General features: G+C 42.5%; 4 protein-coding genes and 22 long non-coding RNA genes across 32 annotated transcripts; 24 read left to right on the forward strand and 2 right to left on the reverse strand.

Annotated features, from left to right (window-relative positions):
- Positions 1 to 1,738: 1,738 nt before the first annotated feature.
- Positions 1,739 to 2,190, forward strand: LOC125379116. The gene is made up of 2 exons (XR_007220582.1): positions 1,739 to 1,831; positions 2,042 to 2,190. It is a non-coding gene; the product is annotated as an uncharacterized LOC125379116 (long non-coding RNA).
- Positions 2,191 to 4,798: 2,608 nt separating this feature from the next.
- On the forward strand, positions 4,799 to 5,241 carry LOC125379117. Its single transcript, XR_007220583.1, has 2 exons — positions 4,799 to 4,883; positions 5,096 to 5,241. It is a non-coding gene; the product is annotated as an uncharacterized LOC125379117 (long non-coding RNA).
- A 2,086-nt stretch (positions 5,242 to 7,327) lies between these two features.
- LOC125379118 lies at positions 7,328 to 8,278 on the forward strand. The gene is made up of 3 exons (XR_007220584.1): positions 7,328 to 7,422; positions 7,699 to 7,920; positions 8,129 to 8,278. It is a non-coding gene; the product is annotated as an uncharacterized LOC125379118 (long non-coding RNA).
- Positions 8,279 to 10,399: 2,121 nt separating this feature from the next.
- Positions 10,400 to 14,355, forward strand: LOC125379101. 3 transcript variants are annotated; one of them, XR_007220570.1, is made up of 4 exons: positions 10,400 to 10,463; positions 10,740 to 10,820; positions 13,863 to 14,002; positions 14,211 to 14,355. It is a non-coding gene; the product is annotated as an uncharacterized LOC125379101 (long non-coding RNA). The 3 variants fall into 3 exon arrangements; XR_007220568.1 differs by having other exon boundaries at positions 10,740 to 10,808; positions 13,851 to 14,002; XR_007220569.1 differs by lacking the exons at positions 10,400 to 10,463; positions 10,740 to 10,820 and adding an exon at positions 13,491 to 13,505 and having other exon boundaries at positions 13,782 to 14,002.
- Positions 10,827 to 11,331, forward strand: LOC125379102. Its single transcript, XR_007220571.1, has 2 exons — positions 10,827 to 10,973; positions 11,182 to 11,331. It is a non-coding gene; the product is annotated as an uncharacterized LOC125379102 (long non-coding RNA).
- Positions 14,356 to 15,104: 749 nt separating the features above from the next.
- Positions 15,105 to 15,816, reverse strand: LOC125379119. Its single transcript, XR_007220585.1, has 2 exons — positions 15,736 to 15,816; positions 15,105 to 15,455 (listed from the first exon to the last, which is right to left on the reverse strand). It is a non-coding gene; the product is annotated as an uncharacterized LOC125379119 (long non-coding RNA).
- A 607-nt stretch (positions 15,817 to 16,423) lies between these two features.
- LOC125379120 lies at positions 16,424 to 17,285 on the forward strand. Its single transcript, XR_007220586.1, has 3 exons — positions 16,424 to 16,519; positions 16,796 to 17,016; positions 17,225 to 17,285. It is a non-coding gene; the product is annotated as an uncharacterized LOC125379120 (long non-coding RNA).
- Positions 17,286 to 19,446: 2,161 nt separating this feature from the next.
- Positions 19,447 to 20,308, forward strand: LOC125379121. Its single transcript, XR_007220587.1, has 3 exons — positions 19,447 to 19,542; positions 19,819 to 20,039; positions 20,248 to 20,308. It is a non-coding gene; the product is annotated as an uncharacterized LOC125379121 (long non-coding RNA).
- Positions 20,309 to 22,467: 2,159 nt separating this feature from the next.
- LOC125379122 lies at positions 22,468 to 23,329 on the forward strand. Its single transcript, XR_007220588.1, has 3 exons — positions 22,468 to 22,563; positions 22,840 to 23,060; positions 23,269 to 23,329. It is a non-coding gene; the product is annotated as an uncharacterized LOC125379122 (long non-coding RNA).
- A 2,159-nt stretch (positions 23,330 to 25,488) lies between these two features.
- Positions 25,489 to 26,439, forward strand: LOC125379123. Its single transcript, XR_007220589.1, has 3 exons — positions 25,489 to 25,584; positions 25,861 to 26,081; positions 26,290 to 26,439. It is a non-coding gene; the product is annotated as an uncharacterized LOC125379123 (long non-coding RNA).
- Positions 26,440 to 28,515: 2,076 nt separating this feature from the next.
- Positions 28,516 to 29,466, forward strand: LOC125379106. Its single transcript, XR_007220575.1, has 3 exons — positions 28,516 to 28,611; positions 28,888 to 29,108; positions 29,317 to 29,466. It is a non-coding gene; the product is annotated as an uncharacterized LOC125379106 (long non-coding RNA).
- Positions 29,467 to 31,538: 2,072 nt separating this feature from the next.
- Positions 31,539 to 32,489, forward strand: LOC125379103. Its single transcript, XR_007220572.1, has 3 exons — positions 31,539 to 31,634; positions 31,911 to 32,131; positions 32,340 to 32,489. It is a non-coding gene; the product is annotated as an uncharacterized LOC125379103 (long non-coding RNA).
- A 2,080-nt stretch (positions 32,490 to 34,569) lies between these two features.
- LOC125379107 lies at positions 34,570 to 35,520 on the forward strand. The gene is made up of 3 exons (XR_007220576.1): positions 34,570 to 34,665; positions 34,942 to 35,162; positions 35,371 to 35,520. It is a non-coding gene; the product is annotated as an uncharacterized LOC125379107 (long non-coding RNA).
- A 2,092-nt stretch (positions 35,521 to 37,612) lies between these two features.
- LOC125379104 lies at positions 37,613 to 38,563 on the forward strand. The gene is made up of 3 exons (XR_007220573.1): positions 37,613 to 37,708; positions 37,985 to 38,205; positions 38,414 to 38,563. It is a non-coding gene; the product is annotated as an uncharacterized LOC125379104 (long non-coding RNA).
- Positions 38,564 to 40,649: 2,086 nt separating this feature from the next.
- Positions 40,650 to 41,600, forward strand: LOC125379105. Its single transcript, XR_007220574.1, has 3 exons — positions 40,650 to 40,745; positions 41,022 to 41,242; positions 41,451 to 41,600. It is a non-coding gene; the product is annotated as an uncharacterized LOC125379105 (long non-coding RNA).
- Positions 41,601 to 43,660: 2,060 nt separating this feature from the next.
- LOC125379109 lies at positions 43,661 to 44,606 on the forward strand. Its single transcript, XR_007220578.1, has 3 exons — positions 43,661 to 43,756; positions 44,033 to 44,253; positions 44,462 to 44,606. It is a non-coding gene; the product is annotated as an uncharacterized LOC125379109 (long non-coding RNA).
- Positions 44,607 to 46,692: 2,086 nt separating this feature from the next.
- On the forward strand, positions 46,693 to 47,627 carry LOC125379108. The gene is made up of 3 exons (XR_007220577.1): positions 46,693 to 46,788; positions 47,066 to 47,274; positions 47,483 to 47,627. It is a non-coding gene; the product is annotated as an uncharacterized LOC125379108 (long non-coding RNA).
- A 2,068-nt stretch (positions 47,628 to 49,695) lies between these two features.
- Positions 49,696 to 50,641, forward strand: LOC124149568. Its single transcript, XR_006863125.2, has 3 exons — positions 49,696 to 49,791; positions 50,068 to 50,288; positions 50,497 to 50,641. It is a non-coding gene; the product is annotated as an uncharacterized LOC124149568 (long non-coding RNA).
- A 2,087-nt stretch (positions 50,642 to 52,728) lies between these two features.
- Positions 52,729 to 53,662, forward strand: LOC125379110. Its single transcript, XR_007220579.1, has 3 exons — positions 52,729 to 52,812; positions 53,089 to 53,309; positions 53,518 to 53,662. It is a non-coding gene; the product is annotated as an uncharacterized LOC125379110 (long non-coding RNA).
- A 2,104-nt stretch (positions 53,663 to 55,766) lies between these two features.
- Positions 55,767 to 56,699, forward strand: LOC125379124. Its single transcript, XR_007220590.1, has 3 exons — positions 55,767 to 55,849; positions 56,126 to 56,346; positions 56,555 to 56,699. It is a non-coding gene; the product is annotated as an uncharacterized LOC125379124 (long non-coding RNA).
- Positions 56,700 to 58,789: 2,090 nt separating this feature from the next.
- LOC125379125 lies at positions 58,790 to 59,722 on the forward strand. Its single transcript, XR_007220591.1, has 3 exons — positions 58,790 to 58,872; positions 59,149 to 59,369; positions 59,578 to 59,722. It is a non-coding gene; the product is annotated as an uncharacterized LOC125379125 (long non-coding RNA).
- Positions 59,723 to 61,817: 2,095 nt separating this feature from the next.
- Positions 61,818 to 62,751, forward strand: LOC125379126. The gene is made up of 3 exons (XR_007220592.1): positions 61,818 to 61,901; positions 62,178 to 62,398; positions 62,607 to 62,751. It is a non-coding gene; the product is annotated as an uncharacterized LOC125379126 (long non-coding RNA).
- A 3,838-nt stretch (positions 62,752 to 66,589) lies between these two features.
- On the forward strand, positions 66,590 to 67,477 carry LOC125379115 (histone-lysine N-methyltransferase SETMAR-like). The gene has a single exon (XM_048395049.1). It carries the CDS (start codon positions 66,590 to 66,592, stop codon positions 67,475 to 67,477), a length of 888 nt encoding a protein of 295 aa, XP_048251006.1.
- A 4,802-nt stretch (positions 67,478 to 72,279) lies between these two features.
- Positions 72,280 to 78,621, reverse strand: LOC124149545 (A disintegrin and metalloproteinase with thrombospondin motifs gon-1-like). The gene is made up of 4 exons (XM_048395050.1): positions 78,312 to 78,621; positions 75,843 to 76,132; positions 73,329 to 73,499; positions 72,280 to 72,477 (listed from the first exon to the last, which is right to left on the reverse strand). The coding sequence occupies exons 1-4, from the start codon at positions 78,619 to 78,621 to the stop codon at positions 72,280 to 72,282; spliced, it is 969 nt and encodes a 322-aa protein (XP_048251007.1).
- A 2,771-nt stretch (positions 78,622 to 81,392) lies between these two features.
- On the forward strand, positions 81,393 to 92,556 carry LOC124149573 (lectin BRA-3-like). Of its 5 annotated transcripts, none has more exons than XM_048395034.1 (7): positions 81,394 to 81,489; positions 83,539 to 83,596; positions 84,592 to 84,876; positions 88,177 to 88,332; positions 89,728 to 89,769; positions 89,896 to 89,913; positions 92,371 to 92,556. In XM_048395034.1, exons 2-7 carry the CDS (start codon positions 83,548 to 83,550, stop codon positions 92,475 to 92,477), a joined length of 657 nt encoding a protein of 218 aa, XP_048250991.1. In that variant the 5' UTR covers positions 81,394 to 81,489; positions 83,539 to 83,547; the 3' UTR covers positions 92,478 to 92,556. The 5 variants fall into 5 exon arrangements, with proteins under 5 accessions (XP_048250989.1, XP_048250991.1, XP_048250992.1 ...); XM_048395035.1 differs by having other exon boundaries at positions 89,728 to 89,737; positions 89,864 to 89,913; XM_048395032.1 differs by having other exon boundaries at positions 81,393 to 81,489; positions 89,728 to 90,042.
- Positions 92,557 to 95,740: 3,184 nt separating this feature from the next.
- LOC124149558 (beta-1,4-galactosyltransferase galt-1-like) lies at positions 95,741 to 100,632 on the forward strand. The gene is made up of 3 exons (XM_048395037.1): positions 95,741 to 95,793; positions 97,970 to 98,522; positions 99,656 to 100,632. Exons 2-3 carry the CDS (start codon positions 98,023 to 98,025, stop codon positions 100,572 to 100,574), a joined length of 1,419 nt encoding a protein of 472 aa, XP_048250994.1. The 5' UTR covers positions 95,741 to 95,793; positions 97,970 to 98,022; the 3' UTR covers positions 100,575 to 100,632.
- The last annotated feature ends 1,082 nt before the right edge of the window (positions 100,633 to 101,714 follow it).

A 101,714-nucleotide genomic window follows, 5' to 3' on the forward strand; every position in this document is an offset into this window, starting at 1 on the left:
TCCAGATTCTCATGTGGACTGTGTACTTAGGATATCAATCCCCCAACGTTCTCGGCAGCTTCATCCGTGGTGACCGTGTCCTCCGTGGCCATGACCTCTCCGTGACCATGACCTCCGTGACCATGACCATGTCCTCCATGACCGTGACCACCATGTCATGTCCATGACCTCCATGTCCGTGACCACCATGTCCATGACCACCATGTCCGTGGCCACCATGACCGTGAGCACTAGCCAAACCCAAAACGGCTGCCAGAGCTGGAAAATAAACAAAGACACGCCCATGTATAAAGCATTACACTTTATATAGTAGATGTTGAGGAGGATGTTGCTTGAAACTTGAAGCAACATCACTTTCCTGTGAAATTAACACTTTTACGCCTGTTGGAATATAGGATTTGGAGTTACAATACTGTCATATCACACACAAACAACTCCATTTTAAAGATTGCATGGGACATGTTACTTTCCAGCGTTTTATTTCGGGACAGCTAATACCATTTAAACTGATATAGCATGACAACAGAATGATAATACTCACCAAGGCCAAGAAGTGCGGCGAAGTTAGAGAACTGCATATTGTATCGTAATGTCCTTCTTTGGTAAGCGAAAGGAAAAAACTGATGGCTGCCAGTTTTTTAACGAACTTATATATATACCACGCGATCGCGGGAAATGGTAGAAAAATTATATCATAATGATATTATTGCATAAACTGCTTTGTAACGCTTGTGGAGATGTCACAGTGGTTTTAGCTACACACCAAGCACACCGCAGAGCTCCAAGGAAGCCTATTAATATCCCGCAAGCGATGCATGTGGTGATTTGCTGTCGGCTAAATGTTTTCGTTTTACACATACATGTAGTTCAACCCCCTTTATCAATTACCATTAGACTGGCCTTCACCATACCCTCTTACCTTTTGTCGGGACAAGAACTATTTCAATTGTCTCTGTGGCATGTATTCGATAACAATAACAAACTTAATTTGATCAAAGGACACAAAGTAATTTCTCCTTAACAGACAACACCTAAATAGCTGGGCCATATCTATATTAGGACATGCGGAGATCGTGGCGGGAGATTAATGCAAAAGTTCAAACGCTTGAGAAAAAGTAAAATTGAAAAAAGTGCAGTTGATGTAGAAATTAAACATCTGGTTAATTAATCTGATTTGGAAAGGTTGCGCCGCATCCCCATGCATGCACAGAACATGCTGTTACACCTCTATAAAAGAGAACGTTCAGAATGTAACTTTACGTTTTCTGAGGTTTGCATTCATCAGAACCATCAAATATGCATTTTCTTAAAGTCGCAGTGCTCCTTGTAGCAGGTGAGCATACCTCGTTGTGCCTTAATGTAAATCTACACTAGTCACGCTGTATAATCGCCTGGCTGAAAGTTCAGATCAATTTGTGAGAAAAGTTACTTGACAGTCACTGTCAATCTATATAGGAAACCTAAATATGATATGCCATCTACTCCAACTGTCAACATTTTATTAACGCGATGTGACTGTGTTTACGTCTTAATAATTGCTTTTAACTAGCCTGAACAGTACACATTATCAGCGTCGCAAATAATGTATTGTGTTTTCTCTTTCTGACAGTTCTTGCTGCAGTGTTCGGAACCAGCATGGCCAAGGGTCATGGTGGTTGGTCATGGTCATGGTCATGGAGGTGGTCATGGAGGTGGAAAGGGTCATGGCGGCAAAGGTCATGGGTGGTGGCCATGGGGCAAGGGACACGGAGGCCATGGTGGCGGACACGGGGGCAAAGGACATGGAGGCGGCCATGGAGGAAAGGGGCACCATGGATAAACATAGCAGCTGGTAGGTAGACGGTTAGATCTCACAATGGTTGTGTTGCAAACGTTCTTAACTGTGTTTTCCAAAGAACAATTAACGCCTGACGGGATGAACTCTTTCCTCGGGAATACTCGTTTCTGTAAACATAAAGTATATATCTCGAAGGCAATGTCCTCTGCAAATTTCAGTAGAAATGACATGCCTGATTAACTTTGGGCCTATTCTTCATTTCAGAAAGATGTGTCACGAGAAAGCCCTTGTTTTTTATTCCACTGCTGCTGGACAACGGGAAACCACAACTCATGTAAAACATGATGATCTTGTATTTTGTTTGACCAGACCTCTGAATAAAAATACACTCCAAAGTGTTAAATCTGATTACACATTATCTTCTCTTTTATTGTGTACGGGATCACTGGGCTTAAGTGAGAATGCCTCTGGCCGCCAATACATTTACCTCTTACCAAATTGGTATGAGGAATGATTCATATGCACACTGGTTTATCATGGACTCTCTCTCTCTCTCTCCTCTCTCTCTCTCTCTCTCTCTCTCTCTCTCTCTCTCTCTCTCTCTCTCTCTCTCTCTCTCCTCTCTCTCTCTCTCTCACAAACACTAACAGACAAACAAGCCTACTGACACATTTGCTATCTTGATAGCGCCTCCCGCGTCCATATGATAAATTCAATGCATATCGACAATGGTGTGCATATTAGGTTAATACCATCAAATGACGACGAATCCTTGCTAAGTATGTGGGTTGATACAAGATATATATGACTCAGTGGCACATTTGAGAGACCCGACGCACGTACCAGTTGAAAGTAGTTGGGACATGCCATAGAGCAGGGCGTTGTGCAGAATTGGACTGATTACTACCTCTATCCTAAGTTGCTTTATAGCTGCAGTTAAAACACTACGGCATTTTGGATGACATGAGCCATGGTGTTTCGGGGAGTGGATTTTATAGCATGCACGAAACAAGGATGTGTCGTCTTATCATATCTCAGACCATACTCTCTTGCTGTCAGACTTAAAACCTACGTCTGTCACTTGGGCAGTTATGTACATGCACTAAGTATTATTTTATTTGCACATTTGCTTTAGTTCTGTAGTCATTCTAGCATCCATATAGAAGAGAATGAATAATACAAACAGTAGCATAATTGTCAGATCGATGTTTTAATTCTTTGAGGCAATGATGATACACAAATCACAATCAATACAATAGGTTATCGACTACACAGTGGATTCCCAGCATCCAGATTTCTCATGTGACTGTGTACTTAGGATATCAATCCCCAACGTCTCGGCAGCTTCATCCGTGGTGACCGTGTCCTCCGTGGCCATGACCTCCGTGACCATGACCTCCGTGACCATGACCATGTCCTCCATGACCGTGACCACCATGTCCATGTCCATGACCTCCATGTCCGTGACCACCATGTCCATGACCACCATGTCCGTGGCCACCATGACCGTGAGCACTAGCCAAACCCAAAACGGCTGCCAGAGCTGGAAAATAAACAAAGACACGCCCATGTATAAAGCATTACACTTTATATAGTAGATGTTGAGGAGGATGTTGCTTGAAACTTGAAGCAACACACTTTCCTGTGAAATTAACACTTTTACGCTGTTGGAATATAGGATTTGGAGTTACAATACTGTCATATCACACACAAACAACTCCATTTTAAAGATTGCATGGGGACATGTTACTTTCCAGCGTTTTATTTCGGACAGCTAATACCATTTAAACTGATATAGCATGACAACAGAATGATAATACTCACCAAGGCCAAGAAGTGCGGCGAAGTTAGAGAACTGCATATTGTATCGTAATGTCCTTCTTTGGTAAGCGAAAGGAAAAAACTGATGGCTGCCAGTTTTTTACGAACTTATATACCTCGCGATCGCGGAAATGGTAGAAAAATTATATCATAATGATATTATTGCATAAACTGCTTTGTAACGCTTGTGGTGAAGTCACAGTGGTTTTAGCTACACACCAAGCACACCGCAGAGCTCCAAGGAAGCCTATTAATATCCCGCAAGCGATGCATGTGGTGATTTGCTGTCGGCTAAATGTTTTCGTTTTACACATACATGTAGTTCAACCCCCTTTATCAATTACCATTAGACTGGCCTTCACCATACCCTCTTACCTTTTGTCCGGACAAGAACTATTTCAATTGTCTCTGTGGCATGTATTCGATAACAATAACAAACTTAATATTGAACAAAGGACACAAAGTAATTTCTCCTTAACAGACAACACCTAAAAGCTGGGCCATATCTATATTAGGACATGCGGAGATCGTGGCGGGAGATTAATGCAAAAGTTCAAACGCTTGAGAAAAAGTAAAATTGAAAAAAGTGCAGTTGATGTAGAAATTAAACATCTGGTTAATTAATCTGATTTGGAAAGGTGCGCCGCATCCCCATGCATGCACAGAACATGCTGTTACACCTCTATAAAAGAGAACGTGCAGAAGGTAACTTTACGTTTTCTGAGGTTTGCATTCATCAGAACCATCAAATATGCATTTTCTTAAAGTCGCAGTGCTCCTTGTAGCAGGTGAGCATACCTCGTTGGTGCCTTAATGTAAATCTACACTAGTCACGCTGTATAATCGCCTGGCTGAAAGTTCAGATCATTTGTGAGAAAAGTTACTTGACAGTCACTGTCAATCTATATAGGAAACCTAAATATGATATGCCATCTACTCCAACTGTCAACATTTTATTAACGCGATGTGACTGTGTTTACGTCTTAATAATTGCTTTTAACTAGCCTGAACAGTACACATTATCAGCGTCGCAAATAATGTATTGTGTTTTCTCTTTCTGACAGTTCTTGCTGCAGTGTTCGGAACCAGCATGGCCAAGGGTCATGGTGGTGGTCATGGTCATGGTCATGGAGGTGGTCATGGAGGGTGAAAGGGTCATGGCGGCAAAGGTCATGGTGGTGGCCATGGGGCAAGGGACACGGAGAGCCATGGTGGCGGACACGGGGGCAAAGGACATGGAGGCGGCCATGGAGGAAAGGGGCACCATGGATAAACATAGCAGCTGGTAGGTAGACGGTTTGATCTCACAATGGTTGTGTTGCAAACGTTCTTAACTGTGTTTTCCAAAGAACAATTAACGCCTGACGGGATGAACTCTTTCCTCGGGAATACCTCGTTTCTGTAAACATAAAGTATATATCTCGGAGGCAATGTCCTCTGCAAATTTCAGTAGAAATGACATGCCTGATAACTTTGGCCTATTCTTCATTTCAGAAGATGTGTCACGAGAAAGCCCTTGTTTTTTATTCCACTGCTGCTGGACAACGGGGAAACCACAACTCATGTAAAACATGATGATCTTGTATTTTGTTTGACCAGACCTCTGAATAAAAATACACTCCAAAGTGTTAAATCTGATTACACATTATCTTCTCTTTTATTGTGTACGGGGATCACTGGGCTAAAGTGAGAATGCTCTGGCCGCCAATACATTTACCTCTTACCAAATTGGTATGAGGAATGATTCATATGCACACTGGTTTATCATGGACTCTCTCTCTCTCTCTCTCTCTCTCTCTCTCATTCTCTCTCTCTCTCTCTCCTCTCTCTCTTCTCTCTCTCTCTCTCTCTCTCTCTCACAGACACTAACAGACAAACAAGCCTACTGACACATTTGCTATCTTGATAGCGCCTCCCGCGTCCATAAGATAAATTCAATGCATATCGACAATGGTGTGCATATTAGGTTAATACCATCAAATGACGACGAATCCTTGCTAAGTATGTGGGTTGATACAAGATATATATGACTCAGTGGCACATTTGAGAGACCCGACGCACGTACCAGTTGAACAGTAGTTGGGACATGCCATAGAGCAGGCGTTGTGCAGAATTGGACTGATACTACCTCTATCCTAAGTTGCTTTATAGCTGCAGTTAAACACTACGGCATTTTGGATGACATGAGCCATGGTGTTTCGGGGAGTGGGATTTTATAGCATGCACGAAACAAGGATGTGTCGTCTTATCATATCTCAGACCATACTCTCTTGCTGTCAGACTTAAACCTACGTCTGTCACTTGGGCTGTTATGTACATGCACTAAGTATTATTTTATTTGCACAATTGCTTTAGTTCTGTAGTCATTCTAGCATCCATATCGAAGAGAATGAATAATACAAACAGTAGCATAATTGTCAGATCGATGTTTTAATTCTTTGAGGCAATGATGATACACGAATCACAATCAATACAATAGGTTATCGACTACACAGTGGATTCCCAGCATCCAGATTCTCATGTGACTGTGTACTTAGGGATATCAATCCCCAACGTCTCGGCAGCTTCATCCGTGGTGACCGTGTCCTCCGTGGCATGACCTCCGTGACCATGACCTCCGTGACCATGACCATGTCCTCCATGACCGTGACCACCATGTCCATGTCCATGACCTCCATGTCCGTGACCACCATGTCCATGACCACCATGTCCGTGGCCACCATGACCGTGAGCACTAGCCAAACCCAAAACGGCTGCCAGAGCTGGGAAAATAAACAAAGACACGCCCATGTATAAAGCATTACACTTTATATAGTAGATGTTGAGGAGGGATGTTGCTTGAAACTTGAAGCAACACACTTTCCTGTGAAATTAACACTTTTTACGCTGTTGGAATATAGGATTTGGAGTTACAATACTGTCATATCACACACAAACAACTCCATTTTAAAGATTGCATGGGACATGTTACTTTCCAGCGTTTTATTTCGGACAGCTAATACCATTTAAACTGATATAGCATGACAACAGAATGATAATACTCACCAAGGCCAAGAAGTGCGGCGAAGTTAGAGAACTGCATATTGTATCCGTAATGTCCTTCTTGGTAAGCGAAAGGAAAAAACTGATGGCTGCCAGTTTTTACGAACTTATATACCTCGCGATCGCGGAAATGGTAGAAAAATTATATCATAATGATATTATTGCATAAACTGCTTTGTAACGCTTGTGGTGATGTCACAGTGGTTTTAGCTACACACCAAGCACACCGCAGAGCTCCAAGGAAGCCTATTAATATCCCGCAAGCGATGGCATGTGGTGATTTGCTGTCGGCTAAATGTTTTCGTTTTACACATACATGTAGTTCAACCCCCTTTATCAATTACCATTAGACTGGCCTTCACCATACCCTCTTACCTTTTGTCGGGACAAGAACTATTTCAATTGTCTCTGTGGCATGTATTCGATAACAATAACAAACTTAATTTGAACAAAGGACACAAGTAATTTCTCCTTAACAACACCTAAAAGCTGGGCCATATCTATATTAGTACATGCGGAGATCGTGGCGGGAGATTAATGCAAAAGTTCAAACGCTTGAGAAAAAGTAAAATTGAAAAAAGTGCAGTTGATGTAGAAATTAAACATCTGGTTAATTAATCTGATTTGGAAAGGTGCGCCGCATCCCCATGCATGCACAGAACATGCTGTTACACCTCTATAAAAGAGAACGTGCAGAAGGTAACTTTACGTTTTCTGAGGTTTGCATTCATCAGAACCATCAAATATGCATTTTCTTAAAGTCGCAGTGCTCCTTGTAGCAGGTGAGCATACCTCGTTGGTGCCTTAATGTAAATCTACACTAGTCACGCTGTATAATCGCCTGGCTGAAAGTTCAGATCATTTGTGAGAAAAGTTACTTGACAGTCACTGTCAATCTATATAGGAAACCTAAATATGATATGCCATCTACTCCAACTGTCAACATTTTATTAACGCGATGTGACTGTGTTTACGTCTTAATAATTGCTTTTAACTAGCCTGAACAGTACACATTATCAGCGTCGCAAATAATGTATTGTGTTTTCTCTTTCTGACAGTTCTTGCTGCAGTGTTCGGAACCAGCATGGCCAAGGGTCATGGGTGGTGGTCATGGTCATGGTCATGGAGGTGGTCATGGAGGTGGAAAGGGTCATGGCGGCAAAGGTCATGGTGGTGGCCATGGGGGCAAGGGACACGGAGGCCATGGTGGCGGACACGGGGGCAAAGGACATGGAGGCGGCCATGGAGGAAAGGGGCACCATGGATAAACATAGCAGCTGGTAGGTAGACGGTTAGATCTCACAATGGTTGTGTTGCAAACGTTCTTAACTGTGTTTTCCAAAGAACAATTAACGCCTGACGGGATGAACTCTTTCCTCGGGAATACTCGTTTCTGTAAACATAAAGTATATATCTCGGAGGCAATGTCCTCTGCAAATTTCAGTAGAAATGACATGCCTGATAACTTTGGCCTATTCTTCATTTCAGAAAGATGTGTCACGAGAAAGCCCTTGTTTTTTATTCCACTGCTGCTGGACAACGGGGAAACCACAACTCATGTAAAACATGATGATCTTGTATTTTGTTTGACCAGACCTCTGAATAAAAATACACTCCAAAGTGTTAAATCTGATTACACATTATCTTCTCTTTTATTGTGTACGGGGATCACTGGGCTAAAGTGAGAATGCTCTGGCCGCCAATACATTTACCTCTTACCAAATTGGTATGAGGAATGATTCATATGCACACTGGTTTATCATGGACTCTCTCTCTCTCTCTCTCTCTCTCTCTCTCTCTCTCTCTCTCTCTCTCTCTCTCTCTCTCTCTCTCTCTCTCTCTCTCTCACAAACACTAACAGACAAACAAGCCTACTGACACATTTGCTATCTTGATAGCGCCTCCCGCGTCCATATGATAAATTCAATGCATATCGACAATGGTGTGCATATTAGGTTAATACCATCAAATGACGACGAATCCTTGCTAAGTATGTGGGTTGATACAAGATATATATGACTCAGTGGCACATTTGAGAGACCCGACGCACGTACCAGTTGAAAGTAGTTGGGACATGCCATAGAGCAGGCGTTGTGCAGAATTGGACTGATTACTACCTCTATCCTAAGTTGCTTTATAGCTGCAGTTAAACACTACGGCATTTTGGATGACATGAGCCATGGTGTTTCGGGGAGTGGATTTTATAGCATGCACGAAACAAGGATGTGTCGTCTTATCATATCTCAGACCATACTCTCTTGCTGTCAGACTTAAACCTACGTCTGTCACTTGGGCTGTTATGTACATGCACTAAGTATTATTTTATTTGCACAATTGCTTTAGTTCTGTAGTCATTCTAGCATCCATATCGAAGAGAATGAATAATACAAACAGTAGCATAATTGTCAGATCGATGTTTTAATTCTTTGAGGCAATGATGATACACGAATCACAATCAATACAATAGGTTATCGACTACACAGTGGATTCCCAGCATCCAGATTCTCATGTGACTGTGTACTTAGGATATCAATCCCCAACGTCTCGGCAGCTTCATCCGTGGTGACCGTGTCCTCCGTGGCCATGACCTCCGTGACCATGACCTCCGTGACCATGACCATGTCCTCCATGACCGTGACCACCATGTCCATGTCCATGACCTCCATGTCCGTGACCACCATGTCCATGACCACCATGTCCGTGGCCACCATGACCGTGAGCACTAGCCAAACCCAAAACGGCTGCCAGAGCTGGAAAATAAACAAAGACACGCCCATGTATAAAGCATTACACTTTATATAGTAGATGTTGAGGAGGATGTTGCTTGAAACTTGAAGCAACACACTTTCCTGTGAAATTAACACTTTTACGCTGTTGGAATATAGGATTTGGAGTTACAATACTGTCATATCACACACAAACAACTCCATTTAAAGATTGCATGGACATGTTACTTTCAATGCATGGTATTCGTTTTATTTCGGACAGCTAATACCATTTAAACTGATATAGCATGACAACAGAATGATAATACTCACCAAGGCCAAGAAGTGCGGCGAAGTTAGAGAACTGCATATTGTATCGTAATGTCCTTCTTTGGTAAGCGAAAGGAAAAAACTGATGGCTGCCAGTTTTTTACGAACTTATATACCTCGCGATCGCGGAAATGGTAGAAAAATTATATCATAATGATATTATTGCATAAACTGCTTTGTAACGCTTGTGGTGATGTCACAGTGGTTTTAGCTACACACCAAGCACACCGCAGAGCTCCAAGGAAGCCTATTAATATCCCGCAAGCGATGCATGTGGTGATTTGCTGTCGGCTAAATGTTTTCGTTTTACACATACATGTAGTTCAACCCCCTTTATCAATTACCATTAGACTGGCCTTCACCATACCCTCTTACCTTTTGTCGGGACAAGAACTATTTCAATTGTCTCTGTGGCATGTATTCGATAACAATAACAAACTTAATTTGAACAAAGGACACAAAGTAATTTCTCCTTAACAGACAACACCTAAAAGCTGGGCCATATCTATATTAGGACATGCGGAGATCGTGGCGGGAGATTAATGCAAAAGTTCAAACGCTTGAGAAAAAGTAAAATTGAAAAAAAGTGCAGTTGATGTAGAAATTAAACATCTGGTTAATTAATCTGATTTGGAAAGGTGCGCCGCATCCCCATGCATGCACAGAACATGCTGTTACACCTCTATAAAAGAGAACGTGCAGAAGGTAACTTTACGTTTTCTGAGGTTTGCATTCATCAGAACTATCAAATATGCATTTTCTTAAAGTCGCAGTGCTCCTTGTAGCAGGTGAGCATACCTCGTTGGTGCCTTAATGTAAATCTACACTAGTCACGCTGTATAATCGCCTGGCTGAAAGTTCAGATCATTTGTGAGAAAAGTTACTTGACAGTCACTGTCAATCTATATAGGAAACCTAAATATGATATGCCATCTACTCCAACTGTCAACATTTTATTAACGCGATGTGACTGTGTTTACGTCTTAATAATTGCTTTTAACTAGCCTGAACAGTACACATTATCAGCGTCGCAAATAATGTATTGTGTTTTCTCTTTCTGACAGTTCTTGCTGCAGTGTTCGGAACCAGCATGGCCAAGGGTCATGGTGGTGGTCATGGTCATGGTCATGGAGGTGGTCATGGAGGTGGTCATGGAGGTGGAAAGGGTCATGGCGGCAAAGGTCATGGTGGTGGCCATGGGGGGCAAGGGACACGGAGGCCATGGTGGCGGACACGGGGGCAAAGGACATGGAGGCGGCCATGGAGGAAAGGGGCACCATGGATAAACATAGCAGCTGGTAGGTAGACGGTTAGATCTCACAATGGTTGTGTTGCAAACGTTCTTAACTGTGTTTTCCAAAGAACAATTAACGCCTGACGGGATGAACTCTTTCCTCGGGAATACTCGTTTCTGTAAACATAAAGTATATATCTCGGAGGCAATGTCCTCTGCAAATTTCAGTAGAAATGACATGCCTGATAACTTTGGCCTATTCTTCATTTCAGAAAGATGTGTCACGAGAAAGCCCTTGTTTTTTATTCCACTGCTGCTGGACAACGGGGAAACCACAACTCATGTAAAACATGATGATCTTGTATTTTGTTTGACCAGACCTCTGAATAAAAATACACTCCAAAGTGTTAAATCTGATTACACATTATCTTCTCTTTTATTGTGTACGGGGATCACTGGGCTAAAGTGAGAATGCTCTGGCCGCCAATACATTTACCTCTTACCAAATTGGTATGAGGAATGATTCATATGCACACTGGTTTATCATGGACTCTCTCTCTCTCTCTCTCTCTCTCTCTCTCTCTCTCTCTCTCTCTCTCTCTCTCTCTCTCTCTCTCTCTCTCTCTCTCACAAACACTAACAGACAAACAAGCCTACTGACACATTTGCTATCTTGATAGCGCCTCCCGCGTCCATATGATAAATTCAATGCATATCGACAATGGTGTGCATATTAGGTTAATACCATCAAATGACGACGAATCCTTGCTAAGTATGTGGGTTGATACAAGATATATATGACTCAGTGGCACATTTGAGAGACCCGACGCACGTACCAGTTGAAAGTAGTTGGGACATGCCATAGAGCAGGCGTTGTGCAGAATTGGACTGATTACTACCTCTATCCTAAGTTGCTTTATAGCTGCAGTTAAACACTACGGCATTTTGGATGACATGAGCCATGGTGTTTCGGGGAGTGGATTTTATAGCATGCACGAAACAAGGATGTGTCGTCTTATCATATCTCAGACCATACTCTCTTGCTGTCAGACTTAAACCTACGTCTGTCACTTGGGCTGTTATGTACATGCACTAAGTATTATTTTATTTGCACAATTGCTTTAGTTCTGTAGTCATTCTAGCATCCATATCGAAGAGAATGAATAATACAAACAGTAGCATAATTGTCAGATCGATGTTTTAATTCTTTGAGGCAATGATGATACACGAATCACAATCAATACAATAGGTTATCGACTACACAGTGGATTCCCAGCATCCAGATTCTCATGTGACTGTGTACTTAGGATATCAATCCCCAACGTCTCGGCAGCTTCATCCGTGGTGACCGTGTCCTCCGTGGCCATGACCTCCGTGACCATGACCTCCGTGACCATGACCATGTCCTCCATGACCGTGACCACCATGTCCATGTCCATGACCTCCATGTCCGTGACCACCATGTCCATGACCACCATGTCCGTGGCCACCATGACCGTGAGCACTAGCCAAACCCAAAACGGCTGCCAGAGCTGGAAAATAAACAAAGACACGCCCATGTATAAAGCATTACACTTTATATAGTAGATGTTGAGGAGGATGTTGCTTGAAACTTGAAGCAACACACTTTCCTGTGAAATTAACACTTTTACGCTGTTGGAATATAGGATTTGGAGTTACAATACTGTCATATCACACACAAACAACTCCATTTTAAAGATTGCATGGGACATGTTACTTTCCAGCGTTTTATTTCGGACAGCTAATACCATTTAAACTGATATAGCATGACAACAGAATGATAATACTCACCAAGGCCAAGAAGTGCGGCGAAGTTAGAGAACTGCATATTGTATCGTAATGTCCTTCTTTGGTAAGCGAAAGGAAAAAACTGATGGCTGCCAGTTTTTTACGAACTTATATACCTCGCGATCGCGGAAATGGTAGAAAAATTATATCATAATGATATTATTGCATAAACTGCTTTGTAACGCTTGTGGTGATGTCACAGTGGTTTTAGCTACACACCAAGCACACCGCAGAGCTCCAAGGAAGCCTATTAATATCCCGCAAGCGATGCATGTGGTGATTTGCTGTCGGCTAAATGTTTTCGTTTTACACATACATGTAGTTCAACCCCCTTTATCAATTACCATTAGACTGGCCTTCACCATACCCTCTTACCTTTTGTCGGGACAAGAACTATTTCAATTGTCTCTGTGGCATGTATTCGATAACAATAACAAACTTAATTTGAACAAAGGACACAAAGTAATTTCTCCTTAACAGACAACACCTAAAAGCTGGGCCATATCTATATTAGGACATGCGGAGATCGTGGCGGGAGATTAATGCAAAAGTTCAAACGCTTGAGAAAAAGTAAAATTGAAAAAAGTGCAGTTGATGTAGAAATTAAACATCTGGTTAATTAATCTGATTTGGAAAGGTGCGCCGCATCCCCATGCATGCACAGAACATGCTGTTACACCTCTATAAAAGAGAACGTGCAGAAGGTAACTTTACGTTTTCTGAGGTTTGCATTCATCAGAACTATCAAATATGCATTTTCTTAAAGTCGCAGTGCTCCTTGTAGCAGGTGAGCATACCTCGTTGGTGCCTTAATGTAAATCTACACTAGTCACGCTGTATAATCGCCTGGCTGAAAGTTCAGATCATTTGTGAGAAAAGTTACTTGACAGTCACTGTCAATCTATATAGGAAACCTAAATATGATATGCCATCTACTCCAACTGTCAACATTTTATTAACGCGATGTGACTGTGTTTACGTCTTAATAATTGCTTTTAACTAGCCTGAACAGTACACATTATCAGCGTCGCAAATAATGTATTGTGTTTTCTCTTTCTGACAGCTCTTGCTGCAGTGTTCGGAACCAGCATGGCCAAGGGTCATGGTGGTGGTCATGGTCATGGTCATGGAGGTGGTCATGGAGGTGGAAAGGGTCATGGCGGCAAAGGTCATGGTGGTGGCCATGGGGGCAAGGGACACGGAGGCCATGGTGGCGGACACGGGGGCAAAGGACATGGAGGCGGCCATGGAGGAAAGGGGCACCATGGATAAACATAGCAGCTGGTAGGTAGACGGTTAGATCTCACAATGGTTGTGTTGCAAACGTTCTTAACTGTGTTTTCCAAAGAACAATTAACGCCTGACGGGATGAACTCTTTCCTCGGGAATACTCGTTTCTGTAAACATAAAGTATATATCTCGGAGGCAATGTCCTCTGCAAATTTCAGTAGAAATGACATGCCTGATAACTTTGGCCTATTCTTCATTTCAGAAAGATGTGTCACGAGAAAGCCCTTGTTTTTTATTCCACTGCTGCTGGACAACGGGGAAACAACAACTCATGTAAAACATGATGATCTTGTATTTTGTTTGACCAGACCTCTGAATAAAAATACACTCCAAAGTGTTAAATCTGATTACACATTATCTTCTCTTTTATTGTGTACGGGGATCACTGGGCTAAAGTGAGAATGCTCTGGCCGCCAATACATTTACCTCTTACCAAATTGGTATGAGGAATGATTCATATGCACACTGGTTTATCACGGACTCTCTCTCTCTCTCTCTCTCTCTCTCTCTCTCTCTCTCTCTCTCTCTCTCTCTCTCTCTCTCTCTCTCTCACAAACACTAACAGACAAACAAGCCTACTGACACATTTGCTATCTTGATAGCGCCTCCCGCGTCCATATGATAAATTCAATGCATATCGACAATGGTGTGCATATTAGGTTAATACCATCAAATGACGACGAATCCTTGCTAAGTATGTGGGTTGATACAAGATATATATGACTCAGTGGCACATTTGAGAGACCCGACGCACGTACCAGTTGAAAGTAGTTGGGACATGCCATAGAGCAGGCGTTGTGCAGAATTGGACTACCTCTATCCTAAGTTGCTTTATAGCTGCAGTTAAACACTACGGCATTTTGGATGACATGAGCCATGGTGTTTCGGGGAGTGGATTTTATAGCATGCACGAAACAAGGATGTGTCGTCTTATCATATCTCAGACCATACTCTCTTGCTGTCAGACTTAAACCTACGTCTGTCACTTGGGCTGTTATGTACATGCACTAAGTATTATTTTATTTGCACAATTGCTTTAGTTCTGTAGTCATTCTAGCATCCATATCGAAGAGAATGAATAATACAAACAGTAGCATAATTGTCAGATCGATGTTTTAATTCTTTGAGGCAATGATGATACACGAATCACAATCAATACAATAGGTTATCGACTACACAGTGGATTCCCAACATCCAGATTCTCATGTGACTGTGTACTTAGGATATCAATCCCCAACGTCTCGGCAGCTTCATCCGTGGTGACCGTGTCCTCCGTGGCCATGACCTCCGTGACCATGACCTCCGTGACCATGACCATGTCCTCCATGACCGTGACCACCATGTCCATGTCCATGACCTCCATGTCCGTGACCACCATGTCCATGACCACCATGTCCGTGGCCACCATGACCGTGAGCACTAGCCAAACCCAAAACGGCTGCCAGAGCTGGAAAATAAACAAAGACACGCCCATGTATAAAGCATTACACTTTATATAGTAGATGTTGAGGAGGATGTTGCTTGAAACTTGAAGCAACACACTTTCCTGTGAAATTAACACTTTTACGCTGTTGGAATATAGGATTTGGAGTTACAATACTGTCATATCACACACAAACAACTCCATTTTAAAGATTGCATGGGACATGTTACTTTCCAGCGTTTTATTTCGGACAGCTAATACCATTTAAACTGATATAGCATGACAACAGAATGATAATACTCACCAAGGCCAAGAAGTGCGGCGAAGTTAGAGAACTGCATATTGTATCGTAATGTCCTTCTTTGGTAAGCGAAAGGAAAAAACTGATGGCTGCCAGTTTTTTACGAACTTATATACCTCGCGATCGCGGAAATGGTAGAAAAATTATATCATAATGATATTATTGCATAAACTGCTTTGTAACGCTTGTGGTGATGTCACAGTGGTTTTAGCTACACACCAAGCACACCGCAGAGCTCCAAGGAAGCCTATTAATATCCCGCAAGCGATGCATGTGGTGATTTGCTGTCGGCTAAATGTTTTCGTTTCACACATACATGTAGTTCAACCCCCTTTATCAATTACCATTAGACTGGCCTTCACCATACCCTCTTACCTTTTGTCGGGACAAGAACTATTTCAATTGTCTCTGTGGCATGTATTCGATAACAATAACAAACTTAATTTGAACAAAGGACACAAAGTAATTTCTCCTTAACAGACAACACCTAAAAGCTGGGCCATATCTATATTAGGACATGCGGAGATCGTGGCGGGAGATTAATGCAAAAGTTCAAACGCTTGAGAAAAAGTAAAATTGAAAAAAGTGCAGTTGATGTAGAAATTAAACATCTGGTTAATTAATCTGATTTGGAAAGGTGCGCCGCATCCCCATGCATGCACAGAACATGCTGTTACACCTCTATAAAAGAGAACGTGCAGAAGGTAACTTTACGTTTTCTGAGGTTTGCATTCATCAGAACCATCAAATATGCATTTTCTTAAAGTCGCAGTGCTCCTTGTAGCAGGTGAGCATACCTCGTTGGTGCCTTAATGTAAATCTACACTAGTCACGCTGTATAATCGCCTGGCTGAAAGTTCAGATCATTTGTGAGAAAAGTTACTTGACAGTCACTGTCAATCTATATAGCAAACCTAAATATGATATGCCATCTACTCCAACTGTCAACATTTTATTAACGCGATGTGACTGTGTTTACGTCTTAATAATTGCTTTTAACTAGCCTGAACAGTACACATTATCAGCGTCGCAAATAATGTATTGTGTTTTCTCTTTCTGACAGTTCTTGCTGCAGTGTTCGGAACCAGCATGGCCAAGGGTCATGGTGGTGGTCATGGTCATGGTCATGGAGGTGGTCATGGAGGTGGAAAGGGTCATGGCGGCAAAGGTCATGGTGGTGGCCATGGGGGCAAGGGACACGGAGGCCATGGTGGCGGACACGGGGGCAAAGGACATGGAGGCGGCCATGGAGGAAAGGGGCACCATGGATAAACATAGCAGCTGGTAGGTAGACGGTTAGATCTCACAATGGTTGTGTTGCAAACGTTCTTAACTGTGTTTTCCAAAGAACAATTAACGCCTGACGGGATGAACTCTTTCCTCGGGAATACTCGTTTCTGTAAACATAAAGTATATATCTCGGAGGCAATGTCCTCTGCAAATTTCAGTAGAAATGACATGCCTGATAACTTTGGCCTATTCTTCATTTCAGAAAGATGTGTCACGAGAAAGCCCTTGTTTTTTATTCCACTGCTGCTGGACAACGGGGAAACCACAACTCATGTAAAACATGATGATCTTGTATTTTGTTTGACCAGACCTCTGAATAAAAATACACTCCAAAGAGTTAAATCTGATTACACATTATCTTCTCTTTTATTGTGTACGGGGATCACTGGGCTAAAGTGAGAATGCTCTGGCCGCCAATACATTTACCTCTTACCAAATTGGTATGAGGAATGATTCATATGCACACTGGTTTATCATGGACTCTCTCTCTCTCTCTCTCTCTCTCTCTCTCTCTCTCTCTCTCTCTCTCTCTCTCTCTCTCTCTCTCTCTCTCACAAACACTAACAGACAAACAAGCCTACTGACACATTTGCTATCTTGATAGCGCCTCCCGCGTCCATATGATAAATTCAATGCATATCGACAATGGTGTGCATATTAGGTTAATACCATCAAATGACGACGAATCCTTGCTAAGTATGTGGGTTGATACAAGATATATATGACTCAGTGGCACATTTGAGAGACCCGACGCACGTACCAGTTGAAAGTAGTTGGGACATGCCATAGAGCAGGCGTTGTGCAGAATTGGACTGATTACTACCTCTATCCTAAGTTGCTTTATAGCTGCAGTTAAACACTACGGCATTTTGGATGACATGAGCCATGGTGTTTCGGGGAGTGGATTTTATAGCATGCACGAAACAAGGATGTGTCGTCTTATCATATCTCAGACCATACTCTCTTGCTGTCAGACTTAAACCTACGTCTGTCACTTGGGCTGTTATGTACATGCACTAAGTATTATTTTATTTGCACAATTGCTTTAGTTCTGTAGTCATTCTAGCATCCATATCGAAGAGAATGAATAATACAAACAGTAGCATAATTGTCAGATCGATGTTTTAATTCTTTGAGGCAATGATGATACACGAATCACAATCAATACAATAGGTTATCGACTACACAGTGGATTCCCAGCATCCAGATTCTCATGTGACTGTGTACTTAGGATATCAATCCCCAACGTCTCGGCAGCTTCATCCGTGGTGACCGTGTCCTCCGTGGCCATGACCTCCGTGACCATGACCTCCGTGACCATGACCATGTCCTCCATGACCGTGACCACCATGTCCATGTCCATGACCTCCATGTCCGTGACCACCATGTCCATGACCACCATGTCCGTGGCCACCATGACCGTGAGCACTAGCCAAACCCAAAACGGCTGCCAGAGCTGGAAAATAAACAAAGACACGCCCATGTATAAAGCATTACACTTTATATAATAGATGTTGAGGAGGATGTTGCTTGAAACTTGAAGCAACACACTTTCCTGTGAAATTAACACTTTTACGCTGTTGGAATATAGGATTTGGAGTTACAATACTGTCATATCACACACAAACAACTCCATTTTAAAGATTGCATGGGACATGTTACTTTCCAGCGTTTTATTTCGGACAGCTAATACCATTTAAACTGATATAGCATGACAACAGAATGATAATACTCACCAAGGCCAAGAAGTGCGGCGAAGTTAGAGAACTGCATATTGTATCGTAATGTCCTTCTTTGGTAAGCGAAAGGAAAAAACTGATGGCTGCCAGTTTTTTACGAACTTATATACCTCGCGATCGCGGTAATGGTAGAAAAATTATATCATAATGATATTATTGCATAAACTGCTTTGTAACGCTTGTGGTGATGTCACAGTGGTTTTAGCTACACACCAAGCACACCGCAGAGCTCCAAGGAAGCCTATTAATATCCCGCAAGCGATGCATGTGGTGATTTGCTGTCGGCTAAATGTTTTCGTTTTACACATACATGTAGTTCAACCCCCTTTATCAATTACCATTAGACTGGCCTTCACCATACCCTCTTACCTTTTGTCGGGACAAGAACTATTTCAATTGTCTCTGTGGCATGTATTCGATAACAATAACAAACTTAATTTGAACAAAGGACACAAAGTAATTTCTCCTTAACAGACAACACCTAAAAGCTGGGCCATATCTATATTAGGACATGCGGAGATCGTGGCGGGAGATTAATGCAAAAGTTCAAACGCTTGAGAAAAAGTAAAATTGAAAAAAGTGCAGTTGATGTAGAAATTAAACATCTGGTTAATTAATCTGATTTGGAAAGGTGCGCCGCATCCCCATGCATGCACAGAACATGCTGTTACACCTCTATAAAAGAGAACGTGCAGAAGGTAACTTTACGTTTTCTGAGGTTTGCATTCATCAGAACCATCAAATATGCATTTTCTTAAAGTCGCAGTGCTCCTTGTAGCAGGTGAGCATACCTCGTTGGTGCCTTAATGTAAATCTACACTAGTCACGCTGTATAATCGCCTGGCTGAAAGTTCAGATCATTTGTGAGAAAAGTTACTTGACAGTCACTGTCAATCTATATAGGAAACCTAAATATGATATGCCATCTACTCCAACTGTCAACATTTTATTAACGCGATGTGACTGTGTTTACGTCTTAATAATTGCTTTTAACTAGCCTGAACAGTACACATTATCAGCGTCGCAAATAATGTATTGTGTTTTCTCTTTCTGACAGTTCTTGCTGCAGTGTTCGGAACCAGCATGGCCAAGGGTCATGGTGGTGGTCATGGTCATGGTCATGGAGGTGGTCATGGAGGTGGAAAGGGTCATGGCGGCAAAGGTCATGGTGGTGGCCATGGGGGCAAGGGACACGGAGGCCATGGTGGCGGACACGGGGGCAAAGGACATGGAGGCGGCCATGGAGGAAAGGGGCACCATGGATAAACATAGCAGCTGGTAGGTAGACGGTTAGATCTCACAATGGTTGTGTTGCAAACGATCTTAACTGTGTTTTCCAAAGAACAATTAACGCCTGACGGGATGAACTCTTTCCTCGGGAATACTCGTTTCTGTAAACATAAAGTATATATCTCGGAGGCAATGTCCTCTGCAAATTTCAGTAGAAATGACATGCCTGATAACTTTGGCCTATTCTTCATTTCAGAAAGATGTGTCACGAGAAAGCCCTTGTTTTTTATTCCACTGCTGCTGGACAACGGGGAAACCACAACCCATGTAAAACATGATGATCTTGTATTTTGTTTGACCAGACCTCTGAATAAAAATACACTCCAAAGTGTTAAATCTGATTACACATTATCTTCTCTTTTATTGTGTACGGGGATCACTGGGCTAAAGTGAGAATGCTCTGGCCGCCAATACATTTACCTCTTACCAAATTGGTATGAGGAATGATTCATATGCACACTGGTTTATCATGGACTCTCTCTCTCTCTCTCTCTCTCTCTCTCTCTCTCTCTCTCTCTCTCTCTCTCTCTCTCTCTCTCTCTCTCACAAACACTAACAGACAAACAAGCCTACTGACACATTTGCTATCTTGATAGCGCCTCCCGCGTCCATATGATAAATTCAATGCATATCGACAATGGTGTGCATATTAGGTTAATACCATCAAATGACGACGAATCCTTGCTAAGTATGTGGGTTGATACAAGATATATATGACTCAGTGGCACATTTGAGAGACCCGACGCACGTACCAGTTGAAAGTAGTTGGGACATGCCATAGAGCAGGCGTTGTGCAGAATTGGACTGATTACTACCTCTATCCTAAGTTGCTTTATAGCTGCAGTTAAACACTACGGCATTTTGGATGACATGAGCCATGGTGTTTCGGGGAGTGGATTTTATAGCATGCACGAAACAAGGATGTGTCGTCTTATCATATCTCAGACCATACTCTCTTGCTGTCAGACTTAAACCTACGTCTGTCACTTGGGCTGTTATGTACATGCACTAAGTATTATTTTATTTGCACAATTGCTTTAGTTCTGTAGTCATTCTAGCATCCATATCGAAGAGAATGAATAATACAAACAGTAGCATAATTGTCAGATCGATGTTTTAATTCTTTGAGGCAATGATGATACACGAATCACAATCAATACAATAGGTTATCGACTACACAGTGGATTCCCAGCATCCAGATTCTCATGTGACTGTGTACTTAGGATATCAATCCCCAACGTCTCGGCAGCTTCATCCGTGGTGACCGTGTCCTCCGTGGCCATGACCTCCGTGACCATGACCTCCGTGACCATGACCATGTCCTCCATGACCGTGACCACCATGTCCATGTCCATGACCTCCATGTCCGTGACCACCATGTCCATGACCACCATGTCCGTGGCCACCATGACCGTGAGCACTAGCCAAACCCAAAACGGCTGCCAGAGCTGGAAAATAAACAAAGACACGCCCATGTATAAAGCATTACACTTTATATAATAGATGTTGAGGAGGATGTTGCTTGAAACTTGAAGCAACACACTTTCCTGTGAAATTAACACTTTTACGCTGTTGGAATATAGGATTTGGAGTTACAATACTGTCATATCACACACAAACAACTCCATTTTAAAGATTGCATGGGACATGTTACTTTCCAGCGTTTTATTTCGGACAGCTAATACCATTTAAACTGATATAGCATGACAACAGAATGATAATACTCACCAAGGCCAAGAAGTGCGGCGAAGTTAGAGAACTGCATATTGTATCGTAATGTCCTTCTTTGGTAAGCGAAAGGAAAAAACTGATGGCTGCCAGTTTTTTACGAACTTATATACCTCGCGATCGCGGTAATGGTAGAAAAATTATATCATAATGATATTATTGCATAAACTGCTTTGTAACGCTTGTGGTGATGTCACAGTGGTTTTAGCTACACACCAAGCACACCGCAGAGCTCCAAGGAAGCCTATTAATATCCCGCAAGCGATGCATGTGGTGATTTGCTGTCGGCTAAATGTTTTCGTTTTACACATACATGTAGTTCAACCCCCTTTATCAATTACCATTAGACTGGCCTTCACCATACCCTCTTACCTTTTGTCGGGACAAGAACTATTTCAATTGTCTCTGTGGCATGTATTCGATAACAATAACAAACTTAATTTGAACAAAGGACACAAAGTAATTTCTCCTTAACAGACAACACCTAAAAGCTGGGCCATATCTATATTAGGACATGCGGAGATCGTGGCGGGAGATTAATGCAAAAGTTCAAACGCTTGAGAAAAAGTAAAATTGAAAAAAGTGCAGTTGATGTAGAAATTAAACATCTGGTTAATTAATCTGATTTGGAAAGGTGCGCCGCATCCCCATGCATGCACAGAACATGCTGTTACACCTCTATAAAAGAGAACGTGCAGAAGGTAACTTTACGTTTTCTGAGGTTTGCATTCATCAGAACCATCAAATATGCATTTTCTTAAAGTCGCAGTGCTCCTTGTAGCAGGTGAGCATACCTCGTTGGTGCCTTAATGTAAATCTACACTAGTCACGCTGTATAATCGCCTGGCTGAAAGTTCAGATCATTTGTGAGAAAAGTTACTTGACAGTCACTGTCAATCTATATAGGAAACCTAAATATGATATGCCATCTACTCCAACTGTCAACATTTTATTAACGCGATGTGACTGTGTTTACGTCTTAATAATTGCTTTTAACTAGCCTGAACAGTACACATTATCAGCGTCGCAAATAATGTATTGTGTTTTCTCTTTCTGACAGTTCTTGCTGCAGTGTTCGGAACCAGCATGGCCAAGGGTCATGGTGGTGGTCATGGTCATGGTCATGGAGGTGGTCATGGAGGTGGAAAGGGTCATGGCGGCAAAGGTCATGGTGGTGGCCATGGGGGCAAGGGACACGGAGGCCATGGTGGCGGACACGGGGGCAAAGGACATGGAGGCGGCCATGGAGGAAAGGGGCACCATGGATAAACATAGCAGCTGGTAGGTAGACGGTTAGATCTCACAATGGTTGTGTTGCAAACGATCTTAACTGTGTTTTCCAAAGAACAATTAACGCCTGACGGGATGAACTCTTTCCTCGGGAATACTCGTTTCTGTAAACATAAAGTATATATCTCGGAGGCAATGTCCTCTGCAAATTTCAGTAGAAATGACATGCCTGATAACTTTGGCCTATTCTTCATTTCAGAAAGATGTGTCACGAGAAAGCCCTTGTTTTTTATTCCACTGCTGCTGGACAACGGGGAAACCACAACCCATGTAAAACATGATGATCTTGTATTTTGTTTGACCAGACCTCTGAATAAAAATACACTCCAAAGTGTTAAATCTGATTACACATTATCTTCTCTTTTATTGTGTACGGGGATCACTGGGCTAAAGTGAGAATGCTCTGGCCGCCAATACATTTACCTCTTACCAAATTGGTATGAGGAATGATTCATATGCACACTGGTTTATCATGGACTCTCTCTCTCTCTCTCTCTCTCTCTCTCTCTCTCTCTCTCTCTCTCTCTCTCTCTCTCTCTCTCTCTCTCACAAACACTAACAGACAAACAAGCCTACTGACACATTTGCTATCTTGATAGCGCCTCCCGCGTCCATATGATAAATTCAATGCATATCGACAATGGTGTGCATATTAGGTTAATACCATCAAATGACGACGAATCCTTGCTAAGTATGTGGGTTGATACAAGATATATATGACTCAGTGGCACATTTGAGAGACCCGACGCACGTACCAGTTGAAAGTAGTTGGGACATGCCATAGAGCAGGCGTTGTGCAGAATTGGACTGATTACTACCTCTATCCTAAGTTGCTTTATAGCTGCAGTTAAACACTACGGCATTTTGGTTGACATGAGCCATGGTGTTTCGGGGAGTGGATTTTATAGCATGCACGAAACAAGGATGTGTCGTCTTATCATATCTCAGACCATACTCTCTTGCTGTCAGACTTAAACCTACGTCTGTCACTTGGGCTGTTATGTACATGCACTAAGTATTATTTTATTTGCACAATTGCTTTAGTTCTGTAGTCATTCTAGCATCCATATCGAAGAGAATGAATAATACAAACAGTAGCATAATTGTCAGATCGATGTTTTAATTCTTTGAGGCAATGATGATACACGAATCACAATCAATACAATAGGTTATCGACTACACAGTGGATTCCCAGCATCCAGATTCTCATGTGACTGTGTACTTAGGATATCAATCCCCAACGTCTCGGCAGCTTCATCCGTGGTGACCGTGTCCTCCGTGGCCATGACCTCCGTGACCATGACCTCCGTGACCATGACCATGTCCTCCATGACCGTGACCACCATGTCCATGTCCATGACCTCCATGTCCGTGACCACCATGTCCATGACCACCATGTCCGTGGCCACCATGACCGTGAGCACTAGCCAAACCCAAAACGGCTGCCAGAGCTGGAAAATAAACAAAGACACGCCCATGTATAAAGCATTACACTTTATATAGTAGATGTTGAGGAGGATGTTGCTTGAAACTTGAAGCAACACACTTTCCTGTGAAATTAACACTTTTACGCTGTTGGAATATAGGATTTGGAGTTACAATACTGTCATATCACACACAAACAACTCCATTTTAAAGATTGCATGGGACATGTTACTTTCCAGCGTTTTATTTCGGACAGCTAATACCATTTAAACTGATATAGCATGACAACAGAATGATAATACTCACCAAGGCCAAGAAGTGCGGCGAAGTTAGAGAACTGCATATTGTATCGTAATGTCCTTCTTTGGTAAGCGAAAGGAAAAAACTGATGGCTGCCAGTTTTTTACGAACTTATATACCTCGCGATCGCGGTAATGGTAGAAAAATTATATCATAATGATATTATTGCATAAACTGCTTTGTAACGCTTGTGGTGATGTCACAGTGGTTTTAGCTACACACCAAGCACACCGCAGAGCTCCAAGGAAGCCTATTAATATCCCGCAAGCGATGCATGTGGTGATTTGCTGTCGGCTAAATGTTTTCGTTTTACACATACATGTAGTTCAACCCCCTTTATCAATTACCATTAGACTGGCCTTCACCATACCCTCTTACCTTTTGTCGGGACAAGAACTATTTCAATTGTCTCTGTGGCATGTATTCGATAACAATAACAAACTTAATTTGAACAAAGGACACAAAGTAATTTCTCCTTAACAGACAACACCTAAAAGCTGGGCCATATCCATATTAGGACATGCGGAGATCGTGGCGGGAGATTAATGCAAAAGTTCAAACGCTTGAGAAAAAGTAAAATTGAAAAAAGTGCAGTTGTGGTAGAAATTAAACATCTGGTTAATTAATCTGATTTGGAAAGGTGCGCCGCATCCCCATGCATGCACAGAACATGCTGTTACACCTCTATAAAAGAGAACGTGCAGAAGGTAACTTTACGTTTTCTGAGGTTTGCATTCATCAGAACCATCAAATATGCATTTTCTTAAAGTCGCAGTGCTCCTTGTAGCAGGTGAGCATACCTCGTTGGTGCCTTAATGTAAATCTACACTAGTCACGCTGTATAATCGCCTGGCTGAAAGTTCAGATCATTTGTGAGAAAAGTTACTTGACAGTCACTGTCAATCTATATAGGAAACCTAAATATGATATGCCATCTACTCCAACTGTCAACATTTTATTAACGCGATGTGACTGTGTTTACGTCTTAATAATTGCTTTTAACTAGCCTGAACAGTACACATTATCAGCGTCGCAAATAATGTATTGTGTTTTCTCTTTCTGACAGTTCTTGCTGCAGTGTTCGGAACCAGCATGGCCAAGGGTCATGGTGGTGGTCATGGTCATGGTCATGGAGGTGGTCATGGAGGTGGAAAGGGTCATGGCGGCAAAGGTCATGGTGGTGGCCATGGGGGCAAGGGACACGGAGGCCATGGTGGCGGACACGGGGGCAAAGGACATGGAGGCGGCCATGGAGGAAAGGGGCACCATGGATAAACATAGCAGCTGGTAGGTAGACGGTTAGATCTCACAATGGTTGTGTTGCAAACGTTCTTAACTGTGTTTTCCAAAGAACAATTAACGCCTGACGGGATGAACTCTTTCCTCGGGAATACTCGTTTCTGTAAACATAAAGTATATATCTCGGAGGCAATGTCCTCTGCAAATTTCAGTAGAAATGACATGCCTGATAACTTTGGCCTATTCTTCATTTCAGAAAGATGTGTCACGAGAAAGCCCTTGTTTTTTATTCCACTGCTGCTGGACAACGGGGAAACCACAACTCATGTAAAACATGATGATCTTGTATTTTGTTTGACCAGACCTCTGAATAAAAATACACTCCAAAGTGTTAAATCTGATTACACATTATCTTCTCTTTTATTGTGTACGGGGATCACTGGGCTAAAGTGAGAATGCTCTGGCCGCCAATACATTTACCTCTTACCAAATTGGTATGAGCAATGATTCATATGCACACTGGTTTATCATGGACTCTCTCTCTCTCTCTCTCTCTCTCTCTCTCTCTCTCTCTCTCTCTCTCTCTCTCTCTCTCTCTCTCTCTCTCTCTCACAAACACTAACAGACAAACAAGCCTACTGACACATTTGCTATCTTGATAGCGCCTCCCGCGTCCATATGATAAATTCAATGCATATCGACAATGGTGTGCATATTAGGTTAATACCATCAAATGACGACGAATCCTTGCTAAGTATGTGGGTTGATACAAGATATATATGACTCAGTGGCACATTTGAGAGACCCGACGCACGTACCAGTTGAAAGTAGTTGGGACATGCCATAGAGCAGGCGTTGTGCAGAATTGGACTGATTACTACCTCTATCCTAAGTTGCTTTATAGCTGCAGTTAAACACTACGGCATTTTGGATGACATGAGCCATGGTGTTTCGGGGAGTGGATTTTATAGCATGCACGAAACAAGGATGTGTCGTCTTATCATATCTCAGACCATACTCTCTTGCTGTCAGACTTAAACCTACGTCTGTCACTTGGGCTGTTATGTACATGCACTAAGTATTATTTTATTTGCACAATTGCTTTAGTTCTGTAGTCATTCTAGCATCCATATCGAAGAGAATGAATAATACAAACAGTAGCATAATTGTCAGATCGATGTTTTAATTCTTTGAGGCAATGATGATACACGAATCACAATCAATACAATAGGTTATCGACTACACAGTGGATTCCCAGCATCCAGATTCTCATGTGACTGTGTACTTAGGATATCAATCCCCAACGTCTCGGCAGCTTCATCCGTGGTGACCGTGTCCTCCGTGGCCATGACCTCCGTGACCATGACCTCCGTGACCATGACCATGTCCTCCATGACCTCGACCACCATGTCCATGTCCATGACCTCCATGTCCGTGACCACCATGTCCATGACCACCATGTCCGTGGCCACCATGACCGTGAGCACTAGCCAAACCCAAAACGGCTGCCAGAGCTGGAAAATAAACAAAGACACGCCCATGTATAAAGCATTACACTTTATATAGTAGATGTTGAGGAGGATGTTGCTTGAAACTTGAAGCAACACACTTTCCTGTGAAATTAACACTTTTACGCTGTTGGAATATAGGATTTGGAGTTACAATACTGTCATATCACACACAAACAACTCCATTTTAAAGATTGCATGGGACATGTTACTTTCCAGCGTTTTATTTCGGACAGCTAATACCATTTAAACTGATATAGCATGACAACAGAATGATAATACTCACCAAGGCCAAGAAGTGCGGCGAAGTTAGAGAACTGCATATTGTATCGTAATGTCCTTCTTTGGTAAGCGAAAGGAAAAAACTGATGGCTGCCAGTTTTTTACGAACTTATATACCTCGCGATCGCGGAAATGGTAGAAAAATTATATCGTAATGATATTATTGCATAAACTGCTTTGTAACGCTTGTGGTGATGTCACAGTGGTTTTAGCTACACACCAAGCACACCGCAGAGCTCCAAGGAAGCCTATTAATATCCCGCAAGCGATGCATGTGGTGATTTGCTGTCGGCTAAATGTTTTCGTTTTACACATACATGTAGTTCAACCCCCTTTATCAATTACCATTAGACTGGCCTTCACCATACCCTCTTACCTTTTGTCGGGACAAGAACTATTTCAATTGTCTCTGTGGCATGTATTCGATAACAATAACAAACTTAATTTGAACAAAGGACACAAAGTAATTTCTCCTTAACAGACAACACCTAAAAGCTGGGCCATATCTATATTAGGACATGCGGAGATCGTGGCGGGAGATTAATGCAAAAGTTCAAACGCTTGAGAAAAAGTAAAATTGAAAAAAGTGCAGTTGATGTAGAAATTAAACATCTGGTTAATTAATCTGATTTGGAAAGGTGCGCCGCATCCCCATGCATGCACAGAACATGCTGTTACACCTCTATAAAAGAGAACGTGCAGAAGGTAACTTTACGTTTTCTGAGGTTTGCATTCATCAGAACCATCAAATATGCATTTTCTTAAAGTCGCAGTGCTCCTTGTAGCAGGTGAGCATACCTCGTTGGTGCCTTAATGTAAATCTACACTAGTCACGCTGTATAATCGCCTGGCTGAAAGTTCAGATCATTTGTGAGAAAAGTTACTTGACAGTCACTGTCAATCTATATAGGAAACCTAAATATGATATGCCATCTACTCCAACTGTCAACATTTTATTAACGCGATGTGACTGTGTTTACGTCTTAATAATTGCTTTTAACTAGCCTGAACAGTACACATTATCAGCGTCGCAAATAATGTATTGTGTTTTCTCTTTCTGACAGTTCTTGCTGCAGTGTTCGGAACCAGCATGGCCAAGGGTCATGGTGGTGGTCATGGTCATGGTCATGGAGGTGGTCATGGAGGTGGAAAGGGTCATGGCGGCAAAGGTCATGGTGGTGGCCATGGGGGCAAGGGACACGGAGGCCATGGTGGCGGACACGGGGGCAAAGGACATGGAGGCGGCCATGGAGGAAAGGGGCACCATGGATAAACATAGCAGCTGGTAGGTAGACGGTTAGATCTCACAATGGTTGTGTTGCAAACGTTCTTAACTGTGTTTTCCAAAGAACAATTAACGCCTGACGGGATGAACTCTTTCCTCGGGAATACTCGTTTCTGTAAACATAAAGTATATATCTCGGAGGCAATGTCCTCTGCAAATTTCAGTAGAAATGACATGCCTGATAACTTTGGCCTATTCTTCATTTCAGAAAGATGTGTCACGAGAAAGCCCTTGTTTTTTATTCCACTGCTGCTGGACAACGGGGAAACCACAACTCATGTAAAACATGATGATCTTGTATTTTGTTTGACCAGACCTCTGAATAAAAATACACTCCAAAGTGTTAAATCTGATTACACATTATCTTCTCTTTTATTGTGTACGGGGATCACTGGGCTAAAGTGAGAATGCTCTGGCCGCCAATACATTTACCTCTTACCAAATTGGTATGAGGAATGATTCATATGCACACTGGTTTATCATGGACTCTCTCTCTCTCTCTCTCTCTCTCTCTCTCTCTCTCTCTCTCTCTCTCTCTCTCTCTCTCTCTCTCTCTCTCACAAACACTAACAGACAAACAAGCCTACTGACACATTTGCTATCTTGATAGCGCCTCCCGCGTCCATATGATAAATTCAATGCATATCGACAATGGTGTGCATATTAGGTTAATACCATCAAATGACGACGAATCCTTGCTAAGTATGTGGGTTGATACAAGATATATATGACTCAGTGGCACATTTGAGAGACCCGACGCACGTACCAGTTGAAAGTAGTTGGGACATGCCATAGAGCAGGCGTTGTGCAGAATTGGACTGATTACTACCTCTATCCTAAGTTGCTTTATAGCTGCAGTTAAACACTACGGCATTTTGGATGACATGAGCCATGGTGTTTCGGGGAGTGGATTTTATAGCATGCACGAAACAAGGATGTGTCGTCTTATCATATCTCAGACCATACTCTCTTGCTGTCAGACTTAAACCTACGTCTGTCACTTGGGCTGTTATGTACATGCACTAAGTATTATTTTATTTGCACAATTGCTTTAGTTCTGTAGTCATTCTAGCATCCATATCGAAGAGAATGAATAATACAAACAGTAGCATAATTGTCAGATCGATGTTTTAATTCTTTGAGGCAATGATGATACACAAATCACAATCAATACAATAGGTTATCGACTACACAGTGGATTCCCAGCATCCAGATTCTCATGTGACTGTGTACTTAGGATATCAATCCCCAACGTCTCGGCAGCTTCATCCGTGGTGACCGTGTCCTCCGTGGCCATGACCTCCGTGACCATGACCTCCGTGACCATGACCATGTCCTCCATGACCGTGACCACCATGTCCATGTCCATGACCTCCATGTCCGTGACCACCATGTCCATGACCACCATGTCCGTGGCCACCATGACCGTGAGCACTAGCCAAACCCAAAACGGCTGCCAGAGCTGGAAAATAAACAAAGACACGCCCATGTATAAAGCATTACACTTTATATAGTAGATGTTGAGGAGGATGTTGCTTGAAACTTGAAGCAACACACTTTCCTGTGAAATTAACACTTTTACGCTGTTGGAATATAGGATTTGGAGTTACAATACTGTCATATCACACACAAACAACTCCATTTTAAAGATTGCATGGGACATGTTACTTTCCAGCGTTTTATTTCGGACAGCTAATACCATTTAAACTGATATAGCATGACAACAGAATGATAATACTCAGCAAGGCCAAGAAGTGCGGCGAAGTTAGAGAACTGCATATTGTATCGTAATGTCCTTCTTTGGTAAGCGAAAGGAAAAAACTGATGGCTGCCAGTTTTTTACGAACTTATATACCTCGCGATCGCGGAAATGGTAGAAAAATTATATCATAATGATATTATTGCATAAACTGCTTTGTAACGCTTGTGGTGATGTCACAGTGGTTTTAGCTACACACCAAGCACACCGCAGAGCTCCAAGGAAGCCTATTAATATCCCGCAAGCGATGCATGTGGTGATTTGCTGTCGGCTAAATGTTTTCGTTTTACACATACATGTAGTTCAACCCCCTTTATCAATTACCATTAGACTGGCCTTCACCATACCCTCTTACCTTTTGTCGGGACAAGAACTATTTCAATTGTCTCTGTGGCATGTATTCGATAACAATAACAAACTTAATTTGAACAAAGGACACAAAGTAATTTCTCCTTAACAGACAACACCTAAAAGCTGGGCCATATCTATATTAGGACATGCGGAGATCGTGGCGGGAGATTAATGCAAAAGTTCAAACGCTTGAGAAAAAGTAAAATTGAAAAAAGTGCAGTTGATGTAGAAATTAAACATCTGGTTAATTAATCTGATTTGGAAAGGTGCGCCGCATCCCCATGCATGCACAGAACATGCTGTTACACCTCTATAAAAGAGAACGTGCAGAAGGTAACTTTACGTTTTCTGAGGTTTGCATTCATCAGAACCATCAAATATGCATTTTCTTAAAGTCGCAGTGCTCCTTGTAGCAGGTGAGCATACCTCGTTGGTGCCTTAATGTAAATCTACACTAGTCACGCTGTATAATCGCCTGGCTGAAAGTTCAGATCATTTGTGAGAAAAGTTACTTGACAGTCACTGTCAATCTATATAGGAAACCTAAATATGATATGCCATCTACTCCAACTGTCAACATTTTATTAACGCGATGTGACTGTGTTTACGTCTTAATAATTGCTTTTAACTAGCCTGAACAGTACACATTATCAGCGTCGCAAATAATGTATTGTGTTTTCTCTTTCTGACAGTTCTTGCTGCAGTGTTCGGAACCAGCATGGCCAAGGGTCATGGTGGTGGTCATGGTCATGGTCATGGAGGTGGTCATGGAGGTGGAAAGGGTCATGGCGGCAAAGGTCATGGTGGTGGCCATGGGGGCAAGGGACACGGAGGCCATGGTGGCGGACACGGGGGCAAAGGACATGGAGGCGGCCATGGAGGAAAGGGGCACCATGGATAAACATAGCAGCTGGTAGGTAGACGGTTAGATCTCACAATGGTTGTGTTGCAAACGTTCTTAACTGTGTTTTCCAAAGAACAATTAACGCCTGACGGGATGAACTCTTTCCTCGGGAATACTCGTTTCTGTAAACATAAAGTATATATCTCGGAGGCAATGTCCTCTGCAAATTTCAGTAGAAATGACATGCCTGATAACTTTGGCCTATTCTTCATTTCAGAAAGATGTGTCACGAGAAAGCCCTTGTTTTTTATTCCACTGCTGCTGGACAACGGGGAAACCACAACTCATGTAAAACATGATGATCTTGTATTTTGTTTGACCAGACCTCTGAATAAAAATACACTCCAAAGTGTTAAATCTGATTACACATTATCTTCTCTTTTATTGTGTACGGGGATCACTGGGCTAAAGTGAGAATGCTCTGGCCGCCAATACATTTACCTCTTACCAAATTGGTATGAGGAATGATTCATATGCACACTGGTTTATCATGGACTCTCTCTCTCTCTCTCTCTCTCTCTCTCTCTCTCTCTCTCTCTCTCTCTCTCTCTCTCTCTCTCTCTCTCTCTCTCTCTCACAAACACTAACAGACAAACAAGCCTACTGACACATTTGCTATCTTGATAGCGCCTCCCGCGTCCATATGATAAATTCAATGCATATCGACAATGGTGTGCATATTAGGTTAATACCATCAAATGACGACGAATCCTTGCTAAGTATGTGGGTTGATACAAGATATATATGACTCAGTGGCACATTTGAGAGACCCGACGCACGTACCAGTTGAAAGTAGTTGGGACATGCCATAGAGCAGGCGTTGTGCAGAATTGGACTGATTACTACCTCTATCCTAAGTTGCTTTATAGCTGCAGTTAAACACTACGGCATTTTGGATGACATGAGCCATGGTGTTTCGGGGAGTGGATTTTATAGCATGCACGAAACAAGGATGTGTCGTCTTATCATATCTCAGACCATACTCTCTTGCTGTCAGACTTAAACCTACGTCTGTCACTTGGGCTGTTATGTACATGCACTAAGTATTATTTTATTTGCACAATTGCTTTAGTTCTGTAGTCATTCTAGCATCCATATCGAAGAGAATGAATAATACAAACAGTAGCATAATTGTCAGATCGATGTTTTAATTCTTTGAGGCAATGATGATACACAAATCACAATCAATACAATAGGTTATCGACTACACAGTGGATTCCCAGCATCCAGATTCTCATGTGACTGTGTACTTAGGATATCAATCCCCAACGTCTCGGCAGCTTCATCCGTGGTGACCGTGTCCTCCGTGGCCATGACCTCCGTGACCATGACCTCCGTGACCATGACCATGTCCTCCATGACCGTGACCACCATGTCCATGTCCATGACCTCCATGTCCGTGACCACCATGTCCATGACCACCATGTCCGTGGCCACCATGACCGTGAGCACTAGCCAAACCCAAAACGGCTGCCAGAGCTGGAAAATAAACAAAGACACGCCCATGTATAAAGCATTACACTTTATATAGTAGATGTTGAGGAGGATGTTGCTTGAAACTTGAAGCAACACACTTTCCTGTGAAATTAACACTTTTACGCTGTTGGAATATAGGATTTGGAGTTACAATACTGTCATATCACACACAAACAACTCCATTTTAAAGATTGCATGGGACATGTTACTTTCCAGCGTTTTATTTCGGACAGCTAATACCATTTAAACTGATATAGCATGACAACAGAATGATAATACTCAGCAAGGCCAAGAAGTGCGGCGAAGTTAGAGAACTGCATATTGTATCGTAATGTCCTTCTTTGGTAAGCGAAAGGAAAAAACTGATGGCTGCCAGTTTTTTACGAACTTATATACCTCGCGATCGCGGAAATGGTAGAAAAATTATATCATAATGATATTATTGCATAAACTGCTTTGTAACGCTTGTGGTGATGTCACAGTGGTTTTAGCTACACACCAAGCACACCGCAGAGCTCCAAGGAAGCCTATTAATATCCCGCAAGCGATGCATGTGGTGATTTGCTGTCGGCTAAATGTTTTCGTTTTACACATACATGTAGTTCAACCCCCTTTATCAATTACCATTAGACTGGCCTTCACCATACCCTCTTACCTTTTGTCGGGACAAGAACTATTTCAATTGTCTCTGTGGCATGTATTCGATAACAATAACAAACTTAATTTGAACAAAGGACACAAAGTAATTTCTCCTTAACAGACAACACCTAAAAGCTGGGCCATATCTATATTAGGACATGCGGAGATCGTGGCGGGAGATTAATGCAAAAGTTCAAACGCTTGAGAAAAAGTAAAATTGAAAAAAGTGCAGTTGATGTAGAAATTAAACATCTGGTTAATTAATCTGATTTGGAAAGGTGCGCCGCATCCCCATGCATGCACAGAACATGCTGTTACACCTCTATAAAAGAGAACGTGCAGAAGGTAACTTTACGTTTTCTGAGGTTTGCATTCATCAGAACCATCAAATATGCATTTTCTTAAAGTCGCAGTGCTCCTTGTAGCAGGTGAGCATACCTCGTTGGTGCCTTAATGTAAATCTACACTAGTCACGCTGTATAATCGCCTGGCTGAAAGTTCAGATCATTTGTGAGAAAAGTTACTTGACAGTCACTGTCAATCTATATAGGAAACCTAAATATGATATGCCATCTACTCCAACTGTCAACATTTTATTAACGCGATGTGACTGTGTTTACGTCTTAATAATTGCTTTTAACTAGCCTGAACAGTACACATTATCAGCGTCGCAAATAATGTATTGTGTTTTCTCTTTCTGACAGTTCTTGCTGCAGTGTTCGGAACCAGCATGGCCAAGGGTCATGGTGGTGGTCATGGTCATGGTCATGGAGGTGGTCATGGAGGTGGAAAGGGTCATGGCGGCAAAGGTCATGGCGGTGGCCATGGGGGCAAGGGACACGGAGGCCATGGTGGCGGACACGGGGGCAAAGGACATGGAGGCGGCCATGGAGGAAAGGGGCACCATGGATAAACATAGCAGCTGGTAGGTAGACGGTTAGATCTCACAATGGTTGTGTTGCAAACGTTCTTAACTGTGTTTTCCAAAGAACAATTAACGCCTGACGGGATGAACTCTTTCCTCGGGAATACTCGTTTCTGTAAACATAAAGTATATATCTCGGAGGCAATGTCCTCTGCAAATTTCAGTAGAAATGACATGCCTGATAACTTTGGCCTATTCTTCATTTCAGAAAGATGTGTCACGAGAAAGCCCTTGTTTTTTATTCCACTGCTGCTGGACAACGGGGAAACCACAACTCATGTAAAACATGATGATCTTGTATTTTGTTTGACCAGACCTCTGAATAAAAATACACTCCAAAGTGTTAAATCTGATTACACATTATCTTCTCTTTTATTGTGTACGGGGATCACTGGGCTAAAGTGAGAATGCTCTGGCCGCCAATACATTTACCTCTTACCAAATTGGTATGAGGAATGATTCATATGCACACTGGTTTATCATGGACTCTCTCTCTCTCTCTCTCTCTCTCTCTCTCTCTCTCTCTCTCTCTCTCTCTCTCTCTCTCTCTCTCTCTCTCTCTCTCTCTCTCTCTCTCTCACAAACACTAACAGACAAACAAGCCTACTGACACATTTGCTATCTTGATAGCGCCTCCCGCGTCCATATGATAAATTCAATGCATATCGACAATGGTGTGCATATTAGGTTAATACCATCAAATGACGACGAATCCTTGCTAAGTATGTGGGTTGATACAAGATATATATGACTCAGTGGCACATTTGAGAGACCCGACGCACGTACCAGTTGAAAGTAGTTGGGACATGCCATAGAGCAGGCGTTGTGCAGAATTGGACTGATTACTACCTCTATCCTAAGTTGCTTTATAGCTGCAGTTAAACACTACGGCATTTTGGATGACATGAGCCATGGTGTTTCGGGGAGTGGATTTTATAGCATGCACGAGACAAGGATGTGTCGTCTTATCATATCTCAGACCATACTCTCTTGCTGTCAGACTTAAACCTACGTCTGTCACTTGGGCTGTTATGTACATGCACTAAGTATTATTTTATTTGCACAATTGCTTTAGTTCTGTAGTCATTCTAGCATCCATATCGAAGAGAATGAATAATACAAACAGTAGCATAATTGTCAGATCGATGTTTTAATTCTTTGAGGCAATGATGATACACAAATCACAATCAATACAATAGGTTATCGACTACACAGTGGATTCCCAGCATCCAGATTCTCATGTGACTGTGTACTTAGGATATCAATCCCCAACGTCTCGGCAGCTTCATCCGTGGTGACCGTGTCCTCCGTGGCCATGACCTCCGTGACCATGACCTCCGTGACCATGACCATGTCCTCCATGACCGTGACCACCATGTCCATGTCCATGACCTCCATGTCCGTGACCACCATGTCCATGACCACCATGTCCGTGGCCACCATGACCGTGAGCACTAGCCAAACCCAAAACGGCTGCCAGAGCTGGAAAATAAACAAAGACACGCCCATGTATAAAGCATTACACTTTATATAGTAGATGTTGAGGAGGATGTTGCTTGAAACTTGAAGCAACACACTTTCCTGTGAAATTAACACTTTTACGCTGTTGGAATATAGGATTTGGAGTTACAATACTGTCATATCACACACAAACAACTCCATTTTAAAGATTGCATGGGACATGTTACTTTCCAGCGTTTTATTTCGGACAGCTAATACCATTTAAACTGATATAGCATGACAACAGAATGATAATACTCACCAAGGCCAAGAAGTGCGGCGAAGTTAGAGAACTGCATATTGTATCGTAATGTCCTTCTTTGGTAAGCGAAAGGAAAAAACTGATGGCTGCCAGTTTTTTACGAACTTATATACCTCGCGATCGCGGAAATGGTAGAAAAATTATATCATAATGATATTATTGCATAAACTGCTTTGTAACGCTTGTGGTGATGTCACAGTGGTTTTAGCTACACACCAAGCACACCGCAGAGCTCCAAGGAAGCCTATTAATATCCCGCAAGCGATGCATGTGGTGATTTGCTGTCGGCTAAATGTTTTCGTTTTACACATACATGTAGTTCAACCCCCTTTATCAATTACCATTAGACTGGCCTTCACCATACCCTCTTACCTTTTGTCGGGACAAGAACTATTTCAATTGTCTCTGTGGCATGTATTCGATAACAATAACAAACTTAATTTGAACAAAGGACACAAAGTAATTTCTCCTTAACAGACAACACCTAAAAGCTGGGCCATATCTATATTAGGACATGCGGAGATCGTGGCGGGAGATTAATGCAAAAGTTCAAACGCTTGAGAAAAAGTAAAATTGAAAAAAGTGCAGTTGATGTAGAAATTAAACATCTGGTTAATTAATCTGATTTGGAAAGGTGCGCCGCATCCCCATGCATGCACAGAACATGCTGTTACACCTCTATAAAAGAGAACGTGCAGAAGGTAACTTTACGTTTTCTGAGGTTTGCATTCATCAGAACCATCAAATATGCATTTTCTTAAAGTCGCAGTGCTCCTTGTAGCAGGTGAGCATACCTCGTTGGTGCCTTAATGTAAATCTACACTAGTCACGCTGTATAATCGCCTGGCTGAAAGTTCAGATCATTTGTGAGAAAAGTTACTTGACAGTCACTGTCAATCTATATAGGAAACCTAAATATGATATGCCATCTACTCCAACTGTCAACATTTTATTAACGCGATGTGACTGTGTTTACGTCTTAATAATTGCTTTTAACTAGCCTGAACAGTACACATTATCAGCGTCGCAAATAATGTATTGTGTTTTCTCTTTCTGACAGTTCTTGCTGCAGTGTTCGGAACCAGCATGGCCAAGGGTCATGGTGGTGGTCATGGTCATGGTCATGGAGGTGGTCATGGAGGTGGAAAGGGTCATGGCGGCAAAGGTCATGGTGGTGGCCATGGGGGCAAGGGACACGGAGGCCATGGTGGCGGACACGGGGGCAAAGGACATGGAGGCGGCCATGGAGGAAAGGGGCACCATGGATAAACATAGCAGCTGGTAGGTAGACGGTTAGATCTCACAATGGTTGTGTTGCAAACGTTCTTAACTGTGTTTTCCAAAGAACAATTAACGCCTGACGGGATGAACTCTTTCCTCGGGAATACTCGTTTCTGTAAACATAAAGTATATATCTCGGAGGCAATGTCCTCTGCAAATTTCAGTAGAAATGACATGCCTGATAACTTTGGCCTATTCTTCATTTCAGAAAGATGTGTCACGAGAAAGCCCTTGTTTTTTATTCCACTGCTGCTGGACAACGGGGAAACCACAACTCATGTAAAACATGATGATCTTGTATTTTGTTTGACCAGACCTCTGAATAAAAATACACTCCAAAGTGTTAAATCTGATTACACATTATCTTCTCTTTTATTGTGTACGGGGATCACTGGGCTAAAGTGAGAATGCTCTGGCCGCCAATACATTTACCTCTTACCAAATTGGTATGAGGAATGATTCATATGCACACTGGTTTATCATGGACTCTCTCTCTCTCTCTCTCTCTCTCTCTCTCTCTCTCTCTCTCTCTCTCTCTCTCTCTCTCTCTCTCTCTCTCTCTCTCTCTCTCTCACAAACACTAACAGACAAACAAGCCTACTGACACATTTGCTATCTTGATAGCGCCTCCCGCGTCCATATGATAAATTCAATGCATATCGACAATGGTGTGCATATTAGGTTAATACCATCAAATGACGACGAATCCTTGCTAAGTATGTGGGTTGATACAAGATATATATGACTCAGTGGCACATTTGAGAGACCCGACGCACGTACCAGTTGAAAGTAGTTGGGACATGCCATAGAGCAGGCGTTGTGCAGAATTGGACTGATTACTACCTCTATCCTAAGTTGCTTTATAGCTGCAGTTAAACACTACGGCATTTTGGATGACATGAGCCATGGTGTTTCGGGGAGTGGATTTTATAGCATGCACGAGACAAGGATGTGTCGTCTTATCATATCTCAGACCATACTCTCTTGCTGTCAGACTTAAACCTACGTCTGTCACTTGGGCTGTTATGTACATGCACTAAGTATTATTTTATTTGCACAATTGCTTTAGTTCTGTAGTCATTCTAGCATCCATATCGAAGAGAATGAATAATACAAACAGTAGCATAATTGTCAGATCGATGTTTTAATTCTTTGAGGCAATGATGATACACAAATCACAATCAATACAATAGGTTATCGACTACACAGTGGATTCCCAGCATCCAGATTCTCATGTGACTGTGTACTTAGGATATCAATCCCCAACGTCTCGGCAGCTTCATCCGTGGTGACCGTGTCCTCCGTGGCCATGACCTCCGTGACCATGACCTCCGTGACCATGACCATGTCCTCCATGACCGTGACCACCATGTCCATGTCCATGACCTCCATGTCCGTGACCACCATGTCCATGACCACCATGTCCGTGGCCACCATGACCGTGAGCACTAGCCAAACCCAAAACGGCTGCCAGAGCTGGAAAATAAACAAAGACACGCCCATGTATAAAGCATTACACTTTATATAGTAGATGTTGAGGAGGATGTTGCTTGAAACTTGAAGCAACACACTTTCCTGTGAAATTAACACTTTTACGCTGTTGGAATATAGGATTTGGAGTTACAATACTGTCATATCACACACAAACAACTCCATTTTAAAGATTGCATGGGACATGTTACTTTCCAGCGTTTTATTTCGGACAGCTAATACCATTTAAACTGATATAGCATGACAACAGAATGATAATACTCACCAAGGCCAAGAAGTGCGGCGAAGTTAGAGAACTGCATATTGTATCGTAATGTCCTTCTTTGGTAAGCGAAAGGAAAAAACTGATGGCTGCCAGTTTTTTACGAACTTATATACCTCGCGATCGCGGAAATGGTAGAAAAATTATATCATAATGATATTATTGCATAAACTGCTTTGTAACGCTTGTGGTGATGTCACAGTGGTTTTAGCTACACACCAAGCACACCGCAGAGCTCCAAGGAAGCCTATTAATATCCCGCAAGCGATGCATGTGGTGATTTGCTGTCGGCTAAATGTTTTCGTTTTACACATACATGTAGTTCAACCCCCTTTATCAATTACCATTAGACTGGCCTTCACCATACCCTCTTACCTTTTGTCGGGACAAGAACTATTTCAATTGTCTCTGTGGCATGTATTCGATAACAATAACAAACTTAATTTGAACAAAGGACACAAAGTAATTTCTCCTTAACAGACAACACCTAAAAGCTGGGCCATATCTATATTAGGACATGCGGAGATCGTGGCGGGAGATTAATGCAAAAGTTCAAACGCTTGAGAAAAAGTAAAATTGAAAAAAGTGCAGTTGATGTAGAAATTAAACATCTGGTTAATTAATCTGATTTGGAAAGGTGCGCCGCATCCCCATGCATGCACAGAACATGCTGTTACACCTCTATAAAAGAGAACGTGCAGAAGGTAACTTTACGTTTTCTGAGGTTTGCATTCATCAGAACCATCAAATATGCATTTTCTTAAAGTCGCAGTGCTCCTTGTAGCAGGTGAGCATACCTCGTTGGTGCCTTAATGTAAATCTACACTAGTCACGCTGTATAATCGCCTGGCTGAAAGTTCAGATCATTTGTGAGAAAAGTTACTTGACAGTCACTGTCAATCTATATAGGAAACCTAAATATGATATGCCATCTACTCCAACTGTCAACATTTTATTAACGCGATGTGACTGTGTTTACGTCTTAATAATTGCTTTTAACTAGCCTGAACAGTACACATTATCAGCGTCGCAAATAATGTATTGTGTTTTCTCTTTCTGACAGTTCTTGCTGCAGTGTTCGGAACCAGCATGGCCAAGGGTCATGGTGGTGGTCATGGTCATGGTCATGGAGGTGGTCATGGAGGTGGAAAGGGTCATGGCGGCAAAGGTCATGGTGGTGGCCATGGGGGCAAGGGACACGGAGGCCATGGTGGCGGACACGGGGGCAAAGGACATGGAGGCGGCCATGGAGGAAAGGGGCACCATGGATAAACATAGCAGCTGGTAGGTAGACGGTTAGATCTCACAATGGTTGTGTTGCAAACGTTCTTAACTGTGTTTTCCAAAGAACAATTAACGCCTGACGGGATGAACTCTTTCCTCGGGAATACTCGTTTCTGTAAACATAAAGTATATATCTCGGAGGCAATGTCCTCTGCAAATTTCAGTAGAAATGACATGCCTGATAACTTTGGCCTATTCTTCATTTCAGAAAGATGTGTCACGAGAAAGCCCTTGTTTTTTATTCCACTGCTGCTGGACAACGGGGAAACCACAACTCATGTAAAACATGATGATCTTGTATTTTGTTTGACCAGACCTCTGAATAAAAATACACTCCAAAGTGTTAAATCTGATTACACATTATCTTCTCTTTTATTGTGTACGGGGATCACTGGGCTAAAGTGAGAATGCTCTGGCCGCCAATACATTTACCTCTTACCAAATTGGTATGAGGAATGATTCATATGCACACTGGTTTATCATGGACTCTCTCTCTCTCTCTCTCTCTCTCTCTCTCTCTCTCTCTCTCTCTCTCTCTCTCTCTCTCACAAACACTAACAGACAAACAAGCCTACTGACACATTTGCTATCTTGATAGCGCCTCCCGCGTCCATATGATAAATTCAATGCATATCGACAATGGTGTGCATATTAGGTTAATACCATCAAATGACGACGAATCCTTGCTAAGTATGTGGGTTGATACAAGATATATATGACTCAGTGGCACATTTGAGAGACCCGACGCACGTACCAGTTGAAAGTAGTTGGGACATGCCATAGAGCAGGCGTTGTGCAGAATTGGACTGATTACTACCTCTATCCTAAGTTGCTTTATAGCTGCAGTTAAACACTACGGCATTTTGGATGACATGAGCCATGGTGTTTCGGGGAGTGGATTTTATAGCATGCACGAAACAAGGATGTGTCGTCTTATCATATCTCAGACCATACTCTCTTGCTGTCAGACTTAAACCTACGTCTGTCACTTGGGCTGTTATGTACATGCACTAAGTATTATTTTATTTGCACAATTGCTTTAGTTCTGTAGTCATTCTAGCATCCATATCGAAGAGAATGAATAATACAAACAGTAGCATAATTGTCAGATCGATGTTTTAATTCTTTGAGGCAATGATGATACACGAATCACAATCAATACAATAGGTTATCGACTACACAGTGGATTCCCAGCATCCAGATTCTCATGTGACTGTGTACTTAGGATATCAATCCCCAACGTCTCGGCAGCTTCATCCGTGGTGACCGTGTCCTCCGTGGCCATGACCTCCGTGACCATGACCTCCGTGACCATGACCATGTCCTCCATGACCGTGACCACCATGTCCATGTCCATGACCTCCATGTCCGTGACCACCATGTCCATGACCACCATGTCCGTGGCCACCATGACCGTGAGCACTAGCCAAACCCAAAACGGCTGCCAGAGCTGGAAAATAAACAAAGACACGCCCATGTATAAAGCATTACACTTTATATAGTAGATGTTGAGGAGGATGTTGCTTGAAACTTGAAGCAACACACTTTCCTGTGAAATTAACACTTTTACGCTGTTGGAATATAGGATTTGGAGTTACAATACTGTCATATCACACACAAACAACTCCATTTTAAAGATTGCATGGGACATGTTACTTTCCAGCGTTTTATTTCGGACAGCTAATACCATTTAAACTGATATAGCATGACAACAGAATGATAATACTCACCAAGGCCAAGAAGTGCGGCGAAGTTAGAGAACTGCATATTGTATCGTAATGTCCTTCTTTGGTAAGCGAAAGGAAAAAACTGATGGCTGCCAGTTTTTTACGAACTTATATACCTCGCGATCGCGGAAATGGTAGAAAAATTATATCATAATGATATTATTGCATAAACTGCTTTGTAACGCTTGTGGTGATGTCACAGTGGTTTTAGCTACACACCAAGCACACCGCAGAGCTCCAAGGAAGCCTATTAATATCCCGCAAGCGATGCATGTGGTGATTTGCTGTCGGCTAAATGTTTTCGTTTTACACATACATGTAGTTCAACCCCCTTTATCAATTACCATTAGACTGGCCTTCACCATACCCTCTTACCTTTTGTCGGGACAAGAACTATTTCAATTGTCTCTGTGGCATGTATTCGATAACAATAACAAACTTAATTTGAACAAAGGACACAAAGTAATTTCTCCTTAACAGACAACACCTAAAAGCTGGGCCATATCTATATTAGGACATGCGGAGATCGTGGCGGGAGATTAATGCAAAAGTTCAAACGCTTGAGAAAAAGTAAAATTGAAAAAAGTGCAGTTGATGTAGAAATTAAACATCTGGTTAATTAATCTGATTTGGAAAGGTGCGCCGCATCCCCATGCATGCACAGAACATGCTGTTACACCTCTATAAAAGAGAACGTGCAGAAGGTAACTTTACGTTTTCTGAGGTTTGCATTCATCAGAACCATCAAATATGCATTTTCTTAAAGTCGCAGTGCTCCTTGTAGCAGGTGAGCATACCTCGTTGGTGCCTTAATGTAAATCTACACTAGTCACGCTGTATAATCGCCTGGCTGAAAGTTCAGATCATTTGTGAGAAAAGTTACTTGACAGTCACTGTCAATCTATATAGGAAACCTAAATATGATATGCCATCTACTCCAACTGTCAACATTTTATTAACGCGATGTGACTGTGTTTACGTCTTAATAATTGCTTTTAACTAGCCTGAACAGTACACATTATCAGCGTCGCAAATAATGTATTGTGTTTTCTCTTTCTGACAGTTCTTGCTGCAGTGTTCGGAACCAGCATGGCCAAGGGTCATGGTGGTGGTCATGGTCATGGTCATGGAGATGGTCATGGAGGTGGAAAGGGTCATGGCGGCAAAGGTCATGGTGGTGGCCATGGGGGCAAGGGACACGGAGGCCATGGTGGCGGACACGGGGGCAAAGGACATGGAGGCGGCCATGGAGGAAAGGGGCACCATGGATAAACATAGCAGCTGGTAGGTAGACGGTTAGATCTCACAATGGTTGTGTTGCAAACGTTCTTAACTGTGTTTTCCAAAGAACAATTAACGCCTGACGGGATGAACTCTTTCCTCGGGAATACTCGTTTCTGTAAACATAAAGTATATATCTCGGAGGCAATGTCCTCTGCAAATTTCAGTAGAAATGACATGCCTGATAACTTTGGCCTATTCTTCATTTCAGAAAGATGTGTCACGAGAAAGCCCTTGTTTTTTATTCCACTGCTGCTGGACAACGGGGAAACAACAACTCATGTAAAACATGATGATCTTGTATTTTGTTTGACCAGACCTCTGAATAAAAATACACTCCAAAGTGTTAAATCTGATTACACATTATCTTCTCTTTTATTGTGTACGGGGATCACTGGGCTAAAGTGAGAATGCTCTGGCCGCCAATACATTTACCTCTTACCAAATTGGTATGAGGAATGATTCATATGCACACTGGTTTATCATGGACTCTCTCTCTCTCTCTCTCTCTCTCTCTCTCTCTCTCTCTCTCTCTCTCTCTCTCTCTGTCTCTCTCTCTCTCTCTCTCTCTCACAAACACTAACAGACAAACAAGCCTACTGACACATTTGCTATCTTGATAGCGCCTCCCGCGTCCATATGATAAATTCAATGCATATCGACAATGGTGTGCATATTAGGTTAATACCATCAAATGACGACGAATCCTTGCTAAGTATGTGGGTTGATACAAGATATATATGACTCAGTGGCACATTTGAGAGACCCGACGCACGTACCAGTTGAAAGTAGTTGGGACATGCCATAGAGCAGGCGTTGTGCAGAATTGGACTGATTACTACCTCTATCCTAAGTTGCTTTATAGCTGCAGTTAAACACTACGGCATTTTGGATGACATGAGCCATGGTGTTTCGGGGAGTGGATTTTATAGCATGCACGAAACAAGGATGTGTCGTCTTATCATATCTCAGACCATACTCTCTTGCTGTCGGCTTAAACCGACGTCTGTCACTTGGGCTGTTATGTACATGCACTAAGTATTATTTTATTTGCACAATTGCTTTAGTTCTGTAGTCATTCTAGCATCCATATCGAAGAGAATGAATAATACAAACAGTAGCATAATTGTCAGATCGATGTTTTAATTCTTTGAGGCAATGATGATACACAAATCACAATCAATACAATAGGTTATCGACTACACAGTGGATTCCCAGCATCCAGATTCTCATGTGACTGTGTACTTAGGATATCAATCCCCAACGTCTCGGCAGCTTCATCCGTGGTGACCGTGTCCTCCGTGGCCATGACCTCCGTGACCATGACCTCCGTGACCATGACCATGTCCTCCATGACCGTGACCACCATGTCCATGTCCATGACCTCCATGTCCGTGACCACCATGTCCATGACCACCATGTCCGTGGCCACCATGACCGTGAGCACTAGCCAAACCCAAAACGGCTGCCAGAGCTGGAAAATAAACAAAGACACACCCATGTATAAAGCATTACACTTTATATAGTAGATGTTGAGGAGGATGTTGCTTGAAACTTGAAGCAACACACTTTCCTGTGAAATTAACACTTTTACGCTGTTGGAATATAGGATTTGGAGTTACAATACTGTCATATCACACACAAACAACTCCATTTTAAAGATTGCATGGGACATGTTACTTTCCAGCGTTTTATTTCGGACAGCTAATACCATTTAAACTGATATAGCATGACAACAGAATGATAATACTCACCAAGGCCAAGAAGTGCGGCGAAGTTAGAGAACTGCATATTGTATCGTAATGTCCTTCTTTGGTAAGCGAAAGGAAAAAACTGATGGCTGCCAGTTTTTTACGAACTTATATACCTCGCGATCGCGGTAATGGTAGAAAAATTATATCATAATGATATTATTGCATAAACTGCTTTGTAACGCTTGTGGTGATGTCACAGTGGTTTTAGCTACACACCAAGCACACCGCAGAGCTCCAAGGAAGCCTATTAATATCCCGCAAGCGATGCATGTGGTGATTTGCTGTCGGCTAAATGTTTTCGTTTTACACATACATGTAGTTCAACCCCCTTTATCAATTACCATTAGACTGGCCTTCACCATACCCTCTTACCTTTTGTCGGGACAAGAACTATTTCAATTGTCTCTGTGGCATGTATTCGATAACAATAACAAACTTAATTTGAACAAAGGACACAAAGTAATTTCTCCTTAACAGACAACACCTAAAAGCTGGGCCATATCTATATTAGGACATGCGGAGATCGTGGCGGGAGATTAATGCAAAAGTTCAAACGCTTGAGAAAAAGTAAAATTGAAAAAAGTGCAGTTGATGTAGAAATTAAACATCTGGTTAATTAATCTGATTTGGAAAGGTGCGCCGCATCCCCATGCATGCACAGAACATGCTGTTACACCTCTATAAAAGAGAACGTGCAGAAGGTAACTTTACGTTTTCTGAGGTTTGCATTCATCAGAACCATCAAATATGCATTTTCTTAAAGTCGCAGTGCTCCTTGTAGCAGGTGAGCATACCTCGTTGGTGCCTTAATGTAAATCTACACTAGTCACGCTGTATAATCGCCTGGCTGAAAGTTCAGATCATTTGTGAGAAAAGTTACTTGACAGTCACTGTCAATCTATATAGGAAACCTAAATATGATATGCCATCTACTCCAACTGTCAACATTTTATTAACGCGATGTGACTGTGTTTACGTCTTAATAATTGCTTTTAACTAGCCTGAACAGTACACATTATCAGCGTCGAAAATAATGTATTGTTGTTTTCTCTTTCTGACAGTTCTTGCTGCAGTGTTCGGAACCAGCATGGCCAAGGGTCATGGTGGTGGTCATGGTCATGGTCATGGAGGTGGAAAGGGTCATGGCGGCAAAGGTCATGGTGGTGGCCATGGGGGCAAGGGACACGGAGGCCATGGTGGCGGACACGGGGGCAAAGGACATGGAGGCGGCCATGGAGGAAAGGGGCACCATGGATAAACATAGCAGCTGGTAGGTAGACGGTTAGATCTCACAATGGTTGTGTTGCAAACGTTCTTAACTGTGTTTTCCAAAGAACAATTAACGCCTGACGGGATGAACTCTTTCCTCGGGAATACTCGTTTCTGTAAACATAAAGTATATATCTCGGAGGCAATGTCCTCTGCAAATTTCAGTAGAAATGACATGCCTGATAACTTTGGCCTATTCTTCATTTCAGAAAGATGTGTCACGAGAAAGCCCTTGTTTTTTATTCCACTGCTGCTGGACAACGGGGAAACAACAACTCATGTAAAACATGATGATCTTGTATTTTGTTTGACCAGACCTCTGAATAAAAATACACTCCAAAGTGTTAAATCTGATTACACATTATCTTCTCTTTTATTGTGTACGGGGATCACTGGGCTAAAGTGAGAATGCTCTGGCCGCCAATACATTTACCTCTTACCAAATTGGTATGAGGAATGATTCATATGCACACTGGTTTATCATGGACTCTTTCTCTCTCTCTCTCTCTCTCTCTCTCTCTCTGTCTCTCTCTCTCTCTCTCTCTCTCTCTCACAAACACTAACAGACAAACAAGCCTACTGACACATTTGCTATCTTGATAGCGCCTCCCGCGTCCATATGATAAATTCAATGCATATCGACAATGGTGTGCATATTAGGTTAATACCATCAAATGACGACGAATCCTTGCTAAGTATGTGGGTTGATACAAGATATATATGACTCAGTGGCACATTTGAGAGACCCGACGCACGTACCAGTTGAAAGTAGTTGGGACATGCCATAGAGCAGGCGTTGTGCAGAATTGGACTGATTACTACCTCTATCCTAAGTTGCTTTATAGCTGCAGTTAAACACTACGGCATTTTGGATGACATGCGCCATGGTGTTTCGGGGAGTGGATTTTATAGCATGCACGAAACAAGGATGTGTCGTCTTATCATATCTCAGACCATACTCTCTTGCTGTCGGCTTAAACCGACGTCTGTCACTTGGGCTGTTATGTACATGCACTAAGTATTATTTTATTTGCACAATTGCTTTAGTTCTGTAGTCATTCTAGCATCCATATCGAAGAGAATGAATAATACAAACAGTAGCATAATTGTCAGATCGATGTTTTAATTCTTTGAGGCAATGATGATACACGAATCACAATCAATACAATAGGTTATCGACTACACAGTGGATTCCCAGCATCCAGATTCTCATGTGACTGTGTACTTAGGATATCAATCCCCAACGTCTCGGCAGCTTCATCCGTGGTGACCGTGTCCTCCGTGGCCATGACCTCCGTGACCATGACCTCCGTGACCATGACCATGTCCTCCATGACCGTGACCACCATGTCCATGTCCATGACCTCCATGTCCGTGACCACCATGTCCATGACCACCATGTCCGTGGCCACCATGACCGTGAGCACTAGCCAAACCCAAAACGGCTGCCAGAGCTGGAAAATAAACAAAGACACGCCCATGTATAAAGCATTACACTTTATATAGTAGATGTTGAGGAGGATGTTGCTTGAAACTTGAAGCAACACACTTTCCTGTGAAATTAACACTTTTACGCTGTTGGAATATAGGATTTGGAGTTACAATACTGTCATATCACACACAAACAACTCCATTTTAAAGATTGCATGGGACATGTTACTTTCCAGCGTTTTATTTCGGACAGCTAATACCATTTAAACTGATATAGCATGACAACAGAATGATAATACTCACCAAGGCCAAGAAGTGCGGCGAAGTTAGAGAACTGCATATTGTATCGTAATGTCCTTCTTTGGTAAGCGAAAGGAAAAAACTGATGGCTGCCAGTTTTTTACGAACTTATATACCTCGCGATCGCGGTAATGGTAGAAAAATTATATCATAATGATATTATTGCATAAACTGCTTTGTAACGCTTGTGGTGATGTCACAGTGGTTTTAGCTACACACCAAGCACACCGCAGAGCTCCAAGGAAGCCTATTAATATCCCGCAAGCGATGCATGTGGTGATTTGCTGTCGGCTAAATGTTTTCGTTTTACACATACATGTAGTTCAACCCCCTTTATCAATTACCATTAGACTGGCCTTCACCATACCCTCTTACCTTTTGTCGGGACAAGAACTATTTCAATTGTCTCTGTGGCATGTATTCGATAACAATAACAAACTTAATTTGAACAAAGGACACAAAGTAATTTCTCCTTAACAGACAACACCTAAAAGCTGGGCCATATCTATATTAGGACATGCGGAGATCGTGGCGGGAGATTAATGCAAAAGTTCAAACGCTTGAGAAAAAGTAAAATTGAAAAAAGTGCAGTTGATGTAGAAATTAAACATCTGGTTAATTAATCTGATTTGGAAAGGTGCGCCGCATCCCCATGCATGCACAGAACATGCTGTTACACCTCTATAAAAGAGAACGTGCAGAAGGTAACTTTACGTTTTCTGAGGTTTGCATTCATCAGAACCATCAAATATGCATTTTCTTAAAGTCGCAGTGCTCCTTGTAGCAGGTGAGCATACCTCGTTGGTGCCTTAATGTAAATCTACACTAGTCACGCTGTATAATCGCCTGGCTGAAAGTTCAGATCATTTGTGAGAAAAGTTACTTGACAGTCACTGTCAATCTATATAGGAAACCTAAATATGATATGCCATCTACTCCAACTGTCAACATTTTATTAACGCGATGTGACTGTGTTTACGTCTTAATAATTGCTTTTAACTAGCCTGAACAGTACACATTATCAGCGTCGCAAATAATGTATTGTGTTTTCTCTTTCTGACAGTTCTTGCTGCAGTGTTCGGAACCAGCATGGCCAAGGGTCATGGTGGTGGTCATGGTCATGGTCATGGAGGTGGTCATGGAGGTGGAAAGGGTCATGGCGGCAAAGGTCATGGTGGTGGCCATGGGGGCAAGGGACACGGAGGCCATGGTGGCGGACACGGGGGCAAAGGACATGGAGGCGGCCATGGAGGAAAGGGGCACCATGGATAAACATAGCAGCTGGTAGGTAGACGGTTAGATCTCACAATGGTTGTGTTGCAAACGTTCTTAACTGTGTTTTCCAAAGAACAATTAACGCCTGACGGGATGAACTCTTTCCTCGGGAATACTCGTTTCTGTAAACATAAAGTATATATCTCGGAGGCAATGTCCTCTGCAAATTTCAGTAGAAATGACATGCCTGATAACTTTGGCCTATTCTTCATTTCAGAAAGATGTGTCACGAGAAAGCCCTTGTTTTTTATTCCACTGCTGCTGGACAACGGGGAAACAACAACTCATGTAAAACATGATGATCTTGTATTTTGTTTGACCAGACCTCTGAATAAAAATACACTCCAAAGTGTTAAATCTGATTACACATTATCTTCTCTTTTATTGTGTACGGGGATCACTGGGCTAAAGTGAGAATGCTCTGGCCGCCAATACATTTACCTCTTACCAAATTGGTATGAGGAATGAATCATATGCACACTGGTTTATCATGGACTCTCTCTCTCTCTCTCTCTCTCTCTCTCTCTCTCTCTCTCTCTCTCTCTCTCTCTCTCTCTCTCTCTCACACAAACACTAACAGACAAACAAGCCTACTGACACATTTGCTATCTTGATAGCGCCTCCCGCGTCCATATGATAAATTCAATGCATATCGACAATGGTGTGCATATTAGGTTAATACCATCAAATGACGACGAATCCTTGCTAAGTATGTGGGTTGATACAAGATATATATGACTCAGTGGCACATTTGAGAGACCCGACGCACGTACCAGTTGAAAGTAGTTGGGACATGCCATAGAGCAGGCGTTGTGCAGAATTGGACTGATTACTACCTCTATCCTAAGTTGCTTTATAGCTGCAGTTAAACACTACGGCATTTTGGATGACATGAGCCATGGTGTTTCGGGGAGTGGATTTTATAGCATGCACGAAACAAGGATGTGTCGTCTTATCATATCTCAGACCATACTCTCTTGCTGTCAGACTTAAACCTACGTCTGTCACTTGGGCTGTTATGTACATGCACTAAGTATTATTTTATTTGCACAATTGCTTTAGTTCTGTAGTCATTCTAGCATCCATATCGAAGAGAATGAATAATACAAACAGTAGCATAATTGTCAGATCGATGTTTTAATTCTTTGAGGCAATGATGATACACGAATCACAATCAATACAATAGGTTATCGACTACACAGTGGATTCCCAGCATCCAGATTCTCATGTGACTGTGTACTTAGGATATCAATCCCCAACGTCTCGGCAGCTTCATCCGTGGTGACCGTGTCCTCCGTGGCCATGACCTCCGTGACCATGACCTCCGTGACCATGACCATGTCCTCCATGACCGTGACCACCATGTCCATGTCCATGACCTCCATGTCCGTGACCACCATGTCCATGACCACCATGTCCGTGGCCACCATGACCGTGAGCACTAGCCAAACCCAAAACGGCTGCCAGAGCTGGAAAATAAACAAAGACACACCCATGTATAAAGCATTACACTTTATATAGTAGATGTTGAGGAGGATGTTGCTTGAAACTTGAAGCAACACACTTTCCTGTGAAATTAACACTTTTACGCTGTTGGAATATAGGATTTGGAGTTACAATACTGTCATATCACACACAAACAACTCCATTTTAAAGATTGCATGGGACATGTTACTTTCCAGCGTTTTATTTCGGACAGCTAATACCATTTAAACTGATATAGCATGACAACAGAATGATAATACTCACCAAGGCCAAGAAGTGCGGCGAAGTTAGAGAACTGCATATTGTATCGTAATGTCCTTCTTTGGTAAGCGAAAGGAAAAAACTGATGGCTGCCAGTTTTTTACGAACTTATATACCTCGCGATCGCGGAAATGGTAGAAAAATTATATCATAATGATATTATTGCATAAACTACTTTGTAACGCTTGTGGTGATGTCACAGTGGTTTTAGCTACACACCAAGCACACCGCAGAGCTCCAAGGAAGCCTATTAATATCCCGCAAGCGATGCATGTGGTGATTTGCTGTCGGCTAAATGTTTTCGTTTTACACATACATGTAGTTCAACCCCCTTTATCAATTACCATTAGACTGGCCTTCACCATACCCTCTTACCTTTTGTCGGGACAAGAACTATTTCAATTGTCTCTGTGGCATGTATTCGATAACAATAACAAACTTAATTTGAACAAAGGACACAAAGTAATTTCTCCTTAACAGACAACACCTAAAAGCTGGGCCATATCTATATTAGGACATGCGGAGATCGTGGCGGGAGATTGATGCAAAAGTTCAAACGCTTGAGAAAAAGTAAAATTGAAAAAAGTGCAGTTGATGTAGAAATTAAACATCTGGTTAATTAATCTGATTTGGAAAGGTGCGCCGCATCCCCATGCATGCACAGAACATGCTGTTACACCTCTATAAAAGAGAACGTGCAGAAGGTAACTTTACGTTTTCTGAGGTTTGCATTCATCAGAACCATCAAATATGCATCTTCTTAAAGTCGCAGTGCTCCTTGTAGCAGGTGAGCATACCTCGTTGGTGCCTAAATGTAAATCTACACTAGTCACGCTGTATAATCGCCTGGCTGAAAGTTCAGATCATTTGTGAGAAAAGTTACTTGACAGTCACTGTCAATCTATATAGGAAACCTAAATATGATATGCCATCTACTCCAACTGTCAACATTTTATTAACGCGATGTGACTGTGTTTACGTCTTAATAATTGCTTTTAACTAGCCTGAACAGTACACATTATCAGCGTCGCAAATAATGTATTGTGTTTTCTCTTTCTGACAGTTCTTGCTGCAGTGTTCGGAACCAGCATGGCCAAGGGTCATGGTGGTGGTCATGGTCATGGTCATGGAGGTGGTCATGGAGGTGGAAAGGGTCATGGCGGCAAAGGTCATGGTGGTGGCCATGGGGGCAAGGGACACGGAGGCCATGGTGGCGGACACGGGGGCAAAGGACATGGAGGCGGCCATGGAGGAAAGGGGCACCATGGATAAACATAGCAGCTGGTAGGTAGACGGTTAGATCTCACAATGGTTGTGTTGCAAACGTTCTTAACTGTGTTTTCCAAAGAACAATTAACGCCTGACGGGATGAACTCTTTCCTCGGGAATACTCGTTTCTGTAAACATAAAGTATATATCTCGGAGGCAATGTCCTCTGCAAATTTCAGTAGAAATGACATGCCTGATAACTTTGGCCTATTCTTCATTTCAGAAAGATGTGTCACGAGAAAGCCCTTGTTTTTTATTCCACTGCTGCTGGACAACGGGGAAACAACAACTCATGTAAAACATGATGATCTTGTATTTTGTTTGACCAGACCTCTGAATAAAAATACACTCCAAAGTGTTAAATCTGATTACACATTATCTTCTCTTTTATTGTGTACGGGGATCACTGGGCTAAAGTGAGAATGCTCTGGCCGCCAATACATTTACCTCTTACCAAATTGGTATGAGGAATGATTCATATGCACACTGGTTTATCATGGACTCTCTCTCTCTCTCTCTCTCTCTCTCTCTCTCTCTCTCTCTCTCTCTCTCTCTCTCTCTCTCTCTCTCTCTCTCTCTCTCTCTCACACAAACACTAACAGACAAACAAGCCTACTGACACATTTGCTATCTTGATAGCGCCTCCCGCGTCCATATGATAAATTCAATGCATATCGACAATGGTGTGCATATTAGGTTAATACCATCAAATGACGACGAATCCTTGCTAAGTATGTGGGTTGATACAAGATATATATGACTCAGTGGCACATTTGAGAGACCCGACGCACGTACCAGTTGAAAGTAGTTGGGACATGCCATAGAGCAGGCGTTGTGCAGAATTGGACTGATTACTACCTCTATCCTAAGTTGCTTTATAGCTGCAGTTAAACACTACGGCATTTTGGATGACATGAGCCATGGTGTTTCGGGGAGTGGATTTTATAGCATGCACGAAACAAGGATGTGTCGTCTTATCATATCTCAGACCATACTCTCTTGCTGTCAGACTTAAACCTACGTCTGTCACTTGGGCTGTTATGTACATGCACTAAGTATTATTTTATTTGCACAATTGCTTTAGTTCTGTAGTCATTCTAGCATCCATATCGAAGAGAATGAATAATACAAACAGTAGCATAATTGTCAGATCGATGTTTTAATTCTTTGAGGCAATGATGATACACGAATCACAATCAATACAATAGGTTATCGACTACACAGTGGATTCCCAGCATCCAGATTCTCATGTGACTGTGTACTTAGGATATCAATCCCCAACGTCTCGGCAGCTTCATCCGTGGTGACCGTGTCCTCCGTGGCCATGACCTCCGTGACCATGACCTCCGTGACCATGACCATGTCCTCCATGACCGTGACCACCATGTCCATGTCCATGACCTCCATGTCCGTGACCACCATGTCCATGACCACTATGTCCGTGGCCACCATGACCGTGAGCACTAGCCAAACCCAAAACGGCTGCCAGAGCTGGAAAATAAACAAAGACACACCCATGTATAAAGCATTACACTTTATATAGTAGATGTTGAGGAGGATGTTGCTTGAAACTTGAAGCAACACACTTTCCTGTGAAATTAACACTTTTACGCTGTTGGAATATAGGATTTGGAGTTACAATACTGTCATATCACACACAAACAACTCCATTTTAAAGATTGCATGGGACATGTTACTTTCCAGCGTTTTATTTCGGACAGCTAATACCATTTAAACTGATATAGCATGACAACAGAATGATAATACTCACCAAGGCCAAGAAGTGCGGCGAAGTTAGAGAACTGCATATTGTATCGTAATGTCCTTCTTTGGTAAGCGAAAGGAAAAAACTGATGGCTGCCAGTTTTTTACGAACTTATATACCTCGCGATCGCGGAAATGGTAGAAAAATTATATCATAATGATATTATTGCATAAACTGCTTTGTAACGCTTGTGGTGATGTCACAGTGGTTTTAGCTACACACCAAGCACACCGCAGAGCTCCAAGGAAGCCTATTAATATCCCGCAAGCGATGCATGTGGTGATTTGCTGTCGGCTAAATGTTTTCGTTTTACACATACATGTAGTTCAACCCCCTTTATCAATTACCATTAGACTGGCCTTCACCATACCCTCTTACCTTTTGTCGGGACAAGAACTATTTCAATTGTCTCTGTGGCATGTATTCGATAACAATAACAAACTTAATTTGAACAAAGGACACAAAGTAATTTCTCCTTAACAGACAACACCTAAAAGCTGGGCCATATCTATATTAGGACATGCGGAGATCGTGGCGGGAGATTGATGCAAAAGTTCAAACGCTTGAGAAAAAGTAAAATTGAAAAAAGTGCAGTTGATGTAGAAATTAAACATCTGGTTAATTAATCTGATTTGGAAAGGTGGGCCGCATCCCCATGCATGCACAGAACATGCTGTTACACCTCTATAAAAGAGAACGTGCAGAAGGTAACTTTACGTTTTCTGAGGTTTGCATTCATCAGAACCATCAAATATGCATCTTCTTAAAGTCGCAGTGCTCCTTGTAGCAGGTGAGCATACCTCGTTGGTGCCTAAATGTAAATCTACACTAGTCACGCTGTATAATCGCCTGGCTGAAAGTTCAGATCATTTGTGAGAAAAGTTACTTGACAGTCACTGTCAATCTATATAGGAAACCTAAATATGATATGCCATCTACTCCAACTGTCAACATTTTATTAACGCGATGTGACTGTGTTTACGTCTTAATAATTGCTTTTAACTAGCCTGAACAGTACACATTATCAGCGTCGCAAATAATGTATTGTGTTTTCTCTTTCTGACAGTTCTTGCTGCAGTGTTCGGAACCAGCATGGCCAAGGGTCATGGTGGTGGTCATGGTCATGGTCATGGAGGTGGTCATGGAGGTGGAAAGGGTCATGGCGGCAAAGGTCATGGTGGTGGCCATGGGGGCAAGGGACACGGAGGCCATGGTGGCGGACACGGGGGCAAAGGACATGGAGGCGGCCATGGAGGAAAGGGGCACCATGGATAAACATAGCAGCTGGTAAGTAGACGGTTAGATCTCACAATGGTTGTGTTGCAAACGTTCTTAACTGTGTTTTCCAAAGAACAATTAACGCCTGACGGGATGAACTCTTTCCTCGGGAATACTCGTTTCTGTAAACATAAAGTATATATCTCGGAGGCAATGTCCTCTGCAAATTTCAGTAGAAATGACATGCCTGATAACTTTGGCCTATTCTTCATTTCAGAAAGATGTGTCACGAGAAAGCCCTTGTTTTTTATTCCACTGCTGCTGGACAACGGGGAAACAACAACTCATGTAAAACATGATGATCTTGTATTTTGTTTGACCAGACCTCTGAATAAAAATACACTCCAAAGTGTTAAATCTGATTACACATTATCTTCTCTTTTATTGTGTACGGGGATCACTGGGCTAAAGTGAGAATGCTCTGGCCGCCAATACATTTACCTCTTACCAAATTGGTATGAGGAATGATTCATATGCACACTGGTTTATCATGGACTCTCTCTCTCTCTCTCTCTCTCTCTCTCTCTCTCTCTCTCTCTCTCTCTCTCTCTCTCTCTCTCTCTCTCACACAAACACTAACAGACAAACAAGCCTACTGACACATTTGCTATCTTGATAGCGCCTCCCGCGTCCATATGATAAATTCAATGCATATCGACAATGGTGTGCATATTAGGTTAATACCATCAAATGACGACGAATCCTTGCTAAGTATGTGGGTTGATACAAGATATATATGACTCAGTGGCACATTTGAGAGACCCGACGCACGTACCAGTTGAAAGTAGTTGGGACATGCCATAGAGCAGGCGTTGTGCAGAATTGGACTGATTACTACCTCTATCCTAAGTTGCTTTATAGCTGCAGTTAAACACTACGGCATTTTGGATGACATGAGCCATGGTGTTTCGGGGAGTGGATTTTATAGCATGCACGAAACAAGGATGTGTCGTCTTATCATATCTCAGACCATATTCTCTTGCTGTCAGACTTAAACCTACGTCTGTCACTTGGGCTGTTATGTACATGCACTAAGTATTATTTTATTTGCACAATTGCTTTAGTTCTGTAGTCATTCTAGCATCCATATAGAAGAGAATGAATAATACAAACAGTAGCATAATTGTCAGATCGATGTTTTAATTCTTTGAGGCAATGATGATACACGAATCACAATCAATACAATAGGTTATCGACTACACAGTGGATTCCCAGCATCCAGATTCTCATGTGACTGTGTACTTAGGATATCAATCCCCAACGTCTCGGCAGCTTCATCCGTGGTGACCGTGTCCTCCGTGGCCATGACCTCCGTGACCATGACCTCCGTGACCATGACCATGTCCTCCATGACCGTGACCACCATGTCCATGTCCATGACCTCCATGTCCGTGACCACCATGTCCATGACCACCATGTCCGTGGCCACCATGACCGTGAGCACTAGCCAAACCCAAAACGGCTGCCAGAGCTGGAAAATAAACAAAGACACGCCCATGTATAAAGCATTACACTTTATATAGTAGATGTTGAGGAGGATGTTGCTTGAAACTTGAAGCAACACACTTTCCTGTGAAATTAACACTTTTACGCTGTTGGAATATAGGATTTGGAGTTACAATACTGTCATATCACACACAAACAACTCCATTTTAAAGATTGCATGGGACATGTTACTTTCCAGCGTTTTATTTCGGACAGCTAATACCATTTAAACTGATATAGCATGACAACAGAATGATAATACTCACCAAGGCCAAGAAGTGCGGCGAAGTTAGAGAACTGCATATTGTATCGTAATGTCCTTCTTTGGTAAGCGAAAGGAAAAAACTGATGGCTGCCAGTTTTTTACGAACTTATATACCTCGCGATCGCGGAAATGGTAGAAAAATTATATCATAATGATATTATTGCATAAACTGCTTTGTAACGCTTGTGGTGATGTCACAGTGGTTTTAGCTACACACCAAGCACAACGCAGAGCTCCAAGGAAGCCTATTAATATCCCGCAAGCGATGCATGTGGTGATTTGCTGTCGGCTAAATGTTTTCGTTTTACACATACATGTAGTTCAACCCCCTTTATCAATTACCATTAGACTGGCCTTCACCATACCCTCTTACCTTTTGTCGGGACAAGAACTATTTCAATTGTCTCTGTGGCATGTATTCGATAACAATAACAAACTTAATTTGAACAAAGGACACAAAGTAATTTCTCCTTAACAGACAACACCTAAAAGCTGGGCCATATCTATATTAGGACATGCGGAGATCGTGGCGGGAGATTGATGCAAAAGTTCAAACGCTTGAGAAAAAGTAAAATTGAAAAAAGTGCAGTTGATGTAGAAATTAAACATCTGGTTAATTAATCTGATTTGGAAAGGTGGGCCGCATCCCCATGCATGCACAGAACATGCTGTTACACCTCTATAAAAGAGAACGTGCAGAAGGTAACTTTACGTTTTCTGAGGTTTGCATTCATCAGAACCATCAAATATGCATCTTCTTAAAGTCGCAGTGCTCCTTGTAGCAGGTGAGCATACCTCGTTGGTGCCTAAATGTAAATCTACACTAGTCACGCTGTATAATCGCCTGGCTGAAAGTTCAGATCATTTGTGAGAAAAGTTACTTGACAGTCACTGTCAATCTATATAGGAAACCTAAATATGATATGCCATCTACTCCAACTGTCAACATTTTATTAACGCGATGTGACTGTGTTTACGTCTTAATAATTGCTTTTAACTAGCCTGAACAGTACACATTATCAGCGTCGCAAATAATGTATTGTGTTTTCTCTTTCTGACAGTTCTTGCTGCAGTGTTCGGAACCAGCATGGCCAAGGGTCATGGTGGTGGTCATGGTCATGGTCATGGAGGTGGTCATGGAGGTGGAAAGGGTCATGGCGGCAAAGGTCATGGTGGTGGCCATGGGGGCAAGGGACACGGAGGCCATGGTGGCGGACACGGGGGCAAAGGACATGGAGGCGGCCATGGAGGAAAGGGGCACCATGGATAAACATAGCAGCTGGTAAGTAGACGGTTAGATCTCACAATGGTTGTGTTGCAAACGTTCTTAACTGTGTTTTCCAAAGAACAATTAACGCCTGACGGGATGAACTCTTTCCTCGGGAATACTCGTTTCTGTAAACATAAAGTATATATCTCGGAGGCAATGTCCTCTGCAAATTTCAGTAGAAATGACATGCCTGATAACTTTGGCCTATTCTTCATTTCAGAAAGATGTGTCACGAGAAAGCCCTTGTTTTTTATTCCACTGCTGCTGGACAACGGGGAAACAACAACTCATGTAAAACATGATGATCTTGTATTTTGTTTGACCAGACCTCTGAATAAAAATACACTCCAAAGTGTTAAATCTGATTACACATTATCTTCTCTTTTATTGTGTACGGGGATCACTGGGCTAAAGTGAGAATGCTCTGGCCGCCAATACATTTACCTCTTACCAAATTGGTATGAGGAATGATTCATATGCACACTGGTTTATCATGGACTCTCTCTCTCTCTCTCTCTCTCTCTCTCTCTCTCTCTCTCTCTCTCTCTCTCTCTCTCTCTCTCTCTCTCTCTCTCTCACAAACACTAACAGACAAACAAGCCTACTGACACATTTGCTATCTTGATAGCGCCTCCCGCGTCCATATGATAAATTCAATGCATATCGACAATGGTGTGCATATTAGGTTAATACCATCAAATGACGACGAATCCTTGCTAAGTATGTGGGTTGATACAAGATATATATGACTCAGTGGCACATTTGAGAGACCCGACGCACGTACCAGTTGAAAGTAGTTGGGACATGCCATAGAGCAGGCGTTGTGCAGAATTGGACTGATTACTACCTCTATCCTAAGTTGCTTTATAGCTGCAGTTAAACACTACGGCATTTTGGATGACATGAGCCATGGTGTTTCGGGGAGTGGATTTTATAGCATGCACGAAACAAGGATGTGTCGTCTTATCATATCTCAGACCATACTCTCTTGCTGTCAGACTTAAACCTACGTCTGTCACTTGGGCTGTTATGTACATGCACTAAGTATTATTTTATTTGCACAATTGCTTTAGTTCTGTAGTCATTCTAGCATCCATATCGAAGAGAATGAATAATACAAACAGTAGCATAATTGTCAGATCGATGTTTTAATTCTTTGAGGCAATGATGATACACGAATCACAATCAATACAATAGGTTATCGACTACACAGTGGATTCCCAGCATCCAGATTCTCATGTGACTGTGTACTTAGGATATCAATCCCCAACGTCTCGGCAGCTTCATCCGTGGTGACCGTGTCCTCCGTGGCCATGACCTCCGTGACCATGACCTCCGTGACCATGACCATGTCCTCCATGACCGTGACCACCATGTCCATGTCCATGACCTCCATGTCCGTGACCACCATGTCCATGACCACCATGTCCGTGGCCACCATGACCGTGAGCACTAGCCAAACCCAAAACGGCTGCCAGAGCTGGAAAATAAACAAAGACACGCCCATGTATAAAGCATTACACTTTATATAGTAGATGTTGAGGAGGATGTTGCTTGAAACTTGAAGCAACACACTTTCCTGTGAAATTAACACTTTTACGCTGTTGGAATATAGGATTTGGAGTTACAATACTGTCATATCACACACAAACAACTCCATTTTAAAGATTGCATGGGACATGTTACTTTCCAGCGTTTTATTTCGGACAGCTAATACCATTTAAACTGATATAGCATGACAACAGAATGATAATACTCACCAAGGCCAAGAAGTGCGGCGAAGTTAGAGAACTGAATATTGTATCGTAATGTCCTTCTTTGGTAAGCGAAAGGAAAAAACTGATGGCTGCCAGTTTTTTACGAACTTATATACCTCGCGATCGCGGAAATGGTAGAAAAATTATATCATAATGATATTATTGCATAAACTGCTTTGTAACGCTTGTGGTGATGTCACAGTGGTTTTAGCTACACACCAAGCACACCGCAGAGCTCCAAGGAAGCCTATTAATATCCCGCAAGCGATGCATGTGGTGATTTGCTGTCGGCTAAATGTTTTCGTTTTACACATACATGTAGTTCAACCCCCTTTTTCAATTACCATTAGACTGGCCTTCACCATACCCTCTTACCTTTTGTCGGGACAAGAACTATTTCAATTGTCTCTGTGGCATGTATTCGATAACAATAACAAACTTAATTTGAACAAAGGACACAAAGTAATTTCTCCTTAACAGACAACACCTAAAAGCTGGGCCATATCTATATTAGGACATGCGGAGATCGTGGCGGGAGATTGATGCAAAAGTTCAAACGCTTGAGAAAAAGTAAAATTGAAAAAAGTGCAGTTGATGTAGAAATTAAACATCTGGTTAATTAATCTGATTTGGAAAGGTGCGCCGCATCCCCATGCATGCACAGAACATGCTGTTACACCTCTATAAAAGAGAACGTGCAGAAGGTAACTTTACGTTTTCTGAGGTTTGCATTCATCAGAACCATCAAATATGCATCTTCTTAAAGTCGCAGTGCTCCTTGTAGCAGGTGAGCATACCTCGTTGGTGCCTAAATGTAAATCTACACTAGTCACGCTGTATAATCGCCTGGCTGAAAGTTCAGATCATTTGTGAGAAAAGTTACTTGACAGTCACTGTCAATCTATATAGGAAACCTAAATATGATATGCCATCTACTCCAACTGTCAACATTTTATTAACGCGATGTGACTGTGTTTACGTCTTAATAATTGCTTTTAACTAGCCTGAACAGTACACATTATCAGCGTCGCAAATAATGTATTGTGTTTTCTCTTTCTGACAGTTCTTGCTGCAGTGTTCGGAACCAGCATGGCCAAGGGTCATGGTGGTGGTCATGGTCATGGTCATGGAGGTGGTCATGGAGGTGGAAAGGGTCATGGCGGCAAAGGTCATGGTGGTGGCCATGGGGGCAAGGGACACGGAGGCCATGGTGGCGGACACGGGGGCAAAGGACATGGAGGCGGCCATGGAGGAAAGGGGCACCATGGATAAACATAGCAGCTGGTAAGTAGACGGTTAGATCTCACAATGGTTGTGTTGCAAACGTTCTTAACTGTGTTTTCCAAAGAACAATTAACGCCTGACGGGATGAACTCTTTCCTCGGGAATACTCGTTTCTGTAAACATAAAGTATATATCTCGGAGGCAATGTCCTCTGCAAATTTCAGTAGAAATGACATGCCTGATAACTTTGGCCTATTCTTCATTTCAGAAAGATGTGTCACGAGAAAGCCCTTGTTTTTTATTCCACTGCTGCTGGACAACGGGGAAACAACAACTCATGTAAAACATGATGATCTTGTATTTTGTTTGACCAGACCTCTGAATAAAAATACACTCCAAAGTGTTAAATCTGATTACACATTATCTTCTCTTTTATTGTGTACGGGGATCACTGGGCTAAAGTGAGAATGCTCTGGCCGCCAATACATTTACCTCTTACCAAATTGGTATGAGGAATGATTCATATGCACACTGGTTTATCATGGACTCTTTCTCTCTCTCTCTCTCTCTCTCTCTCTCTCTCTGTCTCTCTCTCTCTCTCTCTCTCTCTCTCACAAACACTAACAGACAAACAAGCCTACTGACACATTTGCTATCTTGATAGCGCCTCCCGCGTCCATATGATAAATTCAATGCATATCGACAATGGTGTGCATATTAGGTTAATACCATCAAATGACGACGAATCCTTGCTAAGTATGTGGGTTGATACAAGATATATATGACTCAGTGGCACATTTGAGAGACCCGACGCACGTACCAGTTGAAAGTAGTTGGGACATGCCATAGAGCAGGCGTTGTGCAGAATTGGACTGATTACTACCTCTATCCTAAGTTGCTTTATAGCTGCAGTTAAACACTACGGCATTTTGGATGACATGAGCCATGGTGTTTCGGGGAGTGGATTTTATAGCATGCACGAAACAAGGATGTGTCGTCTTATCATATCTCAGACCATACTCTCTTGCTGTCAGACTTAAACCTACGTCTGTCACTTGGGCTGTTATGTACATGCACTAAGTATTATTTTATTTGCACAATTGCTTTAGTTCTGTAGTCATTCTAGCATCCATATCGAAGAGAATGAATAATACAAACAGTAGCATAATTGTCAGATCGATGTTTTAATTCTTTGAGGCAATGATGATACACGAATCACAATCAATACAATAGGTTATCGACTACACAGTGGATTCCCAGCATCCAGATTCTCATGTGACTGTGTACTTAGGATATCAATCCCCAACGTCTCGGCAGCTTCATCCGTGGTGACCGTGTCCTCCGTGGCCATGACCTCCGTGACCATGACCTCCGTGACCATGACCATGTCCTCCATGACCGTGACCACCATGTCCATGTCCATGACCTCCATGTCCGTGACCACCATGTCCATGACCACCATGTCCGTGGCCACCATGACCGTGAGCACTAGCCAAACCCAAAACGGCTGCCAGAGCTGGAAAATAAACAAAGACACGCCCATGTATAAAGCATTACACTTTATATAGTAGATGTTGAGGAGGATGTTGCTTGAAACTTGAAGCAACACACTTTCCTGTGAAATTAACACTTTTACGCTGTTGGAATATAGGATTTGGAGTTACAATACTGTCATATCACACACAAACAACTCCATTTTAAAGATTGCATGGGACATGTTACTTTCCAGCGTTTTATTTCGGACAGCTAATACCATTTAAACTGATATAGCATGACAACAGAATGATAATACTCACCAAGGCCAAGAAGTGCGGCGAAGTTAGAGAACTGAATATTGTATCGTAATGTCCTTCTTTGGTAAGCGAAAGGAAAAAACTGATGGCTGCCAGTTTTTTACGAACTTATATACCTCGCGATCGCGGAAATGGTAGAAAAATTATATCATAATGATATTATTGCATAAACTGCTTTGTAACGCTTGTGGTGATGTCACAGTGGTTTTAGCTACACACCAAGCACACCGCAGAGCTCCAAGGAAGCCTATTAATATCCCGCAAGCGATGCATGTGGTGATTTGCTGTCGGCTAAATGTTTTCGTTTTACACATACATGTAGTTCAACCCCCTTTATCAATTACCATTAGACTGGCCTTCACCATACCCTCTTACCTTTTGTCGGGACAAGAACTATTTCAATTGTCTCTGTGGCATGTATTCGATAACAATAACAAACTTAATTTGAACAAAGGACACAAAGTAATTTCTCCTTAACAGACAACACCTAAAAGCTGGGCCATATCTATATTAGGACATGCGGAGATCAACCCTTGAGAAAAAGTAAAATTGAAAACAGCGCAGTTGATGTAGAAATTAAACACCTGGTTAATTAATCTGATTTGGAAAGGTGCGCCGCATCCCCATGCATGTGAGCATACATCGTTGGTACCTAAACGTAAAGCTATGATGCACCTGTTGTAATTAAATAGTGAATCTACTTTAATTCCAGGGTTATCAATCATGCAAACAACGAACATCACATCCAGTAACCTATGTTGCTCATGTCAATATTTGGATTGTCTGGTCCATACCTTATTATTTACACGTCATCGCCGTCATAAGCTGGACTATCCCGATTGCGACGATTAACAACTCACACGCACGCACGCACGCACGCACGCACGCACTCGCACACGCTTACATACACGCACACACACAAAGTTTTGTAATAGTAAAATCTCTGTCCTGTTACTCATACTTTTAATAAATATCTTACAAGCAGAAATCGTTAAGGTTGACATTTTTATGAAAGGACCTTTTCAAATTGTTCAAACAAAAGTACCACGTGTCATTTCTTCAAATTTCAAAACGAAAAGGCCGATTTAGCCGGGAGGAAAGTTTGGAAAAGTATGCACTAAATTTTGCATTTATTGTTAAATATAATCTCAATACCACCGTACAACAATTACAAAAGGACCATACAAATTGACCAGATACATGCAGAGGCAATGCATTGGGCTGATATACATCTATTCACATTTTCAGGTCTGACTATTTTCATTAAACACGGGCTCATACTGCCATGGACGAGTAAGTTTTCATCGGGGATATTGTCTGGCGATGCGTTGGAGAATGCTAGTGATCTCCCTGACACAATACAGAAGCAGTGATCGTCTGCAGTCAACTCTCCACTATGACGTCAGGTCATGTGATGACAACAATGGTCATCACCTCTCGATAATTTCCGGAATACGAGTTGGTTTTAACTTAATTGACTTTCAATTGTTTTCATATGCTTTATTTATTATTTATTCCCATACATTTTATTTATGCTGTACATCTCCTTTAATTAGACTACATGTATGGTATAAACAAAGTTTAACCTTTTGTTAAGGAGGATTTGTTAAGGAGAATTCATATCTAATTCACCTGTAAAATTGTATATTACAACATGATATTGCCATAGTATACGGCCATAGGAAACCATACAGATGACCATACCTGAATCGTTCTGATGTTAAAAGTCAATTCGTCGGGATGGCGCTCAACCTCCTGTGTTAGCAGGTCAATTCGGCGTGAGAGTTTAAGTGTTGAAAACAAGTAATAGGTGCATACTTTCAAACTGATACAGAGTTCTTTACACATTTGGGGGCCAAATGGTGCCCTATAAAAAGTTATATTCGCAGAGCTCAAAGGGGATCCAATGAAGATATACACCAGTACTTGTCCCGGCATCATAATTTCTTCTATCTGTAACCCAAGTTTAGCTGTTAATTACACGACTCATGATGTCATGCTTATGTGGAGAAGAACAAATGATTTACTAACCGGCCATTTAATATTCTAGAGGACGATGCTGAGATTTCTTTCTGGGCTATAGTTTCGGTCATTTCTTCGAAACGCGCACTTCTTTACAGTGAGTGGAAGCGCTATACCATTTGTTTTCCACATCATGATTTTTTCAAAACAACCAGATTGTCCACCAACGAACTATTATTTCTTTAGTATATTCTGGTGTTTTGAGCATTAGCCTCGCACAGTATTACTGGTCGAATGGTACATTGCGCTACACCTGATGTACATGAATGTCTTAGCTACTGATGCTATGTAGAAACATATTGCTGGCTGCAATTATTTTGTCACAACACTTAGTGAATTGGCAAAATGGACAAATCTGAGTACAGAGCGGTGATAAAGTTCCTTGTCCTAGAGGGTCAATCTGCCAAACAGGTGGAAGAGCGATTGACTGCAATATATGGAGAGTCGTCCCCCATCGTCTGCAACTATCAAACGGTGGGTGCAGGAATTTCAGCGTGGCAGAGAGAGCTTAGAAGATGATGCCCGGTCCGGACGGCCCTCAACCAGTACCAGACCTGAAAACATTGACACTGTACACAAACTAGTGATGGAAAACCGCCGTATTACTCTCCATGAGATAGAAGAAACAACAGGCCTATCATATGGATCCATACATAATATAACTCATGGCAAACTCCACATGTCCAAAGTGTGTGCCAGATGGGTCCCGAGAATGCTTACAGATGACATGAAGCTATCAAGGGTCACAATCAGTGGAGACTTGTTAACTCGGTACAACGCCAACCCAGATGATTTTCATTTTAGGATTGTAACCAGTGATAAAACCTGGGTTTATCATTATGATCCGGAGAGCAAACAGGAGTCGATGGAATTGAAACACGCCACTTCTCCAAAGACAAAGAAGTTCAAAGCCACCAGATCCAACAAGAAGGTTATGATGACCATCTTCTGGGACAGCAAAGGAGTGATTCACATCGACTACCTGCCCCATGGCACCACAATGAATGGGGAGTATTACGCCAGGTTATTGAAGCAGGTGCGCCAATCCATCAAGGTGAAACGCCGTGGGAAAATCCGTCGTGGGATTCTGCTTCACCAGGACAACGCACCAGTCCACACGAGCCATGTTGAAATGACAGCTGTGCAAGAATGTGGCTACGAACTCCTCCCTCACCCACCCTATTCTCCAGACCTAGCCCCCAGTGACTTCCACCTCTTTCCCAGGCTGAAAAAACACCTCCGGGGCCGAAGATTTGAAGATGACGATGAGCTAGCTGCTGCTGTGGAGGGTTGGTTAGGGGACCAGAATGTTGACTTCTACTGATCGGGCATCAGTGACTGGCAAACTAGGTGGAACAAGTGTTTCGAGTGTGAGTGTGTGTGTGTGTGTGTGGGGGGGGGGGGGGGGGGGGGGGGGTTTGGTTGGTTTGGTTGGTTTGGTTGGTTGGTTTGTTGTTTAACGCCGCACTCAGCAATATTCCAGCTATATGACGGCGGTATGTAAATAATCGAGTCTGGACCAGACAATCCCAGTGATTGATATAATGAAATCCACGCAACTGGGATCGATGACGTGCATCAACTAAGTCAACGACCCAGACCACCCGATCCCGTTAGTCGCCTTTTACCACAAGCATAGTCGCCTTTTACGGCAAGCATGGGTTGCTGAAGACCTTATTCTACCCCGGATCTTCAGGGGTCACATGACAATTTAGGGATTTCCAGAAGTCTGCCTGTCAACCAATGTTGGCCTAAGATGAGGGGAAATTGGGTTTAACGTCGCGTCCAAGATTATTGCACTTATATAGCGATTCTGTTAACTCTTCCGCCTGTTTGACATGTAACTGTTTGTCACATCATGTATAACAGAACAAAACAAAGTTGCTGCAAGACTTGTTTTATTCTCATGACAAGGAATATGCAATACAAAGATGAATAAATGGGAAGAAACGATAACACTCAAATAGTCATCCATCAATTAAATAGTTTCTAAAAACATAAAGTAACAATCGATTTGGTAATGCTGCAAAACAATATTTGTACATTCACAATGTGTTCATCATGTACAAGCATCTACCTTCAATTCAAATTTAGAATTTCAACTGTACACAGTGGTCAAACCGGTTTCTACGTTCGTACCTCAATGAACGTAAACATCTTTTAAAGTCAGTTCTTAAGTAAACCGAATGTGGCATATACGACATAGCTTTTAGTGACAATCCACCGGGTACAGACCGATTATGTGAACATGTAATCATAAACTCTGTTGTTGGTATTACAACTTATTTCCGAAGATCCGTGGTATAAAAGGTCTTCAGCAACCCATTCTTGCCAAAAAAAGGCGACTACACTTGTTGTAAGAGTCGACAGTCGGGACGGGTGGTCAGGCTCGCTGGCTTGGTTGATGAGTGAGTGAGTTGGGTTTAACGCCGCTTTTAAAATTATTCCAGTTATATCGCGGCGTGTCAGCTTGATGTGGGAGGAAAGCCCGAAGTGATGCAGGTCTCTGACGTTTACCACTTCGGTGAAACCAACGAGCACGGATATGGTGCTGACAAACCTTGAAACAAAATAGGGGCGAAATGGGATTCGAACCCACAATCATAGGTTTCTGGCGTACCCAAGGGACGCAACTCTGCACAGCGAATCGCGGCGCCTTAGACGACTGGGCCACCCGTGCCCCCTTTACAACATTCAAGGCCTAACCTAAGCTTGCAAATGCTGTTGATGAATGTCATCGTATTCCAATTGTGTGGATTGATGCTCATGATGTCAATCACTGGATAGTCTCGTCCAGACTCGATTATTTTCAGAAGGCGGTCATACAGCTGGAATATTGCTGAGTGCGGCGTTAAACAACAAACAAATATTTTTCAGCTATATAATGGTGGAGTGTAAATACTTGATGCCTACTTGGGCATCTCAAATTTTCTGCATAACATCCCCATTTTTATTGCTGGCCTATAAATAAGAAGTGGAGTAGTTTGTCATAGCTGCTACCTTAGCTTCAGCATCGACGTTTGAGTTACTTTTGGTGGCATCATGGATGGGCGTCGCATCGGTCAGTTGAAATATCGTTGTGTAGTTTCAAAATATCTGGAAACAATACACGACTCGAGAATGCGCTTTAAAATGCCTGAAGTCGATACAAATAATATGTAAAGATTATAAAATGTTCATATTTGTTGCTATGTTTTGTATATATTAGCTTCGAATTTTGAGTTACTATCTGGGATACTGGAATGACATAAATGGAAGAAATATTTTTGCATCCAATGACAGTGACTCTGGCATCTTTGACACTTTCCTTGACAAGTGAAATTGAGAATCATACTTGGCATGTGACTTGACATATTCGTCTTTGTGTCTGACGTATGACGAGATGAAGCTATGGTCATCGCGTGTCAGCGATCAGTGCGTTGATGCTTGCCCGACGTCTATTACTTAAAAATTAGCATTAGATTTACATATGCCAAAAGCTAATATCCCTTGCCATTGTGGTTCCTTGATAAGCATAGTTTTCAAAGACCGTTTAATTGCTTGCTTGAAGCGTAATCTTTTGTGATGTATGAGAAAGAAAGTGTTAAATGGTGTAAAGCGGACAGTGCCCATTAAGCAGACGATTATGCATCAAATAATGAAAAAACAACCTATGTCCATAATGATAACCGACCCGTGAAGATTCCGGGGTAGAATAGGTCTTCAGCAACCCATACTTGCCGTGAAAGGCGACCATGCTTGTCGTAAAAGGCGACTAACGGGATCGGGTGGTCAGGCTCGCTGACTTGGTTGATGAATCGTATCCCGATTGCGTGGATCGATACTCATGATGTCAATCACTGGCTTGTTTGGTCCAGACCTGATTATTTACATACCGCCGTCATATAGGTGGAATATTGCTGAGTGCGGCGTTAAACAACAACAACAAAAAAACATAATGATAACCGCCCATTGAACGAACCCAACTACTTCACGAGTATGTGTTTGTGACACACTATCAAATAATGATGATACCGGGTGTTCGCGAAAAGGGGAGCGAATCCTGTCCCACAGGTGGTACACGAAAATGACTGACTTTCTCGCATTATTTGAAAGTATCAAACTCCGAAATGCATACCGATGTACCTGTACCCGATCCTAGTGCAGTCGATGTGTGCATGTAGGTGTTAAGTGATCACCATACAATATGTGGTGATATTTCTTGTGTTATGAGGCAGTATATAGTGCAAGTATATTTCTGGGGATTTAGTGGCAGCTAATTGAAGCGCTCGTACAATATCAAGCCCTGTTGCTTCCAGATGTTTTTGCAACAATCTTGTTTTGCAATTTATGCGGCAATCACATCACTTGAGAGTTATCCGCCTTTGTAGATTGACACTGGGTGTGTAATAGGCCTGATATATATTGCTGTTGCTGCTGCATGATCGACAATTTCAAATATAAACCTAACCGTCTGTGTGTCAATATAAATTTGTTAATTATTCATTGATCTTGTGTGGTTATTAAATAAGTTAGTTCTCGACGAACCGCGATTTGTCAAGGAATATTATAGAAAACTTTGTGTATTTTCAGAACAGTTCAGGGCTACTTCATATTCCCTCATCAGGTGAGATAACAAACATGTTGTTATCCACGATATCCAGAAAATTCTAGCTTCAATATATCGGCCGATCTTCAGTAAATGCCAAATTCCGTTGGTACACCATTTCCGTCAACAAGCACTGAAAATATACATGGTACACATTCAGTAAAATATTTGCGATGTAATAATTGCACTGGAAATGGATTTTTACAATTCACTCATGTTAAGGTTCAATCGCTGACATTGGGACTTTTATAAAGTGACTTATTATGCCAGACCCAGAGCCATAATAAAGTTTGAAAACCATAGTGAGTGAGTTGGGTTTAACCCCGCATTTAACAGTATTCCATGTGATTAATGTGGGAGGAAAGCCCGAAGTGATACAGGTCTCAGACATTTACCATTTCGGTGAAACCCACTAGCACGGGCATGATGCTGACAAACCTAGAAACATAATCGGCGCGAACCGGGATTCAAACCTAAAATCATAGGCTTCTGGCGTAACAAAGGGAAGCAACTCTGCACAGCGAATTGCGACGCCTTTGATAACTGGGCCACCAGTACAGAACAAATAGTGATGTGGTAACTGAACTTCTGTACCCTGCTTTGTAAAACACACAAAGTACATACTACTTTGGACCCCTGAAGATCCCCTGTTTGTCATAAAAGGCGACTATGCTTGACGTGAGAGGCAGCTGACGGGATCGGGTGGTCAGTTTTGCTGACTTGGTTGTTTCATCGTATCCCGATTGCGTGGATTTATACTCATGATGTCAATCATTGGATTGTTTGTTACAGACCTGATTATTTACAGACCGCCGTCATATAGCTGGAATATTGCTGAGTATGGCGTTAAACAACAAACGAACAAACATATTACTGATTCAGATACCTTACATTGTTACACATTTTCGAAGTGTACGCACTAAAGAGGTCAAAGTTTGGGAAGGGTTTCCTTTTGTTTTGCTTTGGCATATGACTAATTTATTTCATCACAATTACCTCATACCTCATAACCAGTTTGGACATAATTTGTGTTTGATCAGCAGAACTATAGCATCATGTAACATGTTTATCAGAAAATGACACCATTCTGAAATGAGGTGAAGGTGAAGTGAAATTGGGTTTAACGTCGCGTCCAAGAATCTTGCACTTATTTAGCAACGTGCATGCACGTGTGTGTGTGTGGCTGCTTGTTCTAGTCCGGACTGATGCCGATTTATAGTGCTAGCTCACTGAGATACCATGCCGCAGTTTAACATGAATACCCCACTCAGACACAGCATCCTGACTCCGAGCCGACCAGTCCTTGTTTGAGCCCCTTAATGCCGAGCGCCAGACAGGGTAACAAGAAGTACCATCTTTAAACGTCTGAGTGGGTAATTCATGTTAAACTGCGGCATGGTATCTCAGTGAGCTAGCACTATAAATCGGCATCAGTCCAGACTAGTACAAGCAGCCACACACACACACACACGTGCATGCACGTCGCTATATAAGTGCAATAATCTTGGACGCGACGTTAAACCCAATTTCCCCTCACCTCACCTATAACACTTGCTGCTGTTTACACGCGACCTGGTTATGGAGTACTCACGGTCGTTGTGGTTGTAGAAGAGGCGGAGACCCTGGGCGGGAACACAGCCACCACACCATCCTCCACACAGTAGGTCGATCACAGCGCCCCCTTCCGAGCGCGTCACACTGACGTAGGGATGCCAGTCGGACCCTTTCCAATTTTCCTGTGGTATAAATAATTCAAATGATATGAGTTTCAAAAACAAGTGATGGCACGAGAATTCAGGTTAGTTAAGGGATATTGGGACCTACTCTATCCCAGGATGCCCACATGGTATGCTGGAGCCATATAAAGGATCAATTTCTTCACAGCATCATTAAGAATCAAAGCGACAAAACCGTTTCCATATTCATAAGAAATCTCTTCTAAGATCAGAGTCAATTACACGATTACTACTATATCATGAGCATGTATGTGGAAACTATATGGTACTAGTCAAAATAGGTATAGCATCGGAGTGTTTTGTCACTGATGCGTCCAATTTGGAAATATCCTCCACATGTCTACATAAACCGCTTGCAAGCTTTACTGAGGCCTTGAATGTTGTAAAGGGGGCACGGGTGGCCCAGTCGTCTGAGGCGCCGAGATTCGCTGTGCAGAGTTGCGTCCCTTGGGTACGCCAGAAACCTATGATTGTGGGTTCGAATCCAGGTTCGCCCCAATTATGTTTCTAGGTTTGTCAGCACCATACCCGTGCTCGTGGGTTTCACCGAAGTGGTAAACGTCGGAGACCTGCATTACTTCGGGCTTTCCTCCCACATTAAGCTGACACGCCGCGATATAACTGGAATACTGTTAAAAGCGGCGTTAAACCCAACTCACTCACTCACTCACTGAATGTTGTAAAACTGATCAAACAACATTTTCAGCAGTCGTATGACACTTTTTGAAATCTTTATAGAAAGGGCATGCTTGATTGTATATCCCACAGCTTACAATTGGGTATTGGGGACTATTCCGTTCTGAAATAACCAGGGCTCTCAACAATACGTCAATTGCTAGATTTAAGCTCACATTGAGGTCGACGACCAAGCCACTCCCTCGCGTGTCCACTCTGAACGTCCCGACAGGCCCACAAGGAGCCGAACCGTAGTAGTTGTTGTAGCAGTCCATGGCTTTTGCGTAACTATGACGGTTTTCTTCCCATGTTGCGAAGGTGAAGTCGTCTAGAACCACCGTCATTGTCTGGGGAAAATAATGTACTGGCTACGAAATGTAGTATTCTAACATCCTTGTGTTTGTACAAAGATGGTGTTAAATGAAGCTAATGGGTCCTGATGTCTGACAACGGTTGTAAATAATAACTTGTTAACTTGATAAGAAATACTAATAACTAGAGTGAGTTAGTGGGTGAGTGAGTGAGTGCAGGCCATTGTGACATCATTGGTTGCCATGGCGTCACAATCAATTAACATGACTAATCGCTCTGCCACTGAAGGGGCGGTCGGGTAGCCTTGTGGTTAAAGCGTTCACTCGTCACGCCGTAGACCCGGGTTCGATCCCCGACATGGGTACAATGTGTGAAGCCCATTTCTGGTGTCCCCCGCCGTGATATTGCTGGAATATTGCTAAAAGCGGCGTAAACCCATACTCACTCACTCACTCTGCCACTGAAGCTGGGTAGCTGTACTCAGCACTCATGACACTGGTGTTTACTGTTAAGCTGAAAACGTTGGCAGAATGATTTGGGATGATAAACAGAATCTAACCATTGCCTTTTGATATTAATTATATCGATTCGATTTGATATCATTGATATCAAAAGGCACTTGGATGAGAGTCTCTTCGAACGCTAGGTGAGTCATGTGATAGCATGAGCAAGGATCCAAGCCCTAAGTGATCAGTAGAGGTTATCAAGCGAGTTTGTTTGTTTGTTGTTTAACACCGCACTCAGCAATATTCCAGCTATATGACGGCTTGGCTACAAGTAAATAACCTGTATTAGAAATAAACATTGTATTTAGGGAGCCTTGGCGAGCTCAACACAAAGTGTTTATTCCTAATACGGGATATTTACCATCACCAAATACACAAGCGTGATAACCTCTTTATCATATAATGTCATTCTTCATTTCTGTGCTCGAAAATCTCTTACATCTCTTACAAACATTACCTAAACATTGCAGGTTTTGCTGGAATGTGCGCATTAATATATATTACGTCAGAGGGTAAGTGATGTGTCAGTCGGACAGTGACAGTGGCCAATAAAGTTTCAACTAAAATCTGTTTCTTATACAGTGGCGTAACTACATATATTTAAAACAACAATTGCCTACACAATTTGTTTTTGGCGGCAATCATTCGCTGTGTCCGATGCTACTCTCACCCTAGTCTGTGAGACGGCACGGCCAGTCAGACGTTGTTGACAGTCTGTCCTGTCATAACGTTATGAAGTGAAGTCAGATGTACACACAGCCACAAAACTAAACAAGGTAACAATTCAAACATATTTCGGCTAAAATCCAACTGTTTCAATTTAAGATTGCGTTAAACCCAACTCACTCACCACTAGTTCGTGGGAAAACCACTGACGTCAACAAGCACAGATATGGAAACTGATCCCGCTTGGCTAGTGCCCTCGCAAAATTGTTTCGCAATTCATATCTCCAAAGTTGCCAAAACTTGTAAAATGCTTCATCTACGTCACAGTTAGACACTGATATTCGGTATATTAGACTGTTCTTTGGATACTGAGAGGAATTATCCCAGTGGTTTCTCAAGATTCTCGAGGGTTCATTCTGACTCGATCGCCGAATGACAAGTGCGACGCCATGTTTGTTTATAAACACTGAAAGTAGTCCCTACTTGACCTGGACCGCCTCCGTGGTCTAGTGGTAGAGCGTCCGCCCGGAGAGCGGAAGGTCCGGGGTTCGATCCCCGACCGCGTCATACCAAAAGACGTTAAAAGGTGGTACTTGTTGTTACCCTGTCTGGCGCTCGGCATTAAGGGGCTAAAACAAGGACTGGTCGGCTCGGAGTCAGTATACTGTGTCTGAGTGGGGTATTCATGTTAAACTGCGGCATGGTATCTCAGTGAGCTAGCACTATAAATCGGCATCAGTCCGGACTAGTACAAGCAGCCACACAAACACATGTGCAAGCACGTCGCTATATAAGTGCAATAATCTTGGACGCGACGTTAAAACCCATTTCACCTCACCTCACGTCACCCTACTTGACCTTTGATATTTGCAGCTCTATCCACATATTACCTCAACGAATATCGTTTTGGCTTTACTGCCAAGAAACCAACATTATTAGCCAGGTCGGACATAATGACCTTTCGATCGTTGCTCTGACCCGGAGATATCTTGGGCTCTGAACAACATCTGTGAACAACACCTGTGAACAACACCTGTGAACAACACCTGTGAACAACATCTGTGAACAACACCTGTGAACAACATCTGTGAACAACACCTGTGAACAACACCTGTGAACAACATCTGTGAACAACACCTGTGAACAACACCTGTGAACAACATCTGTGAACAACATGTATAAAAAAGCACCATGAACATTGCTTACCTCTGGTCTTATGCGGATTTTGTAGAATCGTGTTATTCCAGGTTTCCCAATTTCTGAAATACTATTGCTTTCCCCTCTGCACCCGGGGTTCTGTTTGCGTGGGTATACACCGACATTGACAGTGGCTAGGGACACGTACTCGGTCGGGGTGGTGGTGTTCATGCCGCGGCAGTAGACTCTGGCTCTGTTGTTGTACATGGTGGAGGACCTAGGGTACAGCCAGTACTCCCCGTCGGAGGTCTCGGTCAGCTGAGCCTTAGCTTCCGAACATGTGGATGGGTAGTCGACCACTGCAGAATGACACAATAAGCAGGATTTACAGGTCTCTCACCTTTTCCTAAACACTGACAATCTACACGTTCTGTGTAAGTGCTTTTTTAGTGACTCATTCCCAAGCTGGTGTCATTCATAAAAGTTGTACTTTTTGAGATGTTGAACATGCAGTGACACTAGAAAATGGGGCTATATGAATCAAAAGTCGTGCTTGGTCAAAAATGAAAATATGCAGCAAAATACGTGTGATATGTTATGCACCATGTCACATACTTCCTGTATGTAGAAAACAATAACATTGCATGTAGAAATGGCTAGAAATGTACTTGGAAAAACAAGGTCCAAAGTCGGATCTAAACTCTGCGAGCAGCCTTTTGAAGACGCCATAGCTGGGATCAATCGTAGCAAATTTCAACTCCTTTGGCCTTGTAGTACCAGAGGAAATGTCAAAATGTTTAATGTAACGACGGACAACGCGCCATGACTTGACTATCAGTCAGGCGAGTTAAAAATGAAACCCCTCAGTGAAATCACCATCGCTGCTGGTACTGGTACCTTCTACAATTGTCCACAGGGTGCAGGAAATCGATGACTCAAGAGGCGTTCAGCTCATCCCTTATGTCACTTTCATCAACCATGGATTTCACGCCACATCGATCGCGAATATAGAATGCACTTTGATTCCCCTTGGGCTCCTCTCTGATCGAGACCGCCTACGTGGTCTTGTGGTAGAGCGTCCGCCCGGAGAGCGGAAGCTCCAGGGTTCGATCCCGGGCCGCGTCATACAAAAAGACGTTAAAAGATTGTACTTGTTGTTACCCTGTCTGGCGCTCGGCATTAAGGGGCTAAAACAAGGACTGGTCGGCTCGGAGTCAGTGTACTGTGTCTGAGTGGGGTATTCATGTTAAACTGCGGCATGGTATCTCAGTGAGCTAGCACTATAAATCGGCATCAGTCCGGACTAGTACAAGCAGCCACACACACACATACACGTGCATGCACGTCGCTATATAAGTGCAATAATCTTGGACGCGACGTTAAACCCAATTTCACCTCACCTCACCTATCTGATCGAAACGACCCACCTGTACGATTGCAGTATAACATACAATATGGTGATGTCAATGCATGCTAAAATATCCAAAACGTCGAATATCCGTGTGCCTTGCATGTGGTAATATGGTACTTGGGTATATCATCACACCATACAAGAGAATGTTACATTCGTTCAAAAAGATATTTTTAAAATGATCAAGAAACAAACAAAAACATAAACTATATGTGATGCCAGTTTTACATTGTCTTTGTGTCTCTGTCTTGAAACGGGGGCACGGGTGGCCCAGTCGTCTAAGGCGCCGCGATTCGCTGTGCAGAGTTGCGGACCTTGAGCACGCCAGAAACCTATGATTGTGGGTTCGAATCCCGTTTCGCCCCAATTACGTTTCAAGGTTTGTCAGCACCATACCCATGCTCGTGGGTTTCACCAAAGCGGTAAACGTCTTAGACCTGCATCACTTCGGGCTTTCCTCCCACATTAAGCTGACACGCCGTGATATAACTGGAATAATTTTAAAAGCGGCGTTAAACCCAACTCACTCACTCACTTTGTCTTGAAACAGAGTTTTTTATGGTAGTGCCTCTTTATGTTTCCGTCACCGTGTATCGTACGGCAAAAGAAAAAGCGACTTTACAGTTGCTGTGAGTATGACACAAGTAAGTTAATTTTATTTCTGTTTCCAAGTCAGCATCAATGAATTAACATGACAATTGTTGCAATGTACAACACATACATGTCCTCAGTACATTCTAAGTCTGATATGTCTTCTAAGGCGGTTTTATATGTCTAAATATGTTTTACCAATCGTTTCACAAAACTAAACGACCCGTGAAGATTCCGGGGTAGAATAGGTCTTCAGCAACCCAGGCTTGCCGTAAAAGGTGACTATGCTTGTCGTAAAAGGCGACTAACGGGATCGGGTGGTCAGGCTCGCTGACTTGGTTGATGCATGTCATCGATCCCAATTGCGTGGATCGATGCTCATGATATTAATCACTGGATTGTCTGGTCCAGACTCCATTATTTACAGACCGTTTACTGACGGGTGATGGAAGAGCGTAGTGTATACAAACCTGTGACGTACTGACGATGTACGGAGACATTTTCATTAGTATTTTAGTAAAAGTAGAGAACTATACCTTTGCCGGTCAGCGTGAATAGACTGAATCCAGGGGCATACGTCGTGACATCAGTGCTCTCTCCATCGAGAAGTGCAAACCCATTCGTAATACACGTCACATTCTCACGTTCAAAGTATGCAGACAAACAGAACTGACCATCTAAGCATGTTCTCGAACAATGTAATATGTCCAGGCCTTTCCAAACATGAAGACGTCGATAGTCTGACACGGTGTCCCTACACTGTAGCTGTTCTTTAAACATGTACACCTTGACCCCCACGGCCCTGCTCAACACCGGCAATAGTAACACCGATCCTACAACATCCATACCGTAGCGTGGAATACTCGTGTCTGAGTATGTGTGTCTTAGTTACCGAGAACCGATGTTATCATATTGATCTGTTGATCGAGACAATATCAACTTTTACAAGTATTGAATACATTATTCAAACATGGCTCAGTAAAGCTGTGGTATAAAATTTCCTTTTGTCAGGGTGCCCGTGTTTTCTAAAAATTATTTTCCTGGCAACTGGGAATATTAGCAGGTTTCGTCTTCCTGAGACTGTACCTCCTGAGGTTTCTACCTGCTTTTAACTATTCCGACGTACACGATCCCCTGTTGTGCTGAGTATTCAGAAATAACAGACACCCTATCAATTTAGCTAATGTAGAATTTAAGTTGTTTAAGCAGGTTCTACAAGGTGTATTGTTTTCACCTGAGTTGTTCCTTGAGGACTGTGACGCGTGTCACCAGTATCGCTTGCCAAAGCGTGTCAGATCACTCTAATGTCATCATCGTCAGTCGCGTAATATGTCACAAGATATTTTAGTCAGTATCAATGCAAGGAGATGTATCATACATCTTTTTCGCGTGATTAGAATTTTGCAAGGGAAAGCAAGTATCGATGCACAGATTTCTTTAGACTTACATTAATCTATTTTCTGGCTCGGTATAGACGGAGACGGAGAAAACGACCGCCGTCAAAAACGCCTAATAAGTCGAAAAAACGGACAAAGGGGCTAGTGAAACAAGGGTCAGAGAAAACTGCCAATTCAGATTAAATGATTTTCGGAATTATAATGTAATTAACGAAAGTCATCCACACTTTGCACATGTAAATTTTGTTTGATGCAATCAATTTCACTTGACGTCATGGACACACGAAGGCACTGGGTTGATTGCTTTTATTGTAAAATTGGATTACTGAGGGATGAGAGAATACGATAATAAAGTATAGAAGCCGTCCGGGGACGTTTAGCCTTATTTTAATGGTTGTTTTTTGTACAAATAATTCCAGGGGTGACTTAAAGATGCCTGCTGAAATGTACTTCCAGTCTCTCTGAAACTCGAACATGGGAGTTGTATGGGAGTGCTCTACAAAGATAAACTGACGGCTAAACTGTCAACGATATTAAGCAGAAAATCACAGACTAAAACGCACATTGTCAGTCATGCTGCGTTGTGATATATACACTAAACTACGGTTATAACGAACACGCTTATAACGAACTGGTGGATATAACGAACTGGTTTTTAGGTCCCTGCCGTTTGCTGTATCTCTGCTGTATATATGCTTGTAACGAATTACGGTTATGACGAACTAGAATTTGTGGTCCCTTTGAGTTCGCTATATCCGTAGTTTACTGTACTCCTGAAAATACCACCCATTTATGTTTATATGTAATTCCAAGATATCTTCTGTTTGTTTGGTTGTTGTTTAACGCAACACTCAGCAATATAACAGCTATATGATGGCGGTCTGTAAATAATCGAGTCTGGACCAGACAATCCAGTGATTGACAACATGAGCATCGATCCACGCCATTGGAATCGATGACATGCATCAACCAAGTCGGCGAGCCTCACCACCCAATCCAGTTAGTCGCCTCTTTCGACAAGCATTGTCGCCTTTTACGGCAAGCATAGGTTGCTGAAGACCTATTCTACCCCGGATCCTCAACTGAAGAGACCATGATATGGTGGCATACATTTGTCTGAAAACGTACACATGTAATACTATTGCTTTTAAAAATGTGTGTTTAGGTAACACACGTATATGAATTGACCACAATTATTCGCATATTCGCATATTTGTATATGATGTAAGGCATAAGCGTACGCTTCTCGGTCGAAAGTCACAAATCAACTCAGTAGCTTGTGGTTATACAATTTTACTCAATCCAAGTAGCCATATACAGAAAGCACAATGTGCCAGGTCAGCACATTATTGTTGAAGTGTTGATGACCCTGAGCACCGACCTAACCATAGCAGGGTGACGAAGGTTTCTTGCTTTCTGTCTCTATCGTTTCTTCTCTGAAATGAGCTTTCGTACCCAAAGTCGTATGAGGTGAGGTCAGGTGAAATGGGGTGTAAAGTCGTGTCCAAGATTATCGCACTTATATAGCTGCGTCCATTCGCGTGTGTGTGTGTGTACTAGTCGGGGCTGATGCCGATTTATAGTGCTAGCTCACTGAGATACCATGCCGTAGTTTAACATGAATACCCCACTCAGACACAGCATCCTGACTCCCAGCCGACCAGTCCTTGTTTTAACCCCTTAATGCCGAGCGCCAGACAGGGTAACAACAAGTACCATCTCTTAACGTCTTTTGGTATGACGCCGTCGAGGATCGAACCCCGGACCTGCCGCTCTCCGGGCGGACGCTCTACCACTAGACCACGGAGGCGGTCGTATGATGGGGGTGAACAAAAATAAAAGGCATATTGAAGAATGACAGCTGCACAGCTCTTTTGGGTTACTCACAGTAAATATACAAAACAACGTGGGTTAGGAGCAACAATGATCATCTGGGTTGCTAGGCAGTGTTAGAATTTGAATTTGAATTTAATATTTAAATTACAAGATATATTTATAAAGCCTTCAGATACGAAGTCCATCTTCAGCCAACAAAGACACCTGGACACTTCAGGCAACCAAATAAAAATATTATAAGAGTAATTTCCTTGTAAAAATCCACACATGATCATATGAAATATGATTAGGTTGCGTTTGAGTGTACTATGGTTTAAAAGAGTGCACTGAAATGTCCGGAGTTTACCCAAAGGCCATGTCAAGATGTTATCTATTGCTCAACGGCCACATGCTGTCTTCCATGTGCTAGTCCACCGTGACCTTATTAGGATAAACAGAAGAACCGTAGTTTTGCCCTGCTATCAGTCCTTGCAGACGAACGGTAAGTAGAAAACCACCGTACATTTGACAAATATGTAGTCGAGAAATATATCCTATGTAAATGTCATTCAATGTAAATTACAAAGAACTATATACATATTGGTTTAATTTTTAAAAAGGCACGATCATGATCGTAGTAGTAATGTGTGTTGTGGATCCCATTGTGGCAAGAATACATCATTTAACTTCGTATTCACACTTACACTGGCCTATGCTATTGGTGATCCTGTCAGGCAGGTTTTTATTGTCTACCCCCCCCCCCCCCCCCCCCCCCCCCCCCCCCCCCATACACTCACTCACTCACTCACACCCACCCATACTCTCTCTCACTCACTCTCTTACTCCGGTAACCGAGTAAGACCCAGTATAACCCAATATTACGTGTGGGGTATCCATGTTAAACCGAGTTTATCTACTGAATCGCCAAAGAGACGTCATCATGGATAGACATATGAGACACCTTATTTGTCCAAACACTGTAAACATACTTTGATACATATTAAAAAGATGAAACTTGGCAAAACTGATCATCAAGGTTGAAATTTAAGTGTCAAATGATCTTAAAGTGAGACCCAACACTAGTCTCTGAGAAAATGGCATCACAAGTCAGTATCTCGTGTGTCTGCCATGTGCATTGATGACTGCCGTGCAACGTCGATACATGGAATGGATGAGGCGGTTGATGAAGGCCATAGGCACTTGAGCCCACACTCTGAGGAACGCCTGACGCAGTTCAGCTGCAGTTGTCGGCCTTGGTCGGGCGTCATTCAGCCGTCTTTGAATCTCGTCCCACAGGTGCTTTATGGGATTTAAATCGGGACTGAGGGCAGACCACAGCATGGTTCTGATGCCATTCTGCTGGAGGAAGTCTCTTGTTGCTCTCGCAGTGTGGGCACGGGCGTTATCATGCTGAAACTCGTGGTTGCGGCGACGTGCCAAATGAGGTATGGTGTGTGGTCTCAAGACTTGATCAGTGTACCGAGCTGATGTGACACCATTGCCTCTACCTGAACCGATGTTCTGGAAGACCACAGGGCCGACCCTCTGTGCAAGACCAATTCATCCCCACACCATGATGCTCGGACCAGCCAACGAGTCTCTCTAATAAACACAAGCCTTCGAATAATGTTTTCACGGCGTCGCCAGACTCTCTCTCTCTCTCTCTCTCTCTCTCTCTCTCTCTCTCTCTCTCTCTCTCTCTCTCTCTCTCTCTCTCTCTCTCTCTCTCTCTCTCTCTCTCTCTGCCATCTGCTGTTGAGATACATTAACGGCTCTCGTCTGAGAAGAGGACTCTTCTCCAGTGCTGGTGGCAACAATGCTGGTGCTGTGTTGCCCACTGAAGACGGTCCCGGCGATGACGTGGTGTCAGGATGGGTCCTCAGTGTGGCCTGTGACAGTGGAAGTGTCTGCTCGTCAATCGTCGACGCAAGGTGTCCGCACTAATGTGTCGCTGGTGTGTCCCCATGGTCTGTCGAGCAGTTTCCGCAGCAGTAAAAAAGCGATCTTGAAGATGCTGTCGCACAATCTGATGATCCTGACGTCGGGTCGTGATCCTTGGTCTTCCACTGTGTGGTCCGTCATCTGTAGTGTACCGGTACCGTTGCTGCAGCCTGTATATGGTCCTTACGTAAACTTGAAATGCATTGGCTACTTGCCGGGCGGTTTGTCCAGCTTGACAATCGTCCAAGGGCTGGGTGTCTCTGATTTCTTGTCAATCTTGGCACGTGGTAGCAATTCGATAACGATGATTGTTATCCGATCTGGGTGGATTTTCGAAGGGCAATAAATGGGGGAACGCATGTGCATTTCAATTTGCACGGATCTCACGTGCATTGATCTTACCATGGCCGTTGCCGTGATGCGTTTGGGCGATCGGTTTTGTCATCTGCTTTGTTTTTTATCATCAAATTTCATTTTTCCGTACTAGGTAATGTTAACTTTTAGAAGCGTTGACAAAAATTACCCAGATATTTAAATGACAACTTTTCATGCAGTGTTACTTGGGGTGACGTTTCTTTTGCGGTTCAGTATATTTTATCCTTTCTTTCAGTGTCCAGCCATGACAAGACTCCTTTGCGTCGTCCTCGCTGTTGTAGTTGCTGTCAATGGTAATGGTATTATCATTATTGCTATTATCGTTATTTATCGGAACCTTATTTAAAACAACACTTGAGAATCACGTGTATTTGTGATGTTATACATGTCATTCGTGATGCACTTCAAAACATACCGAGGACACGGGTGGCCCAGTCGTCAAAGGCGTGTGATTCGCTGTGCAGAGTTGCGTCCCTTCGGCACTCCAGAAACCTATGATTGTGGGTTCGAATTCCGGTTCGACCCGATTATGTTTCTAGGTTTGTCAGCACCATATCCGTGCTCGTGGGTTTCACCGAAGTGGTAAACGTCTGAGACCTGCATCACTTCGGGCTTTCCTCCCACATTAAGCTGACACGCCGCGATATAACTGGAATACTGTTAAAAGCGGCGTTAAACCAAACTCACTCACTCACCATGCAGGAAGCAAAAGTACTGTAAGTCTCCATGGTCCCAAGTATGGTGATCTCCCTTCAATTGCTGGTGATCTATATCCCGTTTTTATAATAGATTGTTATGTAGTTTTAAATCTGTTTTCTGTGATACGTCAAGTTATTTTACTGACCTTCGTTGGCAGGTTTTTATATAAGTCTCAATGTATTTATTATGTATAACCCTTGATAGTCACGATATGTCTGAAATATTTGTCGATGTGACTTAAATATTTACTCACTCACTCACTCACTCATAACCTTTTTATTGGTAGGTGAGTGAGTAAGGTTTAACACCTCCCTGAACACTATTAACCCGCAATACAGTTTGATGTGAAAGGAAAGCCTAATCTGATGCAGGTCTCAGACATTTACCACTTCGGTGAAACCCACGAGCACGGGTGTGGTGCTGACAAACCTAGAAACATAATCGGGGCGAACCAGGACTGGAACTAACCATCAAACATTTCTGTCGCGGAACTCAATCCTGTGCCGTAGACGACTGAGACGCCCGTGTCCCCTGAATATTGAAGACAAATTTCAGAACTAACATAACACATTTATTTCCTGTGTACAAGGTCAGAACGGGAACGATTTAAGCCGCTGCCCATCCAATCTCAAGCGTAACCAGTATCTCTACAGCCATGGAGAATACTGTTACGAGTTTGCGATCGCTGAACACCGCTACTGGAAAGGCGCAAGAGACTACTGTGTGGCCGACGGCGGGCATCTTGTGAAGATTGATAACATGGACAAGGAGTTGTTCCTCGTTAGCACCCTCTTACACTTGGACTTCCATGACAAGGCGATATGGATAGGCCTGAATGATATACAGCAGGAAGGAGTGTACACTTGGACGAATGGTAAGATCAATGATGGCACGTGGACCTTTACAAAGGTCACACTTAAGGTAAAGTTAGACCCGTGAAGATTCCGGGGTAGACTAGGTCTTCAGCAACCCATACTTGCCGTAAAAGGCGACTATGCTTGTCGTAAAAGGCGACTAACGGGATCGGGTGGTCAGGCTCGCTGACTTGGTTAATGCATGTCATCGATCCCAATTGCGTGGATGGATGCTCATGATGTCAATCACTGGATTGTCTGGTCCAGACTTGATTATTTACAGACCGCCGTCATATAGCTGGACTATTGCTGAGTGCGGCGTTAAACAACAAACCAACCAACTAAGGTAAAGTTAAGCAATAACCTGTTAAATGTGGTGTCTTCTTAGGGAAGTAAAGATCCGGGGTAGAATAGGTCTTCAGCAACCCATGCTTGCCGTAAAAGGCGACTAACGGGATCGGGTGGTTAGGCTCGCTGATTTGGTTAATGCATGTCATCGATCCCAATTGCGTGGATTGATGCTCATGACGTGGACCTTTACAAAGGTCACACTTAAGGTAAAGTTAGACCCGTGAAGATTCCGGGGTAGAATAGGTCTTCAGCAACCCATAATTGCCGTAAAAGGCGACTATGCTTGTCGTAAGGGCGAATAACGGGATCGGGTGGTCAGGCTCGCTGATTTGGTTAATGCATGTTATCGATCCCAATTGCGTGGATCGATGCTAATGATATCAATCACTGGATTGTCTGGTCCAGACTTGATTATTTACAGACCGCCGTCATCTTGCGTGAATATTGTTGAGTGTGGCGTTAAACAACAAACAAACACGGACAAACTTCCTCGGGAAGAGTCCATGTTCGAAACATGCCTGTATTCACGTGCATTGAATGGGTACCCGGTAGGATGAGATGGAAATGTAACTGTTTTACGACAGTTAGGGTTGTACATTCCCCTGGGGATGAGAATGAACTGTGAGTAATAATAGTTGAGTGCAATGAGCATTCACTTGGTGAATGGAATCTGGCGCATTGTGAATGGGCTCATTATCATAATGCTGTTGAATGCGTAATAGTGACAATAAGAGTGAAATCGCGAGTGTGATAACCTTTCTGTATTGTACACGTGCATCTGAGCGATGCTGTGTTGATTGTTCAGATGAAGTAATATGACGTCACAACGCTCCCTTGTTGAGGGCAATGCGCTATGACGCCATGCATTGCTCATTACATCACTAATTGATAACATTACGTCATTTGAACAATAGGTTGACGTCAATGAGGTTTCTTTCTAGGGTTGACATTTCGTATGTTTTTCATTTTCTATCTTAAAAAGACAATTGGTAATTTATCATTTAACTTAAGCATTTATCCATGACATAAGCTTATGACATAAAAACATGTATGTCATACCCCAATGACATAAGTATGCAAATTAGATATGCAAATTAGATAACCGGAAGAGCGAGCGGTTTGATTTGAAACTATATATTATAAGTGAAGTTACACCAGAGATATAATCAGATTACACAGAATCGTTGTTGTTACCGTTATTAAAGTTTCAATTATTCTGCAAAAGTCTGTTCAAGTATTTTGTTTAAAATAATCCGAGGAACTTTTTTTTACAGCGAATTGTTTATTTTGGTTTACATGGCTATGGAAAACATGTATCACTACGCACGATCTATACGTAAGATTTCGACAGGTTGCTGATGTTAATGTTTAATGCAATTATTCCTTAATTTGGAAGCAAAAATGTGAAAATGATAAATAGAATTCATCACTCGTGTTTTTTAATATGGGAAATATCAACCTCGTCCCGTTAATCGGTAACGGCTCGCCAAAGGCTCGGCAAATACCGATTAACTAAGACTCGGTTGATATTTCCCATATTAAAAAACACTCGTGATGAATCCTCTATATATTCCCAAGAGAATTGGTCAAAAATATTTACGTTATAAAACATATGACATGGAACGAGCAATGCCTGAACGTACGGAAACTAGCAACAGTCCGTATGAAGAGCGGTCCTGCCATATACCAAAAGGTCATGTGACACACACGGATGCTGTAGATGCGGCGGCCTGCCCTCGCAGATACACCTCCGTATTCAGGGATTGTAAGGGCTGTGAGAGCTGCTGCCTGACTGTCGAAGATGCGTGGTTGTTTTGTAGATAAAGTTACCATAAGTGTCATATGATGTTCCTGTGGACGTTAAATATGCCTTTCAAAGACTTAATACAGGATATTTCTTACATCTCGAGTGCAATACAAGGTGCCGTGTTACAGAATATTTCCTATTGATCCCTTACAATTCAAGGTGCCGTGTTACAGGATATTTCCTTTTGATCCCTTACAATACAAGGTGCCGTGTTACAGAATATTTCCTATAGATCCCTTACAATTCAAGGTGCCGTGTTACAGGATATTTCCCATAGATCCCTTACAATTCAAGGTGCCGTGTTACAGGATATTTCCTATAGATCCCTTACAATTCAAGGTGCCGTGTTACAGGATATTTCCCATAGATCCCTTACAATTCAAGGTGCCGTGTTACAGAATATTTCCTATTGATCCCTTACAATACAAGGTGCCGTGTTACAGAATATTTCCTATTGATCCCTTACAATTCAAGGTGCCGTGTTACGGAATATTTCCTATTGATCCCTTACAATACAAGGTGCCGTGTTACAGAATATTTCCTATAGATCCCTTACAATTCAAGGTGCCGTGTTACAGGATATTTCCTATAGATCCCTTACAATTCAAGGTGCCGTGTTACAGAATATTTCCAATAGCTCGTGTACAGTACAAGGTGCCGTGTTCCAGAATATTTCCTATAGCTCGTATACAAGGTGCCGTGTTACAGAATATTTCCTATACCTTCGTTTTGCCCATGGACTAAAAATTGACATACCATGTGTCAGGTAACTGTTAAATTGTATATTGAGTACTGAGCTCGCACGTATTTCCAGGTGAGCTAGCACTGTTCAGGTATTTCCAGGTGAGCTAGCACTGTTCAGGTATTTCCAGGTGAGCTAGCACTGTTCAGGTATTTCCAGGTGAGCTAGCACAGTTCAGGTATTTCAAGGTAAGATGGCGCTGTTCACGTATTTCCAGGTTAGCTAACACTGTTCACGTATTGCCAGGTGAGATAGCAATGTTCACGTATTGCCAGGTGAGATAGCACTGTTCACGTATTTCCAGGTGAGCTGGATCTGTTCTGGTATTTCCAGGTGAGATGGCATTGTTCACGTATTTCCAGGTGGGGTAGCACTGTTCACGTATTTCCAGGTGAGGTAGCACTGTTCACATATTTCCAGGTGAGCTGGCAACGTTCACGTATTGGGCCCCTGGAGAGCCGAGTTTTCTCCACAACTTCGAGGACTGCGTGGCAATGAAGGTGACGGACTCAGGTCACTGGCACGACTTCCCCTGCGAGCTGATCTCCGACGCCTTTGGAAGTATCTGTCAATACGGTTAGTGCTGGTGTAATAGCAACTGTTAAATAAGCACGTCAAAAAATCCATATAGCACCTCTTACCACCCACAACCAATATCCTACAACCTAGATTCCTACCTTTTACATCCCACGACTTACACCCAACAACACACATTCCACAACTTACATCCCAGATCCCACATCCCAACCCGCAACTCACCTTCAAAGCCAACACCCTACCTCATATAAGAGACAACACACATCCCACAACCCAAAACCTGACCTCTTACCACCCACATTTTATTCCTATAAACCGAACCCAAATCCTGCAACCAACATCCCTCCTCCTAAAACCAATAACCCATCACCTATAACCGACAACCCACCTCCTACAACCGACAACCCACCTCCTACAACCGACAACCCACCTCCTACAACCGACATCCCACCTCCTACAACCGACAACCCACCTCCTACAACCAACAACCTACCTCTTACCACCCACATCCCAACCCCTAAAACCCACAACCAACATTCTATTCCTATAACCCGCTACCGAACTCATAGAACCCACATCCCACTTCCGCCACCCACACCATGCAACCCACATCCTGCATCCCGAAATCCATCTCTTACAACCAACCTCCTACAACCAACAACCCACCTCCTACCATACACAACACACTTCCTACAACACACACCATATCTGCTACAAACGCACAACCAGTAACTCATCTCTACAACTCATAACCCATCTCATACAACTCATAACCCACACCTCAACCACCCCCCACCCCCCTCCTACAACCCACAAGCCACATCCCACTTCTACAACCCGCACCAACCTCCTACAACCAATACCTCATCACCTACAACCCGCAACCTACATCCCACCTCGTAATGCCCACATCCCACTCCTATAACCCACATCCCACTTCCTTAACCAACATCCCACTTCTATAACCCACATCCCACTTCTATAACCCACATCCCACTTCTATAACCCACATCTCACTTGTATAACCCACACCCCACTCCTACAACCCACAAACCGAACACCTGGTGCCATCACTGATTTACAGTGGTCCATTCATGTAATTTCCAGAGCTATTTTGCGCTGCAATACGGCGGAAGATCAAGACTCGCCATTCTCTCGCATTGACATTTTATGTTTAAATGCAGCGGGTTGATACAATGTTGTTGAAGACAATCAAATTTCATCATGTGGCCAAACTACTAGTATTATTTTCACTATGGCTGTCATACGGAAACCCGAACTGACCTATTAGAACATACGTTTACTTTCGAGGGATCAGTTGTGGAAATTCTTTCACCAAAACATAAGTATCTGTCTGGGCTAAAATGGATTTGTAAAGCTGGCATCTAAATACAGCCACTACTAAAACCTTCATCTCGTTTCCTTGTTCTACAGACATGCTTCCAAAACCTACCGACGACCCTGGACTGATCATAGGTCAGGCTACAGCTGGTAAGGTCACATCCTACAACCAGCATCCCATCTCCTACAAGCCATCTCCTACTACCCACATCCTACCACCTACAACCCACAAACCTACCGACGACCCTGGACTTAACATAGGTCAGGCTACAACAGCTGGTAAGGTCATAACCTACAACCAGCATCCCATCTCCTACAAGCCATCTCCTACTACCCACATCCTACCACCTACAACCCACAAAACATCCGACGACCCTGGACTTAACAAAGATCAAGCTACAACAGCTGGTAAGGTCACAACCTACGACCTGCATCCCATCTACTACAGTCCATCTCCTATTTTTATGTACAGCTTAAAAATAAAAAATGCAGCAAAGAGGGTTTGGGTGATCCTGGCACAGTCAGGCTGGTTAGGCTCATCATCAGCTCAGGGCCCTTGCCCCCTCCACACGCAGCCCAGACAGCGAATGGGACTTCTCCCAGGAAGCGCTGCCTCGTCAAACCCGCCCAGAACTTTTCGGAGAATGTGAAGACTCCCCAACACTGCAGCCTTCTGCATTACCCAGATTGTCTGAAGGGTTGTATTCCTGGAACGAAATCCCGGGTACTCTCCCAATGTCAGTCAACAGATTGGGAGGTACCAAACCTAAATAATCGAGAACAATGTGGAGTAGGACAACTTGGTACTTGGGATGCAAGCGTGACATTTCGAAAGCGAGGTCCGCATAATTGCCATGTATTTCCTCAATCTTGTCAATCACATTGGTGTCAAAAGGGACAGAATATCCAATGATGTAAATGATTTCATTAGATTTAGGACAAGGACAATATCAGGTTTGTTGGCCTGGATACGTCTGGGGCTGTAAACGGGCCTATTCCAAAGAATTTTGTATTTATCATTTTCCATGACGCCCTCTACATATTCCGGGTCGTGGACCTCTGTGTCAAAACCACAAGCATGGTGAGGTCGGTAATAATATGATCGAGCCACTCCATCATGTCGCTTACGATACTGTGTTTGTGCCAAAGCTAGGCATCCAATGACAATGTGTTGGACAGTCTCATTAAATTCATTACACAATCTACATTTCATATTTACATTTTGATGCAAAATCACACATAGACGGTATCGAGTGGGAAGTGACTGGTCCTGAGCATCAAACAGAAAGCCATCTGTTTCACTTTTCAGGCCAGCCGACTTCATCCAAGCAAATGACTCTGCAGGGTTGCTGAACTTCTCAACACACTGCACATAAACTCGATGTAGTGTCGTTCAGATAGCCTCTGCTTGAAAAAGAGTCTGGGCCGATTTGATATGGCGCTTTGCTTGGTTGACACTCATGTCAGTACCTTCCAACAGTAACATTATTATTGTTGTTGTTGTTGTTGTTGTTGTCCAGATAGCCTCTGCTTGAAAAAGAGTCTGGGCCGATTTGATATGGCGCTTTGCTTGGTTGACACTCATGTCAGTACCTTCCAACAGTAACATTATTATTGTTGTTGTTGTTGTTGTTGTTGTTGTTGTTATTGTTATCCTTATTCATATCTAAATCAAACAGCTAATTCTAACCTGGGTAATAAGCATGCTTTAGGGTGTGTATTTAACACATAATAAATATGCACATAATTATTATGATTATTATCTTAATATCCTTAATCACAGATCACCATATATAACCGCAGATCAACGTTCTTGTATACTTATATACCGAACTGATCCAGGCATCTCTGCTCAAATCAGTTTATGTTTGTTCCCCGATCAGTGGATCCGCATTCCAGTTATCATTCTCAACTCCCTGGAAAGTATACAGCCCATGCTGCCTACAGGCTGGAAGGTTTTGACATCCACTTCACATATCGGGTACCCATTCCCTGCTGGTTGAACAGAGTCACATTAAAACAAATTCACTTTGCCTAGGGTGACAGCAGGCGTTTTGACACTTGTGTTTCGCTGTTGTATGTATGTATTCGTGTCTCCACCATCGGGTCATCTACACACGGATGTGTGGGTTCTTTTGAGTGCACGGAGTGAATGTACTGTACACTAGGGTAAGTGACAACACTGTAAAGACCTGTAGGCGTATTGGTCCATAGTCTGACTAACAACCTGGTCACTAACGGGATACCATCTCACCACCGCTCGCCCTCTCCGCTTGAGGCGTCCAGCATTACCATCCTGAGTGAGTGAGTGAATGAGTGAGTGAGTTGGGTTAACGCCGCTTTTAACATTATTCCAGTCATATCACGCCGTGTCAGCTTAATGTGGGAGGAAAGCCCGAAGTGATGCAGCCAGCAGGTCTCAGACGTTTACCACGTCGGTGAAACCCACGAGCACGGGTATGGTGCTGACAAACGCGGAACAGTGAAACGCGGCACCTTAGACGACTGGGCATCCCGACCCCTGGCATACATACTGCATACATTACTTTATATCTCCCAAATTCGTGTTCCTTTCTGCATGTTTGATTACCGTAACACCGGTTAGCGCCGGACTTATCACAGGCGGGCTACAAACTACTGTTACACCGACAGTCCATTCAACAACTGGTTCTAAGCCCCGGGTCGGTTAATATAGGAATGACTTTATATCTCCCAAATTCGTGTTCCTTTCTGCAGGTGTGGTTCCCGTAACACAGGTTAACGGCGGACCTATCACAAACGGGCAACAACAAACTGACGCACCGACAGTCCATTCAACTGGCTCTAAGCCCCTAATCGGTTAATCCACACACGCCTCACTTATACATCCAAAGCCTTCTCGTCGTTGAAAAATAAAACAAATCTTGATTCTTTTTCATCTGAGGATATGTTTGTTGTGTTTGTTGCCTATAATTGGTAAGTTAATTCAAGTTATGAAAAGAGTTATTTCAAACACAACGAGGGTGACGTTTTAGAGTAACTTCAACAACGAGAGTGAAATAGGAGTGAGTGAGTGAGTTAAAGTTTAACGTCACATCGGCAATATTTCAGCCATATCGTGACGAAACAAAATTCGATATGAACAATTTATATTAAACTGTATAAAATTCTGCTGACAAAGAGCGGTATAATAACTAGAACATCACAGACATTCGTAAAACTAGTTTGAGAACAAGATAAAATAGATATAGATAACTAACTAATCATTTAACAACACATTATAAAAACGGGGTATAGATCGCCACCAACTGAAGGTTGATCACCGCGCTGGGGACCATGGGGACTTACAGTACTTTTGTTACCTGCATGGACCCCAGTCGGATTTATATCATCCCTTCAGTTGTTGGCGATTCCTGACAAATTTAGCCAAACATTAAAAGAACACATATACTACTATTAAAACCGTGGAAGAAATAAATGTACTTTGAAAGACGTGGTCTTACATACCCTCTCAGGGGGTGAAATAGGAACACGCACGTCTACTGGAGAAGCTCGAACGACGGCAAGATTTGTTCTGTCCTGTAAATAAACAAGTAAACAGTGCAGAGCCTAAAGCGCGCACGTCTCACTGCCTTGAAATCCCCGTCAGCTGCCCGTTGTATTCAGGCTCTAAACCGTAGTCCTGCTTGTCATGGCTCCTTGATATGTCAATGAGGTGAGGTGAGGTGAAATTGGGTTTAACGTCGCGTCCAAGATTATTGCACTTATATAGCGACGTGCATGCCCGTGTATGTGTGTGTGGCTGCTTGTACTAGTCCGGACTGATGCCGATTTATAGTGCTAGCTCACTGAGATACCATGCCGCAGTTTAACATAAATACCCCACTCAGACACAGTATACTGACTCCGAGCCGACCAGTCGTTGTTTTAGCCCCTTAATGCCGAGCGCCAGACAGGGTAACAACAAGTACAATCTTTTAACGTCTTTTTGTATGACGCGGCCCGGGATTGAACCCTGGACCTTCCGCTCTCCGGGCGGACGCTCTACCACAAGACCACGGAGGCGGTCGATATGTCAATGACGTGTTCATGATAAATTGCGAATGGGTGAATATGATTTGAAACTATCATCTTTTTGATAATAAAAGACCTTATATTTAAAAGTAAGTTAAACAAAAGACTCCCGTCATTTCAAGTCTTTCAGAACGAAATAAGAAACCACTACAACCTTACTAAATGTGCAGCGATTATTGAGTGTGACATTGCCCTATTCTATAAAAATTTTGGTCAACATGCCATCATCTATTTAGCTGATTACTTAGCTACGTACTGGAATGTCACATTTTATCAAATAAATGTAAAATGATTGGAAAAAATATAAAATTATAAAAAAAAAAAAAATGATTTGAAACCGCATGTAGCAATATTCAAGCCATACCACAAAGATTGGTTTCACATAACCGAGGAACTCTTTAACCACTATAACACTGAATAATAAACAATAATAAACAGCGGACGGGTCGCGACGAACGAACGCATTACCCACTGAGATTCCCCTTGTATTAAAAAGCGAACCCGAGTGGAGAGTGAACGCATTACCCACTGAGATTCCCCTTGTATTAAAAAGCGAACCCGAGTGGAGAGTGAACGCATTACCCACTGAGATTCCCCTTGTATTAAAAAGCGAACCCGAGTGGAGAGTGAACGCATTAACCACTGAGATTCCCCTTGTATTAAAAAGCGAACCTGAGTGGAGAGTGAACGCATTAACCACTGAGATTTCCCTTGTATTAAAAAGCGAACCCGAGTGGAGAGTGAACGCATTAACCACTGAGATTCCCCTTGTATTAAAAAGCGAACCCGAGTGGAGAGTGAACGCATTAACCACTGAGATTCCCCTTGTATTAAAAAGCGAACCCGAGTGGAGAGTGAACGCATTAACCACTGAGATTCCCCTTGTATTAAAAAGCGAACCCGAGTGGAGAGTGAACGCATTAACCACTGAGATTCCCCTTGTATTAAAAAGCGAACCCGAGTGGAGAGTGAACGCATTAACCACTGAGATTCCCCTTGTATTAAAAAGCGAACCCGAGTGGAGAGTGAACGCATTAACCACTGGTAGCATTTGAAGGAAAGTAAAAATCCGTGGAGATAAATGAAAGTATTTTTATCATATAATATTAATGTACGACCAGCCGAAAACGAAATTACATTTCTTGTATGTTAAGTTATTGAGTGAGAGAGTGAGTATGGTTTTACGCCGCTTTTGGCAATATTCCAGCAATATCACGGCGGGGGACACCAGAAATGAGCTTCACACATTGTACCCCCGTTAAGATTTTGAATGGGGTTTAATACCATTAAAGTATATTGTGAAAACCGGCCTCACAAGAAATATTAAAAAATGGTTACATAAAATATCAATTAGTTTAATATCTCGGCCTCGTCGCTGCTTGGCTGAAATATTACCGATTTACCGGTCAGGGGGTATAGGCACTTCACACGCCAAATGTCATATTGAATTGATCGTTTTTCAAACTACGTGATGAATCGTACACGCAGACTGCAGAGGGTTGTCACCTGGGTGTCATCTAAAAATGTCTCTCACGGAAAGATCAGTACCTGTTTAACGCTGCCATATCCCAGCAGACCCGTGAAGATCCGGGGTAGAATAGGTCTTCAGCAACCCATGCTTGCCATAAAAGACGACTATGCTTGTCATTAGAGGCGACTAACGGGATAGGGTGGTCAGGCTCGCTGACTTGGCTGATGCAAGTCATCGTATCTCAGTTGCGTAGATCGATGCTCATGATGTCAATCACTGGATTATCTGGTCCAGACTCGATTATTTACAGACCGCCGTCATATAGCTGTAATATTGCTGACTGCGGCGTCAAACAACAAAGTAACAATATCCAAACAATATTACAGGCAGGGGCTACAAATGGGCTTCACACATTGTACCCCTGGAGAAAATCGAACCGGGTTGCGTCTTGACGTGCGGACGCTATTACCTACAACAGACCCTGTCAATTTCAGGGACACGTACCTCTGCTTGCTGACGTGTTTTGGGGGAAATGCGGTACTGATGGGGGGTAAAATAGGACATCAGTAAACAAAACATATTTCAGAGTATTCGCAGCACATCAGTTGCTTCGTTCGGAATGCTTCTTAAATGAGGTGAGATATTATGAACAATATTTTCAATAATCCACAAAAAAAATTATAGTACACAAAATAGGTAGGCACTGTATAACCGACTATCGGTTAAGTATGTTTCTGTGTAGATGGTCTTTCTCATTATTTTATTCCATTGTTCATACAAACTAGAAAGATGTAGCTAGGTGTGTCCACTCGACTGAACTCGGAAAAACTGGATATTATATTCACCAGATAACAAATACAACATACAACTTTTTTCAATTAACTCAATGTATAATTAATTCTTATTTTCAGAAGAATGAATTTACGTTAAGTTAGCCTGCTTGTTGAATTTGGTAACCATATTTCTGTCACAGTGTGTGTATTGATGGAACTACCTTTTGAAATTTTTGATGAGACCTGGGATTTGGGGAAAGTCTTTTTTTCCACCAAATTGTTGAAACAATAATCTGGCTTCTGGTTAAACATCAACAGCATTGTTTGAAAAATGGGTTATGAAAAGCGACTATCGGCTCCTAGTTTCAAAGACAAACATTGTATGGATTGAAGCACTGACAAAAAACAATTCTGTTTCTTAAAACAAAATAACTGTTCAAATAATGAAAAATAAAATGTTGAAAAGGTTTGTGAGAGTGACTAACTAAATACAAAGATGTTGTTAAAGTGATTTTGGTTAATGGTTAAAGTGATTTTGATTCTTGTGGCGTAATATATATATATAGGTATATGTAGGTAATATATTTGTATTTGTATATATTTATATACTGAACCGCAAAGAAACTGTTCTTAAAGTTAAACACAACACTAGTCTCTGAACAAATGGCATCACAAGTCAGTATCTCGTGTGTCCGCCATGTGCATTTATGACTGCCGTGCAACGTCGATACATGGAATGGATGAGGCGGTTGATGAAGGTCATAGGCACTTGAGCCCACACTCTGAGGAACGCCTGACGTAGTTCAGCTGCAGTTGTAGGCCTTGGTCGGACGTCTGTCTGTGTGTAACGTAAAGGGGGACAATTATCCACGGCATATCTCGCTTCAAAACAAACAATATTTTAATATTTTTATAAGAAAATATCCAGTGAACGAGAAATTCTTTGGTATAAAGTCTACTCCTCATTCATATGAACACATCTGATATCTTCAATGGCAATTTCTAAACCAGGATTTCGTCTTTTCTTTTCCAAAAGAGCCTCTACCTTTTCCCACTGGCAGTTGACCCTGGTCGAATCCCCCATTTAAACGGCATGTCCTCGTTACGCCTACACCCCGTTTTATCTACACTGTTACACACTCTACTACACACAAGTCAAACTACCTTCCGGCAAATGGACTAACCCATCAATAAATAATAACCCAGATTGCTGTGACATGGCCGTTAATTGTTTCTTCTGTTTAAGCTTCTCAGCAAAAGTTTGAATAATGGCTTACGTTGAAAACTGGAAGTGCCCATTTTCAAATAAGGGTCAATAATGTAGAGTATATAGAGGCGTACATGTAGGTGAATTGAGGTGTAGGCGAACTGAGGTCAAACCTTTGAAACATCACATAACAGAATAAAATTAGTAAATATATTAAATCCTTTGGGATCCTATTTTTCGTCTTAAAGTAAATCCTTTTGAGATATTATTCCCTCTCAACAAATACTTTAAAGATATTTTTCTGTCTTAAAGTGAATCCTTTTGCGCTATTTTTCTGGCTTAAAGTGAATCCTTTTGCGCTATTTTTCTGGCTTAAAGTGAATTCTTTTGAGATATTATTCTGTCTTGACGTGAATCTTTGGAGATATGTGCCATCTTAAAGTAGATCCTTTTACATATTGTTTCTGTCTTGAGGTGAATCCTTTTGAGATATTTTCTGTCTTTAAGTGAATCTTTTTGAGATATTTGCTGTCTTAAAGTGAATCCTTTTGCGATATTTTTCTGTCTTAAAGTGAATCCTTTTGCGATATTTTTCTGTCTTAAAGCGAATCCTTTTGCGATATTTTTCTGTCTTAAAGTGAATCCTTTTGCGCTATTTTCCTGGATTAAAGTGAATCCTTTCGAGATATTTTTCTCTTAAAGTGAATCCTTTTGAGATATGTTTCTCTTAAAGTGAATCCTTTTGAGATATTTTTTTCTTAAAGTGAATCCTTTTGAGATACCTTTCCGTCTGTAATTCGACGGTATGCAGTATCCCTCTTTCCTTTTCAGACGGATGGATGGATAAATCACTAAGTTTGAAGTGAGACTCTGGATTATGCATCATGGTCCGTACAATCCGAGTCTGCTATCTCTTCCTCAACGTCCTCATCCTCATATCACTGGCAATGATCATAATGCTTATTGAGATGGACATAGTCCCACCCCAGTTCTCCACAAGATACTCCAACCGGCAAGCGGACGTACATCCCTTCATGTTTCCATCACGCTATGGCGTGTATGACAACACTTCAGACGACGGCTCAAGTAGAAGCAAGACACCAAAGATATACCAGAGTGACAACGATACGTTCTTGCCCTACGTGTCTCAGGCAATGAGGAATCAATATGGTGGGTTTCAAAGAGTCGGTGGCATGCCGGAAGTGTTTGTGTATTCTGCGACCTTTGACCGTCGCGTTGCGCCACCTGGGATAAAAGCAGTGGTTATCTCCCCTGTCAAATTGCCGACGTTGACGTTTCACTGCGTGTTCACGTCGCCAACATCCAGTGCGTTCCATGTCAATGGGGACTTCAAGCTGATTCCTGAGCCGAAATGGAATTACACGTATGTAATACAAGGGAGTGAGTGAGTGAGTTGGTTTGACGCCGCTTTGAACAGTATTCCAGCTATATCACGGCGTGTCAGCTTGATGTGGGAGCAAAGCCTGAAACGATGCAGACCTCAGACGTTTACCACTGATGAATCCCAATAGCACGGGTATGGTGCTGACAAACCTAGAAACATTATCAGGGTGAACCGGGATTCGAACCCACGATCATCGGTTTATGGCACGCCTAAGGGACACAACTCTGCACAGCAAATCACGGCGCCTTAAACGATTGTGCCAACAGTAAACCCCTATGTAAGGAAGATAGGTACTGGATGTAATTTAAAGATCAACCAAAACGTTCACCTAAAAAAAGGTTCAACGATATCTATATAACGTCTCAACGGTCATATTTTCATTTTTTCTTAAATCGAAAAAGTATGTTATATGTGTATCATAATAGTGGTACTACAAATAGTGGCTGATAAACAGTAGCAGCGGTAGTAGAAGCAGTAGTGGTAGTGGTAGTAGTAGTAATAGCAGTAGTAGTAGTAGTTGTAGTAGTAGTTGTTGTAGCAGTTGCAGTAGTGGTACTAGTAATAGTAGTAGCAGTAGAAGTAGTAATAGGAGTAGTAATAGCAGTGGTTGTAGAAGTAGTAGCAGTAGTGGTAGTAGTAGCAATAGTAGTAGCAGCAGCTGCAATAGTAGTAGTAGTGGCAGTACTAGTAGTAGCAGAAGTAGAAGTAGCAACATCAGCAGCAATATTAGTAGTAGTAGCAGTAGCAGTGGTAGTAGTAGTAGTAGTAGCAGCAGTAGTAGTAGCAGCAGCAGTAGTAGTAGCTGTAGTAGTAGTAGCAGTAGTAGTGGTAGTAGTAGTAGTAGCAGTAGTAGTGGTAGTAGCAGCAGTAGCAGTAGTAATAGTAGTAGTAGTAGCAGTAGTAGTAGTAGCAGTAGTAGTAGTAGTAGCAGCAGCAGCAGCAGTAGTAGTAGAGGCAGTAGCAGTAGTAGTAGTAGTGGTAGTAGCAGCACTAGTAGTAGTAGCAGTAGTAGTAGTAGTAGTAGCAGCAGCAGCAGCAGCAGCAGCAGTAGTAGTAGTAGTAGTAGTAGTGTGGTAGTAGCAACAATTAAACTTCTATTTCCATGTGTTCAGTTACAGATCGGGTGTCGTCACCTGCCCTCTACCACGTGGGGTTCGACCCAAGACGGTGTCCCTGGTTGCACCAGGAGTCCAGGAAGTCCTCAATGTGCTGCCCATCCGCTACCCCCCACGCCGCCCGACAAACAACCTGACTCGCTGCTACCCAGCTTTCCACAGCACATACAACGATGTTTCCAACTTGATATCCAACATAGAAATCAGCCGAGTGTTTGGTGTGGAGAAATTTGTGTTTTACAACTATGACATGAATGGCACAGTAAGTCAGATCTTGAACCAGTACCAACTAGAGGGCATCGTGGAGGTGAGAAACTGGTACCTTCCCATACCCCACGAGTCGATACACTACTGGGGCCAGCTGGCGGTGATACACGACTGTCTCTTCAGCCAAACGGGTCTGTCCAGATTTGTCCTCTTTGCTGATGTCGATGAATTTGTCATACCCAGGAAGACGACATCCATCATTCATCTCGCAGAGTCTCTCCTGTTTGACGATAGCTTCACGGGTAAATTCTTCGGCGCTCTGGCTTTCAGGAACGTGTTTTTTCCAGCAATCCTCCCTGAAACAAAACAGATCTTCCCCCAGAAGTATGCAGCACGGGCGTTCAACATCTTCCCCCTCCTCCACTTAACCCATGCACAAGTCCACCAGGCGTATTATCGGTCGAAGGTCCTCGTTATTCCTGAAGCCATTGAGTTCCTCTGGATCCACTCGGTGGAGAAGTTCAAAGAGAAGTGGATTCCCAGGGTGGTTGACGGGGACGTCGCTCTGCTCCACCACTACCGCTACGTCCCCTCCCCCGACATGAAGCATCCCTGGGATGATGACTGCCTTCTACTCCGCTACAGCTCGGTTATTGTGTCAGCTGTTCGGAGGCGGTATTCTAGGTTAACTAAACTGGGCATATTGTAATGTCATATTGGGTAATGTACAAATAAAGATTATATTCGTGTTTGAATCTCTCAATACATTCTTTAGGCTGATACTAACGGGTTACGAATTTGGTGGGTTTGTTGTTTAACGCCAGCAATATTCCACCTATATGACGGTGGTCTGTAAATAATCGAGTCTGGACCACACAATCCAGTGATTAATATCATGAGCGTCGATCCACGCAATTGGGATCGATGACATGCATCAACCAAGTCAGCGAGCCTGACCACCCGATCCCGTTAGTCGCATTTTACGACAAGCAAAGTCCCCTTTTACAACAAGCATGGGTTGCTGAAGACCTATTCTACCCCGGATCTTCACGGGTCAACGGGTTAAGTAGGATACGAGCCCTTTTTCACACAAAGGATCAGCATACTTTATGAAATAAACAGAGAGTAAAGAAATCGTGTTTATAGATCAGATGCGTTCATTTGAACATGAAATATAATCCACGCTGATATAGATAAAGACAGCAAAACCTATCATGTTAAAAGGTTTATTTTTGCATGTTTGGGTCTTGGACTTGTTCAAAGTTAGGTTTTAGCTTAAAGTTTCATATCTCGACATGTTTCACTCATTTAATCCACAACGAGCACGTATTGGAAGGAAACACAGCTAGCTATGAGGCATTTGAACATGTGTGACTTTCGTAAAAACAATATTTTGAAGTTTTCCGTAAGTTTCAATATGACATTTCCAGGTAGTCCTACCTCCGCGAAACTATCCAAACATTTTATTAGATTCAAATAATCAAGTTGATACTGAACGGTGACATTTAAATATACTCTACGTAAAAAGTTCAGGTTCACTGGTATTCTTCAAAAAACATATGGATTTCATGTGCCATGATATATATTTTGACTTAAACGGGCTTCCATACAATTGGTCCTATCCCCCAGGGAGAGATTCACAAACCTCTCATGGTGCATATGGTGTTTAGACTGAATGCATGGCGTTCGTGAGAAGTGAAAACGTATCGCTTCTCATTCAATATACATGTCTTCAAAAAACGCTTGAAATGTGGTAATTCTCTCTTTCAGAATACCTTTAAAGAAAGGCTAAGCTCCATGATCTGGTGTATATTGTGAGTGATTCTGAAGCAACGGGGTATACCTGCAG

This window comes from Haliotis rufescens, unplaced genomic scaffold (assembly GCF_023055435.1).
Source record: "Haliotis rufescens isolate VD_foot unplaced genomic scaffold, xgHalRufe1.0.p SCAF_139, whole genome shotgun sequence".
In the NCBI taxonomy this organism is placed as follows: Eukaryota; Metazoa; Mollusca; class Gastropoda; order Lepetellida; family Haliotidae; genus Haliotis; species Haliotis rufescens.

Coding starts and splice junctions, on each gene's coding strand:
- LOC124149573 (XM_048395032.1), top strand. CDS start 83,548: ATGACAAGACTCCTTTGCGTCGTCCTCGCTGTTGTAGTTGCTGTCAAT. Junction 83,597..84,591: donor TGTTGTAGTTGCTGTCAATG/GTAATGGTATTA, acceptor CCTGTGTACAAG/GTCAGAACGGGAACGATTTA. Junction 90,043..92,370: donor AGATCAAGCTACAACAGCTG/GTAAGGTCACAA, acceptor TCCTTTCTGCAG/GTGTGGTTCCCGTAACACAG.
- LOC124149545 (XM_048395050.1), bottom strand. CDS start 78,621: ATGGATGTTGTAGGATCGGTGTTACTATTGCCGGTGTTGAGCAGGGCC. Junction 73,500..75,842: donor AAATCCGCATAAGACCAGAG/GTAAGCAATGTT, acceptor TATTTTCCCCAG/ACAATGACGGTGGTTCTAGA. Junction 72,478..73,328: donor GCTTGGTCGTCGACCTCAAT/GTGAGCTTAAAT, acceptor TTTATACCACAG/GAAAATTGGAAAGGGTCCGA.
- LOC125379115 (XM_048395049.1), top strand. CDS start 66,590: ATGGAGAGTCGTCCCCCATCGTCTGCAACTATCAAACGGTGGGTGCAG.
- LOC124149558 (XM_048395037.1), top strand. CDS start 98,023: ATGGTCCGTACAATCCGAGTCTGCTATCTCTTCCTCAACGTCCTCATC. Junction 98,523..99,655: donor GAGCCGAAATGGAATTACAC/GTATGTAATACA, acceptor CCATGTGTTCAG/TTACAGATCGGGTGTCGTCA.